Raw genomic sequence first — 137811 nt, forward strand, 5'->3', positions numbered from 1 at the left:
CGGGCCACACCATCGCTCAATTAAAATTTCAAGTCATTGAGCAGGTTCACACCTCACACAGAGGAGGCAACCGCATTAACATATTAAAAAGGAGAGAGGCTTTTTGGATTCACGAACTCAATACCCTGACACCCAAGGGGTTAAATAAAGACTATGATTCACAGGCCTTCTTACAAGTATAATGTCTGACACCATCTGATACGTTTACCCCCTCCTCCCCCCCTCTTTTTCCTCTACAATGTCACTACTGGGTTAATGCTATAAATAATGTACTCTTGAATGCCACTGTACATTGAATGTCATGGATACTAATCTAATTGTGTCTCATTTACAGAACCAACAACTGTGATTGTTTGAATCGTCACCCTCAAAGCACTGAATACCCACTATCTTCACCACTGGCACCTATGATGTCGGCGCTGCGGTAGTTAACTCAGGATAGTTCACGAATGCTCTGCCCTGTAAGCCAGCCTGACAGGCAGTAGTACACTGACTCCCAGTGCTCCCTGCTGACACGCCCCCTCCATGTCTCTCTCGGCGTCCGACGTGTCTAATACACGCCCACTGACTTCCGGTGGCGCGCCCCCAACCAGGGCTCATAATTCACAGGGTTATATAACCCTGCCACTCTCACACTTTGCAGCACTTGGGATTCGCGGCGGATACTGCGTCCACACTCCACAAATCACCACGGTAAGAGTTTTATGCCTCTTATAGACAGATTTTGTGACTTCATGTCACGTCACTGTAGTATTACTCTAGCGCTATTCTTTGCCTTCAGCAGTGGGACGGCTTCATGTGCCTCCTCACAGGATTGGTATGTAACTTAGGTAACACAAACCATCTCATCACTTACTAAGTTATATTGGCTATTATAGCACCTTTATCCTCTCCCAGGTCTATCTCACAAAGCCCAGTCACTAAGAATCTCACAGTACAATATATCGGTACGTGTGTTCTTTTCTATGTTGATCTTGTTCTTCATGATTATTTATTACTCTCTGCCAATATCTATTATGTGCGATAATGTGACCGATGTCTCAGCATTTTTTCAAGAGTATTTACCTAGAAAACCCATATATTGTTGTATATACTTTCTTTTTTAATTGTATTATTTTCATCTTTATTTATATTTCACAGTACATTGATGAAGGTCCTAGACCGAAACGTCTGTGTATGTATGTACTGTTGTATAATTAAAAATCACCTTTCTGCATCAGAAACCTTTGGTGTGTGCCAAGTTTATATATATTTAGTGATTGCAAACATCAGACTCTGGGCCTTAGGGTTGCTATTTGGCCAGGGAGACTTGCGTGCCCACATTTCGGAAACAGAGGTCTGCAGGGTTTCCTGTGATGTCGTGTGAGTGGTGTCTGACAAGACGCTGCCAGTAGACACTGTGGAGCCAGTGTCACGCACACGCTTGCGTCACACTCTGCTGACCGACGTACGGGCCCACATTTCCAGCAGCACCAACAGCAGCGCTTAGCACAGATGTAGCAGTGCCAATAGCGCGCCTCTGTGAGGTAGAGGTGGTAGCTGCTGGCACTGTGTGTCCGCATTTTTCCAGATGGCTTTGCCACACAATAACGTGTTTGTGTTGCAAATGCCGGGTCAGTACACTTGATGTCAGATTCGAGCGGTTTGCGCCACGACTTTAGCGATTACTGCATATCTTACATATGACATCAGTACTCCCGTCGGCCAGCCTAAAGAAATCCCACGCCAAAGAGGATTTGTTGCGCCCATAAGATGCAGCTCGGGGTTCACTGCGGAGACTCACAGGCAATGGTGCTGCTGTTGGCGTAGTGTCTATGGGAGGATCACTACTAGCCTGCTGTGGAGAAGCTAGAGTCTCCTCTGCTCCACGCCCCTCCTCATCAGAGGTTTGATTTGGGGACACCGTGGCTTCACGCCATGTTGGGTCCAAAACCTCGTCATCATCAGCCGCAGCAGATTCAGGTGACTCATCCGAACGTACTACAGGCAAATGAGCACTTATGGGGCCCTGTGATGCAGCATATGGGATCATAGTGTCGTCCTCATCATCAGTGTCCATGATGAGTGGTCTGAGCAGTGAGGATTCTGCTGCAGGCCCTGCAACAACTTGCGCCACCTCCTCAAATAAATCCCAGGTTTGGGCATCTCTCAGTAGATCACCATCATCATCTGCACCCAAACTGCTGGGTAATAGGTTGTGCAGACGAGGAGATGTAGGAACTGTGTGGGAAAACAGCTCCACTGAAAGTCTGTTTCTCGTACCACAGAAACAGGGGGCGCCACTGCAGAGGGGTGTTCTTGTGATACAGCAGACTGAGACGAGGCAGCAGACTGCGAAGCTACAGACTGGGAAGATGGTGTGGCTGTCATCCATTTCTGGACGGACTCTTGTGTGCGGGTGTCAGCCAGATTAATACGCTGACGGCCACGCAGAAGCGAACTGAGAGTTCGTCCCCCAGCTGCACGACTAACGCTGCTGGACGGCAGCATTGGACTCTGCGCTGCACCCGCATTTGCACAGCGGGCAAGAGCAGCACTACGGATCCTTCTGACCATTTTGTGACAGAAATGTATAATCACCAGCAGCGGATAGCATGGTGATTACATGGTGGCATGGGCCCCTCAATGTTTAATTTTATGTGGTTTGTTTAATAGCTTGTGCTATTTGGCAGTGCTGAAGTCAGTGTGGGCATTTAAGGGTTAATGCCCTTCATGTGGTAACACGAGCAGGCTGCTGTGATTGGTCAGCCTGGTGCGTTGTGTTTAATGGTGTAGCTATGGAAGATTAATTTTGGGGTTAATCTGCCCTCAGTGAGTAACGCGAGCAGGCTGTGTGATTGGACAGCCTGTTGCGCGCCCATTTTTGATTTATGCTATTGGTGGAGAAAGAAAAAGCGCAGGAGCCTTACCTTTATAAGGAGCCAGCTGTGGGTCAACTGTGCCAGTGACAGTTGTGAAGCAAGAAGAATCCAGATGGAGTCCCTACTGGAGCAGATGATGGCCCGGGTCGGCGCAGCAGACGGCGAGGAGTGGTTGAGGAAGTGTCTGGCGCCGGTGAATGAAGCCGCTGAAGTACCGCTGGTTCCAGCTCCGGCTCCCGCTGAGGTTTCTGCGCAGATGGAAGAGCTGCTGCAGTCCGGTGATGGAGAAGATGTCCGGAGGTCCCTGCGGAAGAAGAAGAAGAAGAAGAACGAAGTATACTCACCGCCTGAATCCTGTTCCCAACGGTTCAGTGTAGGGAGGAAGAGGTTGGCGTCTGCTTGTGGTCGGCGCAGCTCCGGGAGGAAAGCGCCAGAAGCATCTCGAGAGGCAGGAGTGTCAGCGAGAGGAGGGATCGTGACATCGCGAGATCGCACACGAAGCCTACGAGGCTTGGCCACGTCATCGGCACACGATTCACAGAATGCCCGGCAGGCGATTATCCCGGAAGTCGCCGCCGGGTATGCCGCATCAGCTGCTGTGGCCAGGCACAACGCGAACGCGGCGCTGCTCACAGGCCTGCACGCGCCGTCAGCCCCATTGCAAAAGAGCTCTGCTGGGGTTTTGGCGGCGGCGACACAGGTATGGAACACATCGGAGGAGTCAGAAGAGGACGTCGAGGCAAGTGGCGGTCGGCACCCCCTGCACGACACGATGGATGGATCCAGGAACGAAGGACATGGTGAGAGCCCCCATGCTGGAGCACTTATTGTGGGTAGTGATTGTGTTAAGGACATAGAATCATAGAATCGTAGAGTTGGAAGAGACCTCCTGGGCCATCTGGTCCAACCCCCTGCTCAAAGCAGGATTCGCTAAATCATCCCAGTCAGATGTCTGTCCAGCCTCTGTTTGAAGACTTCCATTGAAGGAGAACTCACCACTTCTCGTGGCAGCCTGTTCCACTCATTGATCACTCTAACTGTCAAAAAGTTTTTTCTAATATCTAATCTGTGTCTCCTCCCATTCAGTTTCATCCCATTGCTTCTAGTCTTTCCTTGTGCAAATGAGAATAAAGTTGATCCTTCTACAATGTGACAGCCCTTTAGATATTTGTAGACAGCTATTAAGTCTCCTCTCAGTCTTCTCTTTTGCAAACTAAACATTCCCAAATCCTGCAACCTTTCCTCATAAGACAGGGTTTGCAGACCGGTCACCATTCTGGTCGCTCTTTTCTGAACTTGCTCCAGTTTGTTGATGTCTTTTTTAAAATGACATTGTCTTTAGGACTTTGTCTGAGCTGCTTGGGGGACAGGTCGTACCTCAGGCGCCTGCTGCTGAAGTGTCTATCCAGGACAGGTTCCCTGGGGTGGCTGAGCCCCATTTAAAAGAAGCACTGACATGTGATGTTTCCCCTTTGGGCTTTCATCTCAGTGCTTCCATTAAAGAGAAGATATGGAAACAAGAGTATGTGGATATTTTTTCTCTGTTACTGGTCGCTAGGGAACTGCATCATAAAATGGAGAGGCCTGAGGGAAAACAGGAGGAATCAGATAGAAAGAAAAATTTTAAATCATTTTATTCATGGTTGCAGGCCGTCTCCATTTATGCGGCAGTTTTAGGGGAAAAGTTTCCAAAATTGTGTTCAGGTTTCTTCCAACACCAAGACTGTATTCTGGAGGCTTATCTTAATTTCGGCGGTTTAGCCTGGCTGAATTATGACAAATTCTTCAGACAAAAATTGGCTGTTCACCCTTCTGTCAGGTGGGGTGGGAAAGATGTGGGGTTGTGGCTGAATTTAATGCTACCGCAGCGACAGAACCCCCATAGGCCGCAAGTGAATGTCATTGCGAAGAAGGGGGTGTGCTTTGCATTTAATGAGTCCTCGTGCAAGTGGCAGAATAAATGTCGCTTTCGCCACGAGTGCTCGTATTGTGGTGGGGCCCATCCCTTGTTTAAATGTTTTAAAAAGCATGGTCAGTCCACAGTAGAGTTGAGCGACTTTGGTCGGATCGGGTTTCGTGAAACCCAAATGAAACAAAATAAGTTTCAGATGAAACTCGTCCGACTAGAGCAAAAAAAGTCGGAGTTTCGTCCGACTTTTATTTCCCATTGACTTGCATTGGGGTCGGGTTTCGGACGAAACTCCGACTTTGTTTTGCTCTAGTCGGACGAGTTTCATCTGAAACTTATTTTGTTTCATTCGGGTTTCACGAAACCCGATCCGACCAAAGTCGCTCAACTCTAGTCCACAGTACAGTCATCTGGTTTTAGGGAGCAGTTTTTCAAAGGCTCAGACTCCAGTGAGCCTGGAAAGAATGCTTCCCTGGCTAGGCCGTTTTCCAGACAGGCTGAAAGCGGCGCTGGTACATAAAGGTTTTCAGTCGGGTTTTCCTGTGCCTTCTTTTGAAGGTATAGGTTGTACTGTAACAAAGAACTTAAAATCAGTAGATTGTCACAGGGAGGTAGTCAGGGCACACATTGAAAAGGAACTGTTGTTAGGCAGAGTGTCTGGTCCTTTTGAATTTCCTCCATTTACTAATTTTAGGATATCACCTTTGGGAGTTGTACCCAAGAAGGAGATTAATTCTTTTAGGATCATACATCACTTGTATCCAACAGATAGCTCACTGAATGATGCTATTGATCCCAATGCTTCTTCGGTGAATTACACGTCATTTGATCAGGCGGTGGATTTGTTGCGGAAGTTTGGCCGTGATTGTTTCATGGCTAAATCAGACATCAAGTCTGCTTTTCGGCTTTTACCAATTAACCCTTTGGGTTTTAATTCTTTGGGTTTCTGTTTTGAAGGTTCGTTCTATTTTGATAGGTGTCTTCCTATGGGATTTTCGTTGTCATGTTTTTATTTTGAGTCATTTTCCACGTTTTTGCATTGGGCGGTTCAGGATGGGTTTTTAGAAGGGGGTGTGTTACATTATCTGGATGATTTTTTGTTTGTGGGTGGGCCGGGTCATTGTTTGAGGTTATTGAATAAATTTTTGAGTTTGATGGAATTGTTTGGGGTCCCGTTAGCCCATGACAAAACAGTCGCCCCTTGTAAAGAGCTTGAGTTTTTAGGGATTGTGTTAGACTCAGAGAAAATAGAATTGAGACTCCCTTGCCAAAAGATTGTGAAGTTGAGGCATTGTATTGCGGGTTTTTTAGTGAGAAAGAAATGTACCCTTCGAGAGCTTCAATCTCTGTTGGGTTGTTTGAACTTTGCACTAAGAATTTTACCAATGGGGAGGGTCTTTTCTAGGCGTTTGTATGATGCAACTAGAGGTGTTAGGTGCTCTGGGTCACATATCAGAATTTCGTGGGAGATGAAAATGGATTTAAGAATTTGGGATGAATTTTTACGAAGTTTTAATGGCATTAGTTGCATTCAACAAGATTTTGTATCGTCTCAGGATTTATTGTGGTTTACTGGGATAACTAGTGAGGTTGATTTTGGTACAACTTTTCAAACGCACTGGTGTTTTTCTTCGTGGCCCTCGTCTTGGTCTGCTCAAGGTTTGTTAGACAAACAGGTTTTCTTGGAGCTCTTTACAGTTTTTGTTTCACTGCATATTTGGGGGGAGGAGTTAGCGAATAGGAGGGTTATGTTCGTATCTAGTTGCCAAGGTATGGTTTTTGCTTTAAACACATTGGCGGTGAAATGCAGGTTTTTAGGCGGTGTTTTACGGAAATTAGTCCTTTTGTGTTTGAAGTGGAACATTTGGTTGAAAGCTCGCTTTTCCCCGGAGTACAGTAATGCTTTTGTTTTTCATCTCTCTTCTCAGCGATTAGAGGATTTCAAGAAAAGTACAAAAGAAATGGATCCCCTACCGACTGTCTGCCCGTCCCAATTATGGGAGGCAGTTTTGAATTAGTGTTCGAATCTATTAGAAATTCCCTTGCGCCAGGGACATGGAGAGCATACTCGGCTGCTTGGCTTACATGGAATCAATTTTGTGTTGCCAGGAATCTGCTTCCTTATAAGTGTGATGTTACTACAGCACTTGGTTTTTTGAATTTTTACATAGGTTTAGGTTATCGTTACACTTTTTTGTATAAATCGTTGTGTGGGGTCTCTTTTTTCTTAAAATTGTATGGCGAAGAGTAGAGTTGATCGAAACGAGTCGAAAAATTTCAAAAGTCGCCGACTTTTGGCAAAGTCGGGTTTCATGAAACGAAACCCGACCCTAGGATGAGGTCGGCCACGAGGTCGGCGACTTGCGCGCCAAAGTCGCGTTTCAAAAGTTTGTTTTGCGCTCTTTTTCAGCCAATCAGGATCCATGGACACTGTGGGCAGCGTGATGACATAGGCACGGGTCACCACCATCTTTCAGAAGGACATGCAAGTGATTGGCTTGCTTTGGGGGGCGTCACAGGGGGTATAAAAGGGCATGCACGCCGACCGCCATGTTACTCATGCTGATCTCAGAATAGAGAGAGCTGCTGCTGATTTTGTAGGGAGAGCGTTAGGCAGGGAAGAAGACACCAAAAACTGCTTCTGCTGCTAGCGATTTTGCCTGTACAACACATCAAAGGGGAGGCTATATAGTGGTGTATCAGTGGTGTTGGTTGTTGGGCTGCCTTCTAAGGCTTCCTGACATTCCTGCATTGCTGTTTACCCACTGCTCCGCAAACTGCTTTTTTAAAAGCAATCCCAATTTTGTTTTTTTTTGTCCTGCTGAGGTACTGAGCGTGCATTTTCTCACACCATACAGCGGTGTACGCTCCTCACACAGTACCGTGTAACGGCTGTTATCACGGCCACAGTGAAGCTATCTGTGTGTCACTCTGTGAGAATAAAACGAGGACATGTTCCATTCTTACAGACCTGCACTCTAGGGCGATTCCTATTCTGCCCAATTCTACATACACCTTGTAGTTTGTGATACACTAGCCAATTTCTGCCTGTGACATAGCGCTCAGATATTCATTGGGCCTCACACAATCCAAAAGTGTCCAGTGTCCACAAGTGTCTGCTGAAATTCAAAATCTCCCTTATCCTCTCGTCACTTTTGTCACAGCTGTGCCATCGAGCCTGTCACATAGCACTCAGATATTCATTGGGCCTCACACAATCCAAAAGTGTCCAGTGTCCACAACTGTCTGCTGAAATTCAAAATCTCACTTATCCTCTAGTCACTTTGGTCACAGCTGTGCCATCGAGCCTGTCACATAGCGCTCAGATATTCATTGGGCCTCACACAATCCAAAAGTGTCCAGTGTCCACAAGTGTCTGCTGAAATTCAAAATCTCCCTTATCCTCTAGTCACTTTTGTCACAGCTGTGCCATCGAGCCTGTGACATAGCGCTCAGATATCAGTGGGCCTCACACAATCCAAAAGTGTCCAGTGTCCACAAGTGTCTGCTGAAATTCAAAATCTCCCTTTTCCTCTAGTCACTTTGGTCACAGCTGTGCCATCGAGCCTGTCACATAGCGCTCAGATATCAGTGGGCCTCACACAATCCAAAAGTGTCCAGTGTCCACAAGTGTCTGCAGAAATTCAAAATTTCCCTTATCCTCTCGTCACTTTTGTCACAGCTGTGCCATCGAGCCTGTCACATAGCGCTCAGATATTCATTGGGCCTCACACAATCCAAAAGTGTCCAGTGTCCACAAGTGTCTGCTGAAATTCAAAATCTCACTTATCCTCTAGTCACTTTTGTCACAGCTGTGCCATCGAGCCTGTGACATAGCGCTCAGATATCAGTGGGCCTCACACAATCCAAAAGTTTCCAGTGTCTGCAGAAATTCAAAATCTCCCTTATCCTCTCGTCACTTTTGTCACAGCTGTGCCATTGAGCCTGTCACATAGCGCTCAGATATTCATTGGGCCTCACACAATCCAAAAGTGTCCAGTGTCCACTAGTGTGAGCAGAAATTCAAAATCTCCCCTGTCCTATAGACACCTTGTACCTTGTTTTACATTACTATATAGTTTGTTGGATTTTGTCTACATTTTTACCAAAAATGAGGAAGGCTGGTGGAAGAGGCCGTGGAATTGGGCGGGGGTTGGCAGCTGGTAATGATGGTGTTGGTGGTGGATCTGATGGTAGTGGCAAGAGCAAAATAGGACCGAATGCAGGAGGTGTTGAGCCTGCGTCATCGTCTGGCTCCATAAGGCTTCGAAGGCTTAGTTTTCTAGGAGTTGGCAAACCGCTTTTAAAGCCAGAGCATCAGGAAAAAGTTTTGTCTTACATTGCTGACTCAGCCTCCAGCTCTATCGCCTCCTCTTCTTCAGTTGTAAAAAGTAAAAGCACTGAGTCGTCATTGGAGGCTCATGTTCATGAACCACACCTGTCCTTGTGTCCTTCACCCCAACCAAGATTGAAGGATGACGCAGGCCATACTACTGATTACTCCATGGAGCTGTTTTCACATACCATGCCTGGATTATCAAGTGAAATGGTGAATTACCCAGGCCAAGATGAATCTGACATGGAGTGCACTGATGCACAGCCGCTGATGGATGATTCTGCTGGTACATTCACTCAGAGCACTACATTGTCCTCGCAGTGTACAGAGCCAGATTCTGACCCTGATGAGACTCAGGTGCCCCTTCCCGCACACTATACCACCATACACGGTGACACAGAGGAAGGTGCACATGACATAGAAGAGGAGGTGATGGATGACCCAGCTGTTGACCCAGATTGGCATCCATTGGGGGAAGAGGGTGCTGCTTCCAATAGCTCAGATGAGGAGCATCCACAGCAGACATCGACATCGCAACAGCTGTTATCTGGCAGGCCCGGAGCACTCCAAAGACAGGTTCCAATAATCAAAAGAGTTGCTGGACAGCTTGTCCAGAGGGTCAAAATATCACAGCGTGCTAGGCCGCAAAATGTCTGCCAAAGTAGGAAGAGTGCAGTGTGGCACTTTTTTGAACAAAATCCTCATGATCAGGCCAAGGTTATCTGTAAGAAGTGCGCAAAGACCTTTAGCCGAGGGAAAAATCTGAAAAATTTGAATACCAGTTGCATGCTTAGACATTTAACCAGCATGCACTTGCAAGCGTGGACACAACACCAAACCTCAAGTGATCACAAAGAAGGTAGTCAGCAACGCTACATTGTTTCCCCCACTGTAAGCCCACCGGTTAGCACAGCAGCAAATGTTGAGGTGTCGTTGCAAGGCCACAGCAGTTAGGGAATCTCCCCAACTCCATCACCATCATCAACCCTCTCTCAGTCCGCCCTGTCCACCGCTACTTCCACCATATGCAGCTCTCAAGTCCAGCTCACCCTCCCAGACACTATGAGTAGGTCAAGAAAGTACTCAGTCTCTCATCCGCGTACACTGGGTTTGAACGCCCACATTGCCAAACTAATCTCGTTTGAGATGATGCCCTTTCGGTTGGTGGAAAGCGCAGCTTTCCGCAAACTCATGGCCTATGCAGTACCACGCTATGACCTACCCAGTCGCCACTTCTTCTCTCGCAAAGCCATCCCAGCCCTCCACCATCATGTGAAAGACCGCATTGTCCATGCACTCAAGCAGTCAGTGAGCGGAAAGGTGCACCTCACAACTGATGCATGGTCCAGTCGGCATGGCCAGGGCCGTTACGTGTCCATCACTGCGCACTGGGTTAATGTGGTGGATGCAGGGTCCACAGGGGACAGCGGTGGTGGGACAGTGCTGCCTAGCCCACGGTATAGGAAACAGTTGGCTGTAGGCGTTCGACCCTCCTCCAGAAGCGAAAGCTCATCCACAGAGCGCAGTCGTACGAGCACTCCATCTGCAGCTGCCACTGTTGCACACGAGGTGTCCCCCTATCGAGCAGCTAGTGGAAAGCGTCAGCAGGCAGTGTTGCTGATGATGTGTTTGGGCGACAGACACACCGCCGAGGTGCTGGCCGAGTACTTGAAGCGACAAACTGAGTCATGGCTGGGCAGTGTACATCTTGAGGCAGGCAAGGTAGTTAGTGATAACGGGCGTAATTTTGTGGCAGCCATAGCCCTTTCGAAACTCAGCCACATACCTTGCTTGGCTCACACCTTGAACCTGGTGGTGCAGTGCTTCCTCAAAAATTATCCGGAGTTAACAGCCCTGCTCCAGAAGGTGCGAAGACTGTGCGCGCACATCCGCCGGTCGCCTGTACACTCCGTTCGTATGCAGAAGCTGCAGCGATTGCTCCACCTTCCCAACCACCGCCTCATTATCGACATTGCAACAAGGTGGAACTCCACCCTGCACATGGTGGAGCGGCTGTGCGAGCAGTGGCAGGCCATAATGCATTTGTGGGAGGATACACGGCCAGGCACTTTTAGAGCAGACATGGAGTTGACCGGTGTGCAGTGGTCGAAGCTGAAAGACCTCTGTAAAGTCCTTCAGTGTTTTGAGGAATGCACACGGCTGGTAAGTGCAGACGACGCCATCCTAAGCATGAGCATCCCACTTATGCGTCTGCTCATGCAAACTTTGACGCACCTTAAGGAGCAGGCTTCTGCAGCCAATGTTGATGAGGAGGAAGAGGAGGAGGGAATCCTTGATGACATTCAGCCATTGTCTGCTCAGGGACCTCTCCTGGACGAGGTGGAGGAAGAAGAGGAGGAGGAGGAGGATGATGGGGATGATTACTTAGGGGAGGAGGATGCATCTCGTGGGGCAAGTGAAAATGTTGGCGTGGCAAGGTCTGGTACAGGGTTTGTGCGTGACTGGAGGGATGTGGATTTGCCAGAAAGTGCTCCTCCAACCAGCATTCGCAGTGCATCATTGACACCGGGAACATTGGCCCACATGTCAGATTATGCCTTGCAGATCCTAAAAAGGGACCCACGCATTGCCAAAATGATGAACGATGACGACTACTGGTTGGCCAGCATCCTGGATCCACGCTATAAAGGCAAATTACAAAACATCATGCCACAGGAGAACCTTGACCTAATATTGGCTAATAAACAAGCAACTCTGGTAAATCGGTTGCTTGAGGCATTCCCAGCACACAGCAGCGGTGATGGTTCTCACACGAGCCGTACGGGCCGGGGGCAGCTTGGCAGAGGTGTTCGTGGTGCACACAGCAGAAGTGGCGTTGGAGACAGGGGTTTCATGACAATGTTGTGGACTGATTTTTCAAGTACCGCTCACACAACTGGTAATACTGCATCGATGGAAAGTGACAGGAGACAGCAGTTGTCAACTATGGTTACAAACTACTTTTCCTCCCATATCGATGTTCTCCCACACAGGTCATTCCCCTTTGACTATTGGGCCGCTAAACTGGACACCTGGCCTGAATTGGCACAATATGCCTTACAGGAGCTCGCTTGCCCAGCTGCAAGTGTGCTATCGGAAAGAGTCTTCAGTGCAGCTGGATCAATCCTGACAGAAAAAAGGACCCGTCTGTCAACCCAAAATGTGGATGATCTAACCTTCATTAAAATGAACCACGCATGGGTTTCCAAGGATTTTGTCCCACCTTCCCCTGATGACACATAGGGTGACAGAATAATGGCTTGCTTTGGTCCACCTCTTCCTGGGACTTGACCTATTTCACCTTTTGCATCAGCTGAATGTCCAACATCAACATATGCCACTTTCTAAAACTCCCTAACTGTGCTGCCTCCCCCCCATGGCCGGGGTCACCACCTAGCGCACACCACCTAGCGCACGACACCGTGCGAGTGCCGTTGCCCTGGACAGGTGGGTAGGCCGACTCTTGGGCGCGGGCACTGGCACAGGGTCCTTCTTAGTACAATCAAGTGTCTCTGACGGTGGTGGTGCACACCCGCCGTCAGACACACCACCGTACTATGAGGGGCCCAGTGCCAGTACCGACGCCCACGAGTGGGCCCCCCTTGCTTGGGCAGGGCCCCAGCATTTGCAATCTTTACCTCTCCCTGCTCCTCCGCTGTGTAGTCTGGGCCGTCAAATCCATACTGTGCCTGACACCGTCTGAGCCTGCCTCCTGATGTATAGACATATATTTTGAATGTGTACGCTATCCATACATGTTATCCGGGGATACGGTACCCTTTCTAACCTTTGTGCAATCACGTGCAATCCATACTGGGCCTAACACCGTCTGAGCCTGCCTCCTGAGACATATATTTTGAATGTGTACGCTACCCATACATGTTATCTGGGGATACGGTACCCTTTCTAACCTTTGTGCAATCACGTGCAATCCATACTGTGCCTGACACCGTCTGAGCCTGCCTCCTGATGTATAGACATATATTTTGAATGTGTACGCTATCCATACATGTTATCTGGGGATACGGTACCCTTTCTAACCTTTGTGCAATCACGTGCAATCCATACTGGGCCTAACACCATCTTAGCCTGCCTCCTGATGTATAGACATATATTTTGAATGTGTACGCTATCCATACATGTTATCCGGGAAACGGTACCCTTTCTAACCTTTGTGCAATCACGTGCAATCCATACTGGGCCTAACACCATCTGAGCCTGCCTCCTGATGTATAGACATATATTTTGAATGTGTACGCTATCCATACATGTTATCCGGGGATACGGTACCCTTTCTCACCTTTGTGCAATCACGTGTAATCCATACTGGGCGTGAGAACGGCTGGCGAGCTGTTAAGCAAGCTACAGCACCTGTGGTTTGCACACGTAAGTTTTTCATTTTTTCAGGAATGAAGGTTAGGCCTAATTCCGGAACTGCGGTTGACCTGCACTTACTGGGAAATCATTGTTTGCGGGTAATAATTGTCATCAGTGATCCCCATCACTAACGTTGTTCAGCGGGTTATCTGCACCTGTAAGCGACAAACGCTGGCCTTTTCAGTGTAGCGCACATGCAGCCACGGACATGTAAGGGCATGACACACCAGTTATTGGCCAATCTCATGTGCCAGAGCCTCACGTGTCCCTCTAGTAAGCCGGACTCAGACCGCGGGGCATGACGGAGTCTCGTTCGTTAACGGAATTAAGCTTGCAATGTGTGCATCTGTTCTTTAGCTGGCATGGTTGAGGTTTCCCAGGTGGAGTCGAATTTAACCGTAGGCTCCACTCCTGGTGGTGCCCTTCTGGACATTCCTTTAAGGTTCAGCTTTGCAACCATACTGCCCACGTAAAATAAACACTTTGCCTTCATGAACGCTGTTTGGAGGGTCATGACTCGTGGGAATAACGCCGCCCAATCAGTTAACCTGCTAGAGAGATTGTTCGTTGCTCCCAAGCATGACATCACACTCCCTAGGAAGAAGGTAATGCCACTGTGGCGACCGTACTCCTGGGGGCGACACAAGTGCACTGATGCCCAGCCACTGCTCGATGAATCTGCTGGTACATTGACCCAGACCACTACATACCCCTCGCACGCTACACAACCTGAATCTGACCCTGATGAAACTCAGGTTACCCTTCCCATATACAGTTCCATCTTACACGGTGACAAAGAGGAAGCTGCAGATGAAAGTGCAGGTTCGGCCCACCCGCCATCAGACACACCACCGTACTATCAGTGGCCCTGTGCCAGTGCCGTCGCCAACGAGTGGGCCCCCCCTGCTTGCTCAGGATCACAGCACTTGCAAAGTTGAAATACTGTGCAGTGAGATGGAAGATGGGGACGACGAGGAGTCCAGACAAGTACAGGGATTCCCTAGCGAGGAGACTTATTTGATTGTTTTCAATGTTGGGACAGCAATTTTTGGGGAGCACTATACTCTGGAGAATGATAGATGGGGCCCACCATACACTGGAACATTCCAAAGGTGGACATCAGACACTGGAGCAGCATTTACAGGGCCCATTATACACTAGAGCATTAGAAATGGGGCCCATTATGTTTGGAGCATTATTTGGGCCCATAAGACAGTGGAGCTTCATCCATGGGGACCAACATATACTGTAGCATTATGTGGAGCTCATCATATACTGTTTCAAACATTATATGGGACCAAAATATTCAGGATTGAGAGTCCTCAGTAGTTGATACCTTTTAATGGCTAACTGAAAAGATGGTAATACATTGCAAGCTTTCGAGACTACTCAGGTCTCTTCATCAGGCTAGACTAATACAAAATCTGAAGTCATATGGGACCAATGATTCTGTATGGAGAAATAGATGGGCCTCGTCATGAGATGTAAAAAGTGAGGTATTTTTCATTGTACTATACCGCTATTTCTCTGCCGTATCGGAGCATGATGAGTTGTGGTATGTGTTAAAGGGGCGCTCTTTCGCCCAGGGCACATGAAAACCTGCAGCCAGCCCTCCCCCCACAACTTTAGCCAAATAACCCCCATTTTTCAGTGCATAACTTGTATTATGAAGTTAATTAAGGTTGACAAGCTTAAGTAAGAAGAATTGATGCTTTTGGCATTCAAATGGGCACTGTAGGTGTGTTTCCTGTCCTCCTCTCACTGCCGACTTTTATTCCCCATTGACTTACATTGGGTTTCGTGTTTCGGGACGACCCTGACTTTTCCCTATAATCGGATGATCTTGCTCGACCCGACTTTTGGAAAAGTCGGGTTTCACGAAACGAAACTCGACCCTAAAAAACCAAGTCGCTCAACTCTAGCGAAGAGTCTTTATTAAGCCTTTTTTCGGTTCGACAAGCTTTAAAAGGTTGTAAAAAAAGGTTGGTCTGTGCCTGATAGCCGCAGGCCTATATCGGTAAATCTATTAGAGAGGTTATGGTCGGTGTTATACGAAGTTTGTTTTAATAATTTTGAGTTGTATTTATTTCGGGCAGCTTTTGTTACTTGTTTCTTTGCAGCTCTTAGGATTAGCGAATTGCTGTCTCATAGTCGGTCCAACACCTCCGGTTTGTGTAGAAATGATGTTAGTTTATCCGATGCTCAGGCTATACTGTTTATCAATAGGTCTAAAATGGATCAGCTGGGTAAGGGGTGTGTTTTGAAGTTGCGATCTTTACAGGGTTCGTCTGTATGCCCTGTCACTAATTTGTTTAACTGGCTTTCTTTACGGGGGTAAACTCCCGGTTTGTTATTTTTACATGAAGATGGTTCTCCTGCCACTAAGTTTCAGTTTAATGCCATATTAAAAAAATGTATAGTCAAATTACAGTTGGATAGCTCTAATTTTTCATCACATTCCTTTCGTATCGGGGCTGCAACCGAGGCAGCAAGAGCAGGCCTCAAGAGAAAAAGTATCTGTAAGATTGGTAGATGGGCGTCGAACCGATATCAGTTGTATATCCGTCCCAATTTATTATAATTAATTTATATTGTTTCTCTCCAATTCTAGGCCCAATGGTCATTTGGCTGGTAGGTCACTCATTTATACATTGGGCGCAGAGGAGAGCAGCTTGCAGAAGCTACACAGAGAACCTATCTTTTAAGTATGACATGGTTAACATTTTGGTATGGTGTAAGAGGTCTGAAATTTTCAAATTTAGTGGCCAGCTTAAAAAGCATGCTGTTGACGCACCCATATCCTGATTTCATAATTGTTCATATTGGAGGTAATGATTTAGGAAAGATTAAAACATTGGAGTTATTAGCTAATTTCCGCAGGGATTTTGCCTTAATAAAGAACATTTTTCCTGATTCATCATTGATTTTTCCGAAATTGTTCCGAGATTGGCCTGGAGTGGTACCCAGTTTGCCTTTTTGGAAAAAATAAGGAAACGGGTAAATCGGGAAATGGCAAAATTTTTTATTAATTTGGGTGATTTTTCATATCGCCATATTGACTTAGAAGGTTTCACAGCTGGCCTTTACAGATCGGATGGTGTGCATCTTTCTGATGTGGGTCTAGACATTTTTAATGTGGGTATTCAGAATATGATTGAGAAATGGCTGTGGTGTTTGGGGGGGCCCTCGTATTTTTAATACTCGGCCATTTGGGGTAAAATCGCCCAACTACACTCACTGGCCACTTTATTAGGTACACCTGTCCAACTGTGTGTTAAGACTTAATTTCTAATCAGCCAATCACATGGCGGCAACTCAGTGCATTTAGGCATGTAGACATGGTCAAGACAATCTCCTGCAGTTCAAACCGAGCATCAGTATGGGGAAGAAAGGTGATTTGAGTGCCTTTGAACGTGGCATGATTGTTGGTGCCAGAAGGGCTGGTCTGAGAATTTCAGAAACTGCTGATCTACTGGGATTTTCACGCACAACCATCTCTAGGGTTTACAGAGAATGGTCCGAAAAAGAAAAAAAATCCAGTGAGCGGCAGTTCTGTGGCCGGAAATGCCATGTTGATGCCAGAGGTCAGAGGAGAATGGGCAGACTGGTTCGAGCTGATAGAAAGGCAACAGTGACTCAAATTGCCACCCGTTACAACCAAGGTAGGCAGAAGAGCATCTCTGAACGCACAGTGCGTCGAACTTTGAGGCAGATGGGCTACAGCAGCAGAAGACCACACTGGGTACCACTCCTCTCAGCTAAGAACAGGAAACTGAGGCTACAATTTGCACAAGCTCATCGAAATTGGACAGTAGAAGATTGGAAAAACGTTGCCTGGTCTGATGAGTCTCGATTTCTGCTGCGACATTCGGATGGTAGGGTCAGAATTTGGCGTAAACAACATGAAAGCATGGATCCATCCTGCCTTGTATCAACGGTTCAGGCTGGTGGTGGTGGTGTCATGGTGTGGGGAATTTTCTCTGGGCACTCTTTGGGCCCCTTGGTACCAATTGAGCATCGTTGCAACGCCACAGCCTACCTGAGTATTGTTGCTGACCATGTCCATCCCTTTATGACCACAATGTACCCAACATCTGATGGCTACTTTCAGCAGGATAATGCGCCATGTCATAAAGCTCGAATCATCTCAGATTGGTTTCTTGAACATGACAATGAGTTTACTGTACTCAAATGGCCTCCTCAGTCACCAGATCTCAATCCAATAGAGCATCTTTGGGATGTGGTGGAACGGGAGATTCGCATCAGGGATGTGCAGCCGACAAATCTGCGCCAACTGTGTGATGCCATCATGTCAATATGGTCCAAAATCTCTGAGGAATGCTTCCAGCACCTTGTTGAATCTCTGCCACGAAGAATTGAGGCAGTTCTGAAGGCAAAAGGGGGTCCAACCCCTTACTAGCATGGTGTACCTAATAAAGTGGCCAGTGAGTGTATGTTGGGTGGATTGTGGTTTGTATATGTGTTTTGGTATTTATGAATTTTTATGGTTATTTATGATTTTAATAATATGGTGATTTATTCTAAATTACAAAGTTACCAATAATAAAACACCACGGCCATTTTTTATTCCAAAAATAACATGTCTGAGTATTTATTTATTTAGTGACTGTAATTTAAAGGGTTATGGTGGGCTTTATGCTACCATGTATAATCACCAGCAGCGGATAGCATGGTGATTACATGGTGGGATGGGCCCCTTAATGTTTAATTTTATGTGGTTTGTTTAATAGCTTGTGCTATTTGGCAGTGCTGAAGTCAGTGTGGGCATTTAAGGGTTAATGCCCTTCATGTGGTAACACGAGCAGGCTGCTGTGATTGGTCAGCCTGCTGCGTTGTGTTTAATGGTGTAGCTATGGAAGATTAATTTTGGGGTTAATCTGCCCTCAGTGAGTAACGTGAGCAGGCTGTGTGATTGGACAGCCTGTTGCGCGCCTATTTTTGATTTATGCTATTGGTGGAGAAAGGAAAAGCGCGGGAGCCTTACCTTTATAAGGAGCCAGCTGTGGGTCAACTGTGCCAGTGACAGTTGTGAAGCAAGAAGAATCCCCCGCCCACCCTCCCATTGTTAAGATTATGTTTTTTAACGTTTATTATTTTTGTCGTGTTGTTTTATTAGTTGGGGTAAAATCGCCCAACTATGTTGGGTGGATTGTGGTTTGTATATGTGTTTTGGTATTTATGAATTTTTATGGTTATTTATGATTTTAATAATATGGTGATTTATTCTAAATTATAAAGTTACCAATAATAAAACACCACGGCCATTTTTTATTCCAAAAACAACGTGTCTGAGTATTTATTTATTTAGTGACAGTAATTTAAAGGGTTATGGTGGGCTTTATGCTACCATGCAGCTGCCAGCTACGCACTATGTGCCTGTGCACACAATAGATTAGCCATGAAGAGAACTTTTGGGTCTGTAGCTCTAAAAAGAGCTTTTGGGTTCGGCCTTAAAGGACTTTAGTGCTTCGAGAAACAAGGGGGACAATAGTTCAGCACAGTGTTGATGAGAGCTAAGCTTCTCACAGTAGTGCAGCTGAACTATAAACTGGCCCTATGTAAAAATCACTGTATTCACAGATCTCCCTACACTAGACCAGTCTACAGAACAGCACTTGCCCTACTGGATCAGCTAGCCCTACCTACACTGCACTGACTACTAACTGCCACTTGTCTGTGAAACTGACTGCTTTGCTTGCTCTATCTCTCCAGCCACCTACTACTATCTGGGCTCCTACAAAACAGCGTCCGGCGAACGCACTCTTGAGTCTTTTATACGGGCGCTGATGCGACCGATGACGTGGAGCTCTGAGCCAATGAGCGTAATGCCAGGAATGAACATGGCCGCGGCACCCTTCCCTCGCTTCATGATGATTGGTTCTATTCGCGGTGACACAATGTCGGGAGTGGCGGCGAAACTGAAAGTGCGATGCAACAGCCATTTCGAACACGATTTAGAACAGTATCGGACCGCACAACCAGTTCGAAATCGATCAAACCGCACAAAAACCGCTAATGTTCGATAAAAATGTTCGAAATTCGAACATGTGTGGTTCTATTAACTCAACTCTAGTGGTTACCTGTGATCCAGTGTCCACGAGGGCGGTGAAGGGGATACCGTCCACTACCACGGGTATAAGTGGATGTCCTCCAACATACCTGTTTCTCCAGTTAGTTGGACCAGATTGTCTTACTCCTGGGGGTTGGTCCTCAGCCCCAGGGGTTGTCCATTTAAAGGACATTCCCTTTCAATATGATCAACCTTATGGCACCATCTGCAGATGGGTCTCCCAGAAGAGTCAAATCGGTCTGATGCTCTCCTGCCGGTGCAAGTCAGTCATCGTTGATGTTGTGGCATCCTCTTTGGCCGTCGCCATGGGAGATCATCCGGGCTTGTTGATAGCTGAATACTCTCTGTGGGGGAACAAGTCTGGAGAGTCTGAACAGTTTTACATAGAGCAGCCATATTTTTAGTCAGGTCCTGTACTTGAAGTGGTAAATCTTCAGTAGAATCATCAACTGGAGTCTGCACATGCTGTTCTGCAGGCACCTGGGGTGAGGATACTGCCCCCTGGTGGTATGTAACTGCTGGATGTTTAACTGGCTCAGTGCAGACATAGGTAGATTCTATTAAGATACGGATGGATCTGTCTTTAAACTGAACAAAGTCCATGTCAGGGTTCTGCAATGACAGTTGTGCCTTACTGGAATCAGACAAAAGACTTTCAATGAACTGCTCTTTCAGCATTTTGTTCTCATCTCATACACTGTCTGGATCAATTTGTTTAATGGCCTGCAGCACCTCCTGCAGGTTAAGAGCATAGTCTCTGACAGTGTCCTGTGATTTCTGTCGGCAGCTGAAAAATCACATCTTTATTTCTGAAGCAGTACGGGTGTCACAAGTATTCCTTAATTTAGCAAAAATGTCATTTACAGTCTTTTTATCAGTCGCTGGCCAAGATTTAACTTCTCTCTGAGTAGCGTCACTGAGCTGACTTGTAAGTATACTGACTTTGTGCTCCTCTGACACAGGGTAAATTTCAAACATGCTGCGCAGCTTCGCTTTGAAGCAGGGCTGTGGAGTAGGTAAGCCAAACCTGCGACTCCGACTCCTCAATTTCCCTTCCACCGACTCCGACTCCAGCATATATTGCTTATATTTAAGTGAAAAATGTATTTTAGTACAATGTGAACATCAGACATGTAATCATTTTTATGATACAATAATCAAGACATTTAGAAAGAACATAATATATATTTATTGGAATACAACTTTAGAACACAAAAAACTGTAATAAATAGTAAATATGTAATACACTATGTAATATTGATTACATATACTGTATATATACAGTATATATATAACACTATGTAATAAACTATGTAAGTGGCAAAAACAGTTTTCAACAAAAACATACTAAATAACATTTGTGCCAGCTGTTGTGCCAGCTGTTTATGTGGACTCAAGTCATCGTATATTGCTTGATGATCAACAGCTTACTAAAGGAAAAGAAGCTCTGACTGAGGTAGCAGTTAGGATGAGTGGCCTACAGGCGGACTGCCAGGCGCAAGAGGACTCGGGTCCTGACAGTGCTACTGCTGCCATATCTTCATCCTCATCAGATGAGGAGTTTGACTTTGACAAGTATATGGATGATATGGAGCAGGCAAAGCATTGCTGCAAGGAAAAAGATTTCACTCCGTCTCTTATAGCAAGCAGATTGACCATATTTCAGCAAAATGTTTCACTAGAAAAATTCAACCGTTCATCAAACCTGACTGTGCATGAGGCAATTCCTTTATACTTGGAAATTGTGAGAGATGTTGCCCATGTGGTTACGGCTTTGCCTCCATCCCAAGTTAGTGTAGAGAGGTTGTTCTCTGGCCTTAAAATTATTAGGTCAGATTTTAGGTCATCTATGAAGGAGGATCTGATGGAGACAATTCTATTTCTTAGAACAAATTCATAGACTGCACAAATGTTATTTAGTATGTTTTTTTTACATAGTTTATTACATAGTGTTATATCTAATATATAAAGCTCAAAGTGTGTATGTATGTGTGTATAATAATAATAATAATAATAATCTTTATTTATATAGTGCCAACATATTCCACAGCGCTTTACAGTTTAACAGCTTCAAAACACAAGTCATAAGTAACAACATTAACAATACAATAATTAAAGCAAAATAAGACGAAATAGGATGACCCTGCTCGTGAGAGCTTACAATCTACACTGAGGTGGGGGAGATACAGAGTACAGGTGTGTATTTACAATGGTGTATTTATAATGATGGTCCAGTCATCTTGAGGGAGTGAAAGATGGATGGAGATAGTGAATGGGCTACACACGCACCCTTACACATAGAATGACTTTGATTAGTGAACGTGATAAACCGCTCTGAACAAATGTGTTTTGAGGGAGCGCCTAAAACTATGCAAATTGTGGTTAGTCTTATTTTCTTGGGGTAGAGCATTCCAGAGGATAGGAGCAGCACGGGAGAAGTCTTGGAGTCGGGAGTGGGAGGTACGGATTAGTGCAGAGGTTAGTCGAAAGTCGTTTGCAGAGCGCAGCGATCGGCTAGGCCGATAGACAGAAATGAGGGAGGAGATGTAGGGGGGTGCCGCACCATGGAGAGCTTTGTGGGTGAGAACAAATACTTTGAATTGGATCCTATAATGAATGGGCAGCCAGTGTAATGACTGACGAAGAGCGGACACGTCCGAGTACCGATTAGCCAGATGGACAACCCTGGCTGCTGCATTAAGTATGGAATGGAGAGGGGATAGTCGAGTGACGGGGAGGCCAATTAATAGAGCGTTGCAGTAATCCAGCTGGGAGTGGATCAATGCTACAGTGAGGGTTTTGTCGTTTCCATGGTGAGAAAAGGGCTGATTCTAGAGATGTTCTTTAGGTGTAAGCGGCAAGAGCGGGCAAGAGATTGTATATGGGATGTGAAGGAGAGATTGGTGTCAAACATAACACCCAGACAGCGCGCCTGCTGCCGGGGTGTTATTGTGGTGCCACTCACGGAGAGGGAAATGTCAGATTTAGGGAGGTTAGTAGATGGCAGGAGCAGAAGAAGTTCAGTTTTGGAGAGGTTAAGTTTCAGATAGAGAGTGGACATGATATTGGAGACTGCGGACAGACAGTCACTGGCGTTCTGTAGTACAGAGGGGGTAAGGTCGGGGAATGACATGTATAGTTGTGTGTCATCCGCATAAAGATGGTACTGAAAGCCAAATCTGCTGATGGTCTGTCCAATTGGGGCTGTGTAGAGAGAGAAGAGAAGGGGGCCAAGGACTGAGCCCTGAGGTACCCCGACAGCAAGAGGAAGAGGAGATGAAGTGGAGCCAGAGAACAAAACACTGAAGGAGCGGTCAGAGAGATAGAAAGAGAACCAGGAGAGAGCAGTGTCCTTAATGCCTAGTGACTGGAGCCTAGAGAGTAGGAGATGGTGATCAACAGTATCGAAAGCTGCAGATAGGTCAAGAATGAGCAGAGAGTGGTGACCATTACGTTTTGCTGTCAGAAGGTCATTGGTCACTTTGAGTGCAGTTTCAGTCGAATGTAGGGGGCGGAAGCCGGACTGTGAAGGGTCTAGAAGGGAGTGAGTGGAGAGGTAATGGGTAAGGCGGGAGTAGACAAGGCGCTCCAAACGTTTAGAGATGAAGGGGAGATTGGAGACTGGTCTGTATTTGTTTGTGCAGGATGGGTCGAGAACGGGTTTCTTTAGTAATAGAGTAACGATGGCGTGTTTGAAGGAGGATGGGAAAATGCCCGAGGAGAGGGAGAGATTAAAGATTGTAGTTAGGTGGGTTGTGACGACTGGAGAGAGAGACTGGAGGAGATGTGAGGGAATGGGATCTGTAGTGCATGTAGTCGGATGAGAAGAAGAGAGGAGTCTGAAGACTTCTTCTTCTGTATGGGATCAAATGTGGAAAGTGAGCCAGGGGAGATGCAGGAAGGAATGGGAGTCACAGCACTTGGTGGTTGGGAGCAGATTTCTTGACGGATATTATCTATTTTTTCTGTAAAGTGGGAGGCCAGGTCATCAGCACAAATGTCTGCGATAGGGGCTTGTGCTTTTGGCCTGAGAAGGGAGTGAAAAGTGTCAAAAAGTTTCTTGGGGTTGTTGGCTAGTGAGGAGATCAGGGTGGTGAAATAGGTCTGTTTGGTGAGGTGAAGGGCAGTGTTATAGGTTCTTAACATAAATTTGAAGTGGATGAAGTCTTCTGGTGTGCGGGTTTTTCTCAATAGGCGTTCAGCACTCCTAGAGCTTCGCTGGAGAAGTTTAGTTTGCGATGAGCCAAGGCTGTTTTACTCTGTGCTTGGAGGTTCTGAGGGTGAGGGGAGCTACTTGGTCAAGGGTGCATCTAAGAGTGTCATTGTAGTGATGAACAGCCAGATTAGGAGTGTAGGGAGTCTGAAAGTGTCTGAGGGTTAATGGCTTGTAGATTTCCGACTGTGTGGTAGGTAGGAGTGAGCTGGGGTGGGCGAGGATTTGTGAGCGTGAAGGAATGTTGTGGTCAGAGAGTGGAAGCGGTGAGTTATTTAGGTGGGAGATTGAGCAGAGCTGGAAAAAGACCAGATCAAGGGTGTTACCGTCCTTGTGTGTCTCAGAGGTTGAAAGCTGCGAGAGGCCTAGAGAGGTGGTTAGTGATAGAAGCTGGGATGCAGATGTGGAAGTAGGGCTGTTAATCGGGATGTTGATGTATGTATGTATGTGTGTATGTATGTGTGTGTGTATGTCCAGGATAGGCATCCGCACCGTTGCAGCTACAGCCACAAAATTTGGCACAGTCACACGTCTGGACCCCGAGAGCGTCCTAAGCTATGTTGTGAGGCGAAATTTTAACCCCGCGCGTTCCAATTCACCAAACAATTTTGCCCCATCTACATAATGGGGAAAAAGTGTGTGCGTGTCAAGCCCCGCCCCACATTATGATGTCATAATGCCCCTATCTACATAATGGGGAAACAGTGTGTGTGTGTATCAAGCCCCGCCCCTCATTATGATGTCATAATGGTTGCCATGGCGATGCTGATGTCATCATACGTTGCAAGCCCCGCCGCTCATTATGATGTCATAATGGTTGACTATGGGATGGAGGATGTGTGATGGGTATATGGGCACTGGACTATGGGATGGCGAATATGTATGATGGGTATATGGGCATGGGACGGAGAATATGTATGATGGGTATATGGGCACGGGCCTATGGGATAGTGGATATGTATGATGGGTATATGGGCACGGGCCTATGGGATAGTGGATATGTATGATGGGTATATGGGCATACTCCTATGGGATTGTGGATTTGTGTGATGGGTATATGGGCACGGGACTATGGGATGGAGGATAATTATAATTTGCTATAACTAACCACAGTTAGTTACTATGCCTGGGCAGTGCCGGGCTCTTCAGCTAATATATATATATATATATATATATATATGTAATCGATATTACATAGTGTATTACATATTTACAATTTATTACAGTTTTTTGTGTTCTAAAGTTGTATTCCAATAAATATATATTATGTTCTATCTAAATGTCTTGATTATTGTATCATAAAAATGATTTAATGTCTGATGTTCACATTGTACTACAATAAATTTTCACTTAAATATAAGCAATATATGTGGGAGTCGGTGTAAGGGAAATTGAGGAGTCGGAGTCGCAGGTTTGGCTTACCGACTCCACAGCCATGATTATACGGTACCTGGATCAACTATTCTGTGTCCTGCAGCAGCTGTTTTATGGTTTGAACATGTTGCAACTCCATCAGGTGAGCATTATACTCCCCTACTTTCATTGTATCTTGTTATCAGTTAAGACCTTACTTTGAGCTTGTTTTTCCCCAGTATCTCGACTACAAGAAATCTCTGTAACGCTTTCAGGTTACTCGGTTAAAACCAATCTGTTTGGACTTTAACGGGTCCATCTGAAACCCGAATGCAGAAGCCAAATGTCCTGAGAACTGGAGATGCTGTACCTCAAATTGACATTTCTCCAGGTTAGCAAATAACTAGTTGTCATGTAGAACCTGGAGAACCTGACATTCTCACCATGCTCCTCCAGAGTATGTGAGTATCTTAATATGTTGTCCAGGTCAATTACCATAAATCTACCCACTAGTGAGAAAAAATATAATTTATGAAATTTTCAAAGACTGCCGGAGCATTGCTTAATCCCGAATGGCAACGCCGAATTTTACATTTGACCATTTACCTCCAGATAATTGGTCAAACAGATCAGGTATAAGGGGTAAAGGATAGGGACTGTGAGCCGAGATTTTATTAAAGGGAATCTGTCATCTATTTTTTGGCATATAAGATGTGGCCACAGCCATCAGGGGCTTATCTACAGCATTCTGTAATGCATTCTGTAATGCTGTAGATAAGCCCCGATGTAACCTGAAAGATAAGAAAAACGAGTTACAGTAGATTATACACACCAAGGGGCGGTCTGAGTCCGATGGGTGTCGCGGTCCTGTCTGGCGCCTCCCATCTTCTAGCGATGACATCATCTTCTTTGCTTCCCGTCACGGCTCCGGCGTACTGCTCTGCCCTGTTGAGGGCAGAGTACTACAGTGCGTGAGTGACGACCTCTCTGATCTTTCCCACCAGGGCAGAGCAGTATGCCCGGGCCAGAGCCGCGATGGGAAGCAAAGAAGATGACGTCATCGCTAGAAGATGGGAGGCACCGGACCGCGACACCCATCGGACCCGGACCGCCCCCTGGATGAGTATAATATTTCTCGTTTTTCTTATCTTTCAGGTTACATCGGGGCTTATCTACAGCATTACAGAATGCATTACAGAATGCTGTAGATAAGCCCCTGATGGCGGTGGCCGCAGCTTATAGGGCTACAAATTGGTGACAGATTCCCTTTAATCTCTTTAAAATCCAAGAACAGACGCAGCCCTCCATCCTTTTACCAAAAAAACCCTCGGTGACTGGAGAGGTGGATGGCCGAATATGAGCCTCAGCCGGACTCTGGAAGGGGTTAAATAAACGAGATTTCGGCATTTTCGCTCCTGGTATGGAGTCGATAGCACAATCATATGCCGCCATATAGTAGCCGTCCGGTCACTGGTGATAATTCCCTCATGTGTGGGGTCTATTTGTCTCCAGAGAAATCACACGTTACATTCCACACACAACACTGTGTAGAAAAGGCGGCGCGGGGTAATTGTGCCAGTAGTGAGGGGGAATAATGGCGGGAAGGTCACTGACTGAGGAGAAGTCTCCATGTAGCGTCTGCACTCCGGAGATCATGTGACCCCTGACTCCTCCCCTCCTGTGACCTCATCACAGGTCCTGTGCGCACACAGCAGCCATATATGTGGAGTGCGGCTCTGCGGGTGGAGGTAGGTGCTGGAGATTCCCCATTACTGAGTGCGGGGGACATTAACCCCTTCAGCACGGAGACTCTTTTGTGGGTTTTTGTTGCCACTTTATAAGAATCACTAGCTGAAGAGCCCGGCGTTGCCCGGGCATAGTAACTTACTGTGGTTAGTTATAACAAATTATAACAATTAACCTCCATCCCATAGTCCAGTGCCCATATACCCATCATACATATCCTCTATCCCATAGTCCCGTGCGCATATACCCATCACACATATCCTCCATCCCAGTAGCGTAGCTACCAGTAATCAGGGTTACCAGTTATGGGCCCACTCAGACTTTTGCCCCTCTCCTTGAGCTGAATCCCTAGCTATGCCTCTGCTCCATCCCATAGTCGCGTGCCCATATACCCATCACACATATCCTCTATCACATAGTCCAGTGTCCACATACCATCATACATATCCTCCATCTTATAGTCCCATGCCCATATACCCATCACTCATCCTCCATCTCATAGTCCAGCGTCCATATACCATCATACAAATCCTCCATCCCATAGTCCCGTACCCATATACCCATCACACATCCTCCATCCCATAGTCCCGTGTCCATATACCCATCCTACATATCCGCCATCCCATAGTCGAGTGCCCATATACCCATCACACATCCTCCATCCCATAGTCCCGTGCCTATATACCCATCACACATATCCTCCATCCCATAGTCCAGTGTCTATATACCCATCACACATCCTTCATCCCATAATCCCCATCTGGGTGGAGCTGAGCAGGGAGTTCCTGGAGATGAGCTGTAATATAACCTGGCAGTGCTGCTCTGTGTGCAGCCGCTGATGATGCGATTTTCTACGCCGGTAACAATAGAGAGCAGCAATAATAGATGAGGGAGTGATTCATTTATATCATGTGCTCTCTGCTCCTTTCTGGGGGCAGACAATTGCTGGGAGCTTATGTTCCCGGGGATGCTAGAGTTCACTCATCCGGTCAGTGTCTGCTGAGGTGTTGTGAAGTGGGAAAACTGTTGCTCATAGCAACCAATCACAGCTCAGCTTCTTTTAAACAGCTCTGGTAAAATGAAAGATGCTTAGAGATTAGGTGGAGCTTTGTGGAGTGGGCGTGGCTGATAAACACATACATTCATTTATATACAGTGTGTGTGTATATATATATATATATATATATATATTAGCTGAAGAGCCCGGCGCTGCCCGGGCATAGTAACTAACTGTGGTTAGTTATAGCAAATTATAATTATCCTCCATCCCATAGTCCCGTGCCCATATACCCATCACACATCCTCCATCCCATAGTCCCGTGCCCATATACCCATCATACATATCCTCCATCCCATAGTCCCATAAAGGTTGGTTTTTATATTCTATATCTATACTTTTGTAAAGCTCCATGTAAATACAATTGAAGTTTTTTTTACCTTACCGGTTCATATATTTAAGCAAGCTGCATGCAGAAATAGGTGGAGCTGACTGGAGGGGGCGGGGCTTCACGAGGGAAGTCCGCAGCCCTCCGTCTGCAAATGTGAAACATGCCTAAATGAGACGAGAATTAGCGTTATGGAAGATGAGTCTATGAGAAACATATTCAGCTGCCGACTCCGAGGAAGAAACTGCTTGTTGTCTGTGGCCTATAATATAATAATAATAATCTTTAATTTTTATATAGCGCTAACATATTGCGCAGCACTTTACAGTTTGCACACATTATCATCACTGTCCCCGATGGGGCTCACAATCTAAATTCCCTATCAGTATGTCTTTGGAATATGGGAGGAAACCGGAGAACCCGGAGCAAACACGGGGAGAACATACAAACTCCTTGCAGATGTTGTCCTTGGTGGGATTAGAACCCAGGACTCCAGCGCTATATAGGTTTTATTAGTAGATGTAAAAGAAGAAAACTAAATACTGTAAAATAATAAATCTCCTCATATGTTTCCCTTATTATCTCCAGTAATTGTATTATTACACAGGATTGTTATGATGTTACATCAGCTCATCTTCTTCTCATTCAGATCTCTACAATATCGGATCCTCTCAGTGAAGATCTACTACATAAGAGAATTTTCCTGATTTACCCATCAAGGATGGATATGGACAGAGACAAGATGGCGGAGAGAATGTTACGCCTCACCCTAGAGATCCTCTTCCGGCTTACTGGAGAGGTGAGAGATTCTGATGACGTCACATTACATCATTCTTATCTATGGGAATAACAGATGGACAGAACTGGAGAGGTGAGGACTCTGGAGATGTCTGTAGTGAGATTTATTAATGTGTCTCTCCATATCCAGGATTACACAGTAGTGAAGAAGACCTCTAGTGAGCGCTGCCAGGACCTTGTGTCTGAGGGATGGGGAAGACCCCTGAGCCCAATCACGGGGCCTCCACCTTATACCCTGATACATGAGGACATCAATGACCAGAAGATCCTAGAACTCACCTACAAGATGATTGAGCTGCTGACTGGAGAGGTGACACTGCTGGGAATGCTGGGACATTATACAGTAACACTATGAAGGGATCGGGGGATGACGGTATCATTGTATGTGTCAGGTTCCTATAAGGTGTCAGGATGTCGCTGTCTATTTCTCCATGGAGGAGTGGGAATATTTAGAAGGACACAAAGATCTGTTCAAAGACGTCATGATGGAGGTTCCCCAGCCCCTCACATCACCAGGTAATAGACAGGACTAAATACACACGGCCTATAATTATCTGTGTGTAAAGAATGAATTCAGTCCCTGTATGTGTTTCCTCCAGATCTATTCAGTAAGAGGACAACACCAGAGAGATGTCCCCGTCCTCTTCTTCCACAGGACTGTAAACAAGAAGATCCCAATGCTCCTCAGGATCATCAGGTAGATGGAGAGAAGGTGTCATGAGATCTCCCCTATGATGTGTAGACGGCTGTGAAGGTCTTGTGCTCAGTCTTCTTTTATCCACCAGTATTATATGGTTTATACTTGTGTAATGAGAGCGGTGGAGATGGCAGGATTAGAGCTGATCATAGATGCGACTTCTCCATCTGTCTGTGACTTTTACAATAATAAATGTGCCCGGGCCCGCACGTCAATAGTTAACAGTTGTCAGCCAATCAGAGGCTGGCAGCTGACATCAGCCGCAGCGTACATGTCGCCACCGTCTGACGTCACTGTCATTCGCCGCAGAGTGCGCGCTTCAGCTGCATGGAGGGAGATTCACTGCTGGAGTGTGGCCAGTTAAGGAGAACATGTTTTTTTGTTTTTGCTTTTCATTTTTATTGAAAGCGGAGCCGGCAACCCGGGGCAGAATGGACATGGGGGGCTGGGGTAGAATGTGAGACACGGGAGCAGAATGGATATGGGGGCTGGGGCACAATGTGAGACACGGGGGCACAATGGACATGGAGGCTGGGGCAGAATGTGTGAGACGCGGGGGCAGAATGTGAGACGCGTGGGCAGAATGTGAGACGCGAGGGCAGAATGGACATGGGGGCTGATGCACAGTGTGAGACACTGGGACACAATGGACATGGAGGCTGGGGCAGAATGTGAGACACAGAGGCAGAATGTGTGAGAAGCGGGGGCAGAATGTGAGACGCGGGGGCAGAATGTGACAGTGAAATGCAGGAGGGGGCAGAATGTGAGACACAGGAGGGGGCAGGATGGGAGAAACATGGTGCAGGATCATGGGGCAGGATGGATACAATATAGATAGATGAGGCAGGATCGGGAGATCATATGGGGCAGAATAGATACTCATGAGGGCAGGATGAGAGAACATATGGCTGGAGCCAGGAATGAGAAAAGGATGTTGCAGTAGTCGAGGCGGGAGATGATGAGGGCATGCACAAGCATTTTAGTAGGTTGAGGAAAGGACGGATTCTGGAAATATTTTTGAGCTGGAGGTGACAAGAGGTTGAAAGAGCTTGGATGTGCGGTTTGAAGGACAGGGCAGAGTCAAAGGTTACTCCGAGGCAGCGGACTTCTGGTACTGGGGAAAGTGTGATGTCATTAATTGTTATAGCTAGGTCGGGTAAAGAAGATCTGTGAGATGGAGGAAAGATGACGAGTTCAGATTTGTCTACATTGAGTTTGAGGAAGTGAGAAGAGAAGAATGAGGATATGGCTCATAGACACTATTTTGGACAGCAGAGAGGTGACGTCTGGGCCAGAGAGGTAGATCTGAGTGTCATCAGCATAAAGGTGGTAGTGGAATCCGTGGGACTTTGAGTTGCCCCAGACCAAGTGTATAGATTGAGAAGAATAGGGGTCCTAAAACAGAGCCTTGGGGGACTCCAACAGAGAGAGGGTGGGATGAGGAGGTGTTGTGGGAGACGCTGAATGTGCGGTTGGAAAGGAGATCCAGGATAGGGCAAGGCCTTTGATGCTGAAGAGGAGAGGATCTGTAGTAGGAGGCAGTGGTCAACTGTGTCGAATGCAGAGGACAGGTCTAGAAGCAGGAGTACAGAGTATTGTCCATTTGATTTGGCTGTAAGTAGGTCATTAGTAATTTTGGTCAGGGCTGTCTCAGTGGAGTGATGGGGGCAGAAACCAGATTGTAGATTGTCAAAGAGCAAGTTAGATGATAGGTGGGAGGAAAGTTCAGCGTGGACGTGCTGTTCCAGGAGTTTGGAAGCGAATGGAAGCAATGATATTGGGCGCTAGCCGGACATAGCGGTTGGGTCGAGGGTTGGCTTTTTAAGGATAGGCGTGATTGTGGCATGCTTGAAAGCAGAAGGGAAGGTACCGGACGTTAGTGATAGGTTGAAGAGGTGGGTTAGGGATGGGATAAGTGTGGTGGTGAGGTTGGGGAGCAGGTGGGATGGGATGGGGTCAAGTGCACAGGTTGTGAGGTGCGATTTGGAGAATAGGCGATTAAGCTCCCCTTCAGTGATGTTGGAGAGTGAGGTTATGGGGTTTGGGCATTGGTCTGGTATACAAAGGGGTTGTGGTGGTTGAGTGATGAAGACTTGCCTTGTTTGGTCAATCTTGTTTTTGAAGTGAGTGGCAAAGTCCTCGGCAGAGATGAGGGAGGTTGGAGGAGGCAGTGGTGGGAATAACTGTTTTGGGTTGTAAGACAGGGAAGATACGAGGGTTGTGAAGTAGGCCTGTTTAGCAGAGGTGAGGGCAGATTTGAAATCGAGTGTTGCCTGTTTGAATGTGGTGAATTCATCTTGCGAATTTGTTTTCTTCCAGCGCCGCTCTGCAATCCTGGACACTTGCCGGAGCTTTTTATTGGTGTTATTGTGCCAGGGTTGTCTGTTGATACGTCGCATTCTGCCATGAACGAGAGGGGCAACCGTGTCAATAGCTGATGCGAGAGTGGCATTGTAGAAAGCAGTGGCACCGTCTGTGTCATGGAGTGAGGATATGGATGCCAGTGGTAGAATAGAGACAGAGAGCACGTGGGTGTCTAGGTGTGCAAGATTTCTGCGGGGTGTACGTGTTGCTGGACATGGGTGCCAGGTGAGGAGGACAGGGATGAGAAAGTGAGTAGATGATGATCAGATAGAGGGAGAGGGGAGTTGGTGAAGTTAGAGAGCAGAGACGGGTGAAGACAAAGGTCTAATGTGTGTCCATCTATGTGGGTGGCTGAGGAGGACCACTGAGTAAGTCCAAAGGATGAAGTAAGGGACAGGAGTTTGGAGGCTGCTGACTGAAGGGTACCAGTGGAGATGTTGAAGTCACTCATGATGATAGTGGGGGTGTCAGTTGAAAGAAAATGAAGAAGCCAGGTAGAGAATTGGTCAGTGAAGGCAGTGGTCGGGCCTGGAGGTCGGTATATGACGGCCACTTGGAGGTTGGAGGGAGAGTAGATGCGGACAGAGTGGACTTCAAAAGAGGGGAGGATTAGGGAGGGAAGAGGTGGGATTAGGTTGAAGGTGCAGTTGGAAGAAATGAGAAGACCCACTCCTCCACCATGTCTGTTGCCAGGGCGAGGAGTGTGGGTAAAATGGAGGCCGCCGTAACACAGTGCAGCAGGGGAGGCGGTGTCAGAGGGTGTCAGCCATGTTTCTATGACGCCGAGGAAGGCAAGATTGTGAGAGAGAAAGAGGTCATGAATCACATGGAGCTTATTGCATATGGAGCGGGCATTCCAAAGTGCTCCCGAGAGAGGGAGCAGGGGGTTGGGTGTCAATGGCACAAGTTTTAAGTTGGAAAGATTGTGGTAGTTCTTATTAGATAGGGAGCGGTAGGAAGGAGAAGTAGTGGGGGGTGAGAGCTGTGGGGGTCCAGGATTGGGAGATATGTCGCCAGCAGTGAGGAGAAGCAGAGAAAGGGAGAGCAGATGGGAGGAGAGTGGACAGCTTGTTTTATGTTTCATTCGGACAGATTTGAGGTTGAGGAGCAGTTCAGCAGAGGAGGTCAGGTGGGGAGGAAAGAGGGAAGGGGAGATGATTATTTGGTTAGAGGCTGCTGGGGTTTGGGGATAGCGAAGGAGAGTGAGGACTAAAGGAGCAAACACTGTGAGCGCATATGTAAACATGGTGAAGAAATAAGATAGGTTAAGAAAAGCTAGGTCCAAGTAATAAGAATGGCTTAGTCAGCAGACATACCCAAAAGAGACAGGTAGATAGTCATTAATAAATATGTTAAAAAGAAGCAGCCCAATACTGATCCCTGTGGTACACCACTGCGAACCGCGACCCAGTCCTAGTGTGCTCCATTAAAAACCACCCTTTGTTTCCTATCCCTGAGCCACTTACACATATTTTCCCCTATCCCCATTGTTCTCATTTTAAGTATTAACCTTTTGTGTGGCACCGTATCAAAAGCTTTTGAAAAGTCCATGTACACCACGTCCACTGCATTTCCTTGGTCCAGTCCAGAACTTACCTCTTCATAAAAGCTTATCAGATTAGTCTGACAGGAACGGTCCCTCGTAAACCCATGTTGAATTTGGGTCATGAGGTTATTCTTCTTCAGATACTTCAGTATTGCATCTCTTAGAAAACCCTCCAGGATTTTACCCACAGTTGAGGTTTGGGGGGTTAAACTGCCAGGATTTTTATTGCAGCCGCACCTGTGCCGTCCGTGTGGTGTACATCTATGTTCTTGGGTCCAAAAGGGTTTTTGTTTTTTTTTTTAAACATTTGTTTTTGTGTGAAAAAATAAAATGTGTCTTCTGCTTTTTCCATGTTATTTTTCTTTTTACAAGAATTGTTGCAGCCAATTTTCTTTAGAAACATTTTTATATCTGCTTTATTTCTGGTGTTTTTCTTGTAATATAGGAAAGTCTAAGGCCAGAAATAAGCCCCATAAATCACTGTACATGGAGACTTTGAGATCAGATAATTTCTGTTCTTGGTGTTTGTGGGAACAAAAAATCTTTTCTAAAAGCCTCAAACTTCTGTGTGTGAATCAGACCTGAGATCTAACGTGATAGACGATTACAGTGCGGGGAAGACGGGAAACCTTCATATAGACGGCCGGTGGGGATGGAGTCAGTGACGGACTCTGGACAAATATGTTTCTAGAGCCGTAGTAGAAGATGAAGATGTCGTCCTCATCATGAAGTAGTTATTTCTCATGTCATGTGTATTGTTGAGCATTCCGATACCGCAAGTATCGGGTATCGGCCGATATTAGCTGTATCGGAATTCCGATACTTAGTTCCGATACTTTTTTCATATCGAATACCTGAATCGGAAGTTCCCATAATGCTAGGAGCCCGCTCGATTTGATTCAGCCAATGGGGATCCTCAGAAGTGTGGGCACATCCTGTTAGGCATGTAGGCATGTTAACTACTGGCATGGTTGTGATTGGCTGCTGAAATGATGTCATGATGCACTATAAAAAGCGCTGCAGCCGCCATTTCTGGTCACTCTGCTGTGAATTCAGTTAGGGACAGGCTGCTGTTGAAGACTGTGAGGGACAGATAGAAATAGCGATTCCACAAAACATATAGTGCTTAACCCAGGCTACATAAACCACCACTGTAGCTTTCTTTTGCCTAGCAGCAGTGTTCACAGCTGTCTGCAAGGGCTGTGTGAGTGCAGACCCACGCTGGGTAGTGTGTCCTGCAGGCACGTCTGCTTGTAGGTCGCCCAGCGTGTCTCTGCCTCATACACATTTTTCTTTTATTGCTGCTTTTTTTTTCTCCTGTATAATGTGCTTCCATACGTATCCATATACGTTGGTTGCAAACACTAAAGGAGTGGACATCGGAGCTTTTCAGCAGCCTTTCAATGCTATAGCCCATTTCTCTGCACTGTTTTTGGCTGTCTGATAGGTCTCTCTGTGTGTGAGTGCAGCTCACGTTGCAGTGTGTTCTACAGCCACCGCTAGCTGTAGTCCGCTCAGCGTGCGTCACTGCCTCATACATAGTCCTTTTTTTGCAGCTAATTTAGCCAGATTTTTGCTCCTATATTAGTGTGCTTCCAACCGCATCCATTGTCATTGGTTGGTTGCAAACACTATATAGGATTAGATAGAGGAGCCTTTTTGCTGGCTTGTGCCCTTCAGGGCCAGCCAGGCTAGTATCACCCTATTTTTTGGAGCCTCATCAATTGCATTGTAGGTTAGCTTCCTGCATTGTAATCGCTCCAAAAAGTTTGTGATACTATAGCTTTCAAACTTTGGTCACATCCTTTCCTTTCCCCCCCCCCCAAAAAAAGGAAATAAAGTTCACCAAACACTCCACTTTACAGTTGTCTAGGCCACATTAGATCATATTAAAGTGTAGTACACACACTCTTAGCCAAATTAGTTTTTCTTATACTGGTTAGCAGGTGTTCAGGAATAAGAACACTAAGCCACCCCTTTTTTACTTTTCTGCCTATCTTTATCAGTCTACCAAGATGAAGAAGGCAGGGAGTAAGGCACGTGGTCGTGGCCGTGGAGTTTCAGCAGGGAGAGGACGGGGGGGATTCAGCAGGGAGAGGACGTGGGGATTCGGTGTCTGCTGCGGCCACCAGTGACCCGGCATCCCCCACTTTTACCAGGCAACAGTCCTTCATGCGCAGCTTTGTAGGACCTCGCCATACCCCACTGCTGCGTGACGAACAAATTGAAGCCGTTGTCGGATGGATGGCAGCTAACGCATCCACTTCAATGACTTCCGCATCCTCCCAAGGCCAGAGCACTGAAGAGCAACCATCTGTCTCTTCACCACCTGCCAAATTGCCCAGGCAGTCTGAGAGCCCTGGACAGGAGCCATCTCAATCTTTACTTCTGTTCTCAGAATCTGTTGGCTTGGAAAGAGGTGGCCAGCCAAGCAGCATTCTAGAGCGTGAAGAAGAGGGAGTATGCAGTGATGCGCAACTGCTTTGTCCCTCTGAATCTGAAGAGGCGGGTGGGCCAGTACCTATTGTCAGCACACCTCAGTGCTCATCTGATGATGATGAGACTCAGTTGCCAATTTCTGGTGCGTACGGTGCTGGCGAGACAACCCAGGACCAGCCGGTGCTTGAAGAGGGGAGTGGAGATGATGAGGTCCTCGACCCATCATGGCGTCAGCCACAGGAAGGTGGTTGGAGCAACTCTGAGGAAGAGATTCCCCGAACGGCCAAAAGAGGAGGGAGAGGGCGGGGGCAGACTTGGTTGCCTGTAGCCTCCACTTTGGCACCTGTGAGGAGCAATCCTCTTCCAAAACACAAAACGGGCGCTCCCAGGACTTGCAGTGCGTGGTCTTTTTTTAACACAGTTGCAGATGACATTTGCTTTGTCAAATTCAAGCTGTGTCATCAGAAAGTGAAACGAGGGAAAAATGTGACCAACCTCAATACCACAAATATGTGGAAACATGTGCGTACCAAGCACGAGGTGGAGTTACACAGACACACTGAAGATGTAGGCCAACCTTCAGCAGCACCTACCACCTCTTCAGCTCGTGTTGGGGCCTCTTCCTCCAGCGCACACACAGCTGGTTCGGCTTCCTCACTGGAACGTCATGGAAGAACCACTGCCACTGTTGTCCAGAGACCCAGTGAAATTCCACCCACTGAACCACGTTCGCAGTCATCAGCACACTCCCAGGCCACTCACCAGCAATCGGTAGCACAGGCATGGGAGAAAAAGCGGCCATACTCGGCAAACCATCCCCGAGCACTGGCTCTGAATGCCGGCATTGCCAAACTACTGGCCCTTGAGATGCTGTCATTCAGGCTGGTGGAGACTGACACCTTCCGGAACTTTATGTCATTGGCAGTTCCACAATACAATGTGCCCAGCCGCTTTTATTTCAGCAGGCAAGCTGTCCCTGCCCTGCAAAAGCATGTGGAGGGAAAAATTAAAAATGTGCTACTAAATGCCATCAGTAGCAAGGTCCACCTGACCACCGATGCGTGGACCAGTAGCCATGGACAGGGACGATACCTTTCCCTCACTGCCGATTGGGTCAATGTTGTGGAGCCGGGTACAGATCTGGAGAGTGGCTCTGTACGAATTCTGCCAACTCCAAGGATTGCAGGAATGCAGTCTGTACATATTGAGTCCTCCTCCTACTCTAGTTCCTCGGAATCAGCACTGCGTGAGCCTGTTAGGCCAGATATGAGCACAGGTGTGGCCAAACGTCAACAGGCCGTCCTTAAATTAATTTCTTTGGGGAATCGGAGCCACACAGCACAGGAGCTCTGGAATGCCATCAAGCAGGAGAGCGATGTGTGGTTTGTGCCAGCGAATCTCCAGCCAGGTTTGGTAGTGAGTGACAATGGCCGAAATCTAGTGGCAGCTCTGGGCCTAGGCAACCTCACTCGCATACCATGTCTGGCACACGTGCTCAATTTGGTCGTGCAGAGCTTTCTGAGGGACTATCCGGATCTTGATGCACTGCTGCACAAGGTTCGCCTAGAGTGTGCTCACTTGCGGCGTTCCAGCATGGCAAGATCGCGCATTGCATCTCTGCAACGCCGATTCCACCTGCCAGAACATCGCATCATATGTGACCTCCCCACCAGGTGGAATTCAACATTACATATGTTGGAGCGGTTGTGTGAGCAGCAGGCAGCAGTAATGGAGTACCAGCTGCATCAGGCGCAAACAAGTCGCACTGTGCGCCGGACACACTTCACCACCACTGAGTGGGCCACTATGAGGGACATCTGCCAAGTTTTGCGTGCCTTCGATGACTCCACGCGGATGGCCAGTGCAGATGATGCACTAATCAGCATGACTGTCCCCCTCATCTGTCTGCTTCAAAAACCTTACAAGCACTAAGTGAGGAGGTTTTTGAAGAGGTCGAGGATGAGCAGTCAGAAATGCCATCTGCTTCTGGCAAGTCTGCGCAACGTGCTTCCACACAAAGGCCCAGGCAGGGGACACTTAGTGAGGAGGATGACGAGGAGTCAATGGAGGAGGAGGAACACATCTCTCCAGAGGAGGGAGGTACACAAGGCTCTAGTAGTCAGTGTGTACAGCGAGGGTGGGGTGATGCTGAGCAGGCAGAGATGCTGCCTCAAGCTGGGGACAGCGTTTCCGGTCCAGTTGGCAGTCTGCAGCACATGGTTGATTTCATGCTGCAGTGCTTGTTAAATGACCGCCGCATCGCCAACATTCTCCACACGGCTGATTATTGGGTGTACACCATCCTAGATCCTCGCTACCGGGACAACTTATAAAGCCTCATACCACAGTTGAACCGGGAGCGAAAAATGCGGGAGTACCAAGAAACACTTGTGCAGGCCATCATGTTCTCCATTCCCCCCACAAGTGTTGCTGGTAGTGCTTTTCAAAGCAGCCATGAGGGTAGAGGCAGTGGAGGAAGCTCTGCACAAAGAGGTAGCAGAGGCAGTGCCGCAGGACAAGGCTAGGCCAGTATGGCCCAAATGTGGAAAAGTTTTGTGGGACCGCCACAAACGGCTACACCATCACAGACGGCTCCAGTCAGCAGGAGGCAACGTTTCCGTCAGATGGTGACAGACTACTTGTCGTGCCCTGTTAGTGTTCTCCCAGACGGCTCTTCCCTGTTCAAGTATTGGGTCTCTAAGCTGGATACATGGCCAGAGCTTAGCCAGTATGCATTGGAGGTGCTGGCTTGCCCTGCTGCCAGTGTATTATCGTAACGTGTCTTTAGTGCTGCAGGTGGTGTGGTAACAGACCGTCGCACGCGACTATCCGCCGATAATGTTGACCGGCTTACTTTTGTGAAAATGAACAAGGCCTGGATCTCACCTGAATTTGCCAGTCCTCTTCCAGAATAAATAATTGGCTGGCAACAGGATCCAGGTCTCCTGTTGTGTTCATGTTTCTATGACCTGAACTTTATTTCCTGGGCTACAGCAACGCCCGTTGTTGCTCAGAAGTGCTGTCCGCACAGACAAAACACTCGCTCATGTGTAATTGGGGTTCGGTAACGTCAGCTGATCCCCTGCTGTGTGTATGGCAAAGTGTCCTGCTCCCTCCACAGTCAAACAACCTCAGATTTACACCTGGCTCCAAGTAGGCCTCGGCCTACTACCTGATTTTCCCTGGGCTCCGACACCGCCAGTTGGTGCTCAGAAGTGCTGTCCGCACAGACAAAACACTCGCTCATGTGTAAGTGGGGTTCGGTAACGTCAGCTGATCCCCTGCTGTGTGTATGGCAAAGTGTCCTGCTCCCTCCACAGTCGAACAACCTCAGATTTACACCTGGCTCCAAGTAGGCCTCGGCCTACTACCTGATTTTCCCTGGGCTCCGACACCACCAGTTGGTGCTCAGAAGTGCTGTCCGCACAGACAAAACACTCGCTCATGTGTAAGTGGGGTTCAGTAACGTCAGCTGATCCCCTGCTGTGTGTACGGCAAACTCTCCTGCTGCCTACAACTTCTGACTACCTCTGATTTAATATGTTCTCTGATTTGCCCTCTGTCTCCACTCTGTTTTGAGTATTTCCTCCGGCCTACAACACCGCCTGTTTCTGCTCTCAAGTGCCGTCTGCACAATCCACACTTGTTCCTGTGGTACCTGGGTCCTGTAACATCTGCTCATCTCCAGAGTTGAGCACGGCAATGTCTCCTGCTTTGTCTACATTCCCACTACTTGTAGTGGAAATGTGGACAGAGCAGGAGACATTGCCTGACTCACCTCTAGGGAGAAGCTGCTGTCACAGAACCCCAGTAACACAGGAACAAGTGTGGGTTGTGCAGACGGCATTTCAGAGCAGCAACTGGCGTGGTTGGAAGCCAGAGGAAATACTCGAAACAGAGTGAAGGCAGAGGCCTAATTGGAGTACGTTGACAGTTAGTAGTAGTCTAGAAACAATCGCAAACTGCCACCAAGTAGGCCTCGGCCTACTACCTGATTTTCCCTGGGCTCCGACACCGCCAGTTGGTGCTCAGAAGTGCTGTCCGCACAGACAAAACACTCGCTCATGTGTAAGTGGGGTTCGGTAACGTCAGCTGATCCCCTGCTGTGTGTATGGCAAAGTGTCCTGCTCCCTCCACAGTCAAACAACCTCAGATTTACACCTGGCTCCAAGTAGGCCTCGGCCTACTACCTGATTTTCCCTGGGCTCCGACACCGCTAGTTGGTGCTCAGAAGTGCTGTCCGCACAGACAAAACACTCGCTCATGTGTAAGTGGGGTTCGGTAACGTCAGCTGATCCCCTGCTGTGTGGAGGGCAAAGTGTCCTGCTCCCTCCAAAGTCAAAATACCTCAGCTTTACACCTGGCTCCTAGTAGGCCTCGGCCTGCACCATGATTGTCCCTGGGCTCCAACACCGCCAGTTGGTGCTCGGAAGTGCTGTCCACACAGAAAAACACACTCGTTCATGTGAAAGTGGGGTTCGGTAACGTCATCTGATCCCCTGCTGTGTGGAGGGCAAACTGCTGCTGCCTCCAAATTGTAACTACTTCAGATTTAAACATTCTCTGATTTGGCCTCTGTCTCCACTCTGTCTCTAGTATTTCCCCTGACCTCCAACACCGCCAGTTCCTGCTCACAGTTGCCGTCCACGCATTCCACACGTGTTCCTGTGCTACTGGGGTTCTGTAACGTCAGCAGATCCCCCAATGTGTGTCCGCCACTGTCTCCTGCGCTGTCCACCTTCCCACTGCAAGCGGTGGGAATGTGGACAGAGCAGGAGACAGTGGCAGACACACATCAGGGGATCTGCTGACATTACAGAATCCCAGTAACACAGGAACACGTGTGGATTGGGCAGACGGCTACTGTACGCATAAACTGGCGGTGTTGGTGGTCACGTGAAATCCTGGAAACAGAGTGGAGATAGATGCCTAATTGAAGCACGTTGACAGTCTGTTGTAGCCTACAAACAATCTAAAACTGCCACCAAGTAGGCCTCGGCCTGCACCCTGGTTCTCCCTGGGCTCCAACAACGCTAGTTGGTGCTCGGAAGTGCTGTCCACACAGAAAAACACACTCGTTCATGTGAAAGTGGGGGTCAGTAATGTCAGCTGATCCCCTGCTGTGTGGAGGGCAAACTGCTGCTGCCTCCAAATTCAAACGTCTTATCTTAAACTGCCTCCAAGTAGGCCTCAGCCTACAAAATGACTATCCCTGGGCTCCAACATCGTCAGTTGTTGCTCGCAAGTGCTGTCCACACAGAAAAACACACTCGTTCATGTGAAAGTGGAGTTCGGTAACGTCGGCTGATCCCCTGCTGTGTGGAGGGCAAAGTGTCCTGCTCCCTCCAAAGTCAAAATACCTCAGCTTTACACCTGGCTCCTAGTAGGCCTCGGCCTACACCATCATAGAATCGTAGAGTTGGAAGGGACCTCCTGGGCCATCTGGTCCAACCCCCTGCTCAAAGCAGGATTCGCTAAATCATCCCAGTCAGATGTCTGTCCAGCCTCTGTTTGAAGACTTCCATTGAAGGAGAACTCACCACTTCTCGTGGCAGCCTGTTCCCCTCATTGATCACTCTAACTGTCAAAAAGTTTTTTCTAATATCTAATCTGTGTCTCCTCCCATTCAGTTTCATCCCATTGCTTCTAGTCTTTCCTTGTGCAAATGAGAATAAAGTTGATCCTTCTACAATGTGACAGCCCTTTAGATATTTGTAGACAGCTATTAAGTCTCCTCTCAGTCTTCTCTTTTGCAAACTAAACATTCCCAAATCCTGCAACCTTTCCTCATAAGACAGGGTTTGCAGACCGGTCACCATTCTGGTCGCTCTTTTCTGAACTTGCTCCAGTTTGTTGATGTCTTTTTTAAAATGTGGCGCCCAAAACTGGACACAATATTCCAGATGAGGTCTGACCAAAGAGGAGTAGAGGGAAATAATGACTTCACGTGATCTAGACTGTATGCTTCTGTTAATACATCCTAGAATTGCATTTGCCTTTTTTGCTGCTGCATCACACTGTTGATTCATATTCAGTCTGTGATCTATTAGTATACCCAAGTCTTTTTCACATGTGCTGTCACTTAGCCCTATTCCTCCCATTCTATATATGCTTTTTTCATTTTTATTGCCCAGATGTAGTACTTTGCATTTCTCCCTGTTAAAAACCATTCTGTTAGTTGCTGCCCACTTCTCCAGTTTATTTAAATCTTTTTGAATCCTCTCTCTCTCTTCTCTAGTATTAGCTATCCCTCCTAGCTTTGTGTCATCAGCAAATTTAATCAGTTTACCCTCAATTCCTTCATCTAAATCGTTGATAAAGATGTTGAACAATACAGGGCCCAGGACAGAGCCCTGTGGTACCCCACTTGAGACATTATTCCAACTGGATGTGCAGCCATTTACGACCACTCTTTGGGTCCGATCACTAAGCCAGTTATGAATCCACCTAACAGTTGCCTTGTCCATTCCATACTTAGTCATTTTTTCAATAAGGATTGTATGAGAGACTTTGTCAAATGCTTTGCTGAAGTCAAGATATACTATATCTACAGCATTTCCTTGATCCACCCAATCAGTGATACCGTCATAGAAGGAAATTAAGTTAGTCTGACATGACTTATTAGCTACAAACCCATGCTGACTCTGTTTAATCACTTCATTCTTATCCAGGTATTGACATACATGTTGTTTAATAATTTGTTGAAAGATCTTTCCTGGTATAGAAGTCAGACTCACCGGCCTATAGTTTCCTGGGTCCACCTTCTTCCCCTTTTTGAAGATAGGAACAACATTTGCTCTTCTCCAGTCTTCTGGCACTTCTCCTGTTCTCCAAGAATTTTCAAAGATTATGGAGAGGGGTTCAAAAATTTCTTCTGCTATCTCCTTCAGTACTCTGGGGTGTAATTCATTTGGACCTGGAGACTTGAATTCATTTAGGTTAGCTAAGTGTTTCCTCACTGTCTTTCTGTTTATAGATATCCTGGATTCTTCTATCCATGATTGTCCCTGGGCTCCAACACCGCCAGTTGGTGCTCGGAAGTGCTGTCCACACAGAAAAACACTCGTTCATGTGAAAGTGGGGTTCGGTAACGTCAGCTTATCCCCTGCTGTGTGGAGGGCAAACTGCTGCTGCCTCCAAATTGTAACTACTTCAGATTTAAACATTCTCTGATTTGGCCTCTGTCTCCACTCTGTCTCTAGTATTTCCCCTGACCTCCAACACCACCAGTTCCTGCTCACAGTTGCCGTCCACGCATTCCACACTTGTTCCTGTGTTCCTGGTGTTCTGTAACGTGAGCTGATCCCCCAATGTGTGTCCGGCACTGTCTCCTGCGCTGTCCACCTTCCCACTGCAAGTGGTGGGAATGTGGACAGAGCAGGAGACATTGGCAGACAAACATCAGGGGATCTGCTGACATTACAGAACACCAGTAACACAGGAACACGTGTGGATTGGGCAGACGGCTACTGTACGCATAAACTGGCGGTGTTGGTGGTCACGTGAAATCCTGGAAACAGAGTGGAGACAGATGCCTAATTGAAGCACGTTGACAGTCTGTTGTAGCCTACAAACAATCTAAAACTGCCACCAAGTAGGCCTCGGCCTGCACCCTGGTTCTCCCTGGGCTACAACAACGCTAGTTGGTGCTCGGAAGTGCTGTCCACACAGAAAAACACACTCGTTCATGTGAAAGTGGGGGTCAGTAATGTCAGCTGATCCCCTGCTGTGTGGAGGGCAAACTGCTGCTGCCTCCAAATTCAAACAACGTCTTATCTTAAACTGCCTCCAAGTAGGCCTCAGCCTACAAAATGACTATCCCTGGGCTCCAACATCGTCAGTTGTTGCTCGCAAGTGCTGTCCACACAGAAAAACACACTCGTTCATGTGAAAGTGGGGTTCGGTAACGTCAGCTGATCCCCTGCTGTGTGGAGGGCAAACTGCTGCTGCCTCCAAATTGTAACTACTTCAGATTTAAACATTCTCTGATTTGGCCTCTGTCTCCACTCTGTCTCTAGTATTTCCCCTGACCTCCAACACCGCCAGTTCCTGCTCACAGTTGCCGTCCACGCATTCCACACGTGTTCCTGTGTTACTGGGGTTCTGTAACGTCAGCAAATCCCCCAATATGTGTCCGCCACTGTCTCCTGCGCTGTCCACCTTCCCACTGCAAGCGGTGGGAATGTGGACAGAGCAGGAGACAGTGGCAGACACACATCAGGGGATCTGCTGACATTACAGAATCCCAGTAACACAGGAACACGTGTGGATTGGGCAGACGGCTGCTGTACGCCTAAACTGGCGGTGTTGGTGGTCACGTGAAATCCTGGAAACAGAGTGGAGACAGATGCCTAATTGGAGCACGTTGACAGTCTGTTGTAGCCTACAAACAATCTAAAACTACCACCAAGTAGGCCTCGGCCTACACCATGATTGTCCCTGGGTTCCAGCACCGTCAGCTGGTTCTCGGCAGTGTCTTTGGCACGGGTACTCCCTGTTGCCCAGCCTGTTTTCAGCACGCCTGCTGTTTCCGGGTAGTGTCAAGGTCACTATGCCACCAATCCGTTGTCCTGTCGTCTTGCGGCCGGGTTAGCCGACTCTACGGTGCCTGCAGTTTAGGTGACTCCTATGTGGGCTGCGGGAACTGGCACTGAAGGCTGGATCTGTAGTGCCAATGGGACATGGACCCCCTGTAGGACTGTGGGTTTCGGTAACTGCGGCCAGCTTGTGGCCTGGCTACTTTGCTTTGAATGGGTACCTTCTGCTACCCACCCGGGTTCCAGCACTGTCTGCTGGTTCTCGCCAGAGCCTTTGGCCTAGGTGCCTCCATCTCGGTATCCGAGGTCCAGCACCGTCAGCTGGTCCTTGGTAGTGCTTTCTAGCACAGATACCTCCTGCCTAGTAACCGTGGTCCAGCACCGTCAGCTGTTCCTCGGTAGTGCCATTGGCTCTTGTAGCTTTTGCTACCCATCTGGGTTCCAGCGCCGTCAGCTGGTTCTCGGCAGTGTCTTTGGCACGGGTACTCCCTGTTGCCCAGCCTGTTTTCAGCACGCCTGCTGTTTCCGGGTAGTGTCAAGGTCACTATGCCACCAGTCCGTTGTCCTGTCGTCTTGCGGCCGGGTTAGCCGACTCTACGGTGCCTGCAGTTTAGGTGACTCCTATGTGGGCTGCGGGAACTGGCACTGAAGGCTGGATCCGTAGTGCCAATGGGACATGGACCCCCTGTAGGACTGTGGGTTTCGGTAACTGCGGCCGGCTTGCGGCCTGGCTACTTTGCTTTGAATGGGTACCTTCTGCTACCCACCCGGGTTCCAGCACTGTCTGCTGGTTCTCGCCATAGCCTTTGGCCTAGGTGCCTCCATCTCGGTATCCGAAGTCCAGCACCGTCAGCTGGTCCTTGGTAGTGCTTTTTAGCACAGGTACCTTCTGCTTAGTAACCGTGGTCCAGCACCGTCAGTTGGTCCTCGGTAGTACCATTGGCTCTTGTTCCTTCTGCTACCCATCCGGGTGCCAGCACTGTCTGCTGGTTCTCGCCACATCCTTTGGCCTAGGTGCCTCCATCTCGGTATCCGAGGTCCAGCACCGTCAGCTGGTCCTTGGTAGTGCTTTTTAGCACAGGTACCTTCTGCTTAGTAACCGTGGTCCAGCACCGTCAGTTGGTCCTCAGTAGTGCCATTGGCTCTTGTTCCTTCTGCTACCCATCCGGGTGCCAGCACTGTCTGCTGGTTCTCGCCACAGCCTTTGGCCTAGGTGCCTCCATCTCGGTATCCGAGGTCCAGCACCGTCAGCTGGTCCTTGGTAGTGCTTTTTAGCACAGGTACCTTCTGCTTAGTAACCGTGGTCCAGCACCGTCAGTTGGTCCTCAGTAGTGCCATTGGCTCTTGTTCCTTCTGCTACCCATCCGGGTGCCAGCACTGTCTGCTGGTTCTCGCCACAGCCTTTGGCCTAGGTGCCTCCATCTCGGTATCCGAGGTCCAGCACCGTCAGCTGGTCCTTGGTAGTGCTTTTTAGCACAGGTACCTTCTGCTTAGTAACCGTGGTCCAGCACCGTCAGTTGGTCCTCAGAAGTGCCATTGGCTCTTGTTCCTTCTGCTACCCATCCGGGTGCCAGCACTGTCTGCTGGTTCTCGCCACAGCCTTTGGCCTAGGTGCCTCCATCTCGGTATCTGAGGTCCAGCACTGTCAGCTGATCCTTGGTAGTGCTTTTTAGCACAGGTACCTTCTGCTTAGTAACCGTGGTCCAGCACCGTCAGTTGGTCCTCGGTAGTGTCATTGGCTCTTGTTCCTTCTGCTACCCATCCGGGTGCCAGCACTGTCTGCTGGTTCTCGCCAGTTTCTCAGCCTTCTTGTACCTTTTGCTACATTTCCAAGATCAAGCTTTTTGAAATTGTCTTTGGTAATCCTTATTGATCTCCATGATGACGACCCTGATGACGACGACCCTGAAGACCACACCAAAGAAGACCAGAAATATGACCCTAAATAATAAGACCAAGAGGACAAAGAACATGAAGACTACCACCAAGATACAGAACAGAAGAACAAGAAGCAGAAGAAGCAAAAGCAGAAGAACAGAAAGCAGAACATTAAGCATAAGACTAAAAATCAGCATAGAAGAAATCAAAATTATAAGCAGAAGAAGACTAAGCAGTAAATGGGGGTGAGTCCATTCCTCCTCGTGGTGCCCCTGGAAAATGCCTGCTGCTGCAGGCGAAACTGAACGCGGACAAATCCTGTTGTAAATCTTTAGTGACAGGCAGAACGTAAGGTGTAATCTTATAACTTTTATAGATAAGTACTACAGGAATGCCTGTCACCATAAGAAAATGGCGACAAAGAAGAATAGGAAGAAGATGAAGAAATAGCATATTAAAATTGATAATAGCTGAATAAGAAGAATATGAAGAATGGAAAAAAAAATTAATGGGAAGAAGATGAAGAAGAAGAAGATGAATAAGGTGAAGAAAAAGTTGATGAAAAAAATGCTACTGCTGCGGATCATGAAGGAGAAAGTGTGGGAGAAGTACAAAAGAACGTGAAGAGCATGGAAGTTGTGAAACATACATATCTGACAAAATATAAAAAAGGTTAACATAGTCAATATCTTTTTAACTCCGAACGTACTGAAAAAAAAATGGGAATTCATGCTATGCCATGTGATTTGAATAAACCACTATGCTTTTAATGTCTCCTCCACCTCCCACAATACATTCTACATGATTCTTATTTGTTTTCAATTATGTAGAATTTGCCAACAAGGAAATAAAGGGCTTTTTTTAATTCCGATACCGGAAGTCCCATTGACTTGAATGGGACTTCCGGTATCGGAATCGGCGATACCCGATATTTTTTTCGTATCGGGCGATACCATCCGATACGATATTTTTGGGTATCGAACGGTATCGCTCAACACTAGTCATGTGTAATGAATAGCTCCTGCAGTATTGCTAATGCCGATTCCAGTGTCGATAAGGCTGGTTTCACATTTGCGGACGGTGGGCTGCGGACTTCCTTCGTGAAGCCCCGCCCCCTGCTGCACCTCCTCTGGTCAGCTCCGCTTATTTCTGCATGCGGCTTCATGCGGCCTGCGCAACCTATACGTAGGCCTTGCCGCAGTATGCGGAAGCCGCCCCCGCATAAAATTCCAACATGATGCGTTCTACGCAGGTCGCGCACCGTGTAAACGACACGTGTGGCAGTATCCGCATACTGCGGCACGGCCTGTGTACCCATTGTTAAATATGGAGTACACAGGCAGCATGCATAAGTAGGTGGAGCTGACTGGAGGAGGCATGGCAGGGGCGGGGCTTCACAAGGGAAGTGTACAGCACTCCGTCTGGAAATGTGAAATCAGCCTAAATGAGACGAGAATTAGCGTTATGGACGATGAGTCTATGAGAAATGTATTCAGCTGCCGACTCCGAGGGAGAAACTGTTTGTTGTCTGTGGCCTAAATATATAGGTTTTATTAATAGATGTAAAGAAGGAAACTAAATACTGTAAAATAATAAATCTCCTCATATGTTTCCCTTATTATCTCCAGTGATTGTATTATTACACAGGATATTTATGATGTTACATCGGCTCATCTTCTCATTCAGGTCTCTACAATATCGGATCCTCTCAGTGAAGATCTTCTACAGAAGAGAATTTTCCTGATTTACCAATCAAAGATGGATATGGACAGAGACAAGATGGCGGAGAGGATATTACACCTCACCCTAGAGATCCTCTTCCGGCTTACTGGAGAGGTGAGAGATTCTGATGGCGTCACATTACATCATTCTTATCTATGGGAATAACGGACAGAACTGGAGAGGTGAGGACTCTGGAAATGTCTGTAGTGAGATTTATTAATGTGTCTCTCCATAACCAGGATTACACAGTAGTGAAGAAGAACTCTAGTGAGCGCTGTCAGGACCCTGTGTCTGAGGGATGGGGAAGACCCCTGAGCCCAATCACGGGACTTCCACCTCACCCCCTGATACATGAGGACATCAATGACCAGAAGATCCTAGAACTCACCTACAAGATGATTGAGCTGCTGACTGGAGAGGTGACACTGCTGGGAATGCTGGGACATTATACAGTAACGCTATGAAGGGATCTGGGGATGATGGTATCATTGTATGTGTCAGTTTCCTATAAGGTGTCAGGATGTCTCCATCTATTTCTCCATGGAGGAGTGGGAGTATTTAGAGAGACACAAAGATCTGTACAAAGATGTCATGATGGAGGTTCCCCAGCCCCTCACATCACCAGGTAATTGACCGGACTAAATACACACTGCCTATAATTATCTGTACAGTATGTAAAGAATGAATTCAGTCCCTGTATGTGTTTCCTCCAGTTCTATCCAGTAAGAGGACAACACCAGAGAGATGTCCCCATCCTCTTCTTCCACAGGACTGTAACCAAGAAGATCCCAATGCTCCTCAGGATCATCAGGTAGATGGAGAGAAGGTGTCATGAGATCTCCCCTATGATGTGTAGACGGCTGTGAAGGTCTTGTGCTCAGTCTTGTTTTATCCACCAGTATTATATGTTTTATACTTGTGTAATGAGAGCGGTGGAGATGGCAGGATTAGAATTGATCATAGATGGGACTTCTCCATCTGTCTGTGACTTTTACAATATTTGTTTCAGGGTGAAGATCTGACCCATATTAATACTACAGAGACATATGTGAGGGGTGATGAGCGGTGTAAAGAGAAGATTCCTACATATGACTACCCGGGTAAGTAGTGACCACTAAATTCAGAGAAGTCACAGATTCTTCTCACAGGGAAGATATGTGTCTTTGTACCGTGTTAGCCAGTAGATACAAATATATTAAGAACTAGCTGAAGAGCCCGGCGCTGCCTGGGCATAGTAACTAACTGTGGTTAGTTATAACAGATTATAGTTATCCTCCATCCCATAGGCCCGTGCCCATATACCCATCATACATATCCTCCATCCCATAGTCCCATGCCCATATACCCGTCATACATTTTCTCCATCCCATAGTCCAGTGCCCATATACCCATCACACATCCTCCATCCTATAGTCAACCATTATGACATCATAATGAGCGGTGGGGCTTGCAACCTATGATGACATCAGCGTCACCATGGCAACCATTATGACATCATAATGAGGGGCGGGGCTTGACACGGACACTTTTTCCCCATTATGTAGACAGGGGCAAAATTGTTTGGTGAATTGGAACGTGCGGGGTTAAAATTTCACCTCATAACATAGCCTAGGACGCTCTCGGGTCCAGACGTGTGACTGTGCCAAATTTTGTGGCTGTAGCTGTGACAGTGCGGATGCCAATCCCGGACACACACACACACACACACACACACACACACACACTTTGAGCTTTATATATTAGATTGAGAGTCCTCAGCGGTTAATTCCTTTTAATGGCTAACTGAAAAGATGGTAACAAATTGCAGGCTTTTGAGACTACTCAGGTCTCTTCATCAGGCATAGACTAATACAAAATCTGAAGAATCACGTATTTATACACAACACAGAAAGAAATAATGCAACTGATAAGACAAGTGACGTGAAGCAGAGCTATCATTATGGGAGAGTGATAAACAGTTGTGGCCATAAATATTGGAACAGTTCATAGATAAGGAGTGTGAATGTTTTATTCTCCTCTGATTGAGGTCTGGTTCTGTGTTGTGATGCCCCCACAAGGTCTGGGGAACAAATTCCTTAACTGATATAAAAAGACATATATCCATGAGACACATTCATTCCTGCATTGAGATTCTTCTCAGTCACCGGCTGTGGCTGCTTTGTCGGTGGTGTGGTCCGGCCGTATCACAATCGTGTGATTACCATTTTACCTCTAGGCCACAGCATTCTCCTCCTCCCAAAACTGTTCAAATGACTTTGGGCATTGAAAGCCCTTTTCTATAGAACTTACAACCTGGAGGATCCATCTACCCCCTGGGAATAGAAGATGCTGACCGTTACCTGCCCTGGTCTGTAAACTACAAACCCAAATGAGACCGTACGTAGAATATACTGACAAGTTAGAAAATCACTTGAAAAAAAATATTAGCAATATTATTTTCTCTAATCTTCTTGACAGGACCCATAGTAGCTGCAATAGTCCACCATAAATAAGTGCAACTCCCGCTTACTGTTGGAGTTCTCCCCTCATACATACGTTGTTGTTGGGGATGTAACATAGAATAAAAAAAGTCTTTTTTTACCTGTAAATTCTGTATGATAGTTTGATTGTGATGGGATTGTCCTGCGTCACTTATGTGAGTCTGTAACTCCCTGATAGTGAAAAATGAGGATGAATGAACTCATGGAGATCAACATCCAACACTGCGGAGACACCATCACATGTTTCTCAACGCAAGCAGTGACTAGCCAGGTCTTTCCCCGGGAAGGAACAACCGCGGGAAGGGCAGTCTCCAATGAAGGAAACCACCTATGCCAAAACATGGTATCCATCCACAGACAGCTGTTTCGGGGTATTGCCCCTCATCAGTGTGGAGTAGGAAACTGGCCAGTAGGAGCAATGCCTAGTAGAAGACTGTGAAAAATGAGGATGAATGAACTCATGGAGATCAACATCAAACACTGCGGAGACACCATCACATGTTTCTCAGCGCAGTGATTCTAGAGCAATGCCCCCATCCCTTATGGGAAATATATAAAAACATGCAAAACACAAGCCACGGAGACACCATCACATGTTTCTCAACGAGAAAACATGTGATGGTGTCTCCGCAGTGTTGGATGTTGATCTCCATGAGTTCATTCATCCTCATTTTTCACAGTCTTCTACTAGGCATTGCTCCTACTGGCCAGTTTCCTACTCCACACTGATGAGGGGCAATACCCCGAAACAGCTGTTTGTGGATAGATACCATGTTTTGGCATAGGTGGTTTCCTTCATTGGAGACTGCCCTTCCCGTGGTTGTTCCTTCCCGGGGAAAGACCTGGCTAGTCATTGCTTGCGTTGAGAAACATGTGATGGTGTCTCCGCGGCTTGTGTTTTGCATGTAACTCCCTGATAGTCTTAAAAAAAGCTTTCCATCGCCTCTTCCAAATGATTAAGATCTAAATGTAAAGTGAACCTGTCAGCAGGATTGTGCACAGTAACCTACAGACACTGTCAGGTCAGCGCCGTTATACTGATCACAATGATACCTGGTGATGAAATAATAGTGTTGATATTATTGTTGATAATGCCTATAATGTTGAGGCTTAGAAAAAAAAATTACATTCAGCAAAATGACACCGGCGGCGCCTGTCCAGTATCCTCTATCTCTTACTTATAGATACTTATAGATGCTACTGCGCAGGCGCCACCATCACCGGTGACATTTTGCTGGATGTAATTTTTTTTCTAAGCCTCATATTAGCCACAATATTATAGGCATTATCAGCAATAATATCAATGCTATTATATGCATTATGTAAAAATGGGGGGCAGGTCAGTGAGGGATCAGTGACCTGTCATAAGCCAATACAGATGCATATGTAATCAGAGCACCACATAAAGCCCCGCCCACAGCCCCGCCCCAAAGAACGAGAATCTCATTAACTGAAAACTACAAATACAGATTAAACAACAACCACAAGACGGATTTTATCACCAGGTATCATTGTAATCAGTATAACAGCGCCGACCTGACAGTGTCTGTAGGTTACTGTGCACAATCCTGCTGACAGGTTCACTTTAAGACATCTCAGCTCTGCACTATTATACACAGTTCTCTTTAAATGCCTAATATTTCTTCTTGAAAGTCATCTGACAGAAAATATTGGCCCTTACGATAGTTTAGATTGTGAAATCACCGAGACCCATATGCTAATTACCCCAGAGAGGTCTCATCACTAGTTACTCATTTATTACTGATGAAGACTGTGGAGTTTGATCATTTCAGTTGATGTTATTGTCTATAGTCACAGTTTTCGACTACAGTAGTTAGTGTCCAAAATACTCTGATTTATCCTCTTCCTGGAGCCAGTTTTTTGTTCCTAATCAGGCCCCATTTTTAAAATCTGACGTGTGTCACTTTGTGCTGATAACTTTGGAATTCTTCACAAAGAATAATAGAAAACAAATGGATCTTATAAATTATTTTCCAACTTCGCACAATACCCTATATACGATTGTACACTACTGTCTGGGCATATGGCAGTGTTCAGAAGGGAAGGAGCGCCATTTAGCTATTTGACTGCAGATCTTGCTAGAATAGTTTACAGACAGGGCCGCCATCAGGGCATTACTGCCTTGACTGGCGTATGGGGCCCGGTGGGCAGAGGGAGCTCGCGTCGGGCCCCGTCTCATCTGCTCACTGGGCCCTACTGGCAGGCTAAACCGGGCTCTAGTGGCAGTTCAACGCTATTGATGCCCGGGCCTGCACGTCAATAGTTAACAGCTGCCAGCCAATCGGAGGCTGGCAGCTGATGTCAGCCGCAGCACACACATTGCCAGCATCTCACGTCACTGTCGTTCGCCGCCGAGTGCGCGCTTCAGCTGCGTGGAGGGAGCTTCGCTGCAGGAGTGCGGCCAGGTAAGGAGAACGTGTTTTTTTGTCTTTGTTTTATTTTTATTGAAAGTGGCGCCGGCAACCCGGGGGCAGAATAGACATGGGGGGCGGGGGCAGAATGTGAGACACGGGGGCAGAATGTGAGACACGGGGGCAGAATGTGAGACACGGGGGCAGAATGTGAGACAGGGGCAGAATGTGAGATGAGCAGAATGGCATGGGGCAGAATGCGAGACACGGGAGCAGAATGGACATGGGGCAGAATGGACATGGGGGCTGGGGCAGAATGTGGGACACGGGCAGATGGACATGGGTTCAGAATGTGGGACACGGGCAGATGGACATGGGGGCAGAATGTGAGACATGGGCAGAATGGACATGGGGGGCAGAATGTGAGAGATGGGGGCAGAATGTGAGACACGGGGCAGAATGGACATGGGGCAGAATATGAGACACGTCTCCCTGTGCCTTCTGAGGTCTGATGTCTCCTGCTCTGTTCCTGCATGATTCAGCTAAGTGGCTCATTTGCTAAACTTTTTGCATTTGATCTGATTTTGTCTATCTCCTGCTTTGTGCGGGTCAGCTTGCTCCTCCTGGGGCTGTGCTGGATCACCACCCATATGTTACTGCTTGTGTCAGTTTGTTTTGTCCCCTGTTATATTGGTCTCTTTTTGCTTTGCTTTCAGTATATGCCAGAGTTCTGATATAGTGGGGGCGAAGTCGTGTGACTTCAGTGTTTTTTGAGCATCAGACGTGTTGGATTTTTCAGGGTTTTTTGCGTGATTGCAGACAGTGTCTTTCCTTTCCTGTCCTGTCTAGTCAGTTTGGGCCCCATCATTTGATCAGGTTATTTTTCTGCCTGCGTATGTGTTTTCATCTTGTTTCACTGACAATATATGTTTGGGGGCTGTCTATTCCTTTGGGGTCTGCTCTGGGGCAGTTTAGATTTCACCTTTCTTGCTTTAGGCTGAGTTAGTTCTCCGGCCATGCCGAGGCATCTAGGGCATCGTAAGTACGCTCCACGGCTACTACTAGTTGTGTGGATAGGATCAGGGGTCTGCAATCCGCTTAGTTTCCAACCTCTCTGGTTTTCTGTGGCTTGGCCTGGTCCTGTTATCCTCCTCGGTGACCCATTCATAACAGGGGGCATTATGGACATGGGGCAGAATGTGCGACACTGGCAGAATGGACATGGGGCAGAATGTGACAGTGAAACACAGGAGGGGGCAGAATGTGAGATACAGGAGGGGGCAGGATGGGAGAAATATGGTGCAGGATCATGAGGCAGGATGGATACAATGTAGACAGATGGGGCAGGATCGGGAGATCATATGGGGCAGAATGGATACTCATGAGGGCAGGCTGAGAGAACATATGGCTGGAGCCAGGAATGAGACACACGGGGGCCAGGATGGGGGATGTTATTACCATAGGGGCTAATTAAGGGATACTATTACTGCAGTAATGTATTTATTTTATTTTTTTGAGGATACTGTTTTAAATGGGGGGAGGTCCTGTTACTGTGCAGAGTGACACTGTGTCACCTTTTTTTCTTCATCTGGTGTGTTGGGAAAAATTAAGTAATGTGTTCTGCAAGTGGAGCTCTAGATAACTGTGTAATTTCCTGCAGAGATGAGTCCTGGCTGGAAGATGTAATGGCGGTCTGTGCTGGATGAAAGATGAAAAGCAAAGATAAAGGACTTCACCTAGAGAAGTCACTGGTGAGTCAGTGTGTTAACTGTACACTGACACTATACACTATATACTGAGGTCCTGTGTATAATGTCACCGGTGATCACTGTATTACCTGTACATTGACACTATATACAGAACTCCTGTATATAATGTTACTGGTGATCACAGGATTACCTGTACACAGACACTGCATACCAAGTACAGATCTCCTTTGTATAATGGCACTTATGGTGATAGTATTATGTTTTTTATTAATGATCAGTATTGTAGTATTCAGTCACCATGTGGTGGTAATATGTGGTCTCGCCATGGTGCGGTGGTATTTGTCTCTTGTATGTGCTATTATTCTGTCACTGTGGTGGTAATATATGGTCTGGACATGGTATGGCTGTATTTGTTCCTTGTATGTGGTATTATTGGTCACCATGTGGTGGTAATATGGTGTCTGGTCATGGTGCGGTGGTATTTGTACTCAAAGTTCCAGCAACAAACATCCAAATCAGATTGTTGAATAGACGTTAAAACTTCATCTTTATTGCAATGCCTTTAAAAACATACTGTTAAAATTGTAAATCCAGGGGATTACGCATTTCGAACAACATTGTTCTTAGTCATAGCCATGTCTGTGATCAGTACAAAAAGCAGAGTAAAATAGAAAAGGAGGAAGGGAAAGGAAATGAAGTGAGCAATTAATCATGCAAATAAGACAATTATACTAATGACACAAAGTGAAAAAAAAACACACATTCATAATGTCATAAGTGTGCAAACATGAATTCAATAATAATACATAATATCCGTTCTCTTATTCAATCCAGGAGGGACTCTGCGATTAAACTTAAAAATAAATTGCGCTTCTTTGAAATGCAATGCTTTGTCTCTGTCACCGCCTCGATCACTGGTAAGAACTTCCTCTAATGCATGAACATGAAAAAAGTCTAAACAACCTTTATGGACAGATGAAAAATGATAAGAAGCTCCTGATAAACTTCCTGTCCTGACATTTGTAGCCTCATATATATGTTCCGCAATTCTCGCCCTGAGAGGTCGCGTGGAGCATCCCACATATTGAAGATTGCGCTGTGTGCACGTGATAACATAAACCACATAGGTTGTGCTGCCATTGATAAACGTGCGGATCTTCTGTGTATATGGAGCAGCCGTGGCTCTGATTTCATGTGAAGTATCCATATACCGACATAAGCCGCACTGGCGTTTACCGCACTTGTGTGACCCAGACACAGATAACCAGTTGTGTTTTGCTTTGACCTTCTGTCTTGCTGTGTGGTCAGAAGGAGATATCACGTTCCCGATAGTAGTACCTCTCCTGGATACAAAATGTACTCCTTTTTCTAGCAGCTTTTTCAAGCGGTCATCAGCATGTAACACAGGAAGGGATTTTTTTAATCACATCAATTACTTGGTAAATATTATCGCTATATGTGGTTGTAAAGGGTAAATTAGGCAGATTTTTTCCTGCAGTTTTTTTCTGCTGTAAATATTCTGCCCTACTTCTACCATCAGCCTTAATCTTTGCCTTTTCTAGCACATTAGTTGAATAGCCACGGTTTTTAAATCTGCGGTCAATAACAGCGCACGCCTTCAAAAACCCCTCTCTGTGAGTACAGCATCCTTTATCTCGGATATATTCTCCTGTGGGAACATTATTCCCAACATGCCTGGGATGGCAGCTATTAGCAGGCAATACAGAGTTCCCAGCGGTGGGTTTGCGAAATAAAGAGCAATCAGTTTTGCCCGTTATGATTGACCCTTTTAGATTAATGTCCAGATATGGAATTGACTTTTTTTTCCATGTTGGAAGGTGAAAGAAATATTAAATGGGTTATTATTAATGTATTGGCCAAAATCATAAACTGACTCATCAGAACCGGCCCCTATTATTAAGCCATCATCTACATATCTCACACAACAATGCAGAGAAGATTGGAATGGATTCAGTTCTGTATAGATAGAGTTGTCCTCCCACCAATCCATGAAGATGACAGCAATAGAGGGGGAGAATTTCGCTCCCATACAGCAGCCCTGCTGTTGGAGAAAGAACCTGTCGGAAAATTTGAAATAATTATTTTTCAACAGAAACCAAGTAGCATCCGATATGAAATCTTACCGGCGGACAGGGCCGGATTATAGGCAGGGCAGGCGGGGCTTCAGCCCCGGGGCCCCCACCACAAGAGCTTCTAAGGGGGCCCCCACCACATTCCTGCTGCCTGCTGCAATGGCACTCCATCTTCTCCCCACCTAAAAGTGAGTGACCGTGGGGGCGGCATTATGTGCTCTGCTACCAGCAGCATCTACAAGTAGCATGCAAAGGCTTATGATGAGATCACAGCAGGTAAGGTGTCAGGGCCCCCGATCATGTGACCCCTGTCTCCTCCCCTCCTGTGACCTCATCACAGGTCCTGTGCCCACAGCACAGAGCACTGAGAGCAGCCATGTATGTGGAGTGTGGCTCTGCGGGTGGAGGTCGGTGCTGGAGGCTCCATTATTCTCTATGTGGAGTGCGGCTCTGCGGGTGGAGGTCGGTGCTGGAGGCTCCATTATTCTCTATGTGGAGTGCGGCTCTGCGGGTGGAGGTCGGTGCTGGAGGCTCCATTATTCTCTATGTGGAGTGCGGCTCTGCGGGTGGAGGTTGGTGCTGGAGGCTCCATTATTCTCTATGTGGAGTGCGGCTCTGCGGGTGGAGGTCGGTGCTGGAGGCTCCATTATTCTCTATGTGGAGTGCGGCTCTGCGGGTGGAGGTCGGTGCTGGAGGCTCCATTATTCTCTATGTGGAGTGCGGCTCTGCGGGTGGAGGTCGGTGCTGGAGGGTCCATTATTCTCTATGTAGAGTGCGGCTCTGCGGGTGGAGGTTGGTGCTGGAGGCCCCATTATTCTCTATGTGTAGTGCGGCTCTGCGGGTGGAGGTCGGTGCTGGAGGCTCCATTATTCTCTATGTGGAGTGCGGCTCTGCGGGTGGAGGTCGGTGCTGGAGGTTCCATTATTCTCTATGTGGAGTGCGGCTCTGCGGGTGGAGGTTGGTGCTGGAGGCCCCATTATTCTCTATGTTGAGTGCGGCTCTGCGGGTGGAGGTCGGTGCTGGAGGCTCCATTATTCTCTATGTGGAGTGCAGCTCTGCGGGTGGAGGTTGGTGCCGGAGGCTCCATTATTCTCTATGTGCAGTGCGGCTCTGCGGGTGGAGGTCGGTGCTGGAGGCTCCATTATTCTCTATGTGGAGTGCGGGTGGAGGTCGGTGCTGGAGGCTCCATTATTCTCTATGTGGAGTGCGGCTCTGTGGGTGGAGGTCGGTGCTGGAGGCTCCATTATTCTCTATGTAGAGTGCGGCTCTGCGGGTGGAGGTTGGTGCTGGAGGCCCCATTCTCTATGTGGAGTGCGGCTCTGCGGGTGGAGGTCGGTGCTGGAGGCTCCATTATTCTCTATGTGGAGTGCAGCTCTGCGGGTGGAGGTTGGTGCTGGTGGCTCCATTATTCTCTATGTGGAGTGCGGCTCTGCGGGTGGAGGTCGGTGCTGGAGGCTCCATTATTCTCTATGTGGAGTGCGGGTGGAGGTCGGTGCTGGAGGCTCCATTCTCTATGTGGAGTGCGGCTCTGCGGGTGGAGGTCGGTGCTGGAGGCTCCATTATTCTCTATGTGGAGTGCGGGTGGAGGTCGGTGCTGGAGGCTCCATTATTCTCTATGTGGAGTGCGGCTCTGCGGGTGGAGGTCGGTGCTGGAGGCTCCATTATTCTATATGTGGAGTGTGGCTCTGCGGGTGGAGGTCGGTGCTGGAGGCTCCATTATTCTCTATGTGGAGTGCGGGTGGAGGTCGGTGCTGGAGGCTCCATTATTCTCTATGTGGAGTGCGGCTCTGTGGGTGGAGGTCGGTGCTGGAGGCTCCATTATTCTCTATGTGGAGTGTGGCTCTGCAGGTGGAGGTCGGTGCTGGAGGCTCCATTATTCTCTATGTGGAGTGCGGCTCTGTGGGTGGAGGTCGGTGCTGGAGGGTCCATTATTCTCTATGTAGAGTGCGGCTCTGCGGGTGGAGGTTGGTGCTGGAGGCCCCATTATTCTCTATGTGTAGTGCGGCTCTGCGGGTGGAGGTCGGTGCTGGAGGCTCCATTATTCTCTATGTGGAGTGCGGCTCTGCGGGTGGAGGTCGGTGCTGGAGGTTCCATTATTCTCTATGTGGAGTGCGGCTCTGCGGGTGGAGGTTGGTGCTGGAGGCCCCATTATTCTCTATGTTGAGTGCGGCTCTGCGGGTGGAGGTCGGTGCTGGAGGCTCCATTATTCTCTATGTGGAGTGCAGCTCTGCGGGTGGAGGTTGGTGCCGGAGGCTCCATTATTCTCTATGTGCAGTGCGGCTCTGCGGGTGGAGGTCGGTGCTGGAGGCTCCATTATTCTCTATGTGGAGTGCGGGTGGAGGTCGGTGCTGGAGGCTCCATTATTCTCTATGTGGAGTGCGGCTCTGTGGGTGGAGGTCGGTGCTGGAGGCTCCATTATTCTCTATGTAGAGTGCGGCTCTGCGGGTGGAGGTTGGTGCTGGAGGCCCCATTATTCTCTATGTGGAGTGCGGCTCTGCGGGTGGAGGTCGGTGCTGGAGGCTCCATTATTCTCTATGTGGAGTGCAGCTCTGCGGGTGGAGGTTGGTGCTGGTGGCTCCATTATTCTCTATGTGGAGTGCGGCTCTGCGGGTGGAGGTCGGTGCTGGAGGCTCCATTATTCTCTATGTGGAGTGCGGGTGGAGGTCGGTGCTGGAGGCTCCATTCTCTATGTGGAGTGCGGCTCTGCGGGTGGAGGTCGGTGCTGGAGGCTCCATTATTCTCTATGTGGAGTGCGGGTGGAGGTCGGTGCTGGAGGCTCCATTATTCTCTATGTGGAGTGCGGCTCTGCGGGTGGAGGTCGGTGCTGGAGGCTCCATTATTCTATATGTGGAGTGTGGCTCTGCGGGTGGAGGTCGGTGCTGGAGGCTCCATTATTCTCTATGTGGAGTGCGGGTGGAGGTCGGTGTTGGAGGCTCCATTATTCTCTATGTGGAGTGCGGCTCTGCGGGTGGAGGTCGGTGCCGGAGGCTCCATTATTCTCTATGTGGAGTGTGGCTCTGCGGGTGGAGGTCGGTGCTGGAGGCTCCATTATTCTCTATGTGGAGTGCAGCTCTGCGGGTGGAAGTTGGTGCTGGTGGCTCCATTATTCTCTATGTGGAGTGCGGCTCTGCGGGTGGAGGTCGGTGCTGGAGGCTATGTGGAGTGCGGGTGGAGGTCGGTGCTGGAGGCTCCATTATTCTCTATGTGGAGTGCGGCTCTGCAGGTGGAGGTCGTGCTGGAGGCTCCATTATTCTCTATGTAGAGTGCGGCTCTGCGGGTGGAGGTCGGTGCTGGAGGCCCCATTATTCTCTATGTGGAGTGCGGCTCTGCGGGTGGAGGTCGGTGCCGGAGGCTCCATTATTCTCTATGTGGAGTGTGGCTCTGCGGGTGGAGGTCGGTGCTGGAGGCTCCATTATTCTTTATGTGGAGTGCAGCTCTGCGGGTGGAGGTTGGTGCTGGTGGCTCCATTATTCTCTATGTGGAGTGCGGCTCTGCGGGTGGAGGTCGGTGCTGGAGGCTCTATTATTCTCTATGTGGAGTGCGGCTCTGCGGGTGGAGGTCGGTGCTGGAGGCTCCATTATTCTCTATGTGTAGTGCGGCTCTGCGGGTGGAGGTCGGTGCTGGAGGCTCCATTATTCTCTATGTGGAGTGCGGCTCTGCGGGTGGAGGTCGGTGCTGGAGGCCCCATTATTCTCTATGTGGAGTGCGGCTCTGCGGGTGGAGGTCGGTGCTGGAGGCTCCATTATTCTCTATGTGGAGTGCGGGTGGAGGTCGGTGCTGGAGGCTCCATTATTCTTTATGTGGAGGGCGGCTCTGCGGGTGGAGGTCGGTGCTGGAGGCTCCATTATTCTCTATGTGGAGTGTGGCTCTGCGGGTGGAGGTCGGTGCTGGAGGCTCCATTATTCTCTATGTGGAGTGCGGCTCTGCGGGTGGAGGTCGGTGTTGGAGGCTCCATTATTCTCTATGTGGAGTGCGGCTCTGCGGGTGGAGGTCGGTGCTGGAGGCTCCATTATTCTCTATGTAGAGTGCGGCTCTGCGGGTGGAGGTTGGTGCTGGAGGCCCCATTCTCTATGTGGAGTGCGGCTCTGCGGGTGGAGGTCGGTGCCGGAGGCTCCATTATTCTCTATGTGGAGTGTGGCTCTGCGGGTGGAGGTCGGTGCTGGAGGCTCCATTATTCTCTATGTGGAGTGCAGCTCTGCGGGTGGAGGTTGGTGCTGGTGGCTCCATTATTCTCTATGTGGAGTGCGGGTGGAGGTCGGTGCTGGAGGCTCCATTATTCTCTATGTGGAGTGCGGGTGGAGGTCGGTGCTGGAGGCTCCATTATTCTCTATGTGGAGTGCGGCTCTGCGGGTGGAGGTCGGTGCTGGAGGCTCCATTATTCTCTATGTGGAGTGTGGCTCTGCGGGTGGAGGTCGGTGCTGGAGGCTCCATTATTCTCTATGTGGAGTGCGGGTGGAGGTCGGTGTTGGAGGCTCCATTATTCTCTATGTGGAGAGCGGCTCTGCGGGTGGAGGTCGGTGCTGGAGGCTCCATTATTCTCTATGTGGAGTGCGGCTCTGCGGGTGGAGGTCGGTGCTGGAGGCTCCATTATTCTCTATGTGGAGGTCGGTACTGGAGGCCCCATTATTCTCTATGTGGAGTACGGCACTGCGGGTGGAGGTCGGTGCTGGAGGCCCCATTATTCTCTATGTGGAGCTCGGCTCTGCGGGTGGAGGTCGGTGCTGGAGGCCCCATTCTCTATTTGGAGCTCGGCTCTGCGGGTGGAGGTCGGTGCTGGAGGCTCCATTATTCTCTATGTGGAGCTCGGCTCTGCGGCTGGAGGTCGGTGCTGGAGGCCCCATTATTCTCTATGTGGAGTGCGGCTCTGCGGGTGGAGGTCGGTGCTGGAGGCTCCATTATTCTCTATGTGGAGCTCGGCTCTGAGGGTGGAGGTCGGTGCTGGAGGCTCCATTATTCTCTATGTGGAGTGCAGCTCTGCGGGTGGAGGTTGGTGCTGGTGGCTCCATTATTCTCTATGTGAGGTGCGGCTCTGCGGGTGGAGGTCGGTGCTTGAGGCTCCATTATTCTCTATGTGGAGTGTGGCTCTGCGGGTGGAGGTCGGTGCTGGAGGCTCCATTATTCTCTATGTGGAGTGCGGCTCTGCGGGTGGAGGTCGGTGCTGGAGGCTCCATTATTCTCTATGTGGAGTGTGGCTCTGTGGGTGGAGGTCAGTGCTGGAGGCTCCATTATTCTCGATGTGGAGGTCGGTGCTGGAGGCTCCATTATTCTCTATGTGGAGTGCGGCTCTGTGGGTGGAGGTCTGTGCTGGAGGCTCCATTATTCTCGATGTGGAGGTCGGTGCTGAAGGCTCCTTTATTCTCTATGTGGAGTGCGGCTCTGCGGGTGGAGGTCGGTGCTGGAGGCTCCATTATTCTCTATGTGGAGTGCGGCTCTATGGGTTGAAGTAGGTGCTGGAGGCTCCATTATTCTCTATGTGGAGTGCGGCTCTGCGGGTGGAGGTAGGTGCTGGAGGCCCCATTATTCTCTATGTGGAGTTCGGCTCTGCGGGTGGAGGTCGGTGCTGGAGGCTCCATTATTCTCTATGTGGAGCTCGGCTCTGCGGGTGGAGGTCGGTACTGGAGGCCCCATTATTCTCTATGTGGAGCTTGGCTCTGCGGGTGGAGGTCGGTGCTGGAGGCTCCATTATTCTCTATGTGGAGTGCGGCACTGCGGGTGGAGGTCGGTGCTGGAGGCTCCATTATTCTCTATGTGGAGTGTGGCTCTGCGGGTGGAGGTCGGTGCTGGAGGCTCCATTATTCTCTATGTGGAGTGCGGCTCTGCTGGTGGAGGTTGGTGCTGGATGCTCCATTATTCTCTATGTGGAGTGTGGCTCTGCGGGTGGAGGTCGGTGCCGGAGGCTCCATTATTCTCTATGTGGAGTGCGGCTCTGCGGTTGGAGGTAGGTGCCGGAGGCTCCATTATTCTCGATGTGGAGTGTGGCTCTGTGGGTGGAGGTCGGTGCTGAAGGCTCCATTATTCTCGATGTGGAGTGCGGCTCTGCGGGTGGAGGTCGGTGCTGGAGGCTCCATTATTCTCTATGTGGATTGCGGCTCTGCGGGTGGAGGTAGGTGCCGGAGGCTCCATTATTCTCTATGAGGAGTGCGGCTCTGCGGGTGGAGGTCGGTGCTGGAGGCTCCATTATTCTCTATGTGGAGTGCGGCTCTGCGGGTGGAGGTCGGTGCTGGAGGCTCCATTATTCTCTATGTGGAGTGTGGCTCTGTGGGTGGAGGTCAGTGCTGGAGGCTCCATTATTCTCGATGTGGAGGTCGGTGCTGGAGGCTCCATTATTCTCTATGTGGAGTGCGGCTCTGTGGGTGGAGGTCGGTGCTGGAGGCTCCATTATTCTCGATGTGGAGTGTGGCTCTGTGGGTGGAGGTCGGTGCTGAAGGCTCCATTATTCTCTATGTGGAGTGCGGCTCTGCGGGTGGAGGTCGGTGCTGGAGGCTCCATTATTCTCTATGTGGAGTGCGGCTCTGCGGGTGGAGGTCGGTGCTGGAGGCCCCATTATTCTCTATGTGGAGTGCGGCTCTGCGGGTGGAGGTCGGTGCTGGAGGCTCCATTATTCTCTATGTGGAGTGCGGCTCTGCGGGTGGAGGTCGGTGCTGGAGGCTCCATTATTCTCTATGTGGAGTGCAGCTCTGCGGGTGGAGGTTGGTGCTGGTGGCTCCATTATTCTCTATGTGAGGTGCGGCTCTGTGGGTGGAGGTCGGTGCTGAAGGCTCCATTATTCTCGATGTGGAGTGCGGCTCTGCGGGTGGAGGTAGGTGCCGGAGGCTCCATTATTCTCTATGAGGAGTGCGGCTCTGCGGGTGGAGGTCGGTGCTGGAGGCTCCATTATTCTCTATGTGGAGTGCGGCTCTGCGGGTGGAGGTCGGTGCTGGAGGCTCCATTCTCTATGTGGAGTGCGGCTCTGTGGGTGGAGGTCAGTGCTGGAGGCTCCATTATTCTCGATGTGGAGTGTGGCTCTGTGGGTGGAGGTCGGTGCTGAAGGCTCCATTATTCTCTATGTGGAGTGCGGCTCTGCGGGTGGAGGTCGGTGCTGGAGGCTCCATTATTATTCTGTGTGGAGTGCGGCTCTGCGGGTGGAGGTCGGTGCTGGAGGCCCCATTATTCTCTATGTGGAGTGCGGCTCTGCGGGTGGAGGTCGGTGCTGGAGGCTCCATTATTCTCTATGTGGAGTGCGGCTCTGCGGGTGGAGATCGGTGCTGGAGGCTCCATTATTATCTATGTGGAGTGTGGCTCTGCGGGTGGAGGTCCGTGCTGGAGGCTCCATTATTCTCTATGTGGAGTGTGGCTCTGCATGTGGAGGTCAGTGCTGGAGGCTCCATTATTCTCTATGTGGAGCTCGGCTCTGCGGGTGGAGGTCGGTGCTGGAGGCTCCATTATTCTCTATGTGGAGTGCGCCTCTGCGGGTGGAGGTCGGTGCTGGAGGCTCCATTATTCTCTATGTGGAGCTCGGCTCTGCGGGTGGAGGTCGGTGCTGGAGGCTCCATTATTCTCTATGTGGAGTGCAGCTCTGCGGGTGGAGGTTGGTGCTGGTAGCTCCATTATTCTCTATGTGAGGTGCGGCTCTGCGAGTGGAGGTCGGTGCTGGAGGCTCCATTATTCTCTATGTGGAGTGTGGCTCTGCGGGTGGAGGTCGGTGCTGGAGGCTCCATTATTCTCTATGTGGAGTGCGGCTCTGCGGGTGGAGGTCGGTGCTGGAGGCTCCATTATTCTCTATGCGGAGTGCGGCTCTGTGGGTGGAGGTCGGTGCTGGAGGCTCCATTATTCTCGATGTGGAGTGCGGCTCTGCGGGTGGAGGTCGGTGCTGGAGGCTCCATTATTCTCTATGTGGAGTGCGGCTCTATGGGTGGAGGTAGGTGCTGGAGGCTCCATTATTCTCTATGTGGAGTGCGGCTCTGCGGGTGGAGGTAGGTGCTGGAGGCCCCATTATTCTCTATGTGGAGCTCGGCTCTGCGGGTGGAGGTCGGTGCTGGAGGCTCCATTATTCTCTATGTGGAGCTCGGCTCTGCGGGTGGAGGTCGGTGCTGGAGGCTCCATTATTCTCTATGTGGAGCTCGGCTCTGCGGGTGGAGGTCGGTACTGGAGGCCCCATTATTCTCTATTTGGAGCTTGGCTCTGCGGGTGGAGGTCGGTGCTGGAGGCTCCATTATTCTCTATGTGGAGTGCGGCACTGCGGGTGGAGGTCGGTGCTGGAGGCTCCATTATTCTCTATGTGGAGCTCGGCTCTGCGGGTGGAGGTCGGTGCTGGAGGCCCCATTATTCTCTATGTGGAGTGCGGCTCTGCGGGTGGAGGTCGGTGCTGGAGGCCCCATTATTCTCTATGTGGAGCTCCGCTCTGCGGGTGGAGGTCGGTGCTGGAGGCCCCATTATTCTCTATGTGGAGCTCGGCTCTGCGGGTGGAGGTCGGTGCTGGAGGCTCCATTATTCTCTATGTGGAGCTCGGCTCTGCGGCTGGAGGTCGGTGCTGGAGGCCCCATTATTCTCTGTGGAGTGCGGCTCTGCGGGTGGAGGTCGGTGCTGGAGGCTCCATTATTCTCTATGTGGAGCTCGGCTCTGCGGGTGGAGGTCGGTGCTGGAGGCTCCATTATTCTCTATGTGGAGTGCGGCTCTGCGGGTGGAGGTAGGTGCTGGAGATTCCCCATTACTGGGCAGAGGGGGCAGTAACCTTTTCTGAGCTGAGACTATCTTGGTGCTTTTTTGTTGTCACTTTCTAAGAATCATAGCATTTTGTTCCTTGTATATGTGACCCAAGTATGGAAAACAGGAAGTAACAAAACACATATTGCAATGTCCCTTTCCTGTCCCCACATACAGTATAATTTTCCCCACTACCGTCACCCCCACACAGTATAATATTCACACAGTATAATATTCCCACAGTACTGCCATCCCCCCCATACACAGTATAATGTTCCCCCAGCAGCATCGGACTGGCCCACCGGGGAACCGGTGGATTCTCCGGTGGGCCCTGGCATCTGGTGGGCCCTGGCACCTGCAGGCATACAGGGCCAGCAGTTGCCTAGGGCCCCGCTGCTCCAGGGGCCCCCAGCCAGTGGTGTGTGCACACCATGCAGCTGCTATGGGGGCCCCTGCCAGCGGAGTAGCAGCGGGTGTCAGGAGGCAGGAGCCCCTGTCCCCGCTGCTAAAGAGAAATGAATATTCACTGCGGAGCATTTCAGGTCTCCACCCCCAGAGGCCCCGCCCCCAGCCCAGTAAGCCGCTCTGCATCAGGGCCGGCGCCGCCCTCAGTCCTCTCTGCTCCTGGCTCACAGCCAGTGCGCGATGACGTCACTACATCGCGCACCCGCTGTGTGTCTGGCAGAGGGGGCAGCTCCTGACACTGAAGCCGGGATCAGCGTGGGAGCGAGGAGGAGAGGTGAGTATTGTGGTTTGTGTTTTTTTTTTATATCTCTCGCTCTCTCTATCTGTCTCTATCTATATCTATATCTTTATATCTATCTTTCTATCTCTACATCTATCTCTATATCTATCTATCTATCTATCTCTATCTATATATATCTCTATATCTATCTATTATGTCTATCTATCTATCTCTATATCTATCTATCTCTATATCTATATCTCTCGCTATCTATCGCTCTATCTCTATATCTATATCTATCTTTATATCTATATCTATAAATCTATCTCTATCTATCTCTTTATCTATCTCTATTTCTCTCAATGTCTATCTCTATATCTCTATAGCTATCTATCTATATATCTCTATCTATCTCTATATCTATCTCTCTGTATATCTATCTATCGCTCTATCTCTTTATCTGTCTTTCTATCTCTATATCTCTATATCTATATATCTATCTATCTTTATCTATTTATCTCTATATCTTTTCTCTGTATCTATCTCTCTCTATATCTATATCTATCTATCTCTATATCTATTATCTCTATATCTATTTCTCTCTATATCTCTCTCTATATCTATCTATTTATCTCTATCTCTCTGTATATCTATCTATCTCTATATCTATCTATTTATCTCTATCTATTATCTATATCTATCTCTATCTATCGCTCTATCTCTATATCTATCTTTCTATCTCTATATCTATCTTTCTATCTATATCTATTTATATCTATCTATTATGTCTATCTTGCTATCTCTATTATCTATATCTACCTATCTCTATATCTTTCTATCTTACTCTATCTCTATATCTATCTGTTATCTCTATATTTATTATCTCTCTTTATCTATCTATCTCTATCTATTATCTATATCTATCTCTCTATCTATTTATCGATCTCTGTATCTATCTCTCTCTATATCTATCTCTCTATCTACCGCTCTCTCTATCTCTATCTATCTCTATATCTATTATCTCTATATCTATCTACCTATCTATCTCTCTCTATATATATATATATATATATGTTTCTCTCTATATCTATCTCTATATCTCTCTTTCTATAGCTATCTATATATATATATTATCTCTATATCTATCTATATTATCTCTATATCTATCTATCTATCTATCTCTATATCTATCTATCTATCTCTATATCTGTTCTCTATATCCATATCTATCTTTCTATCTAACACTATATCTCTATATCTATCTCTATATCTCATTATCTATCAATCTCTATCTCTATCTCTCGCTCTTTATCTATCTATCTATTGATCTATCCATCTATCTCTATATCTATCTCTATATCTATCTATTATATCTATCTTTTATCTCTATTATCTATATCTATCTATCCATCTATCTATCTAGCTATCTCTATCTATCTATCTTTCTAACTCTATATCTATCTATCTCTATACATATCTCTATATCTAGCTATTATCTCTATATCTATCTCTATATCTATCTTTCTTTATCTATTTGTCTCTATATCTATCTCTATATCTATCTATCTATCTCTATATCTATTATCTCTATATCTATCTCTATATATATCTCTATATCTATTTTTATTTATATCCATCTATCTATATATATTTATCTCTATATCTATCTATATATGTCTATATTATTATTATTATTATTATTTCTGTATATCTCTATCTATTATCTATCTCTATCTATATATCTATCTATCCCTATATCTTTCTATCTATCCCTATATCTTTCTATCTATAGCCATCTATCTCTATATCTATCTATCTATCCATTATCTATTTTCTATCTCTATATCTATCTACCTATCGATCTATCTATATATCTATCTCTATCTATCTCTATGAATCTTTCTATCTATATCTATCCATTATCTACTTTCTATCTCTATATCTATCTTTCTTTATCTATTTGTCTCTATATATATCTCTATATCTATCTATCTATCTCTATATCTATTATCTCTATATCTATCTCTATATATATCTCTATATCTATTTTTATTTATATCCATCTATCTATATATATTTATCTCTATATCTATCTATATATGTCTATATTATTATTATTATTATTATTATTATTTCTGTATATCTCTATCTATTATCTATCTCTATCTATATATCTATCTATCCCTATATCTTTCTATCTATCCCTATATCTTTCTATCTATAGCCATCTATCTCTATATCTATCTATCTATCTATCCATTATCTACTTTCTATCTCTATATCTATCTATTTCTACATCTATCTTTCTATCTATATCTATATATCTATATAGCATTATTCCCTATGAGGGGGGCATTATTATACCCTATGAGGGGGGCATTATTATACCCTATGAGGGGGCAGTATTCTACCCTATGAGGAGGGCAGCATTATACCCTATGAGGAGGGCAGCATTATACCCTATGAGGGGGGCAGTATTATACCCTATGAGGGGGGCAGTATTATACCCTATGAGGGGGGCAGTATTATACCCTATGAGGGGGGCAGTATTATACCCTATGAGGGGGCAGTATTATACCCTATGAGGAGGCAGCATTATACCCTATGAGGGGGTGCATTATACCCTATGAGGGGGGCAGTATTATACCCTATGAGGGGGGCAGTATTATACCCTATGAGGGGGGCAGTATTATACCCTATGAGGGGGCAGCATTATTCCCTATGAGGGGGCAGCATTATTCCCTATGAGGGGGTGCATTATTCCCTATGAGGGGGTGCATTATTCCCTATGAGGGGGTGCATTATACCCTATGAGGGGGGCAGTATTATACCCTATGAGGGGGGCAGTATTATACCCTATGAGGGGGGCAGTATTATACCCTATGAGGGGGGCAGTATTATACCCTATGAGGGGGGCAGTATTATACCCTATGAGGGGGGGCAGCATTATACCCTATGAGGGGGTGCATTATACCCTATGAGGGGGGCAGTATTATATTCTATGAGATGGCTGCCTTATATTCTATGAGATGGCTGCATTATACTATGTGAGGGGGCTGCTTTATATTCTATGAGGGGGCTACCCCAACTCCTGCTACATAATTAAGACATGTACAACCTTATACCCGGATATTAGCGTGTTTTACCGCATAATTGGTGGTCTGGTATTTAACTCTATGCAGCTACATAGTGGGCCCCAAGAATGATTTTCTCTGGTGGGCCCAAGGTGTTCCAGTCCGACGCTGTCCCCCAGTACCCAGTATCAGCCCTTGGTTTATGCAGGACTCTGCTGTCTGTGCTGGTTCTCATCGTCCTGGATGAGGTGAAGTTTGTGTGGGGTCAGGGAGGTTTTACAGGGTGGATATAGCAGAGACGTGTGTGTACAAGGTGTACGGAGCGGAGCTGTGTGTGTGTGTGTGTGTGTGTGTGTGTATGAGGTGTACGGAGCAGAGCCGCGAGTGTGTGAGGTGTACTGAGCGGAGCCGCACGTGTACGGAGCTGAGCCCCACGTGTGTGTATGGAGCGGAGCTGCGTGTGTGCAAGGTGTGTGGAGCGGAACCGCATGTGTACGAGGTTTGCGGAGTGGAGCCATGTGTGTACTGAGTTGAGCAGTGTGTGTGTGTGCAAGGTGTACAGAACGGAGCCGTGTGTATGAGGCATAAAAAGCGGAACCGTGTGTGTATGATGTATGCGGTGCCATTACGTGTACAAGGTGTATGGTGGGGAGCATTCATACCTCCCAGCGAGACAGTCCCGATTTTGAGAGAGAGACTGCCCCACTTGGGAGCTTACTTTTCCCGCGGACACAGGAGTACACGGCGGAGCCCCGAGGAGCACTTTAAAATTCGCATGTGACGTTCCACCGGAAGTGACGTGCTAAAAGCTGACCGGAAATTAGGTAATTTCGGGAGGAGATTGTGACGGAACCATGGAGGCACTTTAGGGAATGCTTCAGATCCATCACCATGTCCTCCTCCAACAGCGCGGACAGCAGGATCGCCTTGAACTTGGGGATGTCAGCCATGTGAGCGGATCGTTATATTTCCTGTATCGGGAGGCTCAGGTGGGCACTACAGTGGGAGCCGGGCTGCTATAGTATCTTCATAGAATCTTTCTATCTCTGTTTCTTTATCTCTCTAATCTTTCTTTTTTTTTTTTTTTCTCTCTCTCTCTCTCTCTCTCTGTTCTTTCTTCTTTCTTTCCATTCTTTCTTTCTCTCTCTGTTCTTTCTTTCTCTGTTTTCTTTTTTCTCTGTTCTTTCTTTCTGTCACGCCTCCTCTCCTGTCACGCCTCCTGTCCTGTGGATCTCCTCTGCCTGCTCGCCGCGTTCACGAGCATCGAGCGCCCGCCGCCTGCTGTGTACCTGCCAATCAACTCTGCAGCGCAACGGTGATTAACCCCCTTGCCTCCAGGCTCCAGCTAGCTATATATTGATCGGGGGAGCTGTATGCGCGAGAGGGGAGCTGTACATTTGGGCCTGTATACCTGGAGGAGGGAACTGTATAAAGACGAAACATTGGAGAACTGTATAACCTTGGGGGGGGGGGGGGGGGGGACAGCTGCCTGTATACCCTTGTAGGGGGCAAGAGCTGTATTCCTTGTTGGGGGGGAGTTGTATTCCCATGGGGGGGAAAGCTGCCTGTATACCCTTGTAGGGGGCAAGAGCTGTATACCCTTGCGTGGGGGGGGGGGGGAGCTGTACTCCGGAGATAATACAATAGAGAGCATATTGTTATACAGTAGTTAGCAACAATTGCTGCCGGTGAAAACTTTCCCTTTCTGCATTTTTATTATTCCTTGGCTGTCTTAACATTGGGTTCAATAAAAAAAATGTGAGTAACTCTTTCTGTCTATAATTGGACTGCTTTGAGTTATCCTGGACTGTATCTCTATTGTAGTACTGTAAATCTGAATGTGGCAGAACAAGAGGATAAGATTAGATTGTACATCTGAGTGCTACAGTTCGCGCTCTACTGTTATGGCTAAAATGTTAATGATATGGGGGCCCCCACCAGATTTTCTGCCCAGGGGCCCCCACCAACCTTAATCCGGCCCTGCAGGCGGAACACATATATGAGGCTACAAATGTCAGGACAGGAAGTTTATCAGGAGCTTCTTATCATTTTTCATCTGTCCATAAAGGTTGTTTAGACTTTTTCATGTTCCTGCATTAGAGGAAGTTCTTACCAGTGATCGAGGCGGTGACAGAGACAAAGCATTGCATTTCAAAGAAGCGCAATTTATTTTTGAGTGTAATTGCAGAGTCCCTCCTGGATTGAATAAGAGAACGGATATTATGTATTATTACTGAATTCATGTGTTTTTTTTTCTCTTTGTGCCATTAGTATAATTGTCTTATTTGCATGATTAATTGCTCACTTAATTTCCTTTTCCTTCCTCCTTTTCTATTTTACTCTGCTTTTTGCACTGATCACAGACATGGCTATGACTAAGAACATTTTTGCTCGGAAGCGTAATCCCCTGGATTTACAATTTTAACAGTATGTTTTTAAAGGCATTGCAATAAAGATGAAGTTTTAACGTCTATTCAACAATCTGATTTGGATGTTGCTGGAACGTTTGTTTGATTACCACAGCCGCTTTTTCCGAGCACCATCCTGAAGTCCACACCCAAAGCCACAGAAATTCATCTAATGGTGAGCTGAATACTTTTTTTTTTTTCTTCTATTCTGATATGCAGTGGTATTTGTCCCTTTTGGATGTGATATTATTGGTCATTTGTAAAATTGAAAAATAAAGAAAAAAATTATACCTAAATTTTATTGGATATTTTAACCAGTGTTTAATATGTTAGAATAGAGTAGGGCCTGGCCAAAAGAGGCTACCTTGTCGTGGTGGCAGATTTAAAAAATCTTGTGGCCAAAACAATAGCTGCTGGCTATGTGTGTGATCTGGTGATGGGAACTGTTAATGTGTGATTGGTGAGAAGTGGAGTTTTTCCAAGAGAGCGCGGTGGAGCTGTGGACAGTTTGAGGGGTGGAGGGCGGGACTGGGGTGGAGCCTGGGCAGAGTCTCAAGCAGGCCCCGAAAATTTTGCCAGTATAGGACCCCAAAATTCCTAATGGCAGCCCTGTTTGTGGACACAATGTATTGGGAGCACTGTTCGTGGTCACCTGGCACCTCAGACGATGTCCACCATGAACATGCTTGGCACTACTTCCTCTGCTTTCCATATCCCAAGAACTGCCTTGCTCATCGCTCTTTTAACACCCTTACATGGAATCTGGACTTACACAGGGCCCCTTAGGCTTGAACCTTGGTGTTACCTTCTAATATATGGTGATAGATGGCAAGAAGAATACTCATGTAGCTGAGTCAGAATCAGAAGGACAGAAAAAAGAATCAGAAGACACAAGAGTAGTCAGTAAACGGGCCACGGTCACAACAGGAAACAAATACACAAGCCGCGAGTGGAGCACAAGGACTGAACCAGAGAAGAACAATGCTGTATCTGGCAGATTCCGGCAATATGCTTTGAGCTTTAGTAGGGTGTGGTCCTTTCCAATTGCCTGAAGTAGGGAGCAGATTACTCCAGCTGGACCCCAGGAACAGATCCCAGATGAGATTGGACACACCATATGCAGGAGCCCTAATATAATTAATTACAGAAAACCAGAACAGTCAAAATACTTAGGAGGAGTGAATATTTTTTCTCCACAGCCACTTTCCAGAAATTAACATGCAGTGGATGTTGCAGAGTGAAAATTACACATTTGCCATTTTATTACTCAACACATAGTGCCCAGATTGTACTCCAAGAGACACACACCATAAATTAAGTGGGTTCTTCTCACTATAGTATTGCTAAATACAGGGATCCTAAATGTTGTTTGAGCACACTGCAAGACTCAGAAGTGAGAGCGGATTTTGCAGGATTGGTTTATAGAAACCTTGTTGCTTTTCAACAGCCTTTGAGCCACAAATAGTGTGAGAACCTCTGTTTTTCTATTGACAGATGATGGACCTGAGTGGGGAATTTTTTGTGAGATGAGAATTGGTATTATTTTCGCCTAATTAACATTGGTTTCTTTTTATTCAATATTTTGGAGGCAGAATGAAGAAACAGTTGAACAACACACACTACTGGTTAATCCTATAAGGTTTTCTATTAGACTGTGAACTGTCATTGTGTTGGTAAATTAATTTTTTTTTACTTAGCTTGCCATTTTTATGGATAGTTTAAGTAGAAATGTTCAAAAATATAAAATTCATGGATATTTTATTAAAAAGAAAATAATTGTTTTTATCTTAGCCGATGACTGTACCAGGACATCAGAGGGACAGCTGATATCTTCAATTTTTAAATCTGATGCTCTTGAGATCCTGCAAGATACAACTGAAGTGAATGCTGTTACTCCAGATATACCATCATCCATTCACAGCAAAGATCTGTCATCTGACCCTATGAAACAGGTCCCATCTTCTGACTCATTACCGAGTACTAAGGAAAATCAAAGTCACAAAAGAGACATTAAAAAACAAATTGCTCCTAAAGCAAAGAATTCATTTTCATGTTCAGAATGTGGGAAATGTTTTAACCAGAAATCGGTTCTTGTTAGACATCAGAGTGGTCACATAAGGGAGAAGCCTTTTTCATGTTCAGAATGTGGGAAATGTTTTAAATGGAAAATAAGTCTTGATCTCCATCAGAGAACTCATACAGGGGAGAAGCCTTTTTTCTGTTCAGAATGTGGGAAATGTTTTAACCTGAAATCGGTTCTTGTCAGACATCAGAGCAGTCACACAGGGGAGAAGCCTTTTTCCTGTTCAGAATGTGGGAAATGTTTTAAGCTGAAATGTGATCTTGATAGACATCAGAGAGGTCACACAGGGGAGAAGCCTTTTTCATGCTCAGAATGTGGGAAATGTTTTAAGCTGAAATGTAATCTTGATAGACATCAGAGAGGTCACACAGGGGAGAAGCGTTTTTCCTGTTCAGAATGTGGGAAATGTTTTAACCGGAAAGAGCTTCTTGATAACCACTGGAGAACTCATACAGGGGAGAAGCCTTTTTCCTGTTCAGAATGTGGGAAATGTTTTAACCAGAAAGGTCATCTTGATAACCACTGGAGAACTCACACAGGGAAGAAGCCTTTTTCCTGTTCAGAATGTGGGAAATGTTTTAACCAGAAATCGCTTCTTAATAGCCACTGGAGAACTCATACAGGGGAGAAGCCTTTTTCCTGTTCAGAATGTGGGAAATGTTTTAACCAGAAATCGCTTCTTAATAGCCACTGGAGAACTCACACAGGGGAGAAGCCTTTTTCATGCTCAGAATGTGGGAAATGTTTTAACCTTAAAGGTAATCTTGATAGACATCAGAGAGGTCACACAGGGGAGAAACGTTTTTCCTGTTCAGAATGTGGGAAATGTTTTAACCAGAAATCGCTTCTTAATAGCCACTGGAGAACTCACACAGGGGAGAAGCCTTTTTCCTGTTCAGAATGTGGGAAATGTTTTAACCTGAAATCGGTTCTTGTCAGACATGAGAGTGGTCACACAGGGGAGAAGCCTTTTTCATGTTCAGAATGTGGGAAATGTTTTAAATGGAAAATAAGTCTTGATCTCCATCAGAGAACTCATACAGGGGAGAAGCCTTTTTTCTGTTCAGAATGTGGGAAATGTTTTAACCTGAAATCGGTTCTTGTCAGACATCAGAGCAGTCACACAGGGGAGAAGCCTTTTTCCTGTTCAGAATGTGGGAAATGTTTTAAGCTGAAATGTGATCTTGATAGACATCAGAGAGGTCACACAGGGGAGAAGCCTTTTTCATGCTCAGAATGTGGGAAATGTTTTAAGCTGAAATGTAATCTTGATAGACATCAGAGAGGTCACACAGGGGAGAAGCGTTTTTCCTGTTCAGAATGTGGGAAATGTTTTAACCGGAAAGAGCTTCTTGATAACCACTGGAGAACTCATACAGGGGAGAAGCCTTTTTCCTGTTCAGAATGTGGGAAATGTTTTAACCAGAAAGGTCATCTTGATAACCACTGGAGAACTCACACAGGGAAGAAGCCTTTTTCCTGTTCAGAATGTGGGAAATGTTTTAACCAGAAATCGCTTCTTAATAGCCACTGGAGAACTCATACAGGGGAGAAGCCTTTTTCCTGTTCAGAATGTGGGAAATGTTTTAACCAGAAATCGCTTCTTAATAGCCACTGGAGAACTCACACAGGGGAGAAACCTTTTTCATGCTCAGAATGTGGGAAATGTTTTAACCTTAAAGGTAATCTTGATAGACATCAGAGAGGTCACACAGGGGAGAAAAGTTTTTCCTGTTCAGAATGTGGGAAATGTTTTAACCAGAAATCGCTTCTTAATAGCCACTGGAGAACTCATACAGGGGAGAAGCCTTTTTCCTGTTCAGAATGTGGGAAATGTTTTAACCTGAAATCGGTTCTTGTCAGACATGAGAGTGGTCACACAGGGGAGAAGCCTTTTTCATGCTCAGAATGTGGGAAATGTTTTAACCTGAAATGTAAACTTGATAGACATCAGAGAGGTCACACAGGGGAGAAGCCTTTTTCCTGTTCAGAATGTGGGAATTGTTTTAACCGGAAAGAGCTTCTTGATAGCCACTGGAGAACTCATACAGGGGAGAAGCCTTTTTCCTGTTCAGAATGTGGGAAATGTTTTAACCAAAAAGGTCATCTTGATACCCACTGGAGAACTCACACAGGGGAGAAGCCTTTTTCCTGTTCAGAGTGTGGGAAATGTTTTAACCGGAAAAGTAATCTTGATAGCCACTGGAGAACTCACACAGGGGAAAAGCCTTTTTCCTGTTCAAAATGTGGGAAATGTTTTAACCGGAAAGTTTTTCTTGTTAGACATCAGAGCAGTCACACAGAGGAGAAGCCTTTTTCATTTTCTTAATGTGGGAAATATTTTACTTGGAAATCAACTGTTAATAAACATCAGAGATGTCACATAGGGGAGAAGCCTTTTTATGTTAAGATTGTTGGAATTGTTTTAACTAAAATTGGATCGTCTAAAAGGGGTTGTCTCTTGTCAATCCTCATGTTTGCTGACAAAAGGATAAAGCTTTAACTTCCAAATGTAAAACTATACCAATAATTCACCCCCTGAAGGTTAGTCAGAAGGTGACTAATAGAAAAAACATATACCCCACGTTTCAGTATATCGGGTGAGGTGATGTATATACACTCACTCTCCAAGCCTCTCATTTCTACGGGTTTCATCATCCTCACCAAAGGCAACTCATTAAGAGACTATTTAATACTGACCTATATGCAAGTGAGACTAGACAAAAAAAACATGTATCATGTTATCCAAAACAGTCAGAAAACTAGTCTTATATAGCAGATGTCAGACTTCATACTATATACTTTGTAAGTTTATAAGCCACTCCAGTGGCGGTCAGTCAGGAATACAAAGTATGTGAAAATACAGTATAATTATTGTGCTTTTTCTCCTATAGGGATTGCCCTAGTTTGGTATTGTAAGAGCAGTCAATTAGTAGTACGGACAAATTGTTCTAGACTAAACTCAGTTTTCAGACGGCCCAATATATACCACTCAGGGAAAACTTACCTGCTCCAAAGATCATTAGCAGCTTGTAACTAATGGCCATGCTGCAGTCTGTCAGGGAGTTAGTGCAATATCATTATAAAGACTAGGGATATGTGAAATCATAATGTCTGGGAGACAGGGCTGGTTTTAGGCAAAGTTGGGCCCTAGGTAGGGATGAGCGAGCACAGTCGTGGGTGTTCGGTACTCGGCGAGTAATGAAGAACTCGCGGTACTCGGTACATAGCGAGTATTAGACTACTTGCTTCGCACTATTCAAATGTCCCACCCAGCATTTACCAATCACAGTAACGCCGCACCCTTCTTGCTTGTGGGCGGCATTACTATGATTGGCTGGCCGTCGAGCGTCATACATGACTCATAGCCTGGCTCTATCTAGGCCCTGCTGCCGCCATTTTCTGCACATTGCATGCAGAATGCAGCTAGTAAACCCACAAAAAGCCACATGAGTTCACAACAATGCCCATCATTCAAAAATTACTCTTTTTATAAACCACACAAAAACAAGTTCAAAAACACAAAAACCATGCAGTGTTTGGTTGTAATTTGATTGTGGCTATGCTGCTCAGTCTTCCACCTTATATATACTCACTGGTTTTGCACTTGTATGTGGTTTTATAATAAAAAAAATATTTATACATTTTCTTGCACAAAAAATTTGTTTTTGTGTGGTTTATAAAAAGAATAATTTTTGACTGATGGGCATTGTTGTGAACTCATGTGGCTTTTTGCAGGTTTGCTTGTATTAAGGAGTTGCCTGATTACATATTCTCTGAATTTAATGTGATGATCAATTAAAGGTATGAAACCTGGTGCTAGAACACAGCTAGTGTAGGGAGTGTGAGCAGCTGCTAGGGAGAGTTGTGTTTGTGCAAATCCAGAAATCCTCTGTAAAACCCAAAAGCTTTTCAGGGCTGAAAGTATAAGGTCAGAGACTGATTAGTGATAGTTATCCCAGCTATTTTTGGGGTCGCATTTACCCCTGCAGGGCAGTTTTTTTGTTTGTTTTTTTGTGCTGTTTCGGTGCTGTGTTCATAGTGAATAGGACGCACAATACTGCACAACTGACACGCAGCCAGCACCGCTGTCTTGTGTGCTTACTGGGATGCGTAATCTCGCCTTAAACCTCAGGGCAATTTTTTAGTGGCAGCACCGCTGTCTTGTGTGGTGATTGGGGTGTGTAATCTCGCCTTGAACCTCAGGGCAATATTTTTGTGCTGTTGTGGTGCTGTTTGAAAAACACAAAGCAGTACTAGGCAGAATACTGTACTATACTATACTGAAAATTAGATCTTAAAAGCTATTTCTGCTAACACGTTATGATTCAGTAATTCTTGGTGTATTGTTTGCTACGCTTGCCAATAACTTGACCTGTAATGGATATTTGCACAACCAGCTTGCAGCTGCTAAGAACAAATAGCGAAAGTTCTAGGCATTATCTTGTGACCAACAGCCATTGTACCAGTACCGATAAGCCATGAGGCAATAACTTTTCAAGCACCTTGTTTTTTTCTCTTTAAAAACCGACTGTATCTTCCTGTAATAAAGGAGATGAACCCATTTTAGGCACTAACACATCTGGTGTATTTCTTTCTTGCATGTACATGCTCTCACATATAATTTGGCCACAGACAATTAAGAAGGGTCTCACCCTTGTGGGACAACCATAACAGACCGAAGAAGGTTGATGCATCTAGGTTCCTGACAAAATTTCCCTGTCTGGAACGTAAACGAGTCTGGAAGCCAGAAGAACAAGAGCAGATACTGTCTTGGATGGCTGATAAGGCCTTAACGCAATTTTCTAGCAGCACCCTATCGTCCATGACAAAACAGACTCCTGTCCATACAGCAAACGCTGGGACATCCTATTCTCAACCTGTTCCTAGTTTATCACCCCGTCAAGAGTCGCAGGAAATATTTGACCCCAACCTTGGCCACTCCGAAGATCTGTTTGGGCCATTTCCTTTTGTTGCCTCTGGCCTCTCACCCCGCGCCATTGAAGAGGAACTTGAGGTATCGTCTGTTGATGATGGCCAAATATTTGAAACCCCATAGCCAGAAGAAAGCCACTTTCATCCACATGATATACTGGGTGAAGAGATGGAGGATGATGGTGATAACACACAGTTGCCATCTGGGCAGTCGCCAATATCAACACGTAAGGAGGATGACATGGACTACAAGGTAGTTGATGATGAGACCACCGATCTGACCTGAACCGTTGGCACGCATAGCCAGCACAGCAGCATAGAGGAAGAAGGTGGATACATAGCACCAACAAAGGCACCAAGGGCTACTGGTTTGAGCAGAGTGCGAAGTGTGTCAACTGTTGCCAAGGGCAATCCCTCTGCACCCCAAGTCAAGGCAAGAGTGCGTTCAGCCTCTGTCAGGAAATTTTTTTCCGTAGTCCTTCTGAACCAAATGTCATCTGTAGCATCTGCCATAGGAAGCTGAGCAGAGGCAAAGGCAACCAAAGCACCACCAGTATGTTGAAACACATGGCAGCCAAGCACCCTAGTCGGTGGGCTGAACAACAGGGTACCTAATCGGTGTCTGCGGGTCAAACCACTGCCATGTCACCTGTGATCCGTCCTTCCCAATCTGCTGGCCAGGAAGCAGGTGATCATCATACCTCTTGCTCACAAGGTGTGGTTGCACAGACACAGGACACAACAAGCTCATCCACTTGTTTGTGCCAGGAAAGCGTCCAATTGTCTGTGCCCCAGATGTATGAAAGGAGGTGTAAATACCAAGCCATGCACCCACAAGCACAAATACTGAACGCGCACATTGCCAAGTTGCTAGCCATGGAGATGTTGCCGTTTAGGCTGGTGGGGACACAGTCTTTCCATGATCTGTTGGCTGTGGCTGCGCCCCGATAGTCAGTTCCCAGCCGGCACAATTTTTCCCGGTGTGCAGTCCCTGCGTTACACCAGCACGTCTTAAACAATCTAAAGCATGCTCTCACCAATGCCGTAACTGGGAAGGTCCACCTTACAACAGACATGTGGACAAGTACTTGTGGCCAGGGACAGATACATCTGTCACGGCACACTTGCTCAACCTGGTGGAGGGTGGGACAAAGTCTCAAACTGGACCATCACATATCCTACCCACGCCACGAATAGCCGGCCCAACCTCAATCAGGGTTTCTGCCTCATATACGTCCTGTCTCCCCTCTTCCTCCTCCACCTCGTCATCCTATGCTGAATTACCCTCCACATCACTCCCAAGTTGGGAGCTATGCAGCAGCGCATCGGTAAAGCGGCAACATGCTCTGCTAAAGCTGATCTGCTTAGGTGAAACGCCACACACTGCAGCAGAGCTGTGGCAAGGACTAAAACAACAGACCGATCAGTGGCTCTCCCCACTGCAACTCCAACCTGGTCTGGTTGTCTGCGACAATGGGCGTAACTAGAGTTGAGCATTCCGATACCGCAAGTATCGGGTATCGGCCGATATTAGCTGTATTGGAATTCCGATACTTAGTTCCGATACTTTTTTATATCGAATACCGGAATCGGAAGTTCCCATAATGCTATGAGCCCGCTCGATTTGATTCAGCCAATGGGAATCCTCAGAAGTGTGGGCACATCCTGTTAGGCATGTAGGCATGTTAACTATTGGCATGGCTGTGATTGGCTGCTGAAATGATGTCATGATGCACTATAAAAGCCGCCGCCATTTCTGTTCACTCTGCTGTGAATTCAGTTAGGGACAGGCTGCTGTTGAAGACTGTGAGGGACAGTTAGAAAAAGCGATTCTCAAAAAACTATTGTGCTTTACCCAGGCTACATAAACCACCACTGTAGCTTTCTTTTGCCTAGCAGCAGTGTTCACAGCTGTCTGCAAGGGCTGTGTGAGTGCAGCTCACGCTGTGTAGTGGGTCCTTCAGCCACGTCTGGTTGTAGGCCATCCAGCGTGCGTCACTGCTGCCTCATACATATTTTTCTTTTATAGCTGCTTATTTTTCATAAATTCTATCTAGTGTGCTTCCATCCGTATCCATATACGTTGGTTGCAAACACTAGTAGTAGACAGCGGAGTCTTTCTGCAGCCTTCAGTGCTAGTGCCCACTTATCTGCACTGTTCTAGGCTGTCTGAGAGGTCTCTGACTGTGTGTGAGTGCAGCTCACGCTGAGTAGTGTGTCCTGCAGCTACGTCTGGTTGTACGCCGCTCTGCGTGCGTCACTGCCTCACACATATTGTTCTTTTATAGCAGCTAATTTTTTATTCTATTAGTGTGCATCCATCCGTATCCATATACTGTGGTTGTAAATACTATAGGAGTACACAGTGGAGCCTTTCTGCAGCCTTTCAGTGCTAGTGCCCACTTCTCTGCACTGTTCACGGCTGTCTGAGCGGTCTCTGACTGTGTGTGAGTGCAGCTCACGCTGAGTAGTGTGTCCTGCAGCTACGTCTGGTTGTAGGCCGCTCAGCGTGTGTCACTGCCTCACACATTTTTCTTTTATTGCAGCTCCTTTTTTTTTCTCCTATTAGTGTGCATTCATCCGTATCCATCTACATTGGTTGGTTGCAAACACTATATAGGAGTAGATAAAGGAGCCTTTTTTCTGGCTTGTGCCCTTCAGCTGCAGCCAGATTAGTATTTCCCAATTTTTTTGGAGCCTCATCTTTTGCATTGTAGGTTACCTGCCTGCATTGTAATAGCTCCAAAAAGTTTGTGCTACTATCACTTTCAAATCTTTGGTCACATCCTTTTAGGTTTTTTTTAAAAAAACAAAACAAAATAAAGTTCACCAAACACTACATTTGACAGTTGTGTAGGCCACATTAGCTCCTATTATTAAAGTGTAGTCCACACACACACTTCATAAAATTAGTGTTTCTTATACCTGTTACCAGCTGTTCAGGAATAAGCACACTAAGCACCCCCTTTGTACTTTTCTGCCTATCTTTATCAGTCTAGCAAGATGAAGAAGGCAGGGAGTAAGGCACGCGGGCGTGGGCATGGAGTTTCAGCAGGGAGAGGACGTGGGGATTCTGTGCATGCTGCGGGCACCAGTGAGTCAGCATCCCCCAGTTTTAGCAGGCAACAGTCCTTTATGCGCAGCTTTGTAGGACCTCGCCGTACCCCACTGCTGCAGGAGGAACAAATTGAAGCCGTTGTCGGATGGATGACAGCTAAGGAATCGACTTCAATGACTTCCACGTCCTCTCGGCCAGAGCACCGAAGAACAACCATCTGTCTCTTCACCACCTGCCAAAGTGCCTAGGCAGTCAGAGAGCCCTGGACAGGAGCCATCACAGTCTCTACTTCTGTTCTCTGAATCTGTTGGCTTGGAAAGAGGAGGCCAGCCAAGCAGCATTCAAGAATGTGAAGAAGAGGGAGTTTGCAGTGATGCGCAACTTCTTTGTCCCTCGGAATCTGAAGAGGCAGGTGGGCCAGTGCCTATGGACAGCAGACCTCAGTACGCATCAGATGATGACGAGGCTCAGTTACCACTTTCTGGTGCGTGCGGTGCTGGCGAGACCACCCAGGAGAAGCAGGTGTTTGAAGAGGGGAGTGTAGATGATGAGGTCCTTGACCCATCATGGCGTGAGGAACAGGAAGGTGGTGGGAGCAGCTCTGAGAAAGAGCTTCCCCAAACGGCCAAAACAGGAGGGAGGGGGCAGACTTGGTTGACTGTAGCCTCCACTTCGGCACCCGGTAGGAGCATTCCTCTTTCAAAAGGCAAAACGGGCGCTCCCAAGACTTGCAGTGCGTGGTCCTTTTTTGACACAGTTGCAGATGACATTTGCTTTGTCAAATGCAAGCTGTGTCATCAGAAAGTCAAAAGAGGGAAAAATGTCAGCAACCTCAATACCACAAATATGTGGAAACATGCGGACCAAGCACGAGGTGGAGTTACACAGACTCACTGAAGATGTAGGCCAACGTACAGCACCACCTACCACCTCTTCAACTCGTGTTGGGGCCTCTTCCTCCAACTCACACACAGCTGGTTCGGCTTCCTCACAGGATCGCCAAGGAAGAACCTCTGGCACTGTTGTCTGGAGACCCAGTGAACTTCCACCCACAGCACCACATTCCCAGTCCTCCTCACACTCCCAGGCCACTCTACAGCCATCGGTAGCACAGGCATGGGATAAAAGGCAGCCATACTCGGCAAACCATCCCCGAGCACAGGCTCTGAATGCTGGCATTGCCAAGCTACTGGCACTTGAAATGCTGTCATTCAGGCTGGTGGAGACTGACACATTCCGGGACTTGATGGCATTGGCAGTCCCACAATACACTGTGCCGAGCCGCTTTTATTTCAGCAGGCGAGCCATCCCTGCCCTGCAAAAACATGTGGAGGGAAAAATACAACATGCGCTACTAAATGCCGTCAGTAGCAAGGTCCACCTGACCACCGATGCGTGGACCAGTAACCATGGACAGGGACGATACCTTTCCCTCACTGCCCATTGGGTCAATGTTGTGGAGCCGGGTACAGGTCTGGAGAGTGGCGCTGTACGTGTTCTGCCAACTCCACGGATTGCAGGAATCCAGTCTGTACATATTGACTCCTCCTCCTACTCAAGTTCCTCAGAAACAGCGCAGCAGGAGCCTGTTACGACCGATATGAGCACAGCCATGGCCAAACGTCAACAGGCCGTACTCAAATTACTTTCTATGGGGAATCGAAGCCACACAGCGCAGGAGCTCTGGAATGCCATCAAGCAGGAGAGCGACGTGTGGTTTCTGCCAGCGAATCTCCAGCTGGGCTTGATAGTGTGTGACAATGGCCGAAATCTGGTGGCAGCTCTTGGCCTAGGCAACCTCACTCACATCCCATGTCTGGCACATGTGCTGAACTTGGTCGTGCAGAGCTTTCTGAGGGTATATCCGGATCTTGATAAACTGCTGCACAAGGTCCGCATAGAGTGCGATCACTTGCGGCGTTCCAGCACGGCAAGATCGTGCCTTACTGCTCTGCAGCGCCGATTACGCCTTCCGGAACATCGCATCATATGTGACCTACCCACCAGGTGGAATTCAACGTTACATATGTTGGAGCGGTTGTGTGAGCAGCAGGCAGCAGTCATGGAGTACCAGCTGCATCAGGCGCAAACAAGTCGCACTGTGCGCCGGTCACACTTCAGCACCACTGAGTGGGCCTCTATGAAGGACATCTGCCTCGTTTTGCATGCCTTCGATGATTCCACGCAGATGGCGAGTGCAGCTGATGCACTAGTCAGCATTACTGTCCCCCTTATCTGCCTGCTTCAAAAAACACTGCAAGCACTAAGGGAGGAGGTTTTGGAAGAGGTGGAGGATGAGGAGTCCCAAATGCCATCTGCTTCTGGACAGCCTGCGCTACGTGGTTCCTCACAAAGGCCTAGGCAGGGGACACTTTGGGAGGAGGATGAGGAGGAGTCGATGGAGGAGGAAGACATCTCTCCAGAGGAGGGAGGTACACAATACTCTAGTCAGTATGTACAGCGAGGGTGGGGTGATGCAGAGCAGGCAGAGATGACGCATCAACCAGGGGACAGCGTTTCTTTGGCAGTTGGGAGTCTGCAGCACATGGTTGATTTCATGCTGCAGTGCCTGAGAAATGACCGCCGCATCGCCCACATTCTCAACACGACTGATTATTGGGTGTACACCCTCCTAGATCCTCGCTACCGGGACAAATAACAAAGCCTCATACCACCGTTGAACTGGGAGCGTAAACTGCGGGAGTACCAACACACACTGGTGCAGTCCATCATGTTTTCCATTCCACTCGACAGCAGTGGTGCTAGTGCTTTACAAAGCAGCTCTGTGCGTCGAGGCAGTGGAGGAAACTCGGCACAAAGAGGGAGCAGAGGCAGCGCCTCAGCACAAGGCAAGACCACTATGGCCCAAATGTGGCAAAGTTTTGTTTGTCCGCCACAATTGTCTACACCATCACAGACGGCTCTAGTCAGCAGGAGGCAACGTTTTCATCAGATGGTGACAGACTACATGTCTTGCCCTGTCAGTGTACTCCCAGATGGCTCTTCCCCTTTCAAGTTTTGGGTCTCTAAGCTGGATACATGGCCAGAGCTTAGCCAGTATGCATTGGAGGTGCTGGCTTGCCCTGCTGCCAGAGTATTATCGGAACGCGTCTTTAGTGCCGCAGGTGGTGTACTAACAGACCGTCGCACGTGACTATCTTCCGATACCGTTGACTGGCTTACTTTTCTGAAAATGAACAAGGCCTGGATCTCGCCAGAATTTGCCAGTCCTCTTCCAGAATAAATAATTGGTTGGCAACAGTATCTAGGTCTCCTGTTGTGTTCATGTTTCTACCACCTGAACTATAATCCCTGGGCTTCAACACAGCCAGTTGTCGCTCAGAAGTGTCGTCTGCACAGAGAAAAACACTAGCTCCTGTGTTAGTGGGGTTCAGTAACGCCAGCTGCTCCCCTGCTGTGTGGATGGCAAAGTCTCCTGCTCCATCCACATTCAAACTACTACTGATTTTTAACCGTGCTCCACTTAGACCTGTGGCTCCACTGTCTCTAGTTTTTCCCCTGGCCTCCAACCCCACCAGTTGCTGCTCAGAAGTGGCGTCTGCACAATCCACACTTGTTCCTGTGTTACTGGGGCTCAGTCACGTCAGTTGATCCCCTGATGTGTGTCCGGCAATGTCTCCTGCTCTGTCCACATTCCCATTACTAGTAGTGTGAATGAGGACAGAGCAGGAGACCTTGCCGGACACACATCAGGGGATCAACTGACGTGACTGAGCCCAATTTACACAGGAACAAGTGTGGATTGTGCAGACGCCACTTCAGAGCTGTAACTGGCGGGGTTGGAGGCCTGGGGAAATACTAGAGACAGTGGAGCCAGGGGCCATAGTGGAGCACGGTTACAATCAGTAGTAGTCTACAACCTATATAAAACCTGCTGCAAGTTCGCCTCCGCCTGCTGCATGATTGATCCTGTGCTCCAACAATGCCTGTTGGTGTTCAGAAGTGCCGTCCTCACAGAGAAAAACACTAGCTCCTATGTTAGTGGGGTTCAGTAACGTCAGCTGTTCCTCTGCTGTGTAAACGGCAATGTCTCCTGCTGCCTCCACATTCAAAAAATATCAGGCCTCAGCCTACACCCTGATTTTTCCTGGGCTCCAACATTGCCAGTTGGTGTTCAGAAGTGCCGTCTTCACAGAGAAAAACACACTAGCTCCTGTGTTACTGGGGTTCAGTAACGTCAGCTGTTCCCCTGCTGTGTGGACGGCAATGTCTCCTGCTGCCTCCACATGCCAAAAACATCAGGCCTCAGCCTGCTCCATGCTTCATCCTGGGCTCCAACAACGCCACTTGGTGTTCAGAAGTGCCGTCCTCACAGAGAAAAACACACTAGCTCCTGTGTTAATGGGGTTCAGTAACATCAGCTGTTCCCCTGCTGTGTGGATGGCAATGTCTCCTGCTGCCTCCACATTCAAAAAATATCAGGCCTCAGCCTACACCCTGATTTTTCCTGGGCTCCAACATCGCCAGTTGGTGTTCAGAAGTGCCGTCTTCACAGAGAAAATCACACTAGCTCCTGTGTTAGTGGGGTTCAGTAACGTCAGCTGTTCCCCTGCTGTATAGACGGCAATGTCTCCTGCTGCCTCCACATGCCAAAAACATCAGGCCTCAGCCTGCTCCATGCTTCATCCTGGGCTCCAACAACGCCAGTTGGTGTTCAGAAGTGCCATCCTCACAGAGAAAAACATACTAGCTCCTGTGTTAGTGGGGGTCAGTAACATCAGCTGTTCCCCTGCTGTGTGGATGGCAATGTCTCCTGCTGCCTCCACATTCCAAAAACATCAGGCCTCAGCCTGCTCCATGCTTCATCCTGGGCTCCAACAACGCCAGTTGGTGTTCAGAAGTGCCATCCTCACAGAGAAAAACATACTAGCTCCTGTGTTAGTGGGGGTCAGTAACATCAGCTGTTCCCCTGCTGTGTGGATGGCAATGTCTCCTGCTGCCTCCACATTCCAAAAACATCAGGCCTCAGCCTGCTCCATGCTTCATCCTGGGCTCCAACAACGCCAGTTGGTGTTCAGAAGTGCCGTTCTCACAGAGAAAAACACACTAGCTCCTGTGTTAGTGGGGTTCAGTAACGTCAGCTGTTCCCCTGCTGTATGGATGGCAAATTCTCCTGCTGCCTACACAGTCACACTACTACTGATTTTTAACCATGCTCCACTTATGCCTCTGGCTCCACTGTCTCTAGTATTTCCCCTGGCCTCCAACCCCGCCAGTTGCTGCTCTGAAGTGGCGTCTGCACAATCCACACTTGTTCCTGGGTTACAGGGGCTCTGTCATGTCAGTGGATCCCCTGATGTTTGTCCGGCAAGGTCTCCTGCTCTGTCCACATTCCCATTACTAGTTGTGGGAATGTGGACAGAGCAGGAGACCTTGCCGGACACACGTCAGGGGATCCACTGATGTGACTGAGCCCCTGTAACCCAGGAACAAGTGTGGATTGTGCAGACGCCACTTCAGAGCAGCAACTGGCGGGGTTGGAGGCCAGGGGAAATACTGGAGACAGTAGAGCCAGAGGCATAAGTGGAACACGGTTACAATCAGTAGTGGTGTACAACCGATATAAAACTTGCCTCAAGTAGACCTCAGCCTGCTCCATGATTGATCCTGGGCTTCAACACAGTCAGTTGTTGCTTTTAAGTGCCATCCGCACAGATAGAAACACTCGCTCCTGTGTCAGTTGGGTTCAGTAACGCCAGCTGCTCCCCTGCTGTGTGGATGGCAAAGTCTCCTGCTGCCTCCCAAATCACACTACATCTTATTTTGTACTTGCTCCAAGTAGGCCTCAGCCTGCTCCGTGATTGATCCTGGGCTTCAACACAGCCAGCTGTTGCTTGGAAGTGCCATCCGCACAGATAGAAACACTCGCTCCTGTGTCAGTGGGGTTCAGTAATGCCAGCTGCTCCCCATGCTGTGTGGATGGCAAAGTCTCCTGCTGCCTACACAGTCACACTACTACTGATTTTTAACCATGCTCCATTTAGGCCTCTGGCTCCACTGTCTCTAGTATTTCCCCTGGCCTCCAACCCCGCTAGTTGCTGCTCTGAAGTGGCGTCTGCACAATCCACACTTGTTCCTGGGTTACAGGGGCTCTGTCACGTCAGTGGATCCCCTGATGTATGTCCGGCAAGGTCTCCTGCTCTGTCCACATTCCCATTACTAGTAGCAGGAGACCTTGCCGGACACACATCAGGGGATCCACTGACGTGACAGAGCCCCTGTAACCCAGGAACAAGTGTGGATTGTGCAGATGCCACTTCAGAGCAGCAGCTGGCGGGGTTGGAGGCCAGGGGAAATACTAGAGACAGTAGAGCCAGAGGCCTAAGTGGAGCACGGTTACAATCAGTAGTAGTGTACAACCGATATAAAACTTGCTCCAAGTAGGCCTCAGCCTGCTCCGTGATTGATCCTGGGCTCCAACATCGCCAGTTGCTGCTCAGAAGTGTCTTTGGCACGGGTACTCACTCCTGCCCAGCCTGGTTCCAGCGCGCCTGCTGTTTCCGGGTAGTATCAACGTCACTTTGCCACCAATACGTTGTCCTGTCGTGTTGCCGTCGGGTTAGCCGAGCCTATGGTGCCTGCAGTTTAGGTGCTTCCTATGTGGGCTGCGGGTTCTGGTAATAAAGGCTGGTTCCGTAGTGCCAATAGGACAAGCTCCCCCTGTAGGACTGTGTGTTTTGGTAACTGCGGCCGGCTCACGGCCTTGCAAGTTTGTCTTTTTCATGGGTACCTTGTGCTACCTATCCGGGTTCCTGCACCGTCAGCTGGTTCTCGGCAGAGCCTTTGGCCTAGGTGCCTCCTTCTTGGTAACCGTGTTCCAGCACCATCAGCTAGTCCACGGTTGTGCCATTGGCTCTTGTTCCTTCTGCTGCCCCTCCGGGTTCCAGCACCATCAGCTGGTCCTCGCTAGTTTCATTTGCACTTGCAGCTTCTGCTACCAATCCGGGTTCCAGCACCGTCAGCTGGTTCTCGGCAGAGCCTTTGGCCTAGGTGCCTCCTTCTCGGTATCCGAGTTCCAGCAACGTTTGCTGGTCCTTGGTAGTGCTTTGTAGCACAGGTACAGCCTGCTTAGTAACCGTATTCCAGCACCGTCAGCTGTTATGATTGAGTCACTGAGGAGGAAAAAACAAAACGCGAGCTCAGCCCATAAAATCAGAGGTTGGAAACTAGCGGATTGCAGACCCTAATCCTATCACACAACTAACAGTAGCCGTGGAGTCTTCCTACGGTGATCCTAGACACCTCGTCACAGCCGGAGAGCTAAATAAGCCTAAAGAGAGAAAAGGGGAAAACTGACTGCCCCAGAGCAGACCCCAAAGCAATAGGCAGCCCCAACATATAATGACGGTGAAACAAGATGAAAACACTAACACAGATAGAAAGATAGGTTGAGCAAACAATGGGGCCCAAGCTAACTAAAATGGACAGGACAGAAAAAGCTGCTGTCTACAATCCGAGAAAACCCTGCTAAAAATATTACCAACACAACTGATAAGCAAAAAGGACCCTGAAGTCACTAGACTTCAAACCTTATATCAGCACTCAGAATATTCTGAAGGCAGAGCAAAAGAGAACACTGATCAAGGAATAAGAATCCAGCACACCCCCAGCCGGGGATGGCTGAACTCAAAAAACAAGGTAAACAAAACCAAAACTACTAAGTTCAATAGCAGAGCAAAAACTTATCTTTGGGAAGCAGGAATCAGACTGATCTCCAAGAATCCAGCAGAGAAATCACCAGCCACTCAGAAGGGCGTCGGCTGCCTTATATCCGGTCTGAAGTTCCTGATATCCAATCACAATCCACCTGATCAGGTGGTTGGTTTCTTTCATCCAAATCAGCCTCACTACCTTCCTTCACCAGAAGAGGGAGATCCTCGGACACAAAAGGTGAATGAACAGATGAGCTCACAACAGTCAGCTGGTCCACGGTTGTGCCATTGGCTCTTGTTCCTTCTGCTGCCACTCTGGGTTCCAGCACCGTCAGCTGGTTCTCGGTAGCTCCATTGACTCTTGTAGCTTCTGCTACCCATCCAGGTTCCAGCACCGTCAGCTGGTTCTCGGAAGTGTCTTTGGCACGGGCACTCCCTCCTGCCCAACCTGGTTCCAGCACGCCTGCTGTTTCCGGGTAGTGTCAACGTCACTTTGTCACCGATACGTTGTCCTGTCGTGTTGCCGTCGGGTTAGCCGAGCCTATGGTGCCTGCAGTTTAGGTGCTTCCTATGTGGGCTGCGGGTTCTGGTAATAAAGGTTGGTTTCGTAGTGCCAATAGGACAAGCACCCCCTGTAGGACTGTGGGTTTCGGTAACTGCGGCCGGCTCACGGCCTTGCAAGTTTGTCTTTTTCATGGGTACCTTGTGCTACCCATCCGGGTTCCAGCACCGTCATCTGGTTCTCGGCAGAGCCTTTAGCCTAGGTGCCCCCTTCTTGGTAACCGTGTTCCTGCACCGTCAGCTGGTCCACGGTTGTGCCATTGGCTCTTGTTCCTTCTGCTGCCCCTCCGGGTTCCAGCACCATCAGCTGGTCCTCGCTAGTTTCATTTGCTCTTGCAGCTTCTGCTACCCATCCGGGTTCCAGCACCGTCAGCTGGTTCTCGGCAGAGCTTTTGGCCTAGGTGCCTCCTTCTCGGTATCTGAGTTCCAGCAACGTCTGCTGGTCCTTGGTAGTGCTTTGTAGCACAGGTACCTCCTGCTTAATAACCATGTTCCAGCACCGTCAGCTGGTCCACGGTTGTGCCATTGGCTCTTGTTCCTTCTGCTGCCACTCTGGGTTCCAGCACCGTCAGCTGGTTCTCGGTAGTTCCATTGACTCTTGTAGCTTCTGCTACCCATCTGGGTTCCAGCACTGTCAGCTGGTTCTCGAAAGTGTCTTTGGCACTGGCACTCCCTCCTGCCCAGCCTGGTTGCAGTACGCCTGCTGTTTCCGGGTAATGTCAACGTCACTTTGCCACCAACACGTTGTCCTGTCGTGTTGCCGTCGGGTTAGCCGAGCCTATGGTGCCTGCAGTTTAGGTGCTTCCTATGTGGGCTGCGGGTTCTGGTAATAAAGGCTGGTTCCGTAGTGCCAATAGGACAAGCACCCCCTGTAGCACTGTGGGTTTCGGTAACTGCGGCCGGCTCACGGCCTTGCAAGTTTGTCTTTTTCATGGATACCTTGTGCTACCCATCCGGGTTCCAGCATCGTCAGCTGGTTCTCGGCAGAGCCTTTGGCCTAGGTGCCTCCTTCTCGGTATCCGAGTTCCAGCAACGTCTGCTGGTCCTTGGTAGTGCTTTGTAGCACAGGTACCTCCTGCTTAGTAACCGTGTTCCAGCACCGTCAGCTGGTCCACGGTTGTGCTATTGGCTCTTGTTCCTTCTGCTGCCCCTCCGGGTTCCAGCACCATCAGCTGGTTCTCGGCAGTTCCTCAGCCTTCTTGTACCTTCTGCTACTTTTCCAAGTTCAAGCTTGTGGAATTGTTTTTTGATTCTCATTCTGGATCTCCCTGACGATGACCCTGAAGACGATGACCCTGAAGACCACACCGAAGAAGACCAAAAAGATGACCCTCAAGAAGATGACCAAGAGGACAAAGAACATGAAGACAACCACCAAGATGCAGAACAACAAGAGACAGAAGACCAAGAAGCAGAAAAACCAAAAGCAGAAGAACATTAAGCTTAAGACTAAAAATAAGAGCAAATGATATTATCTAAATTATAAGCAGAAGAAGACTAAGCAGTGTATGGGGTGAGTCCGTTCCTCCTCGTGGTGCCCCTGGAAAATGCCTGCTGCTGCAGGCCAAACTGAACGCGGACAAATCCTGTTGTAAATCTTTTGTGACAGGCAGACCGGAAAGTGTAATCTTCAAACTTTTATAGATAACAACTACAGGAATGCCTGTCACAAATAAGAATATGATGAAGAAGAAGAATAGGAAGAAGATAAAAAAGTAGAATATGAAGAAGAATAATAGTTGAATAAGAAGAATATGAAGAATGTACAAAAAAGAATAATAGGAAGAAGGTGAAGAAGAAGATGAATAAGGTGAAGAAGTTGATGAAAAAGATGCTGCTGCTTCTGAAGATCATGAAGGAGAAAGTGTGGGAGAAGTAAAAAAGAAGGTGAAGAGCATGGAAGTAGTGAAACATACATATCTGACAAAATAGAAAAGAGGTTAACATAGTCAATATCTTTGTAACTCCAAACATCTTTAAAATAAAAAAATTATTCCTGCTATTCCATTTGATTGGGCTAAACCTCTATGGCTTTAATGTCTCCTCCACCTCCCCCAATACATTCTACATTATTATTAGTTGTTTTTCTTCATGTAGAATTAACCTACAAGGAAAGAAAGGGTTTTTTTCAATTCCGATATTTCTGTTCCATTGACTTGAATGGGACTTCCGGGATCGGAATCGACGATAACCCCATATTTTTTTTAGATCGGCCGATCCAATCCGATCCGAAATTTTTCAATATCGGGTGGTATCGCTCAACACTAGACGTAACCTGGTGGCGGCTTTAAAGCTCGGGAAGCTGGTCCATGTGCCATGCATGGCTCACGTGCTGAACCTAGTGGTGCAGAAATTTATAAAAACCTACCAAGACTTGTTGTACCTACTTAAGAAGGTTCGCTGTACTTGCGCCCATTTCTGCCATTCCTCAAACACTGTTGTCGGTCTTGCAGCGCTTCAAAAGCAATTTAATTTGCCAAACCACTGACTCATTTGCGACCAGCCAATAATTGTAAATTATTTTTTGCCTTGAAGTCTAACCCGTGCAGCAGGTTAAAATTGTCATCTCTTTGCTGCGTGGCGATCCCCAGGATTGGGCGTTTTCTTTGAAACCAGATGATCCTATTCTGACTAATGTGAACGCATTCTTTCAAGCCTTGGGGTTGTTGTATGACGAACCTAATGCTATTGATCAGGCTGAAAAGACCCTGTTGGCATTGAACCAGGGTCGAGATTCTGCAGAGTTGTACTGTCAAAAGTTCCGAAAGTGGGCAGTCCTTGCTACCTGGAATGATAATGCCTTGGCTGCTCTCTTTCGGAAGGGTTTGTCAGAAGCCGTAAAAGATACTATGGTGGGATTTCCTGTTCCCTCTGGTCTGGACAATTCTATGTCATTAGCCATTCAGGTTGATCGGCGTTTACGTGAACGCAGGATTGCACGAGAGGTGTTGCCACCGGTTGAACAGACGTCTGAACCTATGCAATGTGATAGAGTTTTGTCTAAGGCGCAACGTCAGGAGTTCAGAAGGCGTAATAAGTTGTGTTTTTTCTGTGGAGATGCCTCGCATATTATTTCTGTTTGTCCTAAACGAGAGAAACGCTTTGCACACACGTTTTCTGTTGGTGGTGTTCAACCTAAGTTTCTTCTGGCAATTACTCTGATCTGCTCAATGTCCACATTTTCCGCCAAGGCTTTTGTGGATTCGGGAGCAGCGCTAAACCTAATGGACTTGGATTTTGCTAAACGTTGTGGATTTCCGATGACACCTCTGCAGACGCCTATCCCTTTGAGGGGGATTGATGCTACTCCTTTGGCGAAAAATAAACCTCAGTTTTGGACCCAGGTGGTCATGCGGGTCGCCCCAGACCATCAAGAAAATTGCAAATTTTTGGTGTTGCATGGTCTGCATGATGCCGTTGTTCTGGGGTTTCCCTGGTTGCAAATTCATAATGCAGTTTTGGATTGGAAATCTGTGTCTGTGGTGAGTTGGGGTTGTCGGTGTGCCTTTAGTGAGGCTCCGGTTTTTTCCACCTCTCCTCAGTCGCATGATGTTCCTGACTATTTGGCGGACTTTTATGATGTATTTAGTGAGAATGAGTCTGCGTCCTTGCCTCCTCATAGGAGTTATGACTGTGCAATTGAACTGAGCCCGGGGTGTAAATTTCCCAAGGGTCGGCTCTTCAATTTATCTGTATCCGAGCACGAGGCTATGCGGTCCTATATTAAGGAGGTGTTGGAGAAGGGTCATATTAGACCATCCTCTTCACCCTTAGGTGCCGTTTTTTTTTTTTGTGGCCAAAAAGGATGGTTCTTTTAGGCCTTGTATTGATTATCGTGCCCTCAACAAAATTACTATTAAATATCAGTATCCGTTACCTCTGATTTCGGATCTATTCTCTAGAGTTAGAGGTGCTTGCTGGTTTACCAAGCTTGACCTCAGGGGGGCGTATAATCTTATCCGCATTAAGCAGGGGGATGAATGGAAGACGGCGTTTAATACTCCGGAGGGACATTTTGAGTACCTGGTGATGCCTTTTGGGCTCACTAATGCCCCTTCTGTCTTCCAGTGCTTCATGAATGATATTTTCCGAGACTTTGGGGATAAATTTTTGATTATCTATCTGGATGATATTTTGATCTTCTCCAAGGATTGGGATTCTCATGTGGAACATGTTCGGACTGTGTTCCGGATCTTGAGGGAGAATTCCCTGTATGTCAAGGGATCAAAATGCCTTTTTGGAGTACAGAGGATTTCATTTTTGGGATTCATTTTGTCTCTGTCAACTATTGAAATGGACCCGGCCAAGGTACAGGCCATTTATGATTGGGTTCAGCCCACTTCTTTGAAGGTCCTCCAGAAGTTTTTGGGTTTTGCTAATTTTTATCGGAAATTTATAGCAAAATTTTCTAGTATTGCCAAGCCATTGACTGATCTGACTAAGAAGCGTGCTGATGTGTTGAATTGGTCTCCGGAGGCTGTTGCTTCCTTTCAGGAGCTGAAGCGAAGATTTACCTCCGCCCCGGTTTTGCGGCAGCCTGATGTCTCACTCCCGTTCCAGGTAGGGGTGGATGCTTCTGAGATTGGTGCAGGAGCTGTTTTGTCCCAAAAGGATCCTGTAACATCTAAAGTGAATCCCTGTGCTTTCTTTTCCCGAAAGTTCTCTCCATCTGAACGTAACTATGATGTGGGGAATCGGGAACTGTTGGCCATGAAATGGGCATTTGAGGAGTGGAGACATTGGTTGGAGGGAGCTAAACATCAAGTTGTGGTCCTCACTGACCACAAGAATTTGATTTACCTAGAGTCGGCTAAACGCTTGAACCCTAGACAGGCTAGGTGGGCCTTGTTTTCTACACGTTTTGATTTTGTGGTCTCTTTTCTTCCTGGAACTAAGAATGTCAAGGCAGACGCCCTCTCTAGGAGCTTCTTTGCTGATTCTCCTGTGGTGACCAAGCCTGCTACCATCTTAAGCGAAGGGGTAGTTCTTTCTGCCATCTCGCCCGATTTGAGACTTGCTCTGCAAGAGTTCCAGGAGGACAAACCTGAGCGTTGTCCCAGTGGAAAGTTGTATGTTCCTGACCAGTGGAAGAAGAGAGTGATGTCTGAAGTTCATTGCTCTGCATTGGCTGGTCATCCAGGTATTTTTGGTACTAGAGATCTGGTGAGTCGCTCTTTTTGGTGGCCCACCTTGTCTCATGATGTCAGGAATTTTGTGCAGTCCTGTGGGACTTGCTCCCGGTCTAAATCTTGTTCTCGCTCTAGTGGGTTGTTGATGCCTTTGCCGGTCCCCAGGAGGCCATGGACCCATATTTCAATGGATTTCATCTCTGATATGCCGGTCTCTCAAAGAATGACTGTTATTTGGGTGATTTGTGATAGGTTCTCTAAGATGGTTCATCTTGTACCACTCCCTAAGTTGCCGTCTTCTTCTGAGTTGGTGCCCCTGTTTTTGCAACAGGTGGTTCGCTTGCACGGGATTCCTGAGAACATTGTATCTGACAGAGGAGTTCAGTTTGTGTCTAGATTTTGGAGGACTTTCTGTTCCAAGCTGGGAATTCAGTTGTCCTCCTCTGCTTTTCACCCTCAGACCAATGGGCAGACAGAGAGAACAAAAAGATTTAAATAAACTGGAGAAGTGGGCAGCAACTAACAGAATGGTTTTTAACAGGCAGAAATGCAAAGTACTACATCTGGGCAATAAAAATGGAAAAAGCATATATAGAATGGGAGGAATAGGGCTAAGTGACAGCACATGTGAAAAAGACTTGGGTATACTAATAGATCACAGACTGAATATGAGTCAACAGTGTGATGCAGCAGCAAAAAAGGCAAATGCAATTCTAGGATGTATTAACAGAAGCATACAGTCTAGATCACGTGAAGTCATTATTTCCCTCTACTCCTCTTTGGTCAGACCTCATCTGGAATATTGTGTCCAGTTTTGGGCACCACATTTTAAAAAAGACATCAACAAACTGGAGCAAGTTCAGAAAAGAGCGACCAGAATGGTGACCGGTCTGAAAACCCTGTCTTATGAGGAAAGGTTGCAGGATTTGGGAATGTTTAGTTTGCAAAAGAGAAGACTGAGAGGAGACTTAATAGCTGTCTACAAATATCTAAAGGGCTGTCACATTGTAGAAGGATCAACTTTATTCTCATTTGCACAAGGAAAGACTAGAAGCAATGGGATGAAACTGAATGGGAGGAGACACAGATTAGATATTAGAAAAAACTTTTTGACAGAGTGATCAATGAGTGGAACAGGCTGCCACGAGAAGTGGTGAGTTCTCCTTCAATGGAAGTCTTCAAACAGAGGCTGGACAGACATCTGACTGGGATGATTTAGCGAATCCTGCTTTGAGCAGGGGGTTGGACCAGATGGCCCAGGAGGTCCCTTCCAACTCTACGATTCTATGAAACCAGACCTTGGAGTCGTATTTGAGATGTTTTATTTCCGCTGATCAGGATGATTGGGTTTCATTTTTGCCCTTGGCCGAATTTGCTTTAAATAATAGAGCTAGTTCTGCCACTTTGATGTCACCTTTTTTTTGTAACTTTGGGTTTCATCCTCGATTTTCTTCAGGGCAGGTGGAGCCTTCTGCCTGCCCAGGTGTTGACACTGTGGTGGAGAGAATGCACCAGATCTGGGACCAAGTGGTGGATAAGTTATCTCTCTCACAGGAAAAGGCCCAGCGGTTTTCCAATCGACATAGGACCATTGGTCCCCAGTTTAAGATTGGTGATATGGTGTGGTTATCATCAAAAAATATTGCTATGAAGGTGGCTTCTCCTAAGTTTAAGCCTAGATTTATTGGACCTTACAAGATTTTGGAGATTATTAATCCAGTCTCTTTTCGTTTGGCTCTTCCTGTCACATTTAAAATCCATAATGTGTTCCATAAGTCCTTGTTGAAGAGGTTTGTTGAACCAGTTGTTCCTGGGGTGGCACCTCCGGACCCTGTATTGGTTGAAGGTAACATGGAATATGAGGTAGAGAAAATACTGGATTCCCGTCTGGCTATACGGAGACTCCAGTATTTGGTTAAGTGGAAGGGTTATGGTCAGGAGGATAATTCCTGGGTCTCTGCCTCTGATATTCATGCCAAAAGATTGGTGCGTGCCTTTCATCGGGCTCACACTGATCACCCTGGTGGCGTGGTTGAGGTTTCGGTGACCCCTCCTCAAGGGGGAGGTACTGTTGTGAGTTCATTTTCCCCTTCGTCACTGAGGTCTGGTGAACTCCCTATTCTGGTAAAGGAAGGTAATGAGCCTGATTATCAGGCACCTGAGCCTAATGATGATGACTGGCTGAGTGGAGTCACGGACTGGATATAAGGCTGCCGACGCCCTTCTGCCCTGCGGGTGATTTCTCTGTGGACTTCTAGGAGACCAGTCTGATTCCTGCTCTCTAAAGCTAAGTTTTCTGCTTTGCCTTTTAGCATTTGTGTTTTGTTTTTGATTGCCTTGCTTTTCTGGATTCTGCCATTCCCTGCTGGGGTGAGCTGTATCTCCTTTTGCCTGTTGCTCTGTCTTCAGAATATTCCTGAGTACTGACATAGTCTTTTTGAAGCCTAGCGTCTTCAGGGCCTTTTTCACTGTCAGTCTGTTGGCTCTTATTTTCATAGGGTTTTTCACGGATTGCAGACAGCAGCCTTCCTGTCCTTTCCTATCTAGTTAGCTTGGGCCCCGTCTTTGCTCAGTCTATCTTTCTGTCTGTGTTGTGTTCTTTCTTCTTGCTTCACCGTCATTATATGTGGGGGGGCTGCCTTTTGCTTTGGGGTCTGCTCTGGGGCAGTTTAGATTTCCCTTTCTGTCTTTAGGCTATTTAGTCCTCCGGCTGTGATCGAGGGGTCTAGGGCATCGTAGGAACCCCCCACGGCTACTGCTAGTTGTGTTGATAGGTTCAGAGGTCTGCAATCCGATAGCTGCCAACCTCTCTGGTTTTCTGGACTTAGCTAGCATTTCTGTTTTTGCCTCCTATGGTGACTCAATCATAACAGATAGTGCACTGGCAGCTCTCTTTCGTAAAGGTTTATCAGAGACCGTAAAGGATGTTATGGTGGGATTTCATGTTCCCTCTGGTCTGGATGGCTCTATGTCATTAGCCATTTAAGTTGATCGGCGTTTACGTGAACGTAAGACTACATGGGAGGCGCTGCCACTTTCTGAACAAATGTCTGAACCTGTTGTGAGTTCATTTTCCCCTTCATTACTGAGGCCCGAGGAACTCCCTCTTCTGGTAAAGAAAGGTAGTGAGCCTGATTATCAAACACCTGAGGCTGATGATGATGACTGGCTGAGTGGAGTTACTGACTGGATATAAGGCTGCCGGCGCCCTTCTGCCCTGCGGGTGATTTCTCTGTGGGATCCTTGGAGACCAGTCTGAATTCCTGCTCCTCTAAAGCTAAGTTTGCTGCTTGCCCTTTTGCTTTGTGCTTTGACTTTGTTTTGCTTTGTTTTTCTGGATTTCTGCCATTCCCTGCTGGGGTGTGCTGAATTCCTTTAGCTCTGTCTTCTGAAAATACCTGAGTGCTGATTTAGTTTTTGAAGCCTAGCTGCTTCAGGGCCTTTTTCATATCAGCTTGTTGGCTTATGTCTTTGATAGGGTTTTGGCAGATTGCAGACAGCAGCCTTCCTGTCCTTTCCTATCTAGGTAGTTTTGGGGCCCTGTCTTTGCTCAGTCTATCTTTCTGTCTGTGTTAGTGTTTTCATCTTGCTTCACCGTCATTATATGTTGGGGGCTGACTATTGCTTTGGGGTCTGCTCTGGGGCAGTTTAGATTTCCCCTTTCTTTCTTTAGGTCTATTTAATTCTCCGGCTGTGATCGAGGGGTCTAGGGCATCGTAGGAACCCCCCACGGCTACTGCTAGTTGTGTTGATAGGTTCAGGGGTCTGCAATCTGATAGTTGCCAACTTCTCTGGTTTTCTGGACTTAGCTTGTATTTCTGTTTTTGCCTCCTACGGTGACTCATTCATAACATGAACCTATGCAATGTGATGGGGTGTTGTCTAGGGCGCAACGTCAGGAGTTTAGAAGGCGTAATAAGCTGTGTTTTTTCTGTGGAGACGCCTCTCATACTATTTCTGTCTGCCCTAAACGAGAGAAACGTTTTGCACACACATTTCCTGTGGGCAGTGTACAACCTAAGTTCCTTTTGGCAATTACTTTGATCTGCTCCTTGTCCACATTTTCCACAAAGGCTTTTGTGGATTCAGGAGCAGCTCTGAATCTGATGGATTTGGACTTTGCTAAACATTGTGTCTTGTCCATGACGCCTCTGCAGACGCCTATTCCTTTGAGGGGTATTGATGCCACTCCTTTGGCAGAGAATAAACCTCAGTTTGGGACCCAGGTGATAATGCGAGTTGCCCCAGACCACCAAGAAAATTGTAAATTTTTGGTTCTGCATAATTTACATGATACTATTGTTCTGGGTTTTCCCTGGTTGCAAACTCATAATCCAGTTTTGGATTGGAAATCTGTGTCTGTGGTGAGTTGGGGTTGTCAGTGTGTTCTTAGGGACGCTCCCGTTTTCTCCACCTCTCCTCAGTCTCATGATATTCCTGATTATCTGGCTGATTTCTCTGATGTATTTAGTGATAGTAAGTCTACGTCTTTGCCTCCTCATAGAAGTTATGACTGCGCAATTGAGTTGATGCCTGGGTGTAAATTTCCCAAGGGTCGGCTTTTCAACTTATCTGTACCCGAACATGATGCTATGCGATCCTATATTAAGGAGTCGCTGGCCATGAAATGGGCATTTGAGGAGTGGATACATTGGTTAGAGGGAGCTAGACATCAATTTGTGGTCCTCACCGATCACAAGAATCTGATTTATCTGGAGTCGGCTAAACGCTTGAATCCTAGACAGGCTAGATGGGCCTTGTTTTTCACACGTTTTAATTTTGTGGTCTCTTTTCTTCCGGGCACTAAGAATGTTAAGGCAGATGCCCTTTCTAGGAGTTTCTTTGCTGATTCTCTTAATGTGACCGAGCCTACTACCATCCTAGGTGAGGGGGTAGTTCTTTCTGCCATTTCGCCCGATTTGAGACGCGCCCTGGAGAAATTTCAGGAGGATAAACCTGAGCGTTGCCCTATGGGAAGATTGTATGTTCCTGACCAGTGGAGAAAGAGAGTGATGTCTGAAGTCCATTGCTCCACACTGGCTGATCATCCAGGTATTTTTGGTACCAGAGATTTGGTGAGTCGGTCGTTTTGGTGGCCTGCCTTGTCTCATGATGTCAGGAATTTTGTACAGTCCTGTGGGACTTGTTCTCGGTCTAAACCCTGTTCTCGTTCTAGTGGGTTGCTGATGCCCCTCCTGGTGCCCAGGAGGCCATGGACCGATATCACAATGGATTTTATTTCTGATCTTCCTGTCTCTCAGAGAATGACTGTTATCTGGGTGATTTGTGATAGATTTTCGAAGATGGTCCATCTTGTACCACTCCCAAAGTTGCCATCTTCCGCTGAGTTGGTATCCTTGTTTTTACAACAGGTGGTTTGGTTACACGGGATTCCTGAGAACATTGTGTCCGATAGAGGGGTCCAGTTTGTTTCCAGATTTTGGAAAGCCTTTTGTTCCAATCTGGGAATTCAGTTATCCTTCTCCTCCGCGTTTCATCCCCAGACCAATGGGCAGACTGAGAGATCAAACCGGACCTTGGAGTCTTATTTAAGATGTTTTATATCTGCTGATCAAGATGATTGGGTCTCATTTTTGCCCTTGGCCGAATTTGCCCTGAACAATAGAGCTAGTTCTGCCACTTTGATGTCACCCTTTTTCTGTAATTTTGGGTTTCATCCTCGATTCTCTTCGGGACAGGTGGAATCTTTGTCCTGCCCAGGTGTGGACACTGTGGTTGTGAGAATGCAGCAGATATGGGACCAAGTGGTGGATAAGTTGTCACTCTCTCAGGAAAAGGCCCAGCGTTTTTCCAACCGGCATAGGACCATTGGTCCCCGGTTTAAAGTGAGTGATATGGTTTGGTTGTCATCTAAGAATATTCCTATGAAAGTTGCATCTCCAAAATTTAAGCCAAGATTTATTGGACCTTATAAGATTTTGGAGATTCTTAATCCTGTTTCTTTTCGGTTGGCTCTTCCAGTTACGTTCAAAATCCATAACGTATTTCACAAATCACTGTTGAAGAGGTTTGTGGAGCCAGTAGTTCCTGTGGTTGCTCCTCCTGACCCTTTTGGTTAAATGCAATGTGGAATATGAGGTAGGGAAAATATTGTATTCTCGCTTGGTCAGACGGGGACTCCAGTATTTGGTCAAATGGAAGGGTTATGGCCAGGAGGATAATTCTTGGGTGTCTGCCTCGGATATTCATGCCAATAAATTGGTTCATGCTTTTCATCGGGCCCATCCTGATTGGCCTGGTGGCGTGGATGAGGGTTCGGTGACCCCTCCTCAAGGGGGGGTACTGTTATGAGCTCATTTTCTGCTTCACCAGCTGGGAGTTCTCCTTCCGTTCTCCCTCTGGTAGTAACAGGAGGTAGTGAGGTTAGTTTAATTGGTAATGGTCTGATACACAACGAGGAGGATAGTGATTGGATCTCTGGAGTATCAGATTGGATATAAGACAGCCGACGCCCTATCCTGTTGCTGGTGATTAGTCTGCTACTCAGGTCTTGGACTTCAACTCTGCTCCAGTCATCTCAAGTTAAGTTTGTTTTTTGCTAATGTTCACACTTGCTCTTGTTGGTCAACTCAGTTTTTGTGTGGTCAGCCAGCCCGGCTGGGCTGTGCTGAATTTCTACTCTTATTTATCTGTATTTGACAACTTGCCTTTTTGTCCTTCATTAGATTGGCCTCTTTTTTGCTCTGTCTCAGAATATTCCAGAGTGCTGATATAGTGGGAGAAGTCTAGTGACTTCAGGGTTAATTTTGTTATCAGAAGCATTGGACATTATTTTTGGTAGGGTTTTTGGCAGACTGCAGACAGTATCTTTCCTTTCCTGTCCTTTCAAGTTAGTTTGGCCCCATCATTTGCTCAGCCTATTTTTCTGCCTTTGTTTGTGTTTTCATCTCGCTTCACCGTCAATACATGTGGGGGGCTGTCTTTCCTTTGGGGTCTGCTCTGGGGAGTTAGTTTTCCTCTCTTCCTGCTTTAGGTTTATGTAGCGCTCCGGTTGTGACGAGGCGTCTAGGACCACCGTAGGCACGCTCCACGACTGCTTCTAGTTGTGTGTTAAGATCAGGGCTCTGCAGTCTGCATAGTGACCAACCTCTCTATTTTTCTGAGACTTAGCATTTGTTGCTTTTTTCCTCCTCGGTGACCCATTCACAACAGTACCCGTTTGAGGAAACAGCATCAGCCACATGGAATAAAGCCCCAAAGCTTGATGCAGCGGTGGCCAAAGCTTGTAAATGAACCTCTCTACCATTCGAGGACTTAGGTAGTTTAAAAGATCCGCTAGATAGAAGGGCTGATGTGTTACTTAAGAGGTCTTGGGAAACTTCAGCAGGATCTCTTAGGCCAGCTCTTGCAGCCACGTGTACAGCCCGGTCTCTGATGGTGTGGTTAGACCGCCTAGAGGAACAGGTCAGGGACAAGGTTCCTAGGGAAGAAATTTATCCTCCCTTCCTATGATCCAGGGTGAAGCGGTGTTTCTTTCAGATGCATCAGCGGGCTCTGCAAAACTAGCGGCCAGATCAGCGGCCCTGTCTAATGCTGCCCACAGAGCCATATGGCTGAAGTGTTGGCCAGGGGACATGCAGGCTAGATCAAAGCTGTGCAATATCCCATGTGAAGGGGGACATCTAGTTGGCTCGGTGCTAGATGAGTTATTGGAAAAAGCGGGCGATGGCAAAAAACGGTTCCCTTACTTGGGAAGACCCCATACAGGGGGGGACTCTAATAAAAGGTGGTTCGACCAAAGAAGGTTGAATAGAGGGAACCAGATACGACAGCAGCAGGAAGAAAGGTAGAGGATATATGTTCAATTCCTCCCGTGACCGCAGAAAGCCGCAATAACTGACGGACCAGATCGGAGGCAGGCTTTTACACTTCTATCCGGCCTGGACAAATATTTCAAATAGCCATTGGATTCAGAGCGTCATTAAGACGGGGCTAAAATTTGAGGGGAGTCCTGGTGGAAGTTCCAGAGGTACAAAGAGGTAAGGAATTCTACTCCTCCCTCCTTTTGGTCATGAAGCCAGATGGCTCCTTCCGTACTATCATAAATCTCAAAGGCCTCAATAATTTTATTTTAATTCGCTCCTACAAGATAGAGTCAGTTAAATCTGCCATAAAGCTATTATTCAACGGAGGTTTCATGGTGGTCTTAGACCTTAATGACGCTTACTATCTCGTCCCGATACACGCAGACCACCAGCAGTTTGAAAGCGTAGCGGTTTCATTAGGTGGAATAATAAGCCATTTCCAATTCGGAGCACTTCCCTTCGGGGTTGCTGTTGCACTCTGAGTTTTTACTAAGATAATGGCAAAAGTTATGGCACATTTACACGAACAGGACATTCTTGTGATCCCTTATTTAGATGATCTGCTAATTGTGAGACACGCGGAATTACATTGCACCGCACAATTAGTAAAAGTAATATCCAGCCTTCAAGAGCTGGGATGGATTATAAATTTCAAAAAATCACAGTTGTAGCCCCTGGAACTGCAGCAGTTCCTTGGCCTTGTCCTCGATTCCAAGATACGAGAATATCGGTTACCGGAGCCAAAAGTGGACAGTATTCCGCGACAAACACTCGGGGCAATACATAACCCTTCAGTCATTCTAAGGGGGGCAATGTCACTACTAGGCTCACTCACTTCATGTATACCCACGGCTCTCTGGGTCCAATACCACAACAGAACCCTGCAGTGGGACGTGTTGCACAACACTTGTTGGCTAGAAGGTCCCCTAGAGAGATAAATTATCCTCCGAGTCAGTTCAATCACTACGATTGTGGACACACATACCATACCTGCGTAGAGTGGTTCCCTGGGTAAATCATATCTCCTGAGCAGGGGTGGATTAAGGGTAGCCAGTGCCCCGGGCTGTTCAGACTCTGTGGGCCCCCCCGGTCATGTGACGGGGTCGGGAAAGTCACTAGTTTTCATGACGCATACAGTGCGTCAAGGGGCGGGAAGGGGTTAAATACTGAGGTAAAAAACTCAGCAAATACACAACATGTGCACGAGGCCCACAAATACTGAGGTAAAAAACACCAAATACTCAGTGTGTCCATGAGGTCTCACAAATACTGAGCAAAAAACTCACCAAACACTCAGCGTGTGCACGTGGCCTTACAAATACTGGAAGGCTTCCACCCAACATCTAGTTCTGACTCACCTGTACCTAACATCGAAACCAGCTAATAGTCTGCAATCACCTGCTGATCTGGACCCATGACTTGTCAGACAAGTTACTTCACATGAATCACACAGAAGCTTCTGCTTCATGAACTTCCCCATATAGAAGAAGCAGCCTACGATGTGCAGCCTGTGGCCGGATACACAGGAAGAGACGTTCCTTGTCACAGGCTGTGCCTAACATGGCAGCAGAGGGGTTAACGCCACAGACAAGTCACCGTCTCCTCACACACTGGACACGACGCTGCATCTGGCGACGAACAAGCGCACAATGCGCAATGTTAGTCATGTCCCAGATATTCAGCATATGGAGGACCAAGGGGGGACAAAAAAGACCCCAGGACTGGAACAGGAGCATGGGAAAGTGGACGGCGGTCAGAGGGGCAGGGTTTATATAGGGGACGGAGTAGGTAAATTATATATATATATATATATATATATATATATATACTGTGGTGTAGTTACCACTATGTCAGCTAGGGGGCACTGTGTGGGTGTCCCAGGACGGGTGTACAGGCACATTCAGTGTGGTAACAGGAGCAGGGTCCTAAATGGCCATTATGGGTCTCAAGGTGGGTGGCCTTGGGATGCTCCAGGGTGTATTGATCAGCAGAGGTACTGCTGATCTTTCTGTTACACTGTGTCAGGGAAGCCTGTGTGTGTCTATACAACCTTTAGTGATGTCATAGCCATGTGATCACCTGTGGGTGTGGTTACAGGGCTATGTAATTGAGGTGTTTGGCACATGTGAGAGAGTGGAGGGAGTCTGTCTGAGTGTGGACAGACTTCCCTGTGTCCAGGTGGGACACTACAGAGAGTGTATATGGGGAGGACTACAGCTCCCAGCATGTGCTGAGACTCTCGGTCCGAGTCTGAAGCCACGGACATTTCTGTTCCTTTGCCTGAGCTGAAGGTTACATTTCAGTGTTATGCTGCCTTGTGGGTTTATGAAGTTAATAAACCACATGGACTTTGGGAAAACCTGCCTCATAATTGTCTCCCGCTGCACCTGAGCGAGTCACATCCCTACAATCGGTGACAGACTGCGGGCAGCGATTCCCAGAAGCATGTGTGGCAGTGCTGGCGATTCTGAGCCAGGAGAGCAGACGCTCTGACAACTGTGAGTAATACTGACCGAGGTCAGAGAAAGTGACTATTAATATTTGTGGGATACCTCTGAGGAAAAGAGGCATCCGAGAACCTGTGTGGCCGACACAGGTAACAGACAGGAGTCTGTGTTGCACTGACCAGGGTCAGTGAGAGACTGTGTTCCTGGAGGGGTCAGTGAGCAAGGTCCTGGAGGGTCAGTGTTGGGAGGTTCTGCGAGAGGAATCTGATCCCTGGAACATGTGGTGTGACCTTGGACCTGGTGAGGCGTGTATTGGGCAGTCTCAGGCGGAGACGGATGTCCTGAAGAGCACCCGCTGAGCCCCTGGACCTGGTGAGGCCGGTGTGTTGGGAGACCCTGGGAGGAGGGTCGGCTCCCTGAATAGCACCCGGTGTGCCCTGTGTGTTGGACGGTCTCAGGCGGAGACGGTACGTCCTGAGTGGCACACGAACAGGACACGTGAGAGACTGTGCATGTGTTTTATTTTTTTTCCTTTTCCTCGTTTTCTCTGCAAAAACCTGAAGGTGCTTGCTGTGGCTCACTGGGGTCACGAAGGTCTCGCAGCACAGGGACCTGGTGTTTTTCCTGGGAGCATTGGTAGCAGACGCTGTCTGTCTACACCATCCTGCTGCAGCTTTATTGCATGTGACTAAGCGGATACAGTAGTTGTGGCTTTACACAACTATTAAGGGTGAGTACCCTGTATTATTGCTGCATAACCGATTATACCTGCACTGGTAAGGCCCTATGGGCGCACTTTTGTGGCTTTTTTATCTTTGAGGGTGACAAGCGGCTTCCAGTAACCCGGCGGGGTTACGAAGGTGACAAGCGGCTTCCGGTGGATCGGCGGGTCCACGAAGATGGTGCAGCAGGAGCTGCAGTGACTCCAGCCGCTGTATGTGTGTGTGAACAGCAGCCGGAGGTGCCGGTGATCAGTGACAGAAGGAGCTGTGGTGGTGCCAGCACAGACTTGCGTGGTATCGTTAAAAGACAAACTGTACTGTGTGAACTGTGGCATAAGAAGTAATGCAGAATGGACATGGGGAAATCCCAAAAAGGGGTGGAGTCCCAAAAGGGGACGGTGAACGAAAAGGGAGTGGTAACCCAAAAAGGGGTGGAGTCACAAAAGGGGGCGGTGACCCAAATTGGAGTGGTAACCCAAAAAGGGGTGGAGTCACAAAAGGGGGCGGTGACCCAAATTGGAGTGGTAACCCAAAAAGGGGTGGAGTCCCAAAAGGGGCCGGTGACCCAAATTGGAGTGGCAACCCAAAGTGGGGTGGTGGTCCAGAAAGGGGCCCAGTGTGAAGAAATGACAGCACTGGGTGACTCAGTGGGTATGTCTAGAGTACCGCAGTGTATGTGCAGGTCTTTTTCAGAATGTGGAATATCCTTTCCGGGTAGTAATGACGGGCCACAGATGTGTACAGTGATGCTGCACCGGGAAGGAGCCTTTGGTCGGCTGGACTCAGAGTCAGGTGACTCTGACAGGAACGCCTCTCGTTTTCTCTCTGACCGAGAAAAACGTCAGGGTTCGCTGTAAACACGGGGTCACGGTGAACTACGCAGTAGACACAGTAGTGTTTGAGGGGACCAAAGGTGGTGAGTGCCAAGGTAGAGGGATACCACGGGACTTAGTCTATGCCTGGGAGAGGGGCCGGGACTTTCTTTTGTTTGATGACGTTTGGTCGGACGGTGGAGATGCTTCGACTGTGGGGCAAGCAGACACTGAGACAGTGACGGCTCCTGACATGGACAGGTCAGAGGTAAAACTGACCAGAGGAAGAAGGACATCTGCCCAACTTACGGACCTGACGTCTGGTGATAAGACAGATGGTGGGCTGGGAGATGAGACGACTGGACTAGACACATTGGTGCTGGACGGTAACTGGAGGGTTCACTCGACTGGTGTGACTGACCAAGTGGTACCCTTTGACGATATAATTAAAGAGGTAGTGGTGAGACACGTGCTGGCCAAAAGAGAGCAGGATCGTGAAATACAACTGATAAAGGAGACTGTAACAGAACATGTCGAACAGGAAAGAGTCCTAAGGCAAGCAGCTGAGCACAGAGTGGAGGAGCTGGAGAAGGAAGTCTCTGAGCTCAGAGGTCACCTCTCAGCGTGTCAATCTAGGAACAAAGCTATAGTGAAGGATATGGAGGTGCTCAGAGAGGCCCAAGAGAAGCATCAACAGGAGATTCTCAGGAGAGAGGATGAGCGTCGCTACCTGGCAGAGGAGCGAGATAAAGTTCTGCAAGAACTCAGTGGAGTAGTAAAAGGTCTTCTACGGGAGAAGTGGATGGGCGAAGACGTACAGCGGCCGTGCCCGACTGATAGCAAGGCAGAACTGCCAAACCCATCTTGGAAAAGGTTCCTGAAGACTGTAAATCTCAGGAAGATGGTGAGCCAAGAGCTGCACAAGACAGTCACCCGGTCTTGGCAGATACCTTGAGGGAAGTGTCTGTGGGGAACCCAGAGCCAGCTGTCCAGGATGAGTGCAAGTCCATGACCTTCAAGTGCGTGATGGAGGTACCCGAAGACGTGCGAGAAGCGTGTGCCAGCGAAGGTGTGCATGAGACCTTTAAAAAGGCAGTAAAGGCCTATAGTGTGAGCTGGGCACCAGAAACAAACCTGTTGGTGATACTGGCAGAAACGGAAGACACAGAGAGAAGGGTGGCTGTCCTGAAGGAGATGCACCTACAATGTCTCCGCACGTAACAGATGCTCGTGGAGCGTAATAGGAAAGCCGCTCGACGTCTCGAGCTTGCAAGGGAGGCTCAAAGTCGGCTGGGCTTTGTGGAAGACATAATTCCGGTACCCAGAAATCTGGTGGGGAAAGTCGTTGGCAGACTTGGAAAGGTGATGCAGGAGATGGTGAATCGATCCAGTGTGAAGAGAGTGAGGATCCCACCTGCTGGTGAAATCCAAGTCGTTGTTGAAGATGACATGGTTCCTGTCATTGTGGTTGGTTCGGTGGAAAGCATTGGGAAGCTTCGCATGCTCCTGGAATATCGGGTAGCGTACCTGAAGGAGATTGAGCAGCTAAGACAGGATCGACTGCAGATGAATGAGCAGATAGAGAACGTCAGGTGGCGTCCACCTCCAACCCAAGGTGTAAGGACCCGAAGGGATCCTCCAAGGAATGAAAGGACAGGTAGTCGAAGGCAAGAACGTCGAGAGTCCGCAAGTGGCCGTTCTAATCTTAGTAACATAAGCACGAGACCCGGTGGTGGACGTAGCGACAGAGGGTCAGACTCAGACCAGCCAGTTGGCCCAACTGTACGTGGGACTCATGACCGTACGAACCGGGAGAGTCAGCTAGTGAGAGAAAGGTCGGGTGATGGAGCGCACTGCAAACAGATGGAGACTAAAGAGTGCCTGGTCACCCTGACGGGCTTTGACGGGAAGGCCAAAGCCCAAGGCCGAGATACTGATCGCTGGGGGCGGGGGAGGCCTAGTGTAAATATGATGCAGTATGACTGCCGAAACAGATGGAGATGGTCCTCCCGACTGGTAGGGCAAGGTGACATGGGTGCCAGGTCTCAAGATCCCTGGGTGATGTCATGTGTTCAACCCCACAAGTTTGAACAGAGGGGGGAGGTATGTGGTGTAGTTACCACTATGTCAGCTAGGGGGCGCTGTGTGGGTGTCCCAGGACGGGTGTACAGGCACATTCAGTGTGGTAACAGGAGCAGGGTCCTAAATGACCATTATGGGTCTCAAGGTGGGTGGCCTTGGGATGCAGGCTCCAGGGTGTATTGATCAGCAGAGGTACTGCTGATCTTTCTGTTACACTGTGTCAGGGAAGCCTGTGTGTGTCTATACAACCTTTAGTGATGTCATAGCCATGTGATCACCTGTGGGTGTGGTTACAGGGCTATGTAATTGAGGTGTTTGGCACATGTGAGAGAGTGGAGGGAGTCTGTCTGAGTGTGGACAGACTTCCATGTGTCCAGGTGGGACACTACAGAGAGTGTATATGGGGAGGACTACAGCTCCCAGCATGTGCTGAGACTCTCAGTCCGAGTCTGAAGCCACGGACATTTCTGTTCCTTTGCCTGAGCTGAAGGTTACATTTCAGTGTTATGCTGCCTTGTGGGTTTATGAAGTTAATAAACCACATGGACTTTGGGAAAACCTGCCTCATAATTGTCTCCCGCTGCACCTAAGCGAGTCACATCCCTACAACACACACACACACACATATTACTACATGCGGGCAGCGCACACATGCACAATCCTCAGGTTGTATAACGTTCAACTGGTGAAAATATTTCTCTCAGTAGGCCAAGAAAGAAATGTGGCAGGAATAAATTACACCTCATAGTAACTTATGTGTGAGGCAGAGGTGACAAGACCCGCCATCTCGTGCCCACCTTACTAGAGGTGCCCACATATAACAAAGTTGATGGAAACAGACGACTTTCACTATGATGATTGGTTACCGGCTGTCTGTGTATGGACACCTTCCCAGAGAAAGGGTTAAATCATGGCTACAATGTAACAATGTTATGACCCCTAAGTGTCACCGGCTACTACTGACCCCAGGACCTCCCCACCACCCACTATGGAGATGACTGGACTCCCTGTATAATGCTATTCCACACTCAGGTACCGCCATAACTCGGCTGAGATACACCCTAGAAGAGTAGTATTGCAAGAAGTATCCCAGCATGAAGTGAGTGAACTTGCAGCTACCGCCCCCTGAGCAGCACGGAGGAGCCAGTTCTTACTCGGGGACTGACTCATCCTGCTGTACACCGGATCCCTCTGCACAGCCCTTGCCTTGCGCTCCACACAGAGGCGGGGATCCCTCCTGCATGCCTGGGCGCCCCTTTCCGTGCCAGTTTGGGAGCAGCAGAGATTTCATCGGGCAGAAAGTTTGGCAGCAGGAAGAGATTTGCTGTATTACTGAGCTTGTGATGATGATTTCCGGATGCGGAGAGGACATGTATGACAGCTAGTCCTGGCCGCCGCTCACTGTCATTTCTGCGCTGCTGCTCGATCAGACAAAACTAGACCAGGAAACAAGGAGAGAGTTGGGCTATGTGCACATGTGCGGATTTTTCGTGGAATTTTCTGCGGCAATTCCGCAACTCCCTGCCGCGGGAAATGCCCAGAAAAATTTGCATGCTGATTGACAGGTTGGTCACACTCGTCAAACATAGTGTTTGACAAGCGTGACCAACTTTTTTTTTACTATTGAGGCTGCTTATGCGGCATCAGTAGTAAAAGATATATAATGTTAAAAATAATAATTGAAAAAAAAATTGTGATATTCTCACCTTCCGGTGTCCCCCTGCAGCGTTCCCAATCATTGCGATGCTCCTGTCAGCTCCCGATCCCAGTGATGCCTTGCGAGACAATTACCTCTGATGACGTAGCATCACGCGAGACAGCTACGTCATCACAGGTGATTGTCGTGCTAGGTATCACTGGGAACGGGAGCTGCTGGGAGCATCGCTGAGGCCTGGGGACGCCGGAAGGTGAGAATATCAACGATTTTTTATTTTAATTCTTTTTTTTGCCAGGGATATGGTACCCAGAGCCTGGAGGACAGTCTCCTCTCCTCCAGACCCTGGGTACCATCCGCACATTTTCCACGAAAAGAATGAGCCTGCTGCGTATTTTTCTGCGATGTGATTTAGCAAAGGAAAAATCCGCAGCATTAGCACAGCATGTGCGGATTGCCATTGGCTTGCTTATTTTATGCATTTAGTTTTTGTGGTGAAAAAATGTGGCAAAAATACGCGGGAATTTCAGACATGTGCACACAGGCTAAAGAAACATTAGGCAGCCACTCCACGCCTGCTCACTGCCTCTTCCCCTCTCATAGCTCCTCCTGGTAACTGCCTGCACCCATGGCCCTGCTATTATGTGCCGGGGGTTACATGGGGGGACATAGGACATCCATTATACTTTGTACACTCCAGCTGACTTAATGCCGCAGCTGACAGGACACATCAAGACTATTGGCTGCCACCAATTGCAGGGGCCCAGGGGTGGCCGCAGCATCTGTAAACCCCCCACCCACGGGGGCGGACCCTGAACCTCAGCAGGGCGCAGACAGGGTGACCAGCGGTGCCTAGGTGAGTGCATGTGTTGCGTGGCCGTGGCTGCCACTGCTCTCTCCATACCTCTTGCATGCACACTCTTTGGGTGCCTGGCACAGAGCTGCCAACCTAATGGGCAGCTGTCTGCAGCCCTGGGAGCCCGAACGTGTCCGGAGCAATGCACCAGTGCAGCCCCTGCATCCTGCACTGGTCAGAGGGTGAGAGGTATGCAACCGACCTGGGGGTGCACCGACCACGGGTACTCACCGATATGGTTGTCTTCGATGTGCTCAATCAGCTCGACCAGGGTGGTAAAGTGGAGTCCACAGGCATTGGAGAAGAAGGAGGCAGCAGCAATGCCTGTCAATCAGTGGCGTAACTACAAAGTTATGGGCCCCGGTGCGAACTTTCAAAAGGAGCCCTCCCCATGCCAAAATGCACGCATATCTCTGCTCCGTACACCTCGCACACATGCGGCTCCTCTCCGTACACATCGTACACACGCGGCTCCTCTCCGTACACCTCGTACACATGCGGCTCCTTTCCGTACACCTTGTACATGCACAGTACACCTCATACACACGTGGCTCTGCTCCATACACCTCGAACACATGTGGCTCCACTCCGTACACCTCGTACATGCACGGCTCCGCTCCGTACACCTTGTACACACGCAGCTCCTCTCCGTACACCTTGTACACGTACGGTACACCTTGTACACATGTGGCTCCGCTCCCTACACCTCGTTCACACGTGGCTCCGCTCCGTACACCTTGTTCACGGCTCCCATCCGTACACCATGTACACACGCGGCTCCACTCCGTACACCTCGTACACATGCGGCTCCACTCTGTACACCTCATACACACGGGGCTTCGCTCCATACACCTCGTACACACGAGGCTCTGCTCCAAACAGCTCTAAACATGCGGCTCCGCTCTGTACACCTTGTACACACACGGCTCCGCTCCGTACACCTCGTACACACACGGCTCTGCTACATCCAAAATTGTACACACATAGCTCTGCTACATCCACCCTGTAAACCTCTCCTGAACTCACACAGAAACTTCCCTCATCCAGCACGATGATGAAGATCGGCACAGCAGAGTTCTGCACACAACGAGGACCCTGATCATGTGACCCCTGACTCCTCCCCTCCTGTGACCTCATCACAGGTCCTGTGCTTACAGAAGATTGCAGCCTGCACCCCTGCCTGTCATCATGATGTGGTCATTGAGGTCCCGGTCCGGTGGGGCTGAGTGTGGGGTGCTGGACAGAGATGGAGGGAGAGAGGAGGATGGCAGCCGATTCTGGAGGAGGGAGAGATGGAGAGAGCGAGAGGGGGAGGAGGCAGCACAGATGTTGGGAGTGGAGGAGCCGGCTGTATGGAGCAGCTGAGAATAGGGGGCAGCCAGGACAGAGGAGGGACCCAAGCAACCTCCACAGCTGGACGGACAGAACCAGAGTCCAGACCAGTGGCGGATTATAATTGGGCAATTGATCCTGGGCTGGTGGGGCCCCCCACACCACTGGGCCCTGGGCTACCTCCCAGATTGACCTTATTATAATCTGCCACTGCTCCCGAGTCATAACCACGGATGTTAGTCCCAGGAGCTGGGGGGGCGCATATGGGGGATATGTGGGTCCAGGGGGTATGGACACCATCTGAGCAAGATTACTCGTCTAATCTAAAAAGAGCTATTAGCTGTGGAGCGGGCCCTAAGTAGGTTCCTTATGTCCTTACAGGGCCGACACGTCAGGCTTCTCTCAGACAATAAGATAGCCGAGGTTCATTTACTATCCCTTACATCCCTCTATATATAAGGGAAACACAATATCATGGCCGATTTCCTGAGCCGCAACAAGCTCAAACCTCAAACAAGGAGAGTGGGTAATGAACGGGACCATATTCAAACAGATGGTGCACATGTGGGGGCCCCAGAAATAGACTTGTTTGGCAACAGAAAGAACAGACAACTACATCAGTTTTGTTCTTTGGATCCCAGAGAAAACCCGTACGCAGTGGACGCTCTCCTAATCTCGTGGATCTTTGGCCTGGCCTACGCCTTCTCCCCACTGAATCTAATACCGATAGTGCTGGGGAAGATTTGAGAAGACAGGGCACGCATAATCCTGATAGCCCCATTCTGGCCCAGAGGACCGTGGTTTCCTTGACTGAGGAAGAGGTCTGTGACTCGGCCATGGATTCTGCCAGAGCTCCCGGATCTCCTCTCCCAAGATCCAGTATTCCATCCGCGAGTGTCCAATCTGCATCTAGCGGCTTGGAATTTGAAGGGGCACTACTGAGTGGGTAGAGCTTATCTTGGAGGCTACTCAACACCCTATTGAAAAGCAGAAAACCTTCCACAACAAATATCTATGTCAGAATTTGGGAAAAAATTCTTGTCGACCTCTGGGGCGGAGGTTGGTCAGAAAATTCGCATTAACCAGATATTGGAATTCCTACAGAAGGGTTAGAGATGGGTCTAGCCACGAATATGCTTAGAGTCCAAGTTTCGGCCTATACAACTGTAACCTAGTGGGCAATTACTGGGTATCCAGATTCATAAAAGCAGTGGCTAGGTCTAGGCCCACAATTAAAATGAAGCTAGTTCCATGGGAACTGAACCTGGTGCTATAAGCTTTAACAGTAGCCCCGTTTGATCCTATTGATTCTGCCCCCATTAGAATCCCATCCTTCAAAACTGCCCTGCTGGTTGCACTACTGTCTGCTAGGAGGGTTAGTGATCTGCAGGCTCTCTCTAGACTTCCCCTGTATACTCAGTTTAGGGAAGACAGAGTCACACTAAAACCAAACCCCTTGTATCTGCCTGAGGTTGCTTCAAAGTTTCACAGATTACAAGAGATAGTCCTTCCCGCCTTCTGCCCAAATCCTGCTAGCCAGTCAGAGAAAAAACTTCATTCCCTAGATGTAAGAAGGTGTCTCCTTAGTTATGTTTCGGCCACAGATCCATGGGAAAAGGACAATTCCCTATTTTTATCCTTTCAGGGAGTTAGGAAAGGACTTAGTGTGTCCAAAAACACTTTAGCCAGGTGGATTAGGGAAGCAGATTCTTTGGCTTATACAACAGGTGGTGCGGAAATCCCGGAAGGTAAAGGAGCACACTCCACTCGGGCCATGGCAACATCCTGGGCAGAAAGGTCGGAAGTATCCATTGAGGACATATGTAAGGCAGCTTACACGTTCTTTAACCACTATAGATTGGATTTAGGTGATTTCTCCAATCTCATGTTTGGGAGAAAGGTGCTTGAGGCAGCTGTCCCTCCCTAAGCTCTTTTCATCTCTATAAATCTCTTGTGGTGCTGTAATGGAGACTGAATAAATGTGTGGCGCCCCTGAGGCTTCAGTCGCCACAAAGGTACTGCACCTTCTCCTAAGGTGTAGTGCCCCACCATCCAGGTAAGGTGGGAACTCCTGACCACGCTCCACACCTGCATTCCACACACAGGATAGTTCAGTGGGGCCATCTAACAGCTTCAGGCTGGGGGTTAGCAGAGCACCACTCGAGGAACCCTGCTTCGTAACACGAGATGTGCTGGAAGTCAGGTGAAGTGAGATGATACAAAAGAGAGGGAAGAGAGAGAGTTAGTTGGCTAGTTGGAGAGACAGTGAGAGGAGAGAGAAGATGGGTGTTTGAAGGACGTGCTGCAGCAGGTCCCAGTGATCTGGGCTGCTGTCATGAGAAAGACCAGAGAAAGACTGATAAGATTGATAACCTAACCTTCCATAAGAGAGTTAGAACAGATCGGAACGAAGGAGAATAGAAGGACGGTGGGAAGCTGGTTGAAGAAAGATAGAGAACCCTTCCAGTCCAGAGCGCAAAGGCCGGGGCCCGGTCCCCGAGGTTGATTGGATCTTTATGTCCGGCAACAGACACCGGAGGAGTAGTGCGCCGCTAACGCCTTGCTCCCATCATAGACTTGGGACACAACAGCAACTGAATAGAGAGCCGGGACGCAGTGAGGAGTCCCCGAAGCAGGCTACAGCTGTCTGTCATACAAGTAGAGACTTGGAACACCTAGAGAGAGGCATTCCAGGGTAACTAAGTACTGGAGTGCTTCGCACCTAAAGGCGCATTGGAGGAGTCGTTCAGTGAAGGTACATATTGGCAGAGTGTGGAAGGGAGAACCCTATCTGGCCTGGAGGTTGGCTGGAGCCCTGACCCGGAGAACACAGTACGGAGGCAGGCGTGTGTGTGAACTGCAAACAGTGAGTAAAGCCTTGGAACCGCACACCCTGGTGTCCTCCAGTTATTCCAGCACCGCTAGACCTGGGTAACTACATCTATACCAGCCTGCGCCTCTCCTCATCCATTGCACCTACACTGCCCTGGGACTACAGCTCCGCCTGTGGGGAGCTACACCATCTTGGCTGCACCACACCATCAGTCCCAGTGGATCCGCATGCAGCGTTGGCTCAACATCTTACTTGCCAAACACCACGGGTGGCGTCACGAACTATTCTAATAAACTTTAACACCATTAACATCACTGCCATTGATATTGGGCACCCAGGGCCACGGACCGGGTCACTACTGCTGTGACACATTCCCACCTTGACACCGGCCCGGTACCGAGTACCCTGCTGCCCTGGGTGTGGGAGGGCGAACCAAATGCTTAGCTACTTACCGGTAGCGGTGTTTTTTCAGGAGCCCATGTCAGCACGTTTACATTCCCTACCTTTTTTCACGTATGGATTAGCACCTTTCTTTCGTGAGTTAGGCCTTAGTCACGGGGGTGAAGAATATTTAGTTTGGTTTTATATATATAAATTGCTGCTAACCAGGGAGGTCCTCTCATGTTCTGTAATACAACTGAGGCGGGAGAGAGGGCCGCCCTTTTTATGTCTGTAGGTTTCCTATCCCTGAAGGGCGGATCCCCTCTCTCATGGTGCTGTCATGGGCTCCTGAAAAAACACCGCTACCAGTAAGTAGCTAAGCATTTCAGGCCTTTCGTCGCTCCTTTCAGAAGGGCCAGAAGTTCAGAAGACCACAATATAGAGATCGAGACAGAAACAACTCCGACAAGCCATCCAGGGGAGGGTGAGGCTTCTACTTCAGCAAGCCCTCCCGAGAGACCAAAAAATCCTCCCAGTGACTGTCCTTCTCAGGTGAGAGGGAGGCTCTCTCACTTCCTCCCAGCCTGGGAGAGGATTTCGTTCAGCACCTGGATCTGACAAATCGTGGATCGGGTCTGGAGATGAAATTCCACAACTGGCCGCCACAAAGATATATGCAGTCTGGACGAGGAAGTAATCTCGCTTCTGGACAAACATGTCCTGGAAGAGGTTCCGGTGAAGGAAAGAAAGGTGGGGTTTACTCCCCTCTATTTCTTATAAAAAAGCCAGACAATTCCTGGAGGACGATTATAAATCTGAAGGGCCTCAACAGGTATTTGATAATTTCATCATTCAAGATGGAGACGATAAGATCAGCATTGAAGCTCCTTTTTCCTCAGTGTTATATGGCAGTCCTGGACCTCAAGGACGCTTTATTACCACGTCCCGATCCGGCAGCAGGATCACAGGTATCTCAGGGTAACAGTACGGATGGGGTCACGGTTACATCACTTTCAGTACAGGGCTCTACCCTTTGGATTAGCGCTAGCCCCTTGAGTATTCACAAAGTTGATTTCAGAGGTCACAGCGCTTGTCAGAGCAAAAGATACTCTGATAACACCATACCATCAAATTGTTGTCCAAAGAATATATACAAAAGAATGTCACTTCAACACAGAATATATAAATCCTTACTTACTGTATAATAAAGAGGAGAAAACGAAGAGATCCATAATTAATTATTTTAATTAAGATTCAAAAATATAAAAACCAGACATGGTACAAACAATTCAGCAAAATGCCTCAAGAAAGGACGAGATAGCAAACACTTATAAATCCCCCCAAAATGCTCATATTATTAATAATTACTTGAGGGCTAGGAAATATATAAAAATACCTCCCAAAACCAACATAGTCTGTACTACCATAGATCATATGTGTACAGTAAATAAACTCTAAAGTGCATAGTGCAAATATAAATAACTTGAATATATCAATGTGCCAATGGTAAAAAAGGGGCAAAATAGATCTTAGTGCCTGGGGGAAGAAGCCTAGCGGTGAAATGCGCGTCGGGGTTATAGGACGGGATTAAAGCTCCACACAAGGTGAATCGCTCTCCTATTTTAAGGCTTATTTGGGGTTAACACTTTCTATTATTATTCTAATGAGCATATACTCACAGTTCTTAGACTTAGCACTATTGTGGCATTTATACTTGATCTTTTGTCCACCTTGGCTAGGATCTATTATGCCTTGTTCACCGTTGGCCTATTGATATATCTGTATCTGCACTAAGATCTATTTTGCCCCTTTTTTACCATTGGCACATTGATATATTCCAGTTATTTATATTTGCACTATGCATTTTATAGTTTCCTAGCTGAAGAGCCCGGCACTTCCCGGGCATAGTAACTAACTGTGGTTAGTTATAGCAAATTATAATTATCCTCCATCCCATAGTCCCGTGCCCATATACCCATCATACATATCCACGATCCCATAGGCCCGTGCCCATATACCCATCATACATATCCACGATCCCATAGGCCCATATACCCATCACACATCCTCCATCCCATAGTCGAGTGCCCATATACCCATCACACATCCTCCTTCCCATAGTCCCATGCCCATATACCTATCATACATATCCTCCATCCCATAGTCCCGTGCCCATATACCCATCATACATATACTCCATCCCATAGTCGAGTGCCCATATACCCATCACACATCCTCCATCACATAGTCCCATGCCCATATAATATCATACATATCCTCCATCCCATAATCCCATGCCCATATACCCATCATACATCCGCCATCCCACAGTCCCGTGCCCATATACCCATCATACATATCCTCCATCCCATAGTCCAGTGCCCCTATACCCATCACACATCCTCCATCCCATAGTCCCGTGCCCATATACCCGTCATACATATCCTCATCCCATAGTCCAGTGCCCATATACCCATCACACATCCTCCATCCCATAGTCAACCATTATGACATCATAGTGAGCGACGGCGCTTGCAACCTATGATGACATCAACGTCACCATGGCAACCATTATGACATCATAATGAGGGGCGGGACTTGGGTGAGGGGGCCCGCGACGGCCGCTGCGGTTTGGCAGCTGTGCTGACACAGAACTATCTCCTTTAATTAAATGTAAGCGACGGCCGACGGCCGCTGTATACCCCTGGTTGGGCCCCTTGAAGCTCCCCTTTTCCTTGTTTCCTGATCAGCAGTTGGCTGAAGTCTTTGGCTGGATTTGCATAAGAATGCCACGCCTCCTGGCAGCCAGAGAGCAGCGTGCATTGCAGAAAGCAGAAAACATTCATCATGAGCCTCTCTCACTCAGGGACACACACAAGACGGTGACTCGGTGAGCCCGGCTGGGGTGGATTTTTTTTGTTAAATGTGTCCCCTCACTGTGCTGTGTGCGATATACAGCGTCCTGTGTGCGATATACAGGCTCCTCCGTGCGATATACAGCGTCCTGTGTGCGATATACAGCATCCTGTGTGCGATATACAGCGTCCTGCGTGCGATATACAGCGTCCGGTGTGCGATATGCAGCGTCCTGTGTGCAATATACAGCGTCCTGTCCTGTGTACGATATACAGCGCCCTGTGTGCGATATACAGGGTCCTGCATGCGATATACAGCGTCCTCTGTGCGATTTACAGCGTCCTGTGTGCGATATACAGCGTCCTGTGTGCGATATACAGCGTCCTGCGTGCGATATACAGCGTCCTGCGTGTGATATACAGCGTCCTGCGTGCGATATACAGCGTCCTGCATGCGATATACAGCGTCCTGTGTGCGATATACAGCGTCCTGTGTTATGATGAGTCACCGAAGGAGGAAAAAACAAAATACCAGCTAAGTCCAGAAAAACCAGAGAGGTTGGCACCTATGGGATTGCAGACCCCTGGACCTATCCACAACAACTAGCAGTAGCCGTGGGGGGTTCCTACAGTGCCCTAGACCCCTCGATCACAGCCGGAGAACTAGATAGCCTAAAGACAGAAAGGGGAAAACTAAACTGCCCCAGAGCAGACCCCAAAGCAATAGGCAGCCCCCAACATATAATGACGGTGAAGCAAGATGAAAACACTAACACAGATAGAAAGATAGGTTGAGCAAATGATGGGGCCCAAGCTAACTACATAGGACAGGATAGGAAAGCTGCTGTCTGCCATCCGCAAAAACCCTATCAAAATGAGCCAACCGACTGATAGGGACAAACAGGCCCTGTTTAGCTTTGAGATGCAGGAATCATACTGGTCTCCAAGAATCCAGCAGGAAAATCACCAGCCAGGAAGAAGGGCGTCAGCAGCCTTACATCCAGTCCTCAATTTCAGCCACCCAGTCATCATCTAGCTGCCCAGGTGTTTGATAATCAGCCTCACTACCTTCCTTCACCAGAGGAGGGAGTTCATCAGACCTCAATGGTGAAGGGAAAAATGAACTCACAACAGTACCTCCCCCTCATCCATGCCACCAGGGCGATCCGGGTGAGCCCGATGAAAGGCATGCACCAATCTTTCGGCATGAATATCAGAGGCAGAGACCCAGGAATTATCCTCCTGACCATAACCCTTCCACTAGCCAGACGGGAATCCAGTATCTTCTCTACCTCATATTCCATGTTACTTTCAACCAATATAGGGTCAGGAGGTGCCACCACAGTAACTACTGGTTCAACAAACCTCTTCAACAAGGACTTATGAAACACATTATGAATTTTAAATGTGACAGGAAGAGCCAACCGAAAAGAGACCAGATTAATAATCTCCAAAATCTTGTAAGGTCCAATAAATCTAGGCTTAAACTTAGGAGAAGCCACCTTCATAGCGATATTATTTTATGACAACCAAACCATATCGCCCACCTTAAACTGGGGACCAACGGTCCTACGCCGGTTGGAAAACCGCTGGGCCTTTTCCTGGGAGAGAGACAACTTATCCACTACTTGGTCCCAGATCTCGTGCATTCTCTCCACCACAGTGTCAACACCTGGGCAGGCAGAAGGCTCCACCTGCCCTGAAGAAAATCGAGGGTGAAAACCAAAGTTACAAAAAAAAGGTGACATCAAAGTGGCAGAACTAGCTCTATTATTTAAAGCAAATTAGGCCAAGGGCAAAAATGAAACCCAATCATCCTGATCGGCAGAAATAAAACATCTCAAATACGACTCCAAAGTCTGGATTGTTCTCTCCGTCTGCCCATTGGTCTGAGGGTGAAACGCAGAGGAGAAGGACAACTGAATTCCCAGCTTGGAACAGAAAGTCCTCCAAAATCTAGACACAAACTGAACTCCTCTGTCAGATACAATGTTCTCAGGAATCCCGTGCAAGCGAACCACCTGTTGCAAAAACAAAGGCACCAACTCAGAGGAAGATGGTAACTTAGGGAGTGGTACAAGATGGACCATCTTAGAGAATCTATCACAAATCACCCAAATAACAGTCATTCTCTGAGAGACAGGCATATCAGAGATAAAATCCATTGAAATATGGGTCCATGGCCTCCTGGGGACCGGCAAAGGCATCAACAAGCCACTAGAGCGAGAACAAGGTTTAGACCGGGAGCAAGTCCAACAGGACTGCACAAAATTCCTGACATCATGAGACAAGACGGGCCACCAAAAAGACCGACTCACCAGATCTCTAGTACCAAAAATACCTAGATGACCAGCCAATGCAGAGCAATGAACTTCAGACATCACTCTCTTCCTCCACTGGTCAGGAACATACAACTTTCCACTGGGACAACGCTCAGGTTTGTCCTCCTGAAACTCTTCCAGAGCACGTCTCAAATCGGGCGAGATGGCAGAAAGAACTATCCCCTCGCCTACGATGGTAGCAGGCTTAGTCACAACAGGAGAATCAGCAAGGAAACTCCTAGAGAGGGCGTCTGCCTTGACATTCTTAGTGCACGGAAGAAAAGAGACCACAAAATCAAAATGTGTGAAAAACAAGGCCCACCTAGCCTGTCTAGGATTCAAGCGCTTGGCCGACTCCAGGTAAATCAAATTCTTGTGGTCAGTAAGGACCACGACTTGGTGTTTGGCTCCCTCCAACCAATGTCTCCACTCCTCAAATGCCCATTTCATGGCCAACAGTTCCCGATTCCCCACATCATAGTTACGTTCGGATGGGGAGAACATTCGGGAAAAGAAAGCACAAGGATTCATTTTAGATGTCACAGGATCTTTTTGGGACAACACCGCTCCTGCACCAATCTCAGAAGCGTCCACCTCCACCTGGAACGGGAATGAGACATCAGGTTGCCGCAAAACCGGAGCAGAAGTGAATCTTCGCTTTAGCTCCTGAAAGGAAGAAACAGCCTCCGGAGACCAATTCAGCACATCAGCACCCTTCCTAGTCAAATCCGTCAATGGCTTGACAATACCAGAAAAATTAGCTATAAATTTCCAATAAAAATTAGCAAAACCCAAAAACTTCTGGAGGGCCTTCAAAGAAGTGGGCTGAACCCAATCATAAATGGCCTGTACCTTGGCCGGGTCCATTTCAATAGTTGACGGAGACAAAATAAATCCCAAAAATGAAATCCTCTGTACCCCAAAAAGGCATTTCGATCCCTTGACATACAGGGAATTCTCCCTCAAAATCCGGAACACAGTCCGAGCATGTTCCACATGAGAGTCCCAATTCTTGGAGAAGATCAAAATATCATCCAGATAGATAATCAAAAATGTATCCACAAAGTCTCGGAATATATCGTTCATGAAGCACTGGAAGACAGAAGGGGCATTAGTGAGCCCAAAAGGAATCACCAGGTACTCAAAATGTCCCTCCGGAGTATTAAACGCCGTCTTCCATTCATCCCCATGCTTAATGCGAATAAGATTATACGCCTGCCTGAGGTCAAGCTTGGTAAACCAGCAAGCACCTTTAACTCTGGAGAATAGATCAGAAATCAGGGGTAACGGATACTGATATTTAACAGTACTTTTGTTGAGGGCACGATAGTCAATACAAGGCCTTAATGAACCATCCTTTTTAGCCACGAAAAAAAAACCAGCACCTAAGGGTGAAGAGGATGGTCTAATATGAGCCTTCTCCAATGCCTCCTTAATATAGGATCGCATAGCCTCGTGCTCGGGTACAGATAAATTGAAAAGCCGACCCTTGGGGAATTTACACCCCGGGTTCAGCTCAATTGCACAGTCATAACTCCTATGAGGAGGCAAAGACGCAGACTCATTCTCACTAAATACATCATAAAAGTCAGCCAAATAGTCAGGAACATCATGCGACTGGGGAGAGGTGGAGAAAACAGGAGCATCACTAAGGGCACAATGACAACCCCAACTCACCACAGACAAAGATTTCCAATCAAGAACTGGATTATGGATTTGCAACCAGGGAAACCCCAGAACAATGGTATCATGCAAATTATGCAACACCAAAAATCTGCAATTTTCTTGATGGTCTGGGGCGACCCGCATTACGACCTGGGTCCAAAACTGAGGTTTATTCTTCGCCAAAGGAGTAGCATCAATACCCCTCAAAGGGATAGGCGTCCGCAGAGGTGTCATAGGAAATCCACAACGTTTAGCAAAATCCAAGTCCATCAGGTTAAGAGCTGCTCCTGAATCCACAAAAGCCTTGGCAGAAAATGTGGACAGGGAGTAGATCAGAGTAATTGCCAGAAGAAACTTAGGTTGAACACCACCCACAGAAAACGTGTGTGCACAACGTTTCTCTCGTTTAGGGCAGACAGAAATAATATGCGAGGCATCTCCACAAAAAAAACACCGCTTATTACGCCTTCTGAACTCCTGATGTTGCGCCCTAGACAAAACTCTATCACATTGCATAGGTTCAGACATTTGTTCAACAGGTGGCAACATCTCTCGTGTAGTGTTGCGTTCACGTAAACGCCGATCTACCTGAATGGCTAATGACATAGAATCAACAAGACCAGAGGGAACAGGAAATCCCACCATAGTATCTTTTACAGTTTCTGACAAATCCTTCCGAAAGAGGGCTGCCAAGGCACCATCAATCCAGGTAGTAAGGACCGCCCACTTTCGGAATTTTTGACAGTACAACTCTGCCGAATCCCGACCCTGGCTTAATGCCAACAGGGTCTTTTCAGCCTGATCAATAGCATTAGGTTCATCATACAACAACCCCAAGGCTTGAAAAAATGCGTTCACATTATTCAGAATAGGATCATCAGGTTTCAAAGAAAATGCCCAATCCTGGGGATTGCCGCGCAGCAAAGAGATGACAATTTTAACCTGCTGAGTGAAGTTCCCCGACGAGTTAGGCTTCAAGGCAAAAAATAATTTACAATTATTCTTGAAATTCAAGAATTTAGACCGATCCCCAAAAAACACATCAGGAGTGGGAATCTTTGGTTCAGCCGCATGTGAATGAGCAAGATAGGCGGAAATTCCCCGCACTTCAGCAGCGAGCTGCTCCACACGATCAGACAATTGCTTCATCTCCATTGAGAGAAAAATTCCCCCTACGGCCTCACAGATATAGAGGAAAAAATATGCACACAAAAAAAAAAAAAATTCTGACATTTTTTTTTCCCCCTTTTTTTTTTTTTTTTACAATTCTCTCCTGCTATTAAGTACCCTAGGATCTGCGGTATGGCTGGTGATTCTGTTATGATGAGTCACCGAAGGAGGAAAAAACAAAATACCAGCTAAGTCCAGAAAACCAGAGAGGTTGGCAGCTATGGGATTGCAGACCCCTGGACCTATCCACAACAACTAGCAGTAGCCGTGGGGGGTTCTTATGGTGCCCAAGACCCCTCGATCACAGCCGGAGAACTAGATAGCCTAAAGACAGAAAGGGGAAAAACTAAACTGCCCCAGAGCAGACCCCAAAGCAATAGGCAGCCCCCAACATATAATGACGGTGAAGCAAGATGAAAACACTAACACAGATAGAAAGATAGGTTGAGCAAATGATGGGGCCCAAGCTAACTACATAGGACAGGATAGGAAAGCTGCTGTCTGCCATCCGCAAAAACCCTATCAAAATGAGCCAACCGACTGATAGGAAAAACAGGCCCTGAAGTCGCTAGGCTTCAAAAGACTATATCAGCACTCAGGTATATTCTGAAGAAAGAGCAAAAGATCAACAGATCAGAGACAAAAATGGAATTCAGCTCACCCCCGGCCGGGGATGGCAGAACTCCCAAAAAACAAGGCAAAACAAAACTGAAGAGTACAAAGCAGAACAGAAAAACTTAGCTTTGAGATGCAGGAATCAGACTGGTCTCCAAGAATCCAGCAGGAAAATCACCAGCGAGGAAGAAGGGCGTCGGCAGCCTTATATCCAGTCCTCAATTTCAGCCACCCAGTCATCATCTAGCTGCCCAGGTGTTTGATAATCAGCCTCACTACCTTCCTTCACCAGAGGAGGGAGTTCATCAGACCTCAATGGTGAAGGGAAAAATGAACTCACAACAGTCCTGTGTGCGATATAAGCATCCTGTGTGCGATATACAGCGTCCTGTGTGCGATATACAGTGTCCTATGTGGGATATACAGCGTCCTGTGTGCGATATACAGCGTCCTGTCTTCTGTGCGATATACAGCGTCCTGTGTGCGATATACAGCGTCCTGTCCTGTGTGCGATATACAGCGTCCTGTGTGCGATATACAGCATCCTGTGTGCGATATAAGCATCCTGTGTGCGATATACAGCGTCCTGTCCTGTGTGCGATAAACAGCGTCCTGTGTGCGATATACAGCATCCTGTATGCGATATACAGCGTCCTGTCCTGTGTGCGATATAAGCATCCTGTGTGCGATATAAGCATCCTGTGTGCGATATACAGCGTCCTGTGTGCGATATACAGCATCCTGTGTGCGATATACAGCGTCCTGTGTGCGATATACAGTGTCCTGTGTGCGATATACAGCGTCCTGTGTGCGATATACAGAGTCCTGTCCTGTGAGCGATATAAGCATCCTGTGTGCGATATACAGCGTCCTGTGTGCGATATACAGCGTCCTGTGTGCGATATACAGCGTCCTGTCCTGTGTGTGATATACAGCGTCCTGTTTGCGATATACAGTGTCCTGTGTGCGATATACAGTGTCCTGTGTGCGATATACAGCGTCCTGTCCTGTGAGCGATATAAGCATCCTGTGTGCGATATAAGCATCCTGTGAGCGATATACAGCGTCCTGTGTGCGATATACAGCGTCCTGTGTGCGATATACAGTGTCCTGTGTGTGATATACAGTGTCCTGTGTGTGATATACAGCGTCCTGTGTGCGATATACAGCGTCCTGTGTGCGATATACAGCGTCCTGTGTGCGATATACAGTGTCCTGTGTGCGATATACAGCATCCTGTGTGTGATTTTCAGCGTCCTGTGTGCGATATACAGCGTCCTGTGTGCGATATACAGTGTACTGTGTGTGATATACAGCGTCCTGTGTGCGATATACAGCATCCTCCGTGCGATATACAGTGTCCTGTGTGCGATATACAGCGTCCTGTGTGCGATATACAGTGTCCTGTGTGCGATATACAGCGTCCTGTGTGCGATATACAGCGTCCTGTCCTGTGTGCGATATACAGCGTCCTGTGTGCGATATACAGCGTCCTGTGTGTGATATACAACGTCTTGTCCTGTGTGCGATATACAGCGTCCTGTGTGCGATATACAGCATCCTGTGTGCGATATAAGCATCCTGTGTGCGATATACAGCATCCTGTCCTGTGTGCGATATACAGCGTCCTGTGTGCGATATACAGCGTCCTGTGTGCGATATACAGCATCCTGCGTGCGATATACAGCGTCCTGTGTGCGATATACAGCGTCCTGTGTGAGATATACAGCGTCCTGTGTGCGATATACAGCGTCCTGTGTGCGATATACAGCGTCCTGTGTGCGATATACAGCGTCCTGTGTGCGATATACAGCATCCTGTGTGCGATATACAGCGTCCTGTGTGCGATATACAGCGTCCTGTGTGCGATATACAGAGTCCTGTGTGCGATATACAGTGTCATGTGTGCGATATACAGCATCCTGTGTGCGATATACAGCGTCCTGTGTGCGATATACAGTGTCCTATGTGCGATATACAGCATCCTGTGTGTGATATACAGTGTCCTGTGTGCGATATACAGCGTCCTGTGTGCGATGTACAGCGTCCTGTGTGATATACAGCGTCCTCTGTGCGATATACAGTGTCCTGTGTGCGATGTACAGCGTCCTGTGTGCGATATACAGCGTCCTGTGTGCGATATACAGTGTCCTGTGTGTGATATACAGCATCCTGTGTGTGATATACAGCGTCCTGTGTGCGATATACTGCGTCCTCTGTGCGATATACAGCGTCCTGTGTGATATACTGCGTCCTGTCCTGTGTGCGATATACAGCGTCCTGTGTGCGATATACAGCATCCTGTGTGCGATATAAGCATGCTGTGTGCGATATACAGCGTCCTGTCCTGTGTGCGATAAACAGCGTCCTGTGTGCGATATACAGCATCCTGTGTGCGATATACAGCGTCCTGCGTACGATATACAGTGTCCTGTGTGCGATATACAGCGTCCTGTGTGCGATATACAGCTTCCTGTCCTGTGTGCGACATAAGCATCCTGTGTGCGATATAAGCGTCCTGTGTGCGATATACAGCGTCCTGTCCTGTGTGCGATATACAGCGTCCTGTGTGCGATATACAGCGTCCTGTCCTGTGTGCGATATACAGCCTGTCCTGTGTGTGATATACAGCGTCCTGTGTGCGATCTACAGCATCCTGTGTGCGATATAACCTTCCTGTGTGCGATATACAGCGTCCTGTCTTGTGTGCGATATACAGCGTCCTGTGTGTGATATACAGTGTCCTGCGTGCGATATATTGCGTCCTGCGTGCGATATACAGCGTCCTGTGTGCTATATACAGCGTCCTGTGTGCGATATACAGCGTCCTGTGTGCGATATACAGCATCCTGTGTGCGATATACAGCGTCCTGTGTGCGATATACAGTGTCCTGTGTGTGATATACAGCGTCCTGTGTTATGATTGAGTCACCGTAGGAGGCAAAAACAGAAATACAAGCTAAGTCCAGAAAACCAGAGAAGTTGGCAGCTATCGGATTGCAGACCCCTGAACCTATCAACACAACTAACAGTAGCCGTGGGGGGTTCCTACGATGCCCTAGACCCCTCGATCACAGTCGGAGAATTAAATAGGCCTAAAGAAAGAAAGGGGAAATCTAAACTGCCCCAGAGCAGACCCCAAAGCAATAGGCAGCCCCCAACATATAATGACGGTGAAGCAAGATGAAAACACTAACACAGACAGAAAGATAGACTGAGCAAAGACAGGGCCCCAGCTAACTAGATAGAAAAGGACAGGAAGGTTGCTGTCTGCAATCCGTGAAAAACCCTATGAAAATAAGAGCCAACAGACTGACAGTGAAAAAGGCCCTGAAGACGCTAGGCTTCAAAAAGCTATGTCAGTACTCAGGAATATTCTGAAGACGGAGAAACAGGCAAAAGGAGATTCAGCTCACCCCAGCAGGGAATGGCAGAATCCAGAAAAGCAAGGAAAACAAAAACAAAACACAAATGCAACAGGCAAAGCAAAAATCTTAGCTTTAGAGGAGCAGGAATCAGACTGGTGTCCTAGAAGTCCACAGAGAAATCACCCGCAGGGCAGAAGGTCATCGGCAGCCTTATATCCAGTCCGTGACTCCACTCAGCCAGTCATCCTCATTAGACTCAGGTGCCTGATAATCAGGCTTATTACCTTCCTTTACCAGAATAGGGAGTTCACAAGACCTCAGTGATGAAGGGGAAAATGAACTCACAACAGTCCTGTGTGCGATATACAGCGTCCTGTGTGTGATATACAGTGTCCTGTGTGTGATACACAGCGTCCTGTGTGTGATATACAGCGTCCTGTGTGTGATATACAGCGTCCTGTGTGCGATATACAGCGTCCTGTGTGCGATATACAGCATCCTGTGTGCGATATACAGTATCCTGTGTGCGATATACAGCATCCTGTGTGTGATATACAGCGTCCTGTGTGTGATATACAGCGTCCTGTGTGTGATATACAGCGTCCTGTGTGCGATATACAGCGTCCTGTGTGCGATAAACAGCGTCCTGTGTGCGATATACAGCGTCCTGCATGTGATATACAGCGTCCTGCATGACATATACAGCGTCCTGTGTGGGATATACAGCGTCCTGTGTGTGATATACAGCGTCCTGTGTGTGATATACAGCGTCCTGTGTGCGATATACAGCGTCCTGTGTGCGATAAACAGTGTCCTGTGTGCGATATACAGCGTCCTGCGTGTGATATACAGCGTCCTGCGTGTGATATACAGCGTCCTGTGTGTGATATACAGCGTTCTGTGTGTGATATACAGCATCCTGTGTGCGATATACAGCGTCCTGCGTGCGATATACAGCGTCCTGTGTGTGATATACAGCGTCCTGTGTGCGATATACAGTGTCCTGTGTGCGATATACAGCGTCCTGTCCTGTGTGCGATAAACAGCGTCCTGTGTGCGATATACAGCATCCTGTGTGCGATATACAGCGTCCTGCGTACGATATACAGTGTCCTGTGTGCGATATACAGCGTCCTGTGTGCGATATACAGCTTCCTGTCCTGTGTGCGACATAAGCATCCTGTGTGCGATATAAGCGTCCTGTGTGCGATATACAGCGTCCTGTCCTGTGTACGATATACAGCGTCCTGTGTGCGATATACAGCGTCCTGTGTGTGATATACAGCGTCCTGTCCTGTGTGCGATATACAGCCTGTCCTGTGTGTGATATACAGCGTCCTGTGTGCGATCTACAGCATCCTGTGTGCGATATAACCTTCCTGTGTGCGATATACAGCGTCCTGTCTTGTGTGCGATATACAGCGTCCTGTGTGTGATATACAGTGTCCTGCGTGCGATATATTGCGTCCTGCGTGCGATATACAGCGTCCTGTGTGCTATATACAGCGTCCTGTGTGCGATATACAGCGTCCTGTGTGCGATATACAGCATCCTGTGTGCGATATACAGCGTCCTGTGTGCGATATACAGTGTCCTGTGTGTGATATACAGCGTCCTGTGTTATGATTGAGTCACCGTAGGAGGCAAAAACAGAAATACAAGCTAAGTCCAGAAAACCAGAGAAGTTGGCAGCTATCGGATTGCAGACCCCTGAACCTATCAACACAACTAACAGTAGCCGTGGGGGGTTCCTACGATGCCCTAGACCCCTCGATCACAGTCGGAGAATTAAATAGGCCTAAAGAAAGAAAGGGGAAATCTAAACTGCCCCAGAGCAGACCCCAAAGCAATAGGCAGCCCCCAAAATATAATGACGGTGAAGCAAGATGAAAACACTAACACAGACAGAAAGATAGACTGAGCAAAGACGGGGCCCCAGCTAACTAGATAGAAAAGGAAAGGAAGGTTGCTGTCTGCAATCCGTGAAAAACCCTATGAAAATAAGAGCCAACAGACTGACAGTGAAAAAGGCCCTGAAGACGCTAGGCTTCAAAAAGCTATGTCAGTACTCAGGAATATTCTGAAGACGGAGAAACAGGCAAAAGGAGATTCAGCTCACCCCAGCAGGGAATGGCAGAATCCAGAAAAGCAAGGAAAACAAAAACAAAACACAAATGCAACAGGCAAAGCAAAAATCTTAGCTTTAGAGGAGCAGGAATCAGACTGGTGTCCTAGAAGTCCACAGAGAAATCACCCGCAGGGCAGAAGGTCATCGGCAGCCTTATATCCAGTCCGTGACTCCACTCAGCCAGTCATCCTCATTAGACTCAGGTGCCTGATAATCAGGCTTATTACCTTCCTTTACCAGAATAGGGAGTTCACAAGACCTCAGTGACGAAGGGGAAAATGAACTCACAACAGTCCTGTGTGCGATATACAGCGTCCTGTGTGTGATATACAGTGTCCTGTGTGTGATACACAGCGTCCTGTGTGTGATATACAGCGTCCTGTGTGTGATATACAGCGTCCTGTGTGTGATATACAGCATCCTGTGTGTGATATACAGCGTCCTGTGTGCGATATACAGCGTCCGGTGTGCGATATACAGCGTCCTGCATGTGATATACAGCGTCCTACGTGTGATATACAGCGTCCTGCGTGTGATATACAGCGTCCTGTGTGTGATATACAGCGTCCTGTGTGTGATATACAGCATCCTGTGTGCGATATACAGCGTCCTGTCCTGTGTGTGATATACAGCATCCTGTGTGCGATATACAGCGTCCTGCGTGCGATATACAGCGTCCTGTGTGTGATATACAGCGTCCTGTGTGCGATATACAGTGTCCTGTGTGCGATATACAGTGTCCTGCGTGCGATATACAGCGTCCTGTGTGTGATATACAGCGTCCTGTGTGCGATATACAGCGTCCTGTGTGCGATATACAGCGTCCTGTGTGCGATATACAGCGTCCTGCGTGCGATATACAGCGTCCTGCGTGTGATATACAGCATCCTGTGTGTGATATACAGCATCCTGTGTGCGATATTCAGCATCTGCTGGCAGCCTGGCACTTTACATTTACAATGGCTCTGGCTGCACTTTGCACCTTAGGGAGGGGGCCCTGCATGCACTGCAGGTGTGTGTGTGTGTGTATGTATATATATATATATATATATATATATATATACACCACTGAGCCACCAATGATTTATTCTGCCTTGCTAAATATCTGTGATATATATTGACAATCAATCAGCTACTTGTTGACAAATAACTGATAGCCCACTTTGGCATTTGTTATGCTCACAGGATGATCAGTATAGATTATTGTTCTCCGCAGCACATACATGCTGAGAACTGAAAAAAATCAAAGACTAGCTATAAAATTAATTGTTTGACCTATAACATGCATGCCTGGAGTTAAGAGCACCTGTTGAATTTTTTTTTGCTATGGGGCCCCATGATTTCTATGTACGCCCCTGGACACTGGGATGGCAGCTGAACCTCAAAAAATCCAAGCTGGAACCAGCAATGATACAGAATTTCTTGGGGCTAACAGTGGATTCAGTGGTGCAGGAGTGTCACCTCCCAGAGGAGAAAAAGGAGAAAATCAAACAGTTAATTGTGACAACAATCAAAAAGCCAGAAATGACTCTAAGAAGAGCAATATCGTTGTTAGGGTCTCTAACCTCCTGCATACCAGCGGTAAAATGGGCTCAGTTCAATGCAAGGGAACTGCAATGGTGTGTTATGCAGAATTACCTAAAACTTCAGAAGCGAAAGCTTATCCTCCCGGACTCTAGACTCCAGTTACTCATGTGGTGGTTACAGATCAATTCAGCCCCGAGAGGAGAACCCTGGGCGTACACGGCCTCCAAGGTAGTCACACCAGATGCCAGTCCTTGGGAGTGGGGAGCTCATCTAGACACGTTTTCTCTCCAGGATCCCTGGGCCCAGGAGGAAAGAAATCTATCCTCAAATGATTGGGAACTCCTGGCAATCGAAAGGGCGCTAAAGGGGTTGTTACCACACTTAAGAGGACACCATGACAACCAAACAGCGGTCACGTATGTAAATCACCAGGGGGGCACCCGTTCTCGGACACTGTTGCAGATAATGGAAAGGATCATGACTCTGGCAGAACACCATTTCCTCTCATTGTCGCCCCTGCATATCCGAGGAGTAGACAACCTGAAGGTAGATTTTCTGAGCAGGAATAACTTGAGGCAAGGGGAATGGTCCCTAAAAGAGTCCGTTTTTCATCAGATAGTGCACATGTGGGGCAAACTCAAAATAGATCTCTTTGACTCAAGAACCAACAGGAAGGTTCAGAAATTCTGTTCCCTAAGTCCAGCGGACAGACCATTGGCAGTAGACGCCTTCAGGTTCGAGTGGACATCAGGTCTCCTGTACCCCTTCCCTCCAATATGCCTCATACCAGCAGTTCTGAGGAAGATCAGGGAGAACAAAGCCAGGGTGATTGTGATAGCCCCTTTTTGGCCGAAAAGACCATGGTTCTACTGGCTGAGAGTGATGTCAGTGACGGATCCATGGGTGTTCCCAGAGGACCAGGACCTTCTAACGCAGGGTCCCTTCAGTCACCCTCAGAAGTCCAGGATGCATTTGACAGCCTGGAATTTGAGAGGTCACTACTAGAGAAAAAGGGATTCTCAGCTGGGTTAATATACACTTTACTCAGTAGCAGGAAGCCAATAACTACCAAGAATTATGGGAGGATATGGAAGAAATTCTTATCCATCTCTGGACCAATACGGGAAGGGGAGGTCCCAATAGTGGCAATACTGGAATTCCTACAGAAGGGTTTATAGTTGGGGTTAGCCGTCAGTACTCTCACAGTACACGTCTCAGCCCTGGCAGCATTATTTAACTGTGACCTGGCAAACAATATGTGGGTGACCAGGTTTAGCCGAGCCTGTAGTAGAGCTGACTCTTTCCCATCTCCTACTCCCCCTCCTTGGGATCTAAATTTAGTTTTATCGTCTTTGACAGAAAGTCCCTTTGAGCCGTTAAACATGACATCAGATAGAATATTAACATTAAAAACAGCCTTGTTAGTGGCAGTCACGTCGGCCCGTAGTATTGGGGATTTACACGCATTATCAGTAGGCCCTCCCTACACTCAGGTCATGGACGATGGCGTTGTATTAAAGTTAGGGTCCCGTCACACACAGTATTCTCGCTAGCGAGATCGCTGATTTTGTGACACATCAGCGATCTCGCCAGCGAGATCACTGTGTGTGACGGGGATCAGCGACTGGCCCCCCTGCCGGTTATCGCTGATCGTGCTCGAGCGGCCAGGGCCGTTTTTCGTTCGCTGGTCTCCCGGTGCCCAGCACGCATCGCTGCGTGTGGCAGCGAGAGACCAGCGATCAGCGACGCTGGACGCTGGTTTCTAATGTAAACGTCGGGTATCCAGGAGCCGCGCGTCTCCTAGATACCCGATGTTTACCTTGGAAACCAGCGTGTACGCCAGTTTCCAAGGTAAACAGCGGGTATCCAGGAGTCGTGCTGCTCCTGGATACCCGACGTTTACATTAGAAACCAGCGCCCAGCGTCACTGGTCCTGATCGCTGGGGCTGTCTATGTGACAGCTCACCAGCGATCAGCTTAACAATGTCCCAGCGATCCCATCATGTCGGATCATTGGTGGGATCGCTGGGACATCGTTTAGTGTATTAGGGGCTTTAGATCCAGCATATCTCCCCAAGGTGGTGTCAAGGTTTCATAGGGTTCAGGAAATAATCTTACCATCTTTTTGTTCTAACCCTAGTAACCAGAAGGAGGAGAGACTTCATTGCCTAGATGTTAGGAGACGTCTCCTGCAGTATTTAGAGGTAACAAGACCTTGGATAAAGCAGAGGGCCTTATTTGTCTCGTTCCAGGGGTCAAGAAAGGGCCTTAAAGCCTCTAAACAGACTATAGCTAGATGGGTGAGAGAGGCCATTATGCTAGCGTATAGTAGTGCAGGCAGGGCCATTCCAGAGGGTCTAAAAGCCCACTCCACGAGAGCCATGGTGACATCATGGGCGGAGAGAGCAGATGCTTCTATCGACCAACTCTGTAAGGCGGCCATTTGGTCCCCTCTGTCTACCTTCTTCAGGCATTATAGGTTAGACCTGTCTGCTGCCTCTGATCTCACATTCGGGAGAAGGGAGACTACAAATCTCTGTAACTCTCTCGTGGTGCCATCATGGATGATGGAAAAACACGGTTATTACATACCTGGTAATGTGTTTTTTCATGAGACATGACGGCACCCTTATATTCCCTCCCTATTGATCACAATATTAGTTTGGTGCATTATTAGCATTAGGCACTCCCTTGGGTGTTGGTAAATAGGAGTATAAAGGATGTATTATTTATATGTACACTAATCTGCGGAGTTCCCCTCGTGCTCTGTAAAACAACTGATGCGGAGAGAGGAGCCCCCCCCTTTTATCTTGAAGGATCCCTGTCCTTGAAGGGCGGATTCCCTCTCTCGTGGTGCCGTCATGTCTCATGAAAAAGCACATTACCAGGTATGTAATACCCGTGTTTTCACATACTATCAATTCCTGACAGTGGCTTATAAACAAAGTATATAGTTTGAAGTCTTGGGTCTGACAATATGTGGCTAATTTTCTGACTGTTTCGGGTAACATGATGTTAAGGTTTGCGATCGCACCAAATATAAATTATGAGAAGGTGCGATCGCAACCCGGGGTCCACCGTGCGGTGATGGAGGAACCGCAGCTAATAAACAATGGCGGAGCAATGCTGCAAGAAAGGATCGTAAAAAGGTCACTCCGTGTGGAAAGAGTGCAATAGTACCTGCTCGGTTAAAGCATAAAGGATCTTAGTGCTTCGACGTGACCCTTTTAAATGCTCCGCTTAATCCCAGTCAGACAGGACCTTGCTCGTGGACCAATCTGGAACTGCAACATCACCTGAGCAGTTGACAACCGACCATCAATGAGAGGTTGCCACCTCATGAGCATGCTCAGTAGCGCAATTTCTGAACTTAGCCTCCGGAGTTTCTGTTAGCCGCTGCTTATTGCTGGTTACCATAGCTTTGGCTGGAAGGCCAGCAGTAACCAAGAGAACTGCATGGGTCTGAGCAAGACACTGAGACTGACGTCTTTGCTGAGCAGCCTCCACTGCAGCCGAAGTAGAATGCGAGACCACAGAGGCAGACAAAGCTTGGGATCTAACCTGTTCAGCGATAGACTCTCAGCGTCTAACATTACCCCCCCACTAGGCTCCCCCACCGGCGATGTTCGTCACGTTCGAAAGCCGCAATAAGCTGGGGGCACGAATGTGCTCAATTGGCTCCCAGGTCCTATCCTCTGGCCCATGACCCTTCCAGTCTACCAAAAAGAATTATTTGCCACGCACCACCTTGGATCCAAAAATGGCATTGACCTCAAAATCGTTTGAGGACTAGTGTTGAGCATTCCGATACCGCAAGTATCGGGTATCGGCCGATACTTGCTGTATCGGAATTCCGATACCGACTTCCGATATTTTTTCAATATCGGAAGTCGGCATCGGAATCGGAAGTTCAAAGTTGATTGACAGCCTGACGTCATCATGATCCGCTGTGTGTGCGCATCATGATGCGCCGTCATTTCGGGCCTTCCGGGGGTCTGCCGGCCTGCCGGGGGGGCTGTGTGGACTGCCCGGGGTCTGTACCGGCCTGCCGGGGGGCTGTGCCGGCCTGCCGGTGGTCTGTGCACCCTGTGGGGGTCTGTACCGGCCTGCCGGGGGGCTGTGCCAGCCTGCCGGTGGTCTGTGCACCCTGTGGGGGTCTGTACCGGCCTGCCGGGGGGCTGTGCCGGCCTGCCGGGGGTCTGTGCACCCTGTGGGGGTCTGTATCGGCCTGCCGGGGGGCTGTGCCGGCCTGCCGGGGGGCTGTGCTGATGTCCGGGGGTCTGTGCAAGCATCGTCCGATGGGACTACAAGTCCCATCTGGCGATGCCTGCTACCATGACAGTGATTGACACATTAGCCAATGATGGGACAGTAGTAGTCCCATCATCCGGCTAATGTGTTAAATGTTAAAAAAAAAAATACTACATACATACTACATACATACTACATGCATGCTACATACATACTACATGCTACATACATACTACATGCATGCTACATACATACTACATGCTACATACATACTACATATATACTACATGCATGCTACATACATACCACATGCTACATACATACTACATGCTACATACATACTACATATATACTACATACATACTACATACATGCTACATACATGCTACATACATACTGCATGCTACATACATACTACATACATACTACATGCATGCTACATACATACTACATACATACTACATGCATGCTACATACATACTACATACATACTACATGCATGCTACATACATACTACATGCATGCTACATGCATGCTACATACATACTACATGCTACATACATACCACATACATACTACATACATACTACATACATACTACATGCTACATACATACTACATATATACTACATGCATGCTACATACATACTACATGCTACATACATACCACATACATACTACATACATGCTACATACATACTACATATATACTACATGCATGCTACATACATACTACATATATACTACATGCATGCTACATACATACTGCATGCTACATGCATGCTACATACATACTACATACATACTACATGCTACATACATACCACATATATACTACATACATACAATACATTCATACAATACATACATAGACATACAGTACATATAACATAGAGTAACATACTTACCAATACTTGTCACATTGTTCCCCGAAGCCATTGTCTTTTCCGGAATAAATATTAACATAACAAACCACAAAAATACTCACCCACGATCCGAAGCAGTCCACGAGTGTGTCCCACGACGATCTTGGGTAGAGAACTGCAGCATCAGATGATGCTGCCGTTCTCTACGGGCTGCAGGAATCCAATGACGGAAGGTAGGTATCCTTCCGCACTGTATTCCTCCGCCACTTAAAAAAAAAAAGTCCCTAGTCTCACTTTATGCCATTGCTGCGTGGGAAATTCCCACACAGCAATGGCATAAAGTGAGACTAGGGACTTTTTTTTTTTTTTTTAAGTGGCGGAGGAATACAGTGCGGAAGGATACCTACCTTCCGTCATTGGATTCCTGCAGCCCGTAGAGAACGGCAGCATCATCTGATGCTGCAGTTCTCTACCCAAGATCGTTGTGGGACACACTCGTGGACTGCTTCGGATCGTGGGTGAGTATTTTTGTGGTTTGTTATGTTAATATTTATTCCGGAAAAGACAATGGCTTCGGGGAACAATGTGACAAGTATTGGTAAGTATGTTACTCTATGTTATATGTACTGTATGTCTATGTATGTATTGTATGAATGTATTGTATGTATGTAGTATATATGTGGTATGTATATAGCATGTAGTATGTATGTAGTATGTATGTAGCATGCATGTAGCATGCAGTATGTATGTAGCATGCATGTAGTATATATGTAGTATGTATGTAGTATATATGTAGTATGTATGTTGCATGTAGTATATATGTAGTATGAATGTAGCATGTATGTAGTATGTAGTATGAATGTAGCATGTATGTAGTATGCATGTTGTATGTATGTAGCATGTATG

General features: G+C 47.7%; 1 protein-coding gene across 3 annotated transcripts; it reads left to right on the forward strand.

The window, feature by feature from the left end:
- The first annotated feature begins 572 nt into the window (after positions 1–572).
- LOC141094191 (uncharacterized) lies at positions 573–78417 on the forward strand. Of its 3 annotated transcripts, XM_073579952.1 has the most exons (11): positions 573–693; positions 28921–29070; positions 29200–29379; positions 29462–29585; positions 29669–29766; positions 48217–48366; positions 48492–48671; positions 48754–48877; positions 48966–49063; positions 49262–49352; positions 73547–78417. In XM_073579952.1, the coding sequence occupies exons 2-11, from the start codon at positions 28993–28995 to the stop codon at positions 76165–76167; spliced, it is 3744 nt and encodes a 1247-aa protein (XP_073436053.1). In that variant the 5' UTR covers positions 573–693; positions 28921–28992; the 3' UTR covers positions 76168–78417. The 3 variants fall into 3 exon arrangements, 2 of the variants coding, with proteins under 2 accessions (XP_073436053.1, XP_073436054.1); XM_073579953.1 differs by lacking the exons at positions 573–693; positions 28921–29070; positions 29200–29379; ... (2 more) ...; positions 48754–48877; positions 48966–49063 and having other exon boundaries at positions 29453–29585; XR_012233026.1 differs by lacking the exons at positions 573–693; positions 28921–29070; positions 29200–29379; ... (5 more) ...; positions 48966–49063; positions 49262–49352 and adding exons at positions 62716–66327; positions 71711–71930 and having other exon boundaries at positions 73547–73631.
- The last annotated feature ends 59394 nt before the right edge of the window (positions 78418–137811 follow it).

This window comes from Dendrobates tinctorius, unplaced genomic scaffold (genome assembly GCF_039654945.1).
Source record: "Dendrobates tinctorius isolate UK_male_01 unplaced genomic scaffold, ASM3965494v1 ptg000063l, whole genome shotgun sequence".
In the NCBI taxonomy this organism is placed as follows: Eukaryota; Metazoa; Chordata; class Amphibia; order Anura; family Dendrobatidae; genus Dendrobates; species Dendrobates tinctorius.

Excerpts from the sequence above, each read along its gene's own strand:
- LOC141094191 (XM_073579952.1), top strand. The coding sequence starts at position 28,993 with ATGGATATGGACAGAGACAAGATGGCGGAGAGAATGTTACGCCTCACC. Across the intron at positions 29,071-29,199 it reads TCTTCCGGCTTACTGGAGAG|GATTACACAGTAGTGAAGAA; the intron begins GTGAGAGATTCT and ends CTCCATATCCAG. Across the intron at positions 48,878-48,965 it reads CCAGCCCCTCACATCACCAG|TTCTATCCAGTAAGAGGACA; the intron begins GTAATTGACCGG and ends TGTTTCCTCCAG.